Genomic DNA, 117,361 nt, shown 5'->3' with positions numbered 1-117,361 from the left:
CAAATCGTAAATCTATTCACGAAAGGGGCAAAGTTTTATTGCATGGCATTTGACTCCGACATACTTTTAAAGTTTTCCAAATTTAGGCATTTTCTATTTTTACGTGGTTTGTACATGGCAAAGAAGATTACACTTATAGATAGCAGGATGTCACATGATGTGATGTAAAAATTAATGCTTTAAGGCAAACATATCTGTGGTGTACCTGTGATATATTTGATGTTTATTTTGCTGTGATATCCAATGTACAAAGAATTTCCAGTGTGGACAATAAAGTAATTGATCAATCAAATGCCGACATGGGGGAAAAGATCAACGGGGAATGAAAGTTGAGAAGGGGGGGGGGGGGTCTCCCCCCCCCCTACTCTCTAAAAAAAACCGAGTGAAAATTTTCACTCCAAAAAGAGTGAATACAAAAAAGAGTGAATTTCGAGTGAAATTGGAGTGAATTTTGAGTGAAAATGCTCATTTTCACTCATTTTGGAGTGACGTCAGGGATCACTCCAAAATCTTCGAGTGATCCCTGACGTCACTCCAAAATGAGTGAAAATGAGCATTTTCACTCAAAATTCACTCCAATTTCACTCAAAATTCACTCTTTTTTGTATTCACTCTTTTTAGAGTGAAAATTTTCACTCGATTTTTTTTTAGAGAGTACCGCCTGTCCCTTTCCCCTTGCACCTCACTATGCTGTTCACAAATACTGCCACAATCAATAGTAATCACCGTGTGCCTTCAGGTACTGAGTATTACACGATGTTCAATCATTTCTACCGTATATGGATTTCTTACAAGACCCAGACACCAAACGTAATCATACGTATCTTTATCACGATGTATGCATCTTCTTCACATGGTTTTTGTAGTTTGCCGAAACTTTCCTGCAGCGAGAGTACAGTATGTATTGTACATGGCTGAAAAAAAAAAACAATCTATTTTGCCATGTCTCAACTAAATAAATTACGAGTGAGAGGGCGCTATACTCTCTGCTACTTTGTCTTCGGATTTTGTAGTGATTTGGGGGTCACTTCCAAGGCTGAAGTAAATAACGAGTGACAAGCCGATCATACCATTCATGTGTTGTCTTTATGTTCGCGATCGATCAATCGGTCCCAGACTTTGTTCTCGCAAAATAATGTCGAGTATACGCAGTAGACATAGAGTCGGTAAGGTTTTTTTTTTATTGTCATTTTTGCTTTAAAGCCACCTGCGTGCTTGTATGCAATCGATTGAATATCAATTAAATATTGATCCTTTGTCTTCCTCTATTTGTTCCATGGTGCGATTTTTCCCACCTGTTAAAGCATAAAGATTGTAGTTTTTCACACTGTATATCCGTACTGCATATTGAATCAATAGAGTTTGTAAAATTATATTGTAGGTAGGTCTATTTTCTTGCTAAAATGTATATGTGCAATGAGAAAGGCAGAGAGTGTAAGTTATTGATTCCTACTAGACAAACTCATTTTTCTTGCTTTAATAGAATGTTGAATGTGATGAGAAAATTACAAATTTGGATTAAATGTAATGATCATGTTTTGGGGCTCTTTAGGTTTCAATTCATCCTCCGTAGGTCCTAGATACTTTTCTCTTTGTTGTTGTTGTCGTTGTTGTTGTCATCGTGTCGTGTCATCGTGTTGTTTTCGATGTTCTAGCGGAAGAGAGAAGTACATGTAGAGACACTGTACTTGTAATTAAAGGGGTGCTAATAACATTTAATATCTCCCTCACGTGTGTGTGAGACAATCCAAACATCGACTGCATTCGCATTATTGCATGTGCCTTGCAGAGACAGAAGTTAAAACATATTTGAATACATTTTTGTTTGCATATTAATGTTGAAGATAAATTCAATAATAGATTGCCAAAAATGCAACTGCCCCCTCTATAGCTGGCCAAGGCCCAGGGGTCAACGATTATGGCATAACACACTTATACTGCATCTTAATCATCCGATTATATTGTAGATACATTAAAAAACACACATCTCTTCTTCTCTATCTACCTGCCTATCTATCTAGGTGCCTATTATACCTATCTACCTACCTATCTATCTATCAATCAATCTATCTATCTATCTATCTATCTATCTATCTATCTATCTATCTATCTATCTATCTGTCTGTCTGTCTCACTTCATCACGTGCTGCTATGAAACAGGAAGAGAAAGTGAGGGAAATAAAAAAAAGAAAATTCCCGAATCTTATAGTCTGACATACGTCACTTCTGGGGGCATTTCGTGAAGTGTTTTCTTCGACAAATTTGTCGGACGGATTTGCTCTCAGCCAATCAGATGCTAGGATTTTAGTAGCTTATAACAGTTTGTCAGAAACCAAACCCTTCATGAAGTGATGGAGAGATCGGAATAATACGTCCGTTTCTTTTGTATGATTGTGTGTGTATGTACTTGGTGACGTGATAAATAAAGAGATGAATAATCCTCTCGCAGTGATAGTCACATATAAATTTTATAAACTAGCTTCTCATTGTGTTCTCGCACCCCCTTCCCATAACTACATGTAAGACAATTCATGCAAGTGGAGGGATATTTTTTTTTTCATTTTTTATGCTCGCAGAATGTTGGCTACTAATAAATGGTTGCAGAATTTAGAATATGACACCAAAGATACATATTTTACACAGTGTGTTGGTAAAAGCGGTTTACGTTCGAGATGAGAAGGGTATCTGTTTTTGTTTTTGTTTTTTTGAACTGTTATATTGTGCATGTCTTGATGAGAAACTATCCCAAAGGGCCTGACATGCTTCAGTGCAATTTTCTCCCACGCGATTGATGCATCTATAGTTTGATCCCTTCGAAAATGGGAGGACGAAAATGGCCTTGATATTATCCGAGTACTGCAGGTTTTGAAGGGTGAAATAAAGAGAATAAGAATACGATTTAAGGATCAGTCTTCATAGTCATGATAGTTTCGACATCACACAACACGTGTTTATGGGTTTTTCAATGCGTTTGGTCGAGGTGAGACTAGTCTCGTGTAAAGGCCCAAGTATGTAATTTTAGTGAATGACCATAATGAATGATGACTCGGGTTCCACAATCAAGTGTACCGGCGATGTAGGAATGTCTTTCTAGTGTCTTCTAGCAAGGTTATGGGCAGTGAAGCCATTTTGATACGGAGTAACAAAAGCCTGATTGCCATAACCTCCACGTGTTCATGTATAGGTGTTAGAAAAACGTGTTCTCCATGCGCGGACGGAAATAAAAGCTGAATGGTAAATGTAGGCCTATATATATCGTATAATGGATAAATAGGGTCTCACTTCGCATGTACATGATATGCACTATGCGTGTCTTCTTCGAGGAATATGTGAACTGTGTGATAACGGTTAGTCATGATAATGACAATGATAATAACGATGACGATGATAAAAATTGTGTTGTTGTTGTCATTAATGATTATAAAACAAATTTAATATCGAAGATAACTTTTCGTATATGTAGTACTAGAAGCAGCAGTGGTAGTGGTGTTATCACTATCATAGGCCTTATTGCTACTTTCGTTAGTATTATTGTTCTCGATAATTTCATGAAACTAACGATTAAAAGATTATCATCAACATGATCATGATGTTGATGATAATTTTCTTTATCGTTATTATCGCTATTACCATTTTCTGATGAGTAACCGTAGTAGTAGTTGTTGTACATTATCGTCATCATTATTATCATTATCACTTTTTTATACTATATAGGAAGACACTTACGACAGTAAGAGCTGAAATAGAAATACATCTTCTAAGCAAAGGAGAATATAGCCTTCATTTTCTTAGGAAGGCTTCACAGATTCTATACAAAAGCCTGTCGCAATGCGAATAAAACAGAATCAAGTGTCTTCCACGAGTATTAACACTGTCTGTATCGAATAAAATCACGTTAAGGGGATGGTATAGTATTGGTTGACGTGAGAATTCAGCTTTTCACTTTTTGTGAGATACTCAGAAACCTCTTTTTGAAATGTTAAAATGCACACAATTCTAGGAGAAATTCCAAGAGGAATTCAAAATTTATTGATAAAAATCGGCTTTGAAATGGCCGAGATATCCAAAAACAAAGTAAAACAAAGAGATCCTATAATGAAAAGTGAGTCCCATCTTTTATTAAGATCACTTTGTTTTGGATATTTCAGCCATTTCAAAACGAATTTTCATCAAATGAACTTTGAGTTCCTCTTAAAATTATATGTTGGTTTTTTTTTCATATTTCATATGAGGTTTCTCATTACATTTGTATTTCAAAAAATCGCCATAAAAAAGTTCGAAACCTCATGCATCATTCCAACTGAAACTACATCATCCCTTTAAGATCACTTTATAGTACATTTCTGCACTAGAAATACGCATGTATTATCTCTGACGGCTGAATACAAAGGTACGACATACGGACAGCGTTGTTTATATATATTGGATGATTGTGTAATTTGAAATGTTATGAAATAATGGTTAGATAAATGTTCTGAGAATAAAATCAATATTTCTACAAAATTCAGTATTAGTGTTTGTTTTTCATTCGGATTGCACTTGATAGTTTGACCCAACTTATCTTCAATGTTTTTAGTTGCACCTTAACCAGTTTTAACCCTGTGAACAGACTAGTGAAGTAGGTTTTAAACGATTTTAATTCAGTATTGGTATCTTTGGCAGCCCATTAACATCTTATAAGATATAGCTGCATTCGAACTAGTGATGAGATGAATGACATTGTTTAAATTGCTCAACACTACTTAAATAGCATCCAACAGGCATTTCTGAAAAAAAGGGTCATTTTTTTTTACGTGACTGCGACCCCATGAGAAGCTGCTTTGTTTGTCCGACGATTATGAAATTCTTGTAATCTAACCAAAGATCAATCAGCTGTTAAATGAATCATTGAATAGGGTAAAAGTTAACAAATTGGCTATTTATTCATTGATTTTGACTACGGCAAGATATTTTATTTTGTTTGGCATAATGTGTACGACATTGCTTGTCATCAATGTGAACATTTACGTGTTAAGGGAAATGAATAATGAGATTGTGTTTTGAATTTAGTTTTATCCAATAGGGCGCCAAAACATCATACACATCGTTATCAATTTTTATATTGCCGATGGGTTTCATTGTCGTTCATTATTGATATTATTTCTTAGTTTTTGTCAAAAATTTGAGCCGGACGTTTTAGACATTTCCGGGTGATTTGAAAGCTGAATTTCTTAAATAATTCTAAAAATGATCATTTCTTTTATACTTGCTCTTGTCTCTATAAATGATTTGTTTGTTTGTTTTTTTGTCAGGAAAATCCTTTCATTATCTCGCAGTTTGGCAAAGAAAAAACTATTTCTCACCCCTTGATTGTCAACAGTGTGTATACAAGCCATGTGTGCCTCGTGTTTGCGTGTTTTGGCGGTGGCGCAAAAATCAAAGGAAAACAAAGCCTAAATAGTATTCATTTGGATTGAGTAAAAGCAGCAATCAGTAGAACACCTAAGTGAATGTTTGAAGAAAATCGGACAATCGATTCAAAAGTTATGCATTTTAAAAAGTTTCGGTGCCGTCATTGTAGGATAAGGAAACTATACTTCACTTGGTAGCGTTATTATGGACAAGTGTATAAAGAAAATATTAAAAAAATCTGAACATTGTTTTACTTTTTACCATCATTAAAGAGCACTTGACTCACTTCTGTCAGAAAGCAGGGGAAAAAGAGTTCTTAACATAATTATGTCAGCAACAATTCAATAGAAAATGTACTTTTCATTAACAATGACATTTTGTGGAAATCGCCTCATATTTTCTTCTCATATAACATACAAACACACAATCACATACTCAAACAAACTCGGTTTTCCGCTCGTATTAACGCAATATTTGACGTCGATAATACCAAGATGGCCCCTTTTAAGGAGTTGGATTCCTTTTAATAAATACCTTCTTGTGCTTGCGAAATAGAAACCCAGCAGCATGATGACTAAAGGTGAGGAATGTTTTACTGTTTGCGCTTAACCCGGATCTTAAAAATCAACATCAATTCCCTTCCAAGTCCTGCCACAGGCATCAACATTGATCAATGAGACATGGGTTCCTCATGGAAGAATAAAGAGTAATTCAGATAATAGTTTATACGTCATAGATAAACTGGTGTATCAAAGGTCAGATATAAGTCGCGGTTTGAACAAGATATCAGAGATAAAAAGTCAATGTGGTTGCATTTTTAAAAATGAATATAACATTTCTTACTTGGTAACATAACGTTTTACCATGGTAAAATGTAAATGAATGTAATGCAGGAAACAATATTATTATTTACATCAAGTTATTCTTCTTTGTTCAAACAATACTCGTGATCATTGACTATTCACCATTGTTGATAAACGGAAATCGTAGAAGAGATTTGTCTCAGAAAAAAAAAAAACAAAGAAAAAAAATCTTCTAATTTTCAATTACTCTACTATTTTCATGAACCCACCAAAACCATTTTAGATTTTTTTTTTTTTTTTTTTTTTTTGGGGGGGGGGGGAAGTGTTGCCTGTATACTTCCATTTATAAACGATCTCACAGCATAATATTACGCATCTCAAATATATTGTTCATGATTTATATTTTAATGAAGGATAAATGCATGAATGAATGAATGAATAAATGAATGAATAACAAAATTCTATCATATACCGCAACTGAGATAATCCGACAATAACGGACTTCAATGTTATTTAGAAACTCTTTTACAGGGGCCTGTTTCAATCCTTCAAAATCGTTCGTAGTACGACTACGACATAATAACCCTATGTCAGCGAAAACTCAGTTGAGAACAAATTTGACAGGCGAACAAACGGACAAGTTGAAATAAAATGCGTGCATTTGATAAACTTAAAAAGTGCAATTTCCATAAATCCACCATGAATCATTTGTATAACAGAAGCTTATCGACATAAAACGCGCGCATTTGATAAACTTACGAAGCATAATTTTCAAAAGTCCACAATGAAGCACATAATCATTATTACCTATACATTTTCTCATCTAGCAGGAATAAAAGGGTGGGCGGGAAGAAAGTTGAATCACTGCAGTCCGTGAGCTCTTCCAGAAAAACACAAACAAACGAATGAAATTTTGATCATCTCGTTATTGAACTTTGCCCGGAGACGGTGTACGAACAAATGAGAGAGAGAGAGAGAGAGAGAGAGAGAGAGAGGGCAGGAAGTGACGTCACGTCTATATGGCGATGGAGTTTGGTATGTTGCAGGGATGAAGCACGTGGTATGGCACGTCCCGGTTGGCGTTCCTTCGCTCTATCTCTGCACATGCGTTCTTGAGCTCTTGTTTGAGCCTGGGAGGGGAAGAAATTAGAATGATGTTTTCACCTCGTAAATAAAACATGATGGAAGAGCTTACATGTCCTGTCAAGTATTTATGTTGGTTTTTGTTATTACCGCGGCTAGTTTCTTCGATTGTTAATCATTCTCTTTCAATCACTTGCAGTAACTAAGATGATGTTTAAGAAATTTTACTTACGTTTGGATGGCCCGTTTGCCGATCGGGTCGTACATGTACTGGACTTCATAATCTCCAAGGCACTTGGTCTCTTTGTTGCTAAGGAGACGTGACATCACAATGGCCCGGATGGTCCAGTCCTTAGGCGGCAGTGTATCTAGCACGTCGGCCTCTGTACGAGCAGCCTGGAGCAGAGAAGAAATAATCATAGGGTGCGTTTATCAACTCTTGTTCTCAGCAGAAACAGGTTTTCCAAACAGCTTTCAAGGAATTTTTACGAGTTGATAAACGCAAAGCTGTTTTGAAAGCCCTTTCGGAAAGCCTTTTCGAAAGGGTGCGTTTATCAACTCTCCTTTTCTCGGCAGAAACAGGTTTTCCAAACAGCTTTCAAGGAATTTTTACGAGTTGATAAACGCAAAGCTGTTTTGAAAGCCCTTTCGGAAAGCCTTTTCGAAAGCCGCAAATTTGTGGCTTTCCAAACAGGTTTCCTAAACAGGTTTTCAGAAACCTGTTTGTAAAAGCCTTTTGAAGTTGATAAACGCAAAGCTGTTTTGAAACGCCTTTGTAGTATTGTACTGCAGTTACGAACAATGCACGCCTTATGTGACCTCTTCTCCTCGGGTCGAATTGCGCAATGCAGCTGTGCAGTGACAGGCCAGTTATCGTGTTCGCGAAGAGATTTGATAAACGCAACTATTTTGGAAGCCGTTTCTAAAGGGCTTTGGAAAGGGCTTTGAAAAGGGTTTTGAAAGCCGTTTAAACAGGGGACAGTTGATAAACGCAGCCTTAGAAAACAAGCGGCACATTAATAGTACAGAGCTTTGGAAAGGGCTTTCGAAAGGGCTATGGAAAGGGCTTTGGAAAGGGCTTTGCAAAGGGCTTTGGAAAGCCGTTGAAACAGGGGAAAGTTGATAATCGCAGCCATAGTCAGATATGAAAGAATTCGTATAACGCGTGCTCACTTGCTGTATCCATTGTTAATGGTACAACGCAGTAAGAATGTATTTACCAAATCATGCATTGCAAATGCTGTTTAGAACACACCACACCAATTGAAGATCAGCATTTTTTCCATTCTTAGGCTATCGAAATCAAAAAGCAAACTAGAATAATTCTGTACCGCTCGTACCCATTCTGTCTATAGACTTGTATGTACACTCGATTTTGTAAATTTTACGTGGGTTTGATATATCGCATGCAAACATAATAAATTGTACACTAACAGAAAACATCAACAATACAGTAGCAAAAGGGTAAAGACCTATTCTTTAGGAAAATTTGTAACTTTACAAGACACAATCACAATAAAATGAATGTCTTAAGTAAAAGCATGAGTCGGAATGTCCTAAAAAGCTATGTCATCACTCTATAGAAAAGATAGTTCACTACATTCATAACACTCTAGGGTTTTTCTAAATTTGAGGATGTGTTATTTTCTTTTATCTTATTTTTTTAATGATCGAATCTAAATGAGTTGACCCTGAATGTGCACCTTGTCCTTCGGAGGGCTGGAGCGGAGATAGCCGGGGTAGAAGGGGAGGAGGCCATAGTTCTCGTACTGTGTGAAGGCGACCGCCGCGTGTCCGGCCGAGCATGTGTAGATGATACTGGTCAAGAGCTCGGTCAGCTGCTGACCATTCTTGAACAGGCCGTTTCCAGGGATGCCCTGTGATAGCAATTTAAACGGGAAGTTGCTGATGGTAGTCTGAAAAGATGACTCTTTTCAGGTTTGCTTTGTTTGTTATTCATTTAGGTAGTTAGTTATCTATTCATTTATTCATTTATTTATTTACTTATTTGTTTATTCATCTATTTATCTATCTATTTATCTATTTATTCATTTATTTGTTCATTTACTTTTTCATTCATTTATTTGTTCATTTATTTATTTATTTATTTATTTACTTACTTACTCACTTACTTATTTAGTGTATTCACTTATTCATTTCTTGACACTATGTAAAACGAATTGCACTGAGTGGACCAAGACATGCGATGGCGCGATCTCGAGATATTGATGTCCGCCTGTGAGAAATAGGATGTTAATCTAAAAGTGTTTGATACTCACACTTGTGTGAAAGCTGTGGCGAATTTCATATTACACACACGAGACCCTAAACACACGTTACATACATTTTTTAACAATCAGTTCTGGGGGAACCCCCCCCCCCCCCACACACACACATACACACACAAACACACACAAACCACGAACTTTACTTTGATTCCACACGTGTAGAGTTGATCTGCGGCCGTTGGCTCCCTAGCGAGCGTTCGACCCCATTCAAGTACCTCCGGGTCATCTTTGATGATCCTTGCGTTCCCTATGGAGATACGAGTGACCACAACAAAACAAGACAAACAATAAAGAACCTTCTAAATTGGAAAATTGGCTCCATTCGCACGAAACGAACAGAGTGGTGCATCGCTAGTCCATATGTTGGGGCATTTTGTGCTTTTTCCACCTAAATCAGTCACAATTCAGGAATATTGACACTCCAAACTCATTTAAACCTTTTCAAGAGTGTTCGTCTGTAATTTTGGCATTGAATTTTGTTGCAAAAGATCTTTGTGTCTCCTTAAAAAAAAGAAACACCACCCAGGTAATTTTTGAAATCTTTGATACATAGGCCTAGCTGCTCTTGGATGTATTTAGGGTCTTCAAAACCGACATAATAGCGCCTTGTATACACTGTGAGAGAAAAATGTTCCATCTCGCATATATTTCTTACATCTTCTTAAAATTTGAAATGCATTCCGCTGTTCTCTTTTTTTAATTCACAAGCACTGATGGATTACAAACAAGAATGATTGAACAATTCAAAACTTTGAATCTTGACTTTAATTAGAGTATGGTTATAGCCCACCCCAAAGGTATGTACGGGCCCTTTCACGACATGAAACGTGATATGCTGTGATTAGTATATAGGCTAGTCTACCTTCTGATTGTGTGTGCGTTAGCATTAATCTCAACGAATAAAAAAAGGAAAAAAATCTGCGTTTTCTCGTGTGAATTGTACAAAAGAAACGAAAACTAGCCTTTGAATTTACCAGTACACTGGCCATCATTTTTTGTTGAAGTATAAGGGCATTTTCGCTGACGTACCATAGTGGCCGTTCACCACAGTTCGCACACACTTCTCGATGGCCTCGTAGATCAGCATCCCGTCGTCCCGGTAGTGGTAGTTCGGAAGTACGTCCGGGTCATCCACGTCCCTGTCCTCCATGTCGTGGAGAAGGTGACCTTGTCTGGAGATGTCCCAGGTCTTCCAGGCACGGCGGATGAGCTCTATGGTTCCCTCGGTGCCCACGGTCAGTGTTTCTTGTATCCAGCCATCCTCCGCCAGCATGGGTTCATAGGCACGACTGATAGAAAGATTCAAGATCGGTATATCCTCGTCATTTATCTCTATAGGAAGTATCTGGAAACTCATTGACCCATTCACGCTGTAAAAAAAAAAAAAAAAAAAAAAAAAAACAGACAAACAAACAAACAAAAACACCAAAAAAAAAAAAAAAAAAAAAACCCGACAAATAAATAGATTAAAAAATGAAGCCACCCTGCCGCCATGTTACTACGTACACGTTGCAGAGACTTGCACGCATTTCCCAGCAGAGGCTGTATGCGAGATCACTAATGTCCGAGCTCCGTACACAAGTGCATGGCCGATGTGCCATGTAAGATGGAGGCACAATGGCTTCAAAGCGAGTGGCCAATATGAGATATCCTGATAAGTACTTCCTATAGAGATAGGTGATCTACGCTTTTTACACATTATGATATCTATAAATAATTGAACTATTTGAATATGATGACTAAGCTATGAGAATCTATGAGTGGATTAGGAAAATCTGACAATTATATTACTGATTGATGCCCAGGAGAAATCTGAAATGCGGAGCCAGCAGACGATACAAGGGATGAGAAGGTGAGAGACAACGATGCGTTGCCACGGCAACCGTCTCCACCAGAAAGTGGCACATTCCAATGTTCAGCACGGATTGATGGTAGGATGCATCGGCCAGGTTGAACCACATCTTGGCCAACATCCAGGTGTACTTGGGATCCGTCGGGAGGAATATCTGCGGCAAACAGGTTAGAGAGAGTGAAAAGACACTTGGTATAATCATACAATCTTACTCGGACAAACTGTCGACATCACATGGGATAAGTTCACAGTAAGTGCTATATAGGCTGTTCAAGACATTATCATGCACTCTAGATAAGACTATGACCAGATGCTTTTATCTCAAGGGGAGAAGCTAATTCGGCATCTACCTCTCTCAGGACCACTGCTTTAACCCTTCCCGTGCAATCGACTTTGGACAGTGTGTACAATGAAATGGGAATTTCTGTGGCAATTGGTACACTCCAAGCACATAAAGGGTTAGTACCATTGAGATGTTATACTGTAGAATTACAAGTGGCAACGATAGAGGTATGTCAAGTGCGTCTTGGAAGCAAGGTCTAATATGAAGCGAGTCCCGAATTTGCCGAAAAGTTTCAAATCTCCTATTCGCAGTCAACTGGCAGTAGACAGCGGTTGGGTCATAGATTAATTTGAGCGATCTGCTCTACCTCCTTACTCACCCCATCCCACCTCTCTCTCTCACTCTCTCTCTCTCTCTCTCTGGGATGAACTTACCGGGTTATCTTCGCTGCGCTCTTGGAACAACTGGATAGCCACCGGAAGCAGTTCCTTGTCCTTGGTGAGGAAAAACAGTGCAATGGGAGCAGGCAACTAGAAAAGGAAACAAAATGATCGCAGCATTACAAACGCAGTATATCGTCATGGAGATGTGACAAACATTAAGATCTATTCTTTTAAAACCAAAGAAGAAGAAGAAGAAGAAGATGAAAAAGAAGAAGAAGAAGAAGGATGGATCCTGACCATTGCTGACATTTTTTATAAGGGCAAACTTTGCAAATTTGAACATAAACGCAAAGGACAGAAATTAACAGCATCTCTTTCAGTATATAGTCTTTCTGAAGAGTTCGTTAGAAAATGATCATCGCAAAAAGCAGAACTCCTCTCAGTTTTCCCACTTATGGAGTAAGTGGGCAGCCCAGTTTTATTGCAAAAAGTTATTATCATTGGTAAGTGTAAATTAGTTGTATTTGTGACACTGCACCTCAAAACAAACAAAAAGTCGCCAGACATGAATTTTTTAGTTAAGACCATATTCTGAAAGAGCAGACTTTAAAGGGATAGTACAGTTTTGGTTGAGATGAGAAATAGGCTTTCGAATTTTTGCAAGATACCAAGAAAACACTTACGATATAGCACAGAGCATACCATTTTAAGAGGAATTCAAAGTTTATTTCATGAAAATCGGGTTTGGAATAACTGAAACATCCAAAAACAAAGTAAAACAAAGCGATCGTTACAAAGTGTGGGTCCCACACTTTATTAGAATCGTTCTTTTTTGGATATCTCAGCCATTTCAAAACCAATTTTTATCAAATAAACGTTGAATTCCTCATAAAATTGCATGCTCTTTCATATTTCATATGAGATTTCTCATTATCTCACCTAAACATGTTAGAAACCTGAAATTAGGTCTCAACCAGAACTGTACGATCCCTTTAAGCTTTAAAATGATGTATAACTCAAATCAAATGGACTCTCCTAACCTATCTAAATATTGGAAATAAAACACAAACTCAGGAAAAGTGTGAACTGAGAAAAGAGGCTCTGAAGTACAGGGTCTATTCAAGCGCTTAATCTCTACCAAACTGTGCTGGCTGTGCGATGAATGGGACAAAAAACAGGAAGTAAACCACCAGAGTAACAACAATGAAGAGATTATCAGATTAAACTGAAATTAAGCATGCCTCATTAACACATTCTGTCCATAACTAATGCCAACTTTCAAAACAGTAGCACTATTCTTTCAAAATTTATTAGAGTTAAGAGTGAAGAGTGTGGACAAAGTTTTTCAGAAATGAAAAAGGGATTCTAAAGACACACCTAATCACACTATTCTACCAAAAATGCTTGAGATAAACTGCTAAAAAACACACTTTCCTGCCCGTTTAATGATACCAAATTTTGGCATAATGTGAAAGAAGACCCGCTCTTTCAGAAAATATGAAAAAGTCGAGTTCGACTAGGTTGACCCATTTCACTTTTTTTTTTTTCAGTCCTCATGCAAAATCAGTGTGTGCGACTTTATGTTCGTTTTGAGGTGCACGGTCACATTTAGTTGAGTGTACAGATGATAACCGAGATACTGATGCGTAATAATAACAATGATAATGTAAATCTACAATTAAGTTGTTATTGTCATTATTAAACAGTAATTATTTTCATTAAGATTGTCATTACTACCATTACAATTTCCATTATCATCATCGTCACCATCATCATTATCATCAGCAGTAGTAATACATGTACTAATATTTGTGTTATCTCTATGATTATGGTTATCAGCATAAGTTGAAGCAGGGAGGTGGAAGTCTCTCTTTCCACCTCCCTGGTTGAAGTAACCGCTTAGTCTCCCCTAGAACCGCCACGAACCGTACCATGGCGCCCTCCCGTGTGGGCAAGTCTTTCATGATCGCGTAGTCTATGATAAACAGGCGTTTCTTGTGGATAGCTTTAGCTTTCGTCATGCCCTCTAGAAGGGGTTGTAGCATGGCGTCAGTGACAGGGAGCCTATATTGACGAAAGGACAATTTAGAAAACAATATCAAAATGAATCACATACAACCTGCATTTACATATAAGAAACGTGTGGGTTTTATAATATATTGAATCCCTTCCTGGGAGATATCATTACTCTCGATAGATTTATCGGGTGACGAAATGAGATCTCATAGTCAGTGGTAAAAATAGTTATCACCTATATGCCAGGGTGTAAACCCGATGAACTAAACTTTACGTTCACACCTTGTGGATAGCCCTGTGTGACTAGCAGAGAGCGTATCAACACTATACGAATGAATGAACGAATCTAGGTCGTGCCGAGATCAAGCACCAGCATGAAAAAAACAAACAATTGATGGAGAATTCGCGGTGATTAAAAACAAATAAGAAGACTAAAAGAAAAAAAAATAACATTCGGTAGAACATGATAAAACGAAATAAACGTATTTACAGATAGGTAAGAAATAGTGGATAAACTGAGGGCACTTAGTGCAAATGAATGATAACGCTTACATTCGACGAGGACCTGTCAACTCGGGTAGATCAGACTCGATTTCTTGAACTATAGACAATCAATTACGAAGAAGTTTCAGACTCTGCGTGATTGTGTGATTGTCGTTCGTAAGTGTTGCTGTTTAGCGAATTTTGTTTGCAATGTAGCAATAAAACAACTCGATGAATCAAAACCTTCATTTCCAACATGCATCCTATGCAGCAAGCAAGCTATTACTTTTGTTGTTGTAGTTGATGATGAGGTGACGTTCATGATAATGATGTTAATGATGATAATGTCGATGTTGGTAGTGGGGCAAACGATAATAATGATGGCGTTCGTGATAATGATGATATCGGTGATGATGTTGGCGGTGATGATAATGTTGTCGGTTATAATGATAACGATTGTAAAGGTGATGGTGATGGTGATGGTGATGGTAATGGTAATGGTGATGGTGATGGTGATGGTGATGGTGATGGTGATGGTGATGGTGATGGTGATGGTGATGGTGATGGTGACGGTGACGGTGACGGTGACGGTGACGGTGACGGTGACGGTGACGGTGACGGTGATGGTGATGGTGATGGTGATGGTGACGGTGATGGTGATGGTGATGGCGATAGCGATGGTGATGGTGATGCCCAGTGATGACGTTGTTTGAGGTGATCCATCGTGGTGATGAAGATGATGATGTTGGTGGTGATGGTGATGGTGATAGTGATAGTGATGATGATGATGGTGATGATGATGATGATGGTGTGGTGATAACAATGATGATGTTGGTGTTGTTAGTGATGCTGATAATGACAATGATAATAATGACGATGGTGGTATTGATTGATTGTATTAATGATGATGATAATGGTGATGTTGTTGGCGATGATTATGATGATGATGATGATGATGATGATGATGCATTGATGGTGAAAATGCTGCTGTTGTTGGTGATGCTGTTGCTGATGATGTTGACGATGACGGTGTTGTTTTTGTTGTTGGTGGTGATCATATATCACTGGTGATGAAAATGATGTCACATCCGGATACACAGGCGGGTTATGAATCGTACTTATCAGGGATCTTCTTGCAGAGCCTTATCATCGTTGGGTTACAGCCAGCGAGTCTCTGCATACCAAACGACGAGTCCATCTCCCAGTACTCAAGGCACTATAAAGAGAGCAATGAAATACATAAAAATGAAACAAACCGTGGTCGCTGCCGCTGTTTCCTTCAGATGTCTATGTGGGCCTAAGTATTCGATCCACCTTGAGCTTTTTTTCTTTTTTTTTTTTGTTTGATATGATTCACATTTTTATGTAGAGGTTCTTTCACTTTTTTAAGTTACAACCAATATTCTTTTTGAACAGTTGTATGAATTAGTCATCGAAAATGGAGAAAACACGAATACTTAAGTGTTTAGGTTTATTAATTTATCACAGATTCGAGAGTCTCAGCAGAAAATGATGGTGACCGACGAACTGCATACACTCGAATTCTTACTATATGTTTCTGAAAGGTATGAGGTTCTGTGTTCTGCCACTCAAATGATATATTTTCATTCTAATGCACATTTTATGCATCGACGAGGTTAATCTTCTCCGTTTTCAAAATCACTAGAATACGTTACCATGGTTACTGAGCTCTCATCTAGGTTGCTTTCTGTATCATTCACCCAAGATTGTAAGATGTACATACTTTGAAAAAGAGTCAGAGTACTTTTGTAAACCAGGCTAATAAAGAACTTTTTTCATAGACTCGTTGAGCTAACGAATTGAATTAAAAGATACAAAACTGGACTCACGGCTGGAGGCGGGAGAGTCTTGCCATATATGTCTCCCAGATCGTCGAGTGAATTCCAGAATATCGATCTCATTCGGGTTATCAGCCCTTGAAAGCTGAGATACAAGCTCCTCTTTGTCACGTCCAGCTGAAAGAAAGCCAGACCATGGACATTAACAAAACTAACCAGTTCAGTTCGGGTGACAGACTTGGGCGAAAGAGGATCAGCATAGGACAGAGCGGAGAAGGGAAGAAAGGAGTGTCGCATCCCATTGCTGTAAAATTTCTAAAGTGATACATACATATTAACGCGATTACCACGACTGACCCCAAGATATGATTTGATCTGATATCACCACGAGTACTCCACGATTTCAATCATGGGGCCAATCGTAAAAATGGGAACACAGCATAAGGATACATGTAGTTTCTTTTGCGTAGTCATGGAAAGCTAGGTTCTATGATATTAAATATCGCATAGTGTTATGTAATACTTTCTTGTCGTTCAGAATTCAATGCGTATTGTCATTTTATACACATGAGTGTTCAAGTTACCTTAAGTCGCTGTCGGCGTTTACTACAGGTAGTTTATATTCCAGCCGTTAACTGCTTCATTTTGTTTGATATTGTACTGTATAGAGATGAAGAAAACTTAAAATGTCTAAAGTTTTGTAACTTTCCAAGTCTACTCTGTGAGGATCTTCGTATTTACCCTAGAGGTTAACCCTTTGTATACTTTTGGTCCCGAATAGCACAGGAAACCCATAGCGTTGCATAGACTGTCCAAAGTCCCTGTAGCTGGCAAAATAAGGGTTCCATGACATTTGCTCCTTCGACACTGTTATTGCTATCATGAGATATCTGCACGCTAAGTCAAACATAAATTATATTCACAAATATATCCTATACCTAATCCTCATATGAAACTAAACCTAAGACCGGTTACAGCTCGTTATTCCGAAACTTTCGTTATTCCGAAGGCTCTTCATTCCGAAGATTCGCTTCTCCGAAGGTTCATTGTTCCGAGTTTCACTTTCAGATTAACGAATCTTCGGAATAACGAACCTTCGGAACAACGCCACAAATGTTCGGATTAACGAACCCTTTTTCATTTTCGGATTAACGAACATCTAGGTATAGGGAATGTGTGTGTTTCGGATTAACGACCCTTCGGAATAACGAACCTTCGGATTAGCGAACCTTCGGAATAACGCACAGCACCCCCTAAAACCCTATCACAGCCCTAACCGTAATTCTAGATCCTTGGAGAAAAAAACAGAGGAGCAGTTGCTGCAGGAGCAAATGTCGTGTCACCAAAATAAGAGACAAGAGAGTACATAATGAAAGTCTTCACCTGATTTCCATTTGATTGAAGTTCTTCGTCCGGAACGTCTCGAATCTGAAATGACAGCAAGACACCGATTGGATAATCCAAGTCACGTGATGCTACTTGAGTGACACAATCATGTAGAATCCTCTATCATTGCAAAAGCTGGTTATACGGGATGACGATCAAAGAGAATGATATTGTGCTGGAAAAAAAAAAATCTCGCCCGCAAAATACATTGTATCGACAACAGCAACAAATAATTTCGAAGCTGTGATTTTAAAATGAGTTCGTTTGCTCGGTGTAGAGTGTGCTTGTTTCCAAGTTGGGGATGCACTTTGGGCTGATCATTCGTGTTTTATGCTACGCCTTTTTGATAGTGATTATATTATGTGGGAGGAAGGGCGATAATGAGAAAAACAGAGAAAGACAAACAGACAGACAAACAAACAAACAAACAAACTGTCGGACAGACAGAAACAGTGAATGATTTTGAAAGAACATGCATGATAAGAGCATTATTTCTACGTTTATAGTTTTGCAAAGTAGAACTCGTTGCACTGAAATGGTCCCTATAGATAATGGTATAGTTTTTACCATCGGCATGAGACCACGGTAACGCCAGTCAAACTGGTACTTGTCCTGCATGCTACGCAGCTCGGCCAGGCGTTGGTCGCGCCGATCCATGTCGTCCTGGGGAAGTCGGCAATCCCACTCGACCAGTTGCAGTCGCGGCCACTCCTTCACCCATCGATTGACCGGAAACACGTATGTCGTGTTGGTCGAGTGACGCTCGACTTCGATGAGGTCCACGAACCTGATTGCGAGCACGAGAAAAGAATGAAGCATTGAAGTAGACCTTCATACTTGGGCACAGTTTTCACACATTACAGGCCTGTAACAACTCTCTTTGATCGTGGAATCACGAGGACAAATTAAACCATAAATCTAGAATGGCGTACATTTGGGCTTGTGTGGTTTTTTTTTTGTTTCTTCTGTCATGAGGGGATAAGAAGGATTCGAGATACAGATTGATACTCTTTTTTTTTCTCAAATAAATCGAATGCAAGTTAACACTAAAACGTTAATCATCTATCATACAAACGCAAAGGAAGATTCGCAAATGATTGGCAAATTATGCAACTGATTGACAATAATTGTCTGTAATGTACAAACAAAATACTGTCAATCATTGATGTACCCTTTGTGTGTTTTGTTGTTTAATTTTGCTCGCCTACCAAAAAAACCGACACTCTTACAGACACATACAAACCGTATACCCTATGTTATGTTTTGTAGACTGGCAATTTACATGCCTTTTCACCTTGCAAAACATTTGTGATAAAGCTCTTGAGCTCCAACGATCTGTAATAATCAACTATCATTATGTTAAATTCACACGATAAAATAAAGAGGATTTAAAATATTGACTACCCCTTTTATTCGATAGTGTAAACATGGCGTATGATACAGCATATCGTAGTAATGTTGTAGTCAGACATCCAAAACGAACAAACTTTCAGGACTAATAGATCCTTTGTTGTATTTTGATTTTTAAGTTATTTTTATTTTATCCAGCAAAGTTAAGCGTACGGAAAACTCGAACGGTTTGTTCCTTTATTTCACTGCTATGTTAGGTATATCTCCGACTCCTCGTTCACCATCTCCAAGTTTGCATAAAAGTATGTTCTTGTTACACAATTAACATTACAAATCTGTCGCCATTAATTCGTACTATTTGCTCATTTTTGTGTGCGTATGCGTTTGAGTTAGTGAAATATTTTTCTGATGGAAGTAATGTATCTTCATAAAATACATGGTGTGTGTGCAGGGATGCCTCCGGTGGAGGATTAAAGCATATTATACTAACCAATTGAATAGGTATATTGTATGAAATAATCAAACATAACTGGACCGAGCGTACCAGGAGTTGAAGAGGGACGAATTGTCACGCCACACTTCCAGCTTCATGACGGGTCCGCTATCCACGAGTTCCTTGGGGTTGAACGTGTTGAACTGGCCCCGCTCAAAATTGTCCTGCCAGAACGCCCCGGAGAGCTGCACGTTCTTCGTCCGCGTCTCCTGGGCCCCATGCAGCGCGATGAAGATATTGGCGTCCGTGCCTGCTCCCCGGCAGTCGCCGGTCTTGACGCGAATCGTGAAGGGGGTCTTCTCCTCCCCTTCAATATCCTCCCGGAGCTTGCTTAGGAACTCACCCATGGTTCCCCAAAGCAGACCCACCTTCCCCTTTTTATTCAAGCTGTGCAAACAGAAGCTTTTAGTCGATTGCAGACGGCGTGTGGTCTTTCAATTCGCAATCAATCCAGATGGACTAGATGGCAGTTGGCGCCACGAACCTATCGCGGATGTATGGCGGTGAGGACTAATCAGTCAGAGCAAAGACGATCGCAAGGCTAAAATTACGATCCAGACGACACGATTGGCATGATTTGTGAAGAGTATAAAGAACAGCTACCATCATTGCGACCCGTAAAAGGATGCGAAGTTGAAATGAATGCTCACAAATCGAGCCCCGCCCTCCTCCCCCCCCCCCAAACACACACACCTAATAGTAAGCATTATCTTTATCATCTAAACGTCTTACGTCGGATCAAACTGGACCAGATAAGTGATAAAATCCTGGTTACCCACAACTCGGCTGTCAACCGAAGATAGATGGGATGGTCAAATTTGACACTTGCGCGACTCCTCGAAAACACAGCATCTTTTCTTTTTATTCTATTTTTTTTTCGGTGCGGGTTGTCCAAATGATTGATTGGCACATGGATAAAAAGATCTTGTAGAAAGGCTTTGGTCTAATAATGGCTGTGTATAGATGCTACATTTACTAGCAGCATACGTTATGATTTTCATTTCAGGGTACGATCATTGTATTGGAGGTTAGGTAAGGGAGATACTTTGATACGTCAATGAAAGATGGAAGAATGATAATAATAGTGGAGATATGCATAATAGATAGACGGATACACTGATGGATACAAATATAAAGAGTTATATAAAAAAGTACAAACAAAACCGATGGATAAATAGAATTGACTACTGGATAGGCATAAAGGTCAGACTTATGGAAAACGATTTCATAAGCAGGTGCTAAGTACAATGTAAATAGAAAGAATAAAAGTAAGGAATAACTAAATGAATGAATGAATAAATAAATAAATAAATGAATGAATGGATGAATGGATGAATGAATGAATGAAAGTATTTGCCAATTTGAAAAATGAAAATCATGTATAGACATAGGGAAAAACAAGAAAATAATAGTATAAAGTATACAAAACAATTTCAGCATAACGCACAAACATGTAAAAATGTACATACAACTAGTAAACCAGTAATGAACAATCTAACACAACTGCTAAGCAATGACAGCACCCTTCAAATTATTTTTGTAAGAAAAAACACATAAACACACAGATTGATTAACCCTCAAACACAATGCATTTGAATGACAAGATTAAAGTTTAACTACGTAATACGTAAAACTGCTTAGCTTAAAAAGCACGTTTATTACACACCTGACGCAAAATATCATTACTTCCATATACACAGAAATTGGTCAGATCCTGTCTAAATACTTTCAAAAATAAATTGTTGTCATTATAGTCTTAAGGTGTATTGTATCGCGATGAACTTTATCTAATGTCACTGGGTAGGGAATTCCAAATACTTGGACCTGTATATGACGGTGAATGTTGTTCAGTATATGATCTTTGTTCCTTTTTTTTTACGTAGTTTGATACTCATGTTTAAAGAATGTGCAGTAATCGTCATAAGTAATGGGTCTTGTATCAAATAAAAAGCAAACGTAGCAATGAGCAATTATTGGTAGCAGACCTCTTAAAATCGATGTACACTTTTCAAGTCAGAAAATGAACATACATGGAAAGATGACTGGGAAATACAAACAAACCATTTGACTAAAAGGCATCAGCCATCTCACTCCACACGAGAAAGAAAAATCATCATAAAATGACGTTTTACCCTGATGTAAACACGGGTACGTCACACACGATTGCACACACACACACACACACACACACACACACACACACTGACCTCGCCTGGTGCACTCGGCGGTTTTCAGACCCTGACATAATATGGGGCTGTATGACCGGCAGTTGAGCCCCAGTCGATATTTGATATTCCATGGAAAATATACAAGAAAATGACCTCGGATTGATGTCAATTGTGATTGATGGAGACACTCGAACATCTGATCGATTTATGAGTGTATCTTCTTATCACAAGGCTATCCAGCCATCTTCTCAGATGGAAATAAACAAACAAACAAACAAAACACATCTGCGAAGGTTTTGTGACAGATGAACACGTATAGGTGATTGTATCAGTTTATTTCTTAGTCACGTGATTACACAGATGACAAACAGAATGCGCACAACCAAATAATACATGCAAGTGAATAAAATAAATACATAATGCCTTGGATGTCGTCTGTATTGGAGAAAGCCACACCTAGCTATTCAGTTTGTTGAAGATATTCTACCTGTCACATCTGTAGAACAAAATTTATCATGAATGACTAATTACTTTTGCAGATATTCTGTACGTCCAATGTGTATCATAACTTAATAATCACGACGAAAATTGTCTATGTTTATTATTCAAAATTCGGCCTCAGAAGTGTTTCACATTTACGCTGTCCATCGGAGCAAATGACAGTATTTTGAAAGCGCCACCTATTGTCTTCACTATCAAATGAGAGTACTGTGTGGTATAGTGGAAGAGACTATTCTTGACTTTGAAACACAGGTTCCTCGTTTGAGTTCCTCTACGTTCTTACGCCCTTTGACGCATTTTTTCCCAAAATCAATGACGTCCCTTTTGCTCAAGGTGTTTATCAATTAGGTACTTAAGAATGCTGTCGGTGGTTAAATAATAGCCTACTTGCAGAGTCCTCTGGAAGAGCGGTGCTATAATAGGCCATGGGGTGAAGCTGAAAAAGAGGCTTAGAAAATGGGTTTCGTTCCAGCAACACTGGCACTACTTTCTGAATGCGGAAATGTGATGTTTGGTACATCCTAAATATACTGTAAAAAGTTCTCCTCGAAATATCCTGCAGTTTTTGCGAAAATCCATATTTTATAAACTGCGACCAGCAGCCCAATACACATATCGTAATGGGGTTGCGGATTGTAGCATCTAGGATCATGACAGGGAAGTATCGCGGACAAATGTCAACCTTGAATCGAACAAAAATTCTTCAATTTGAAGACTTACAAGTAAGGTTGAAGTATTGACAACAGGGTTCGTGCAAGGTTTGGTTCTACATATAGTCATTTTCTGTTCGATTTGATGACTTAATATGACTAGGTCGAGAGGAATCTGGGAGAGCTACGCTGAATTGACGGTCAGCGCAGGCGCACACATCACTGCGCACAAATTTCGTATCCATTGACTGGATATTAGATGTCTGTGTGTGCATGCGCTGGCCGTCAATTCAGTGTAGCTCTCCCAGTTTCCTCTCGACCGAGTCACATTTTAGTCATCAATTTGAACAGAAAGGAACTATTTGCAGAAGCAAACCTTGCACGAACTCTGTTATCAATACTTCAAATTTATTAATAAGTCTTCAAATTGAAGATTTTTTCCCGATTTTAAGTTGATATTTGTCCGCGATAAAATATCCGTCATGATCCTGTATGCTACAGTTCACAGCCCCATGACGCTATGCGTATGGGGCTGCTGGCCGCAGTTATGCGTATGGGGCTGCTAGCCGCAGTTATGCGTATGGGGCTGCTAGCCGCAGTATAGTTCCCATAGTGTTTCTAAGCTGAAATGCATATACACATTTGTAAAGCACTGCTTTTAGCCATATACCTAGAAAAAAAAGTGAAGTTTTGGTTTAATAGTTGCATTATATCTCATGTTTCAGCTTTTCCTGATGCTGGCTATGCAAAGGAGGACAAGAGCAAAGTGGTTCAACACCATATGAGAGAGAGCACTGACTGACCGTCAGCTGGTCAAGGCAAATGCCTTATATTCTGTTCAAAGACATGTTATTAATCAAATGACTAATCATTCAAGGCAAAAAAAAAAGAAAAAAAATCAGTGTGTTTGTTTGTGTGTGTGTCCGCGTGCATGTGGGAGAATCTTATTGTACACACACACACACACACACACACCCTCACATGCACACACACATACGCACACACATAGTTATGAAGATTCAATATACCCAAGTGTATTAAAATATTATTCTACATGCCTTGGCCATTTATCACATCAGCATCATAAAAAAGATTATCATAAACATGAACACACACAATGACATAATACATGTACTGATCAGTGCATTACACATACACAGGTGCATAAAAACGCTGACATATTATATACACTCACACGCACACATACAAACTCATTTACACACATGAGACATTACTATTAAACAGATCATATTGTTTATCAGTAAACATGTTTTTCTTTTCTTCTTCTTCTTCTTCTTCTTAAGAAGCTTTAATATGCTTAGATCACATAGCAATCACGTTGTTCATGAAATATTATACATTACTTTAGCACTAGAAAATTTAATCTTCATAAAATTTCCTGAAGTTTTCATTGCTATCATTAGGTTACAACATGGTGGGACACTACCTCCTTTCATGTCAGATAGCTCAAAATGATAATCAGTCAAATTTTCTAGTTTTAATAAATTTCCTGGAACATTCCATGGTCCAAATATCCTTGAAAGGGTGTAAAAGTTTTGAAAAATGCCAATATATAAAATAAAGGCAAAATTATAGTTTACCCATTCATGAGTGAAAACTGTTGGATTCTGCATTGGAGGCAATGTGTACCTGAAAATCTTGGAGAGAATAAAACAGGTTTGGCATTAAAAATTATGATAACATTGCAATTAACATCCAATATCAGAGGATCTGTGCAAACCTGACTCAACTTATGCACAATTTTCATTTGGCTGGTGTGTATTAGTTTTAGCAAACTGATTTTGTACTCACACCTACATTGTACTGACCTTTCTACATGAACATTCTGTTTCAGTATTAATAATAGTTACATATTTTTTTCCCCAGAGTGGGAGAAACAAATTTTAATCGTAGTCATTCAGTTTTATGAAAAAAAACACACTTAGGAAAACATCTTTGTTCTTAGAATAATTCAACCCTAATCAAATCATAATAGTGGGCAGAAATGTTTGCTAAAGGGCGAACAATCACATACTGAGGCAAGGAGTCAAAACATGTTGCATAAACATTGGCATTCAAAATACAGGAAGCAATCTGTATTACAAAGACATTTTATCATGCACAACTTTGGTAAGATGTCAATTCTTGAATATCAATCACATTGACCAAAGCATTGGTGCATATACAGTACATTCTGTTGTTTCTGAACTTTGCACTGAAGTTCTTTGTGTATGTGTGTGAATGTTTCAGTGGTGCATAGGCCTATATATTGCTCCATTTTATCAAGGACAACTATAACATGACAATGTTTTCATGCTTCAATATCAATCATATTAACCTATTTCCCTTGGCAAGTAATGAGCAGGTTGACTCTGTTGCAAATGATGCATTTCACAGTCAATACAGCAGAACCTGAAGAGCTTCCAGAAGAAAATCTTGATCTTGATGTGAGCGTCTTAGGGGAGGAAACAGATGCTCCTGCTGACGGACCAGGCTCCTCCTTCAGCTTTCGTTTCCTAGCGAGATTCAGGCGTTTGCTATCTATAATCCTCTTGTAGCATGTTTCATGGAATCCTATTTAATACAATGGAGAAATGAACAGCAATGATTAGCCGTTGGATTTTGTTAGGGGGAAAAAAGGCTAAATGCTAGAGGGAGGGGTTGAACATTACACTCAATATATCATTAAATGTACGGTAGACTATTGACTGCCAATATTTGAATCTTGTAATTACCAATACACAGGCCCTAGTACTATGCCAGGTAATCATTAACACCTCATGATCATTGTCATCAACTACTTCAACTTGTACTTGCAGTGCAATTACTGATTTTAAATTACATCTACAGCTTTCAGCACCTGATCACATGCAATATCAATTATCATAATTATGAATACAACTGCCTTATCATCATTAATACTAGTAATCCTTGGCCTTTCACTATCACCACCACCCACTGCTTTATAGTTTGGCACAACATAATGGTAATCATATGTTTTAGGGAGTTTAATTGTTGCAATTATGTTATTGTCATTGTTGGTCTTTTAGATCTATTTATATCAAATATTAAGTTAATTTAATGAGATGCTAAATCACAATGTGTGTTTTGAGGGAGGATTCGCCAATTTCGGGGTGAGAGAAACAGGCTGGATTTTTAATATTAATACTCCATGGCCATGATTATGAAAATATAAATTTACATGCAGTTTAGACCTTTTTCAATCCAGTCCTGTGTGTCAAGACTTTTATAAAACAATATCACCGATCAGCTACATCAACCTAACCTGGGCTGTAACTGTTACATAGAACAACATGTAAAATTACATCTAGGCGACATTATAACGGCGCTATGCCATGCCAAGGTGAAATTCAAGATAATTTATCTAAGTAACAGACACGCTAACGGCTAAGCTACTGCATTAGCGCCCATTATAACATGAAGATTTACACAAGCAACGTTCATAACATAGCTATTAAACGTTGTACAATTGTACTTGTAGTCATCATGGTCATTAACATTATGAGTGAGACTGCACTGCAGTGTCGACTGCTACGACTCGACTGTACGCACGTAAACTAACCTGTAAATTATGCAGCTGTCATTTGTATGACGCACCTCTTGACCCCCGGGAAATGTGCGTCATGGTCGCGTCAAGTACCACCAATTTGATGACGCGTGGTACCGTCACGGGAGCAAAATGTCCGTCACAATACTGACCCATTATGTGCGTCATAGTCGGTCATTTAACCAGAGTGTGTCAACAGGTTCGTTAATAGGACCGTCATGTAATTTTGCGAGGCTTCTTACATGGTACAATGTATCCCTCCGTAACAGAATAAAACAAACGCGCGATCGCGAGCTGGCCGAATTCACCGGCTCCTGAAAACGCGAAAATGACACAATTTTCATTCAGTTTTATTATAACATACTGATACTCACTTCATTCTCGTATGTCTTCTTTTTCTATCAGATGTCAGACTAAAGGTCTTTTCAGAAAGTTTGAGCACAAATTTGCTCCAAAACCACACTACCAAACACGATTTGTGATTAAAATCATCACATACAGCCCGCGGCATCGCGAAGCTCGCTATCCTTCAATCGCATTCACTGTAGTGTAGCATCGACCGTCGACCGTGGAATCTGCAGCAAAACCACGTGCGTGATGTGACCGTGTGGTACACGTATGCAGGTACAGGCGTACATACAGAAGACGAGGCATGACCGAGGCCAGGCCGCAAAACACATACAAACGATTATGGAACTACTGAGAGTCTATTAAAACCTATATTAACTTAAAATAGTAAATTCTATTTTAACACTAGCCATATAAACCATGTACCTAACTTGGAGTTTGATAAGGTTCGTGTTTAAATAGGCAGGGGCTTCAATCAAGCTGTTTTCGAATCGGGGAAGGGGAGGCGGGAGGATTAATACGGAAAAAATTACTGTGGCCAGGCCGTAGTTTCGCGAAACTAGATAGTTCGAGGACATGCCATAGTAACGTGTATATCAAAACACGCGTTTCTATGGGATGTCCCACTGATCTCCCCTCTCAGTGGGATGTCCATGAACTAGGGAACGGTTTTGAGAAATTCGAAGTCATTCAAAGTTGAAGTGTTTTTTTCCTACGCATTTTTATTTATTTATTTTTTGTTGTTGTTGTTCATATCTCAAAAATTCGATTTCTCAATTTTTTTCAACTGGTATTTGGGAGTCTTGTAATATATTAAAAATGTTGATAGAAATTTCTGAATATATTCAGAAAGTACGCCTATAGGCGCCTACTGTTTGGATAAACGGTAAACATGCAGTCTACGTTCGATACGAAGAAATCATTACGTCTTTCACGAGGAAAAACATACAAAACAAACAAAAAACACCTACGAACGAATGTTGATAGCCAAAACTTTGATAAGTAATAAGCAGTTATGATGAGCGTGAACTGAAAGTAATTGTCATGATTTTGCTGTCTAACCAGGTCACTGACTGCATCTCATTGAACCTACTCGTAGTGAATTTCTCTGGGCATACGAGACCTTTTAAGTATTTCTGTGATTGCTTTTTAATTGACTGATTAATCGATTTTTTTTATTGTTCAGGGAACATAGATATTCGATCAAGTACACTATATTCGACTGTTTGATGTTTCCTACTACGCGCCAAAAGAAAGGCTATAGAATCACGATATCTTTGCAATTGATTCCTTTAATTCAACTAATGAGCTGGTTCTTCGATCGATATTTCCAGGATATTTACAATCTGTTTATTCCAGTGCGCGCATTCTTTCGTCTGGCACGCACCTGGGTCTGGCACCTGCTTTTGTGGAAATTTCCACAAGGGGAGAGGGGTGGGGTGTCAAGTTTCTTCGAGCCGAAGAGACTGCATGTAAAACAATCTCTTCGCTCTAATTTATTGTCATTCGTGCTTTCTCCTTATTCTTTGCTGATATTGAACATTTAGATTTAACTTAACGAAGGTTGGTAGCACGTGGTTCTATTTTGTTGTGAGGTGTATGTAATTTCTTTTTTTATCATTCTTGGGAAGGAAAAGAAGAGTAAGGGGGAAAGAAGAATAAGAGGGAAAGTGAAATGAAACGAACGGCACGTACGCTCAGCATTCAGAGTAAGCCGTCTTTTTACACCAGCATAGTTATCATCATCACCATCAGACATCACTCACACCATTTTAGCTTTTTCCTATCAACATTAAGAAACACGCATAGTCCCTCGAGGTAAACACCTAGGAAAATGATAACAAATACAAAGTATCAACACCTCCCAACAACACAAATATTTAGAAAAGACAACACACAGCACACCAAAGCGGCTGGTATCAAACTTCGTCGCTTCGATTCGAAAAAGTATTGCAAAGCGGAGAAATCGCCGTTACGAAAATAGCAGTGCGAGACACTTGAAAAAATTACGTCAAATACTTCAAAGTATAAAGGGAACGGATAAAGTGATATAAAATGGAAGAAATCGTACCAAACGAGGTGTGAGGAACGACAGTGGAGAACGGTAAGTTTAGTAGTAGGCTAAATAAGCCCTAACTACACGCAGCCGCTGTCGCTTGTGCTTTGCACAGCGGTCTGGTCAGGCTAGCTTAGGCCCTAGAAAAGTTTACAGCACCGAAAGCTACGCAAAAATAAATACACATTGGAAACTCGGTATTGCGACGAGATCCTTAGGAGCAAGTCAATAAACGATACAAAACAAAGGAAATCAATTCATTTTGACCGGAAAATAGTTTGTTATAAGTATTCTGTTATATGAGATCTCCTTTGATAGGCCTAGAAATACATCGAGTTTCCACGATACTCGGGGAAAGAAAGTTCGAACGCTTTTCACCTGCACATACTGCAGTGCACATCAATACACGAACAGACACTCACCTCTTCCTTGCAGAAAAATGATGCAATAACGTTACAAAAAGCACACACAACACTCTAAAAATCATTTCGTACTTGGGAGGCAAGGGACAAGCGGATGAAGAAGAATAGAAAAAGAGACAAAGAAGCAGACATTGCACAACGGAACGCTTCTACCCCGACTCAAATCGAAACAGGGTACTGTAGTGTAGTGGCAGCTGGCTACAGTGTGCAGCTAAGCTACTACTAGTATACTGACGCTCCCCTACCCAGCCGCCCACTTACACATGGGGATACAGTACCACGGCGATCGATGTAAACATTCAGGCTCCGTAGGCGACAGGGATTCACGCGCGCGAAGTCCCGTTCGGTGTACACAGTTCGCAGGCAGCGAATTGCGTGAGCGCACACTTTTCTATGATCTTTCAGAGCTCTGCAGCATTCCAGTCTGGTACGTACCGCGAATAACATGTGCGTCAAGGGTCAGTCATTTTCACGAAGAGGTGCGTCACCATTTTGACTGGTTAATGCGTCAATGTCTCATAGAGGTGTGTCACTTTTTGTGACGGAGGGTACGTCATGGTACCTAAAAGGTATGACGCACATTGGTACTTTGACGCACCTATCCCGGGGGTCAAGAGGTGCGTCATACAAATGACAGCTGCATTATCCTACTACGTAGGTTGCAGTCAGTCCCCCTGAGCAGCTGAATCACTTCGTTCTGGTCTGCGATTTCACGGTCTCCCCCACTCAATTTGATCCACTCTTTGGCACACAAAATAGGTTTCGTCTATCTTCGGTTTGTCATAGCCGTGAAATTTTCAAACTTCATCGATGTTACATGCATAATAACGCATAATAAGTTTCGGCTGTGCAGACGACGTAGACGCGTCGACAGGCTTACAGGGGGCGGCCATTTTGACTCGTAAACAATAATTCTCGATTCGGATTGGATAACATACATCACATGATCGTTCGCGAATGAATATCGTACACGGCAAAGTGTACATATTCAGCTCCTCAGTGACAAAAAAGTTCACTGTTTCCCCCTAAATTACCAAAATACTGCAGGAGGGTTTGTGTCGAACTTTTTCCTGTAGCCTTTTTGGTTATTTGTTTACACGTAGCTGTGGAGAAATTTTAGTGCCGCAGTTGTCGGAACGAAACAAGCGAAAAAACCAGCTCACCCCATGGCCTATAAGACAAAAGAGGCAACTTTGGCAAAATAATATCATAATTATCTAATAATTTTCAATGTTGTTATCATCGTCACGATAATTATGATTTTTGTAATGGTCATCATTGTTAGTCGTAGCCTTAGTTGTGGAAATATTCATATTATCATCATTATAATGATCATAAACGTACTGAATTATTACGCGATCAGCGGTAGTACTGAAAAATCAAGAAATACCAAGAAACGGACAGACAATAATTCTTGATTTGACAGTCCTATACACAATTATTTCCTTATCACGACTGTTTGACTATCCTTTGCGTCTTTGAAAAGACGCTGTTTAAGGTAATGCAGCTGGTAATAAATCCATAAGGAGAGCGAGATTATTTTTTCTTTGACCCTATGTATAATAATCATTCTGTTTGTACGATCTATACAGTAATCCTTTTAACAAAGGTGGCTCAAGGGCAACGCGAAATAGGGTTTTTGTAGACAGTTTGCCTTTATGGACAGGTTTGATGTGGCAGTCCTTGTAGCAAAGACATTCCAAATTTCCCAGTACAATGTACGTATAAGCGGCCTACCATCTATATAGACATGAACACGCACATAAAATTATCCATACACCACCGGCATCTGATCTATCGAGCACTTTGCTCTATGCACAAGGTGAGCAGTAGAAGGGATTTCTTTTGGAGTGTTTTTATTGTATTGAAGTCGATCAAAAATCCTCTCATAGCAATTTACCTCATAAATGCAGAGCTGTCACACGGATTTTCAAGGGAAATATTAAGCTTGTATATTACTTAACTCAGCTCAATGGCGATGAAATGCTTGATTAAATTAAGTAAATTCAGACGGAGTGATTAACCACTGCCTTCCATCTGTTAAACCCGTTCCATACTGAATTCTGCAATCTCCTTAGACTTGATACACAAGCCACCAGGTTCCCGTATGAAAGGGTTATAGTCGTTAAGCGAAGGATTCCATGGTAATTGTATACCCTACCATTGAAAATGAACTGAGATATATAGCCTTAGTAATTTGAATGTAATTGGAGGCGAATTTCGTTTGTTTTACAGAGTCCTTTTGTTCTTTTTTTATGCCAGGATTGAATACGTTCTTTCATATTATCAAACTATTCACTCAAACATTTTGAAAGCACCCATCACCAAAGGCGTGATAACTTTATCAAAATTAGCTATTTGCCAAGTCTATTATAACTGTTACAAGTGCATTTCAAAGGTATAATAGTCTTTGTATAGAATGTGTATCATATACGACTCTAGGATATACACCTTGCTAAGCGCATTGGGCACCTTCTGATATGATTTGCGCTATATAAAAATATATTGTCATACACACTTATATTAACATGAATTTACAACGTGGGATATTGTGAATATGTTATGACTTTTGTTTTATTTACTAAACTGTCATCTTCTCTTTATTATTCTTGTTTATAATAATTGTTTTATTATTGAAATCTCAAATATCATAAAATTCCTTTTTGGAAGGGTTTCTTACACTCAGGAAGGAGTTGTCAGAAAGGAATAAATCACGGTTCAAAGTTCGAGTTCAAGCGTGCAATAGCATCAACTTATTTCCTTGCCATAATATTATTATCGACCCATTGTACGTTGTAGTTACCGTATATGAGCTAGACACCAAATCGGAGGAGGCCTTTAAACGTAGCAGAACGTTACTACCATTTGATCGCCAGGTAAGTGTTTTGCATTATCATTATTGCTGCTGAAATATGTCTATATACGGTATTCTTTCATTATGTATATGTTTCTTGTTGATAATAATTACCATAAATGCACTTTAGATAACTACAGCGGTGGCCTAAATAACTCGGTAAACGAGTATAATGTAGCCCAAGGCCGAGCATCTGGAGACTCGGGTTTTGCCGAAGAAAAAATAGATTGTGCGTAACGGGCGAAATATGAAGCTGTTGATGATGCACACGTGCAAATACATGCCATACACACGGAACAGGAGCTAGATACCGCGATTTACTCATTCACATTTCTACGTGAATATTTGAATAGTTCGGTTTCAAAAGGAGCTACAACCATAATTTCAAGTTCTGAGAAAAACTTATATTTGTTTTACCTTTTGAAACTGAAATTGATTTTCACATACCAGAGATGGATTCATTTTGATATCATGAGTTATTTCATTGATTTACTTTTTCTAGGCATGGGGTTGATGGGGATGGGATACGAGGTCAAAGTGGCCTACAAGTAGGTAACTGACAATGCCCTGCCTCATTTAAAGGCATAATTTACCGTTTGCAGATGAAACAAAAACCCAGCATTAGTGCTTCAAAATAGTTCTAAAGTTAAGGAGGAAACAACCAATGCAAACATTTGAACCAGTATAATTGATATACAGTATTGTCAAATAATAAAAATGTGAACAATAGCTACAATAAAAATGTTTCCGGACTATAAAACCGTCTACAGTTATGATTTAATGAGAAAAATAGTGATATCTCCTTATATTTTAGGCTTTATTGCAAAAATGTTATACGGTAGGATGTTTTGTGATGCCACTGACCTACACATATGCATCAAAAGTGATATCTTGAATATCTTTTAAATCACTGCTCCCAAAGGTAAACATGACGTTTAACAGCTATACAAACCAAAGTTCACACCTACATTATTTTGTAACCCACATTCCCCACTGCTGACCAATATTTTGAATGAATGATTGTCATTGGTCAAAAGCATTCAAAACACATTTCGCCCGCTTCAATGTCCTGGATCCATCGAACATTTGGGGGGGGGGGGGAAGGGTCCATCATTCATTAGATGTAGTCGTAGGGGAGGGGTCACAAAAGGACAGCGCCCCAACACAGGATTATCGAACAAGGGCGCAGGGACAGTTGAACATAGTTGAACAACGCAGCTGCATTGGGAAACAGTAAGTACCGTATTACGGTACTTACTGTTTCCCAATGCAGCTGCGTCTGCCCCCCCCCCCCCCCCCACAGGCTTTATTTCTCGTCTTCCTTCGCCACCACCCACTTTTTGTTCTTGTTTTTTTTCCATTTCTTGATTTCCTGTCATTCTCACCATATCAGTTTTCTGTACCCATTTCTATTTCTTTCTTTTTTTCTCTCTCACGGGTTTTTCTTATGATTTATTTTGTATTTCTTCTTTGTATTCACTTTTGGTTATGTTGCTTTCTCTACTACTCTGCTATTCATTATCTGTTTCCCTTACTTTCTTCATTTTCTTCACTGGACCTTTAAGAGCAAAAGAGGGAACGGAAAGCAGCATCTGAATGTGCTGTATTTTCTTAACATGTTATCAAATTTTTTACATGAATTTCATTCTGGAATTTATCTATAAGGCTAATAAAATCAAAATGGTTGATAAATATCACATGAGTGTTAGGACCAACTATACTTAAAACATGTTTGGCAATAGGAACCTATGTTTGTGACCTTGTAAAGTAAAATGTGAAATTAAACGAATTAATATGAATCCAGCTTATCTAGCGTTCGAATCAAGCTTCATGTCAATACTTTCCTGCCCTCGCACTGTACATTATGCGCCTATAGAAAAGCACCGAAGAAAACACTGTAAGGTGTCAATACACAAACAGTGCAGTCATACACACAGAAGCATAAGTACGAAGAGGAGCCATAAACTTCATGCCATAATTTAGATAAAGTAACTTTGCTTCCAGATTACTTGTCACACATTTAATTGCTGTGATGCCATAAAAGACATAGTCCATGCCTACAAAGTGCTTGAACTTGGGGACAATATGGCTCAAACACGACCAATGTATCAAAGTCAACACCCTATGCCGCACAGTAACTAACGCAGTGCATGGGTCTACACAAAAGTCACTTATTTCTCCAGTTTCTACGCCGTTTCTCATTTGCTCTTGCCCAATCCTTTTCACCCCTTATCTTGGGATGACTTGTTATGTAAATACATTTTCCTTCATTTTCCTCACTTGCTTGCTAAAAATGTGATGAGTTTTTCCAAGATATTTGTCAGATTTGCGTGATGATTTTAACAGGAAGCCAAAAGCCAAAATCCAACTTCTATTGTTCACAGATTAGGTCAGCAGACAATGGTAGAGCGGTCATGTTAATACTACTATTGGAATGGATGTAGTACCTTTTAAAACCTAACTGATTTTTAAATTCATCTATTCGACACTTTCTGGTTAAAAATTCAGCTTTTTGTTATAGGATAAGCGCAAAGAGGTCCTAAAAAAGAGTACATTCAGACCAAACAGTGAATTTTTATGAAAAATAGATGTAGTACCTTTTGCAACTGAGCTCTTCATTTATGTTTTCTTATTTATTGGTTTAAAAAAAATCTAAAACATTTCACCACAGGCGTGTATCATAGAGAATCGCTGGATTTCAAGTCTGAAAATGCAAAACTCCCTCGGTGGGATGAGGGATACCCCGCTCTTCCAAATCTAAATTTTGTCCTCCACCTCCCCAGTATACAGGTAACAGTGTTTGTTATATATTTAAGGCTCTCACGATAAAGAATACAAAAAAGAACCATAAAGAGGATCGAAACTATAGGCTTTCATATTTCAAGTGGATTTGTATTTAACCCCCTCCCCCCCCCTTTAAGAGGACATAGATAAATGAGAAACAAGATGAGAAAAGTGTACCTAATTGCTATTTTCATGCCTACAGTTTCAAAAAAAAAAATCATAGCTAAATATGGCTGCCCATCTTCCTGAAACGTATAAAAGTCGGTTTTTGTTTCAGCTTGATTGTAATAAACTCAGTGAGTGGCAAGATTTTCTTTATGTATCTCTTTACCTGGGGCCATCTTCCTCGTCAAGCTTAGCTTATGATGATGGTCCCCTGCATTTCATTTTTATCATTTCCTATTGCTTCCTTTCATATAATTATGATATTCGTTCTTGAAAAAAAGAAAATGATCCAAACGTTACGAATATTAGCTGTGTAAATGACTATGTAAGTATTTTGTTGATTTGTTGATTTGTATTGATTTTGAAATGCAGAAATAAAACTGAACTGAACTGAATTGAACTGAAATAATAACAATAATAATAATAATAATACTAATACTAATAATAATAATAATAATAATAAGGTCTTATTTACCCAGGGTAGCCTCTTCGGTGTTACCACTGCTCTACCAGAGGGCCCTGCCATTATCATTACCCTAGCATTGCCAGGTACCCTACACCTGAGTCGAGAGGGACTTGGTGGGTAAAACATCTTGTCCAAGGACGTAAGCGCTGGGCGGGACTCGAACTGGGGTCCTCCGAGTCGGGAGACTCGAGTCGTATCCACTATGCCACAGCGCCCCCACTAATGGTAACTACTGTAATTCCAATGTGCTGATGCAGAATATTGGTGTGTTGAATTTTTTTATGTTTAAAACAGGTCTTAATCCGAAGCAGCACAAAATCAACGATGAGTTTTATGCGCAATCTCATACATAATGTGTAAAGCTTGTTCCGTCTCTTATCTACAATTTATCAATGGATAATATAGTGGATAGACATTCAGTAGGGAACCTACAGTTTGTTTGTAATGTATGTTTATTACAGTACGCAGTGATCTATTTTGAAGAATTTGAAGTCTGTGAACATGATATTTCTTAGTGTTCTTCCATAAGACATCGAAATGATTCTCGCTTACTGTATGATTATGACCAATTTCTAGAACAAAGGGGCAATATCTTCAGAAATAAAAGCCCTAGCTGTTTTCCACAAATTCATTGTACAATACTTTTAAGGTACTTTTGCATAAAGGATTAATGAAAGGGATTGATCGACATAAACGCCAGTATATTTGCAACAAGAGACAATGTTTGATGAAATATTGATAAAATTGAAATTTTGATATTTTTTTTGTAAGTCGTTTATATGACTGATATGATCCAATTATCATAGTTTTGTAATTTTCACATTTGAACCTAAATGACTACACATTTAGATATTTATCATTTTCATAATCTGTTTTAAGCTTTGCTTCAATTTGACTAATTCTTTTTTCAGAAAGATGAATACACGTGTCATCCGTATAGTATTTCATTGCTGATTTACCTGAATATGAATTGTATATTGATGGTACGCCTTTCGAAAAGAATCTCGGTGTGGTTATAAATGAAAACCTAAAATGGGATGATCATGTAAAACACGTTATGTTGCCTGTATCCCGAAACTTTGGTCTGTTAACTAAGCTTCAGTATTTTTTACCAACTCGTGTATTGTTTACACTGTATAATGCTTTGATCGTGCCATATATATCGTATTGCAACATTATTTGGGCAACCCACAAATGTAACACAGACCGTATACTTCTGCAGAAAAAAAAAGCAATTCGAGTGTGCAGTCGAGATCGAGATCACACCGACACATTGTTTTTCCAGCTTAAATCCCTTAAGATAAATGATATAAACTTTCTCCAAAAAGCTGTATTTATGTTTTGCCTCAAGTCAAACCTCTTGCCTCCAATATTTAACAGAATATTTCGGTAAAAATTCAGAGATTCACTCTTGTCCTACCAGACAATCCACAAATTTGCATCAATTTAATCCCAAAACCACTTTGCATTCATTAAAGAAGGCTGTAAAACTTCACCTCCTTAAGCAGTATTCCCCAGGATAATATTTTGATTTCTTTATTGTTATACATTATAATCAAATATGTATATTAACATGTACGTGGTACATGATGCATTTATGTGTACATACATAATATTGATCTATCTATCTACCCATTAATATATTATAAATATGGGTATGTATGTGTATGTACAGGATAGGTACATAGCGTATATCATTTATATGAGCATGTATGTATGTATATCATGTGTCTTACCAATACTGTGCACATATAACCGCGACATATATTTTGTTATTTCATGTCAGATAAACACATGTAAGAATGCTTTGTATCCATTTATTACTATTTTCATAGTGCATATTCGGTTATTACTACGGCAAGGGCAACTGAACGTGTTAAATTTAATAGCAGACGCATTTATTATCATTACTGTAAAGTAGTTGTAACGTACTTGGAGTGGTACATATACACGCTGTAATTTTCCCTTTTCCCCCTATACCCTTCCCCCTTTTTCTATCCCTTATTCTATTCAGAGTAGCTAAGTATAGGGTCTCCATACCGTCAAGCCCCGGCTTATTTTGGAGACCCTTCTGTTTAAGTTCCCTTCCTAAGCTGTTCGTATTTGTTTTATTTTGTACCAAAAATATGTGTTGATATACTGTTTGTCATAAATGACTTGTATAAAATCATATCTGATGTAACGGAATTAAGCAAAAATAAATCAAATCAAATCAAATCATAAATGAACAATTAACAAAAGTGAACAGAGATTAGACTCCAGTGCTGATTCCCCTACACCTCACATTTATTTATTTATTTATTTTTTTTTTTTGGTTTCAAACAATATTTCATTTCGATTAAGTCATCCAAACTTTATTACAATTGAACATTCAGTTATTGCTTGGGAGCCGCGTGACATTTCCAACACATCAAAAAGATATCACACAGTGATTCTTAGGACTGTCATTGTGTCAGATTTCTAATTATTGTACACTACAAAAATAATACACAGTAATTGCTTGTATAAACTCATCTAGAAAAATAATCACTAAATAATGCTATCAGTTAATGATAATGAGTCAACAAAACCGTATTACATATACAATATACATTACAAAAATATTTTACCCATCAACTGCATGCACTATTCTCGTCACAGCAGTAATTATTAAACGAGGGAATCAATTATTGATAAGATGTCAACAGAAGGCCTATCCATAAATGTAACACTTCTTCGTACAATTTGCAAAATGTACATTATCAATGTCTGTGCATATTAAGCCATATATACCAGTCTACAAAACATTAAAGGGATCGTATAGTTTTGGTTGAGACCTAATTTCAGGTTTTTAACATTTTTGGGTGAGATAATGAGAAACCTCTTTTGAAATATGAAAGAACATGTAATTCTATGTGTCTATGAGGAATTTAACATTTATTTGATAAAAATTGGTTTTCAAATGGCTGAGATATCTAAAAAAGAGGGATTCTAATAAAGTGTTGGACCCACACTTTATTACGATTGCTCTGTTTTACTTTGTTTTTGGATGTTTCAGTCATTCCAAACCCGATTTACATCAAATAAACTTTGAATTCCTCTTAAAATGATATGCTCTGTACTATATCAATTTCTTGGTATCTCGCAAAAAGTTTAAAGCCCGATTCTCATCTCCACCAATAACTGTACCATCCCTTTAACCCTCCATCGCTCACCTCATCAACAGTTCCCACTGGACTAGGCACACCCCATACAGGTATTCAAAACCTCACTCAAGCACTGACACAACTTAACAAACACATACACAAACACACACACACACACACACACACACACACACACACACACACACACACACACACACACAACACACACACACACACACACACACACACACAAAGAAACAAAACACAGAGCCTGTTCACCAAACGCAATCAACCACACAAGAGTCGTGCAGAAATGGTATAGCTATGACTGTGTTATCACCGTGCTACTCCCTGTACGAGCTGAAATTTTCGCGAATTTCACGAATCGCCTTTGAACCGCGAAAATAACAAAACGAGAAAATAACAACGCCCGAATAACTAAGTTCAGTTAGACCCTCACAACCGCGAAATTAAAAACACGCGAAAATGTCATCCAAGTACATTGTAGCAATTCGCGAAAATATCTGAAAATTTCAGCTCGTACATGTACAAAATCATATTTGGCTCCATTTCTAGCTGTGCAAGGCAAGGGTATCCCGTTTCATTGCTGATTTCCTGTCTTTTTCTTAACTTTCCAACATACTTTCACTAATTTCCCTTATAAATGGGCACTTTTTCTTTTCCTTCAAAAAATATAGGTACGAAAATCCGTTTTATCTATGATATCAAATGGTTTATCAATTGCCCTCTTTAGATATTCTGCGTTTCAGTATCGACAAGAACAGATTGCCAAACTTAAACTTGACTTCACAATTTCCAAATCTGGTTAATTTTTCACAATCGGAAAACTTGTGTCTCAACGTCAGAACAACAAAATTTACCATGATTATCTCCTGCAAAAGAAAATTACCAATCATTGGTATACATTTAACCGTACAAAATTTTATTTTGAAGGGTTGGGATTTAAGTGCATTAACTTCAGTGCACTGAAAGCAACCACTCAAATAATCCCTAAACCTTTCATAAGCAATAGAGGAGGACACATACCAATGGAGTGATCAACTGTATCAAATACTTTTTTGCACATCAATAGTAACCATGCCAACTATATTCCCTTGATCCATAGAACTTAACCAGTCTCGCGTGACTTGACTAGTGTGATTTTTACACGGGCATATTTTTGGCTCTGTAGAATGAATTTGCTTTAGATTATGAATTCGGATGTTTACGCGTCACTGTGTATTGCATATACAGCGCCTATACTCTCGATAGGACGGCACTTCGCGACGAGCCTAAAGATACGTTGTTTTGCTCACGAAGCCCGCACATATCAATTCAACACCAAAGTACAAAATCCGCAAATAAGAGTTCTTATTTCTGAACGCGGTTCCAGCTGCCATAACTGTGGACGTTAACACGGCATGAGAGATATTTTCTGCTCATCTCGGCGGGTACGAGTTGCACCCTCTGCGTCTTAATGGTCAACCAATCCCCGGGGACTGATCTTTTTGAACCCAGTCAGTTGGTCGCACGTGCTTGTTGTTTGTTTACGTTTCGATGAAAGGTTAGTAGCAATGTGATCTTTTGAACGGTTTGACGAAGCCTGTGTTTGTCAATCAAAATAAAGGTGATCTATGACTGATATTACTTTTTTAGTGTGATCGGGTCAGAGTGAAAAAGTTTGTCAAACTGACAAACGGAATTTGATTTTGCGTCGGACGGTAATAAACATAGAAAAATGAGGCCAGTGACACTTCGTATGTCGAGTGGTCGCTATTCTTTTCTTATGAGGATTACCTCAAACACCCATACCACTACCCAGCAATGGAACCACGGAGTCACGCACACAAGCTATAGAAGGTCGTATCACAGCCTGAAAAAAAAAAAGAGTTTGTTGCGACGCAAAGTGAGGCATTAGGGAATGGTGTACAAAGTATAGAGACATCGGTCGCGCATATTGATCATCTGCAGGCCTCTGACGGTAGGCCGAAAAGGTTCTTTAGGCTATGGTAACTTTTTAATACTGAGGCAGGTGGGGTCACCTGAAATGAATAATAGTAGTGGGCCCTGAAGAAGTAAAGGTTGGGAGCCATACTCTACAGTATTTGAACATTGTGTGTTTTAATTGCTCCTGTAGACGCAGGAGATGATTGGTTCAATGGAGTCGATCTACTTTCAAGGCAGGGAAAGATTCAATCAACATGGCTCTCCAAGTGGTTAAGTCTGAACCTGCAAGGCTATCGCCAAGACTGGTGAAAAGAGGGCAGGGTTAAATAAATGCACCCGTAAACCTGTCAGTTCTGGTGCCAGGTACGTGGTATGTAAGCCCAAATACTGCAAGAAAGCAGAGTAATAGGTCCCTTTTCTCTGTCTGTTGCATCATGGAACCCTTTCTTCAAGATTCATAGAACAACCAAACAGGCCAATGATCAACAATGTTGAGGCATTTGCCTCAAGGGCGTTTTTGCCTCACAGGAAAAGCAGGTCTGGACAAGGAGAAACTCCCTCAAGGGGACTGGAAACTCGTTATCTGACTCGAACTAGGCCTGAGACCTGGACAAACCCCAATTCAGATTTATCATGAAGAATTCCTTTATCGAAAGTTAGAGAGCATTCGATAATATTTCCACATAATATTTTGGTAAATTTGGTCCCACGCCTTCATCGGCTACTAGGCGCAAGTGGCAACGTGGATAGGCTCTCAGACAAAGACTGTTCAAGTCTTATTTCTTACATCTGACATCCATGGAAAGTTCTTCCCTCTATATAGATAGGGAATCGACACTTTTGTGTCTAATGTTAGACCTATGCCAATGCTAGGAGTAGACCCCAAACTGCCCGTGGCCCTGCCTGACTTTGACTCACACTTGTACACAGACGGGCTTGCGCATAGACCTGTCAGTGCCATTTCATACTTGTTTAATCAGCATTATGCAGAATATGAAAAAAAGGCAAACTCAAACGAAATCGCTTGACTCAGCAACCCCTTCCTGTATAAGCGGGGGAAAAATAAGAATGGAATCAAAGATATATTTTTTTAAAAATTTCAATTCAATCATAGTTTATTTCCAATCAACGAAAATCAAAACATAGTACAAAGTATACATGTCATGAAATGATATTGTTCAAACACTTGCAGAAGATCCATGTACTATACAAGATAAGTTATATAACAACAACAATAATTAGGAGAAACAATCCATATATACTTCGTGGGCATGCGGAAAATAAATTCGATTATGGAAAATAGTGATGCACTAAAAAGCAAAGCTTGTGGGACGTGGATCGCTAGATGATTAATAAGTAAACAATGTATTATTCAAAATTCTTTATAACTATTGTATCTAATATATATTATTTAAGTCATCTGTAAAAATATACATATAGTTATTTTAAGATACGCAGGTCGGGAAAAAAAATATTTATATAATAAAGTATCAATGCTAATGCCCGGACACTGGTCACTGAACCGCGTGTACCGGGAAAATACGACAAGGACAACACACTCGTACACAGATTTAATTACCCTCAAACATTGACGCGAGACAATACCGAGAAGAGAGAAGACGATAACAATACAAGTCTACGAAGAACAAAGGACACGAAAGGAAGAGGAGAGAAGAAAGAAAGAAGAGAGGTCTGCATACAGAACACGCCATGTTTCTCATTAGGCAAAAAAAAAAAAAAAAAAAAAAAAATCGTTGTATTGGCGGGACCCGCCCGACCCTAACAAAAACCCCTACCCTGAACTTTTCAACAAAAAAAAAAGGAAATACATCGTTTTTACCAAGAGAGGGGGCGATACGGGTTTGCGAATTATCAACAACAACAACAACAACAACAACAACAACAACAACAACAACAACAACAACAACAACAACAACAACAACAGCTGGTGTCGGAAAATGGCCGCACAGTATAGTACAGCGTGTCGGCGACCGGCAAGTCCGGTTCGAAGATTTCAATTAATATTATTCGGAGAATCGATTTGTCTGTGGCGCTGGGTGATTTAGCCCAGGAATTTGTTCGTTCGTATTCTGACCGGTATGTCGTGACGGCTTTTAAACCGGTGATATAACAAACCTTGGATGCAACAGACCCTCTCTATCGAATGGGGTTTTGTTAAATACGAGTTTTACACGTAAAATACATGTAGCAAAAAACAAAAAAAACAAAAAAAAATTCCGCCCGCCCGACCCTATTTGAAAATCTCATATTACGCCAATACAACATTTTTTTTTTTGGCCTTATTTCATTCAAACGTTAATCTTAAATCTTTACTACACACAGTTATACACATATTTGAGGAAATACGCATGGATTGCAAGAAGCTGTCTTGCACTGAAACTACTGTGTTTTTAAAACAAGTTGATGTGCAAGTCATACAAAACATAACACGTATCAAAGACTGGATCAGGAAAAAAAAAAACCAGAAATCATACTATGTTCTAAATTTTGCACTTTTGCGTTTATTCTCACAGTTCAAGTCAACTCAAATAATCCAAGATGTGCGGCATTTGGGCAATTTTCGGCAGCGAAGTTGAGGTGTACAAGCATATTGGCTGCGCTATGCAGATAGCCCACCGCGGGCCCGACGCCTTCCGTGTGGAGAATGTGCCGGAGTTCAACAACTGCTGCCTGGGGTTCCATCGGCTGGTTATCGTGGGGAACGTGTTTGGCATGCAACCATTGAAAATTCAGCAGTTCCCGAACCTCTGTCTCCTTTACAACGGCGAGATCTACAACTACGAGAAGGTGTGGAGACTAAAATAATTAAAAACAAACAAAACAAGCAAGCAAATAAGAAAAAAAAGGTAAAACAGTGTCAGGCGTTATTTGTTTGTTTGTGTGTTTTTTTTTTCTTTTTTGGTCGAGCTCGTGGGCTGTACGACTCATGGGTGTCGGTCTCGTGGGATGACCCCCAAGAGTCCTCCATTGAATGTCCTGAATGACCCCCATGAGTCCTCCATTGAATGTCCTGTGTCGCACCTCGCAGATGTTCTGTTGGCAATGAACAAAGACAAAATACCTCAGTACAGTACGACAGTGCACTCCCGTTAGTTCTGTTAAAACGGAATTCAGTGGAATGGTTCATGGTTATAACGAAGTAAACATTCAGGCCGCAACATTATCCGTGCTTTGTTTATGATTTTGTTTGTTTGTGACTGTGGTCATAACCAAATCACACAGGTCGGTGATGCCTTCAACTTCCGTTATGAGACCAACTTGGATGGTGAGGCGATCCTCCACCTCTACGCGCGAGCTGGCGTGGAGTATGCCGCCAGCATGTGCGACGGCGTCTTTGCCTTTTGCATCGTCGACACGGCCACTAGGAAGGTAAGTACAATATTGAATCGTGCAAAGCATGTCCAAAGGGTTAAGATCGTCCCATAGCGGGAGCACTTCATCTATCTATAGCAAATATAAAGCTATGATATCTTGATATGATACATGTATATGTCAAATATAAAATCCTGTTATAATCCGTTAATTCAGTGGATCAAACTGAATGATTAAAATGCTATAATTGCACAAAATAAACCATAAAATACAGATATTAGGCATCACTGATGGTCCCATTCACTATAAATGAGTACCGAAGTTGATAAGATCTTTTATTTTGTCCCAATTGCATATCAGAAGCAAGACATAAGCTTCGTATTGGTGTAATCTCAATAACTTCCTACAGCTTTGAGTTATTACCATCATTCTATCAAATTACTTCACACATGATAATAACATGCAAATTAAAATGTCGGTCATGTTCGCATATTGGTTTAGTACAACAAAGCCAAAGGTCAAAAGGTCGATGAACTTACACTGAAGCAATCTTATTTCGTGCATCTTTTCTGTGATGGTGCCAGGTACATATTGCTCGTGATACCTACGGAGTCAAGCCCATGTTCACTTTGCTGAAGAACGATGGGTTCCTTGCCATCTGCTCCGAGGCTAAAGGTACGACATTCGTAAATGTCTGTGCAAAAAGCTAAAAATCAGATGCGATCTATAGAGTACCCTGAGCTTCTTTGCACAAAAAAAAAAAAAAATACCGTAAGGTCAAGGATTTGGGCTTTCTGCTTCCATCGGGATAGACGCTGCGTAATTCTAAACAACACCCTGCGTAGGGTACAAACATGTCTTCTTGTGCTTTCAAATTGGAATGCAGTATCATGTTGAAGTTACCTTTAAAGGGGCATTCCGGACGATTTTCATAATTTCACATCATGTAGTGCATAAATCAACAGCTCCATGTATAGATTTGTGGAATTTATTGTGGTCCTTGAGCAGAGAAACCAATGAAATGAAAATCTTAAACAAATTACACTGAACAGTGGTGATGACATCAGAGCCTCATATATTTCAGAAATGTAGCAGTGTAATTCCATTTCAATACCACTTGCTCAACAAGTTCACCTGTGAAAGATCTATGCATGCCTTCTTCTTTTGTTCTGCTTCCTTGAGCCCCAACTCAAGCATTCTTATGGTGAGGCTGCTATGTCATCATCCTTGTTCATTGCAATCTGTTATAGATTTTAAAAACATTCTCATTCCTCATACCAATTACTAAAAATTCTGAAACTCTATACTCAGTTTAACTAATATAGTTGTTTAAATGTAAAAGTCTGAAAATCATCCGGAGGTCCCCTTTAATGATGTATGTACAGTGAGGACAGTGAGATTGCAGTGGTAGAAGTTTCATCGAATGAGACACACCTTGAAAATTATCGCATTCCAAGATTTCAGATTTTTTTTGTAAAGATAATAAATCAGCTACAATCACACATACAAAATAGAATATGTGATGGGGTTATATCCTAGAAACTCTTCTACCAGTTTGCGTACAAAAGTAGTAAAATAATCCATGCTTTAAAATCAGTTCAGTTCAACAAATGCATGCATGAACTCTTTGACCATGTTCAACCGTGGAAGAAGTACTCCAGAGGTTCGACGAACATACAGATTTAGGGTTGCAAGGTTACTACAAGACTACTATAATGTGATGCAAATGATAAAACTTGCTCTCTTTCTCATTTGCCCTAGTCTAAAACATTTTCTTGAATGTCCAAAAATGAATCATACAACAGGACGGACACTTATGGTATTCAGTTGTTTATTGAATCTACTGTACTGTATTTTTCCCGTTTGTTTGATTTTCTATAATAAATATTTCTACAGTAATGTTGCGGTAAATTTGTACATGTATTACGTTTTCTTTTCGTTTAGGAGTGACTACATTTTCACCTACATTACGGGACAAGGACAAGGACTTTATTTTTAACAGAATTTTATGTATCCCTATGCGTATGTAGCCTGTATTTTTAATCTACTATGTAGATATTGATACCTCTGAATGTATGATAACTATACCTTTTATTGTATCTTTATGCTTTTGGTTCTGGTCCGTTGTTGACATTTACAGTGTACGCCATCCATGTGAAATAAAAGATGGCATGTTGCGTTCAAGTATACAACTAGGGAATAAGTGTTTGTGTATATGCAATCTGTCTCCGCAGGGTTATTAGGCTTGATGCATGGATGCGACGATTCCGAGGTTTTCATCAGCCAGTTTCCTCCGGGTCACGCACAGTCTTTTAACCTCCTCCCCAGTGGGAAGGTGTCTCCACTGGAGCGCATCCAGTACACCACGGTTGGGCAGACTCCGAAATGGGCATCCGTGGAAGGCAGTGTCCAACCTGTAGGTAAGTAATGTATCCAATAACTTGTGTTGTAGTAAGAAATAGATATTATTAGATAGATAGATAGATAGATAGATGGATTTGAGATGGATAGATAGATAGATAGATAGATAGAAAATTGTATACATACATGTAGATAGATAGTTAGATAGATGGATAGATACATAGAAAAGTATATACATAGATAGATAGATAGATAGATAGAAATTATATACGTAGATAGATAGATAGATAGATAAATAGATAGATTTGATATAGATATATAGACAGATGAATAAAAAAGGAGAGGGAGGGAGAGAGGGAGTTGTAAAAAGATAGACAGAGAGAAAAAAGACGGACAGAAGAGGAAAGAGAAGAAAAATAAGGAAGAGAAAAAGAGAATTGGGAATAATATCATGAACCCTGTTCTATGACATGACTATTTGCTTGTCAAGGAGGACTTACTGCAGAAGTAGTAAGCAATACATGGAGAGCGTTGTCTTTGCTTGCATTGTGCACTCAGGGAGGTCCCAGGTGCAATCAATCGTGAGGGAACCTATAAAAGACCTGGTCTTTTCATTAATACAGTAGTAGATGAGAGAACTAGGTATAGCCGATCTCGAAGTCAATATACTGAGCTAGATAGCTACTTACATAGAGCTTCAATTAGTCCATGTATTTATTACTCACACTCAAAGGATCCCTGTATAACTGACCGTACTTTCAGCACGTGTTCAGATGAATTCATAAGATCTACCTACCACCTTGTTGATATAAAAAAAGAATATGACATGAAAGAGATATGAATCGATTAATGTGTCAGTTCAACTTTACTTCAAAGTTAGAAATTATATGACATATCAGGATAAAGTTCAGCAGATGGGGAAAATCACCTCTGGAATGTTAGCATTTTTTAAAGGAAAAAAGACATTTTGAGATGGATTTTTGTTATTTTGTCTTTCTACAAGTGCATCTTTTCTGAAGTCTTGAATTTCTCGTTTTGTACAGATGAAGACATACACGCCAACATTCGGACCCTGTTCGAGGAGGCTGTGCGCAAGCGTCTGATGAGCGCCCGTCGTATTGGCTGCATGCTGTCTGGTGAGTTTAGCAAGTCGTCAACATAATTATGACACCTCTTTCGTGTTTTCTCTCGACTTTCCTCTATTAAAATCCGATGTCAAACTGTCACCGGGATTAGCGAGCTTTAAATCTGCGACGGGAACGCTAAGACGACGATATTTAGGCAGAAAAAAAAAATGGTGTTCTGCCCACCCGCAAAACATTTTTTTTTTCATAGTCCTAGCCAGGAGGAGGTATGGATTGCAGGCACAAACGCTTGTTGGTTGTAAAGGAGTCTGCACCAAGACTACTACATGCACCACTTTAAACTGTCCCATGTGCCCTGAGTTGTAGCTTGAGAGGCCGGTGTTTGACTGTGCAAAGATGACTGTGAGATAGACATAGCATATTATGAGAAGGATGACTATGAAATGCAATGATAACACGTTGTTCACAGTTACATTATCATAGACACAAAACATCTTAAACAGACACAATTCACCTGTATTCACCTGTCTTGTCGGGCCTCTATCACTCACTTTGCTTCCTAAAATGGCCCCTGCAGCTGTCTACAGGTGTATGAGCGTACTATGCAAAATCGAGAGACGAGGCCCTCTTGGCGCGCTACCTGCGCATCTATGCTGTTTGTTGTCCACCGTTTCTGCAAACAATCAGCTTGGCGATCTCGAGAAAGTCCGTAGCAATCGCTGAATATGCACGACTGCTCACGATAGCCGAAAGAGTCTACTACACAGAGGCTGCGTTTATCATCTTTCCTCTGTTTGAAACGGCTTTCAAAGGCCGTTTCCGAAGCCCTTTCGAAAGCCGTTTCCAAAGCCCTTTAGAAACGGCTCCCAAAATAGTTGCGTTTATCAACTCATCGCTAAAACGAAAACTGCGCCTTGTCACTGCGCACCTGCATTGCGCAGTTTGGTTCGTAACCGCAGTATGTTTTTCTCACTTCAAAGAGCTTCTAGAAACAGGTTTCTGGAAACCTGTTTCGAAAACCTGTTTCGGAAAGCACAAATTTGCTGTTTGGAGTGTCCGTACACATAATACAAACGTGCAGGCCATAAGCTCTGCGATTCCAGTACACATAATGCGTTAGTGTTGAGCTTCCGAGGCGCTCTATCGTCTTTGGTGTCCCACTGTCTCTGCAAACGAATAGCTGAGCTAGAAAGCAAGATTTCGGCGTAATCGCTGAATATGCCCGAAGACTGCGCTCGATATGCATAATCTAATCATTTTGTTTTCCTTGCCACCCTCGACGTCGACACGGAAACGGACGAAACCCGGCCCATTCAATGTAAGATACTCTCTCGCTCCCGACGACACCGGTGGCGGCGGCCCGGGGCCGACGGCTTCGGAGGAGTAATATTCGAATAAATAAAGGAAATACACACGTTCATGCATAGGGATGACCTCTCGCGTCACCATTAGGCGTTTTCACATCAGCCCGATGTTTTGAAATAGCGCGCTATTTTCTGACTTGGGAAATAAACCCGACTACGAAATAGCGCGCTATTTGATAGTAGGCGTTTTCACATCAGCCCGATGTTTCGAAATAGCCCGCTATTTTCTGGAAATTGGAAAATAGCTCGAGCTTGGATTTTTATCGGGCTGATGTGAAAACGCCTAATGTGAACACAAATTAGCGCGCTAATTGTATCGCTCTGATCGAGAAATGTCTCGAGTCCAACTCTGGAAATTTCTGAAATGGCGGGATAGTAGCGCGCTATTTGATAATGTGAAAACGACTCGAGAAATTAGTGCGATGCGTCCCATCATGCTGAGCGTGTGTAACCCGATCGATCGAGGCAAACTGCACACAAATCATGAGGAATTTTTGAGAGGGCACACACATTACTGATGCTGTTTGCACATACTCAGCTGTCGAATTAGCTCGAAAAATGTTCGGGCTGATTCTCTTCGGGCTGATGTGAATAAGAAATGAAATAGCGCTCTAATTCGCAATCTCGAAAAATATCTCGAGCTTGGATTTTTATCGGGCTGATGTGAAAACGCCTTTAGCGAGTTTATTGTTTAGATATATCTATGTAATTATGTAGATGCCCCTAATCATATATTTTATGCGTATGTCCACATGTACATATTGTAAAAAGAGAGATGCCCCTGTTATGAAACCTTTCTCACAATCAAAACAGCTACAGCAATGCAAAGAGTATAATATCTTGCTCTGTCCTTTTAAGAGCTTTCTCTCCTTCTCTCTTTTTTTTTCTTGGGGGGGGGGGGTGTTTTCTAGTATGTCAGGAGAAATAGAATTAGTGAATGAATTAAAGAAAAAATCCTTTAAAGGGATCGCATAGTTTTGGTTGGGACCTAATTTCAGGTTTCTAACATTTTTGGTGAGATAATGAGAAACCTCTTATGAAATATAAAAGAGCATGTAATTCCATGAGGAATTCAACGTTTATTTGATGAAAATCGGTTATGAGATGGCTGAGATATCCAAAAAAGAGCGATTCTAATGAAGTGTGGGACCCACCTTTCATTGCAATCGCTTTGTTTTAATTTGTTTTTGGATGTTTCAGTCATTCCAAACCCGACTTTCTTCAAATAAACTTTAAATTCCTCTTAAAATGGTATGCTCTGTACTATTTCATAAATGTTTTATTGGCATCTTGCAAAAGGTTAAAAACCCAATTCTCATCTCCACCAATACAGTTCTATCCCTTTAACTGTGATACAGGCGTATGTTCTCTTACTGTCACTGACATAAACTTGCAAAGATGGAACATTTCATTGACTGTTTAAATCTCGACGTTGTTCTCCCACTTTGAAGACGTTTATCTGAACAAAATCAAACAGTTTATGTCAGTGGGTGTTTTTGTAATAAACGTCATGTTGTTGTTTTTTAACAAAATGTTTAAAATGCTCAACTATAATATGAATACTCTAGTCACAATTTTTTTTTTTTTTGAGTGGATCAACTTAGAGGGATGGTACAGTATTGGTGGAGATGAAAATTGGGCTTTTAAGTTTTTGCGAGACACCAAGAAAACACTTATGAAATAGTACAGAGCATGCCATTTTAAGAGGAATTCAAAGTTTATTTGATGAAAATCGGGTTTGGAATGACTGAAACATCCAAAAACAAAGTAAAACAAAGCGATCGTAATAAAATGTGGGTCCCACACTTTATTAGAATCGCTCTGTTTTGGATATCGCAGCCATTTCAAAACCAATTTTCATCAAATAAACGATGAATTCCTCATGGAATTACATGCTCTTTCATATTTCGGAAGAGGTTTCTCATTATCTCACCAAAAAATGTTAGAAACCTGAAATTAGGTCTCAACCAAAACTATACGATCCCTTTAAGCTCTAAAATGTTTAGTTTTATACGACTTTATCAGTTCTTTTATTGTTTTTCTCTCTTTTATCTTCTTTCAACTGTGCATAAAAACGCAACATTTTTATTTATGGAAAAAGTAAAAAAAAAAATGAAAACACACAAGTAAGTCTCCGCAATGAAATGCTGCTCTTTATATACGATCACTTCTTTGTGTCATCTGCAAAGTTCTCCAAAGCCACCAGCCTGTGCCTCCGTGAGCCTTGATTGATTTGAAAAGAACTGGGGGAAAATATTTAGAACGCGGTCACGAAGGCAAATCTTTTGACTTCGTCCTACGCACCATTATTGCTATCACTCCTCCTCCCTGCAAACCGGTTTGTTGCTCCTCTTATTATCAATCAAAAAGCTATGATTCTGAAGATTCAATGTCACTGAGCTCTATTGTTGGGGTAAATATTTCAACGCAGTTTCCTGGCATCGCACTCAAATCTTTACGAAGCACTTTAAGCTCTTGCCACACCATGTATTTTCATCAAGTACTTGTCAGAAGCTCATTGGACCTTTCACCTGCCATGGATAATATATCGGGTGATTTTTTTTTTTCGTTTTTGTAGTTAATCATGGATGAACTTCATACAGACTTGTAAAATACAGTGTATGGAATTGATCTTGCCTTTAACAGGGACTAGATGGGTCGAACTGCTAACACCATGATCTATTAGCTGTTCAGTTTTAAGTTAGATAAAGCACAGTCTCGCCCTGTCTCACTTTTCATAACAATCTTCAGTGCTTTTTGCAAACTTCACCCTTTTTTCCAGATATTTCTGACTTTGTGTTTGTGTCGATTTGTAGCTGTTGCTGTTTCTTCCGTTGATAATCCATGCACTTCGAAGTTTTTTCTCGACATTCTTTGCCTCGCTTGAGGTGCACAATGCGTTAGAGATGTGTTTCTTTCTTTTCGAATATCACCGCGGCATTACAATGTACGTGATGAGTTTTTGGAATGTTAACTTTTAAGTCATTCGTGCCTATCCACTTGTCAAGTCTCTTCCAAATCATATTTTCGCAGTGTATTGTGTAATTTCAATAAGTGATTTCTCAGACATAGTCTTACAACGATACAAGCTAGTTATGATTTGTTTTTGAAAAACTTCATCTCATATTCAAAATCATCAAGTTCTTTTTTGTTTTAAGATAAAACCCTGTATGTCATCAACTTATTATGATCTATAGTTATGTGTACATTCCTAATCTAAATAGTATAATGTGTTGTTCATGCAATGTGTATTCTAAATGTTCTTACTATTAAGTACTGCTGGTATGCAGTTTCGATGCATGGTTGTTAATTACAGTGTATTTGCTTGAGCATGTGTTTGCTTGGCTTTGTTTTGATGCATGCAAAATCATTGTAATAGCAGACCCTGTAGAGGACAAATTTTGGTAATTCTGAATAAACAACAATAATAAGAGAATCTACGTGTGCAATATCTAATGCTAATGTCTGACAAAAAAATAATCAGAATGTTTATGCGAAGAAACAAGCATAATATGCGAGGATACAAGCATAGTCTTTTGAGTGACTGAGTGCCTCCACCTTTTTTTTTTTCACAGAGTGTATACAGTATGTCCCCAAAAAAATTACAACGGGGCCCTCCGCAATGATATCTTTAAAAATAGTGAATCAATCTAAATACAAATTCAGGGTATGAAACTTTATACAACGTCCAAGTAGATCCTTGTAATTTGATTGGAGGATTGTTGGTGACGTGATATTCAATAAGTACTCCATTCAACGCGCCGTGCAATTTTGGTTCTATTTTTGCGTGCAACTTGGTTCGATTTTTTCGTTCTATTCCACGGTTCGAGAAATTGTACGGTACTGCATGTACTGTGTGTTGCATAAGGATCGCATGCAGCTAGCGCAGTGTACGTGTGCGGTACATGCATGCGCGTACGTAGGCCTACGTAGTGCTAGTGTAAGTGACCTGTATCTACACTGATTGCACAAGCCAGAAAGAGAATCGCAGTGGATCCACATGTAAGTATGGCTATATTTTTCATACATATATAGACTTCTAGACCTACTTAGACCAAAAAGATCTACTTGCACGTTGTATAAATCAAATAGTGTGTGGTCTTTACTCGTGCAATGGAACAAGATTTCGCACTCGGTGAAAGATGAGGCGCACTATTCAACTCGGCTTCGCCTCGTTGAATAGAGCGCCTCTATCTTTCACCTCGTGCGAAATCTCGTACCATTGCACTCGTAACCATTCACTATTTGTATAATAACTCATTGCCCACATCTTACAGAAAACCCCATTCGATTTGCTTCAGTGGTCAAAGAGAAATGAGGAATTTTGTAGAGGATGTCGGGAATCTCTTCTGTCCAAATTCTGTCTATTATTCACACACAAGAGCATTGAATTGCTAAAATCGGAAGAATCAGACTCATGACATGCTTTACAACAATCCACATTTCTCTGTGACCGCTTAACCAAATTGAATGGGGTTTTCTGCAAAATAGAGCTAAGATGTTCTATTTCAAGACCCTGAAGTAGCACTACGACAGGTCGATCATTGGGTGTTATCAATTCGAAAATCTAATTGTAATTTTTGGGGCGACTTACTGCAGTATGTCCCCCCAAAATAACAATCAGATTTTCGCATTGATAACACCCAATATAATTAATTCTTTTAAATGCTACTTCAGGGTCTTAAGCTATAACATTTTAGCTCTATTTTGCAGAAAACCCCATTCAATTTGGTTAAGCGGTCACAGAGAAATGTGGATTGTTGTAAAGCATGTCATGGGTCTGATTCTTCCAATTTTAGCAATTCAATGCTCTTGTGTGTGAATAATAGACAGAATTTGGACGGAAGCGATTCCCGACATCCTCTACAAAATTCCACATTTCTCTCTGACCACTGAAGCAAATCGAATGGGGTTTTTTTGAGAAATGTGGGTAATGAGTTACAGTTTCATACCCAGAATTTGTATTCAGACTGATGCAATTTTTTAAAGATATCATTGCGGAGGGCCCCGTTGTAATTTTTTTTGGGGGACATACTGATTAGAGTGTATGTTTCTTTTTTTTTGTACTGATCGTGTAGACATGAACATGTTGTTATCTCTGTCTGGTTATGTATAGTTATTTTCAACGACTATAAGCATACGAATTTATCATTATTGTTTCTTGTACATTGTGTTAAAAAAAGTGAAAATAAAGTCTGAATTTGAATTTGAATGTTAAAACAAACAGTTGTAAGGGGGAAAAGTCGGCCAATGAGATGTATATATTTCTAAAGAAACACAAACACAATACACACACGCATACACGCGAACAGCCACATTACACCCACACGCACATACAGACACACACACATTGCGCTTTAGCTCTAAAATTAAATTAAAAAAAAAATCTACCATGTTTGACAATTCATCGACTCCGATGACATGTAGCTTACATCATCCGCCCAAAGAAAAAGTCCTGATTCGTTCTGTGTCGTCAGTTTGTTTGAATGTTTGATGGATTGTATATTCGTGTTTGTTTGTTTGTTTGTTTTTACCCACAAATACTTTTTTCCCTTTTTACTCAGGGAATATGGTTGTTGTATACAAGCTCTGCCTTTTATGCAAGTTCTCTCTATTCTCCTTACTCGCTAATGCTATTTCAGCTCAAAGTGATTTCATTACGGATCAAATTATTTGTATCTTTATCACGTATATTCATAATGATGTGCTTGTAAAGGTGCATGGTATTCAATACCTGTATACTGTGAACCACTCATCATATTGTTTTATTTATTATTTCATATGACCACCACTTGTATTATGTCGTACTATGTTTTCATTTGTTGTTTTTTTTTCTATTTGTATATATGTTACCCGATATTATTTGTAATTCGTGTTTGAATTTGTAACCTTTGTATGTGATGCAGGGCTCCCTTGCAAAGCAGGCCATTGGGGCTCTGAATGGGACAACCCTGCTTTTAAAGAAAACATAAATAAATACTAAAAAGGTGTTGCCGAATCGTATGTCGTCCACTGCCACTGCAACGGCTCTTGAAGACATAATGTATTACAAAATTTTGCATGACGGGCAACTCTCACGTGATGACACAAATATGGTACAGAATAAAAAGTTTTATGCTGTGGTAGTACCAAAGAATGAAGAGAATAACCTAGACTGAAAGTAAATCAAACGCAGAATTGCTGCAGATTGTATCGACAGAGATGCCCTTGGCCGTCAGGAAACGACGGATGCAGTTTTGGGGGACACGACAGAAAAGAAACAAACGGAGAATCTAGCCTTGACTGCATTTGTATCTGGCTAAAGGGTGCTACAACGTTTCAATTTCCTGTAAGCTATGGTTTAAGATATCTGGAAAAAGAGCAACCACAATGCTCTACTCATGCCTGGAGAAGGATTTTAATGCATCAGCGACTGCCAACTGGCAGTGGTGTCCATAACAAAGCAGAGAAACAAAGACACACGCGCACAAACTCCAATGGAGCTACTTCTTCCGTCCTAACAACAACAACAACAACAACAAAACAAGACAAGATATGAAACACAACAACAACAAAACAAGACAAGATAAGAAACAAAACAACTCATAGACTGCAAATGATCCGTGAATTTTGTTTCTTTCGTATCTGGGATGAAAATTGATACGTTTTCACCCGGAGGAAGTAATTGATAAAAATTAATAAAAAATCGAATAAACGAATAAACGATATATTAAAAAAGAAATCGAATCGAGTAAGTAGCGGTATCCTCTCTCTTTGTCAATGTAGCAACTAAGATAAGATAGTTAAAGCTACACTGTATTCGAAATAGAGCACAATTAACTGTCAGATTTTATTTTTCTGGTGATATGTCTGTCTTGTGAGGGATCATATTTTACAGAATGATTAATCGTAAGGGTGAAAATGCAATCGAAGATTTTGCGAGTTTAATTCGTCCTTCGACGTGTTACCTCCTCGGAGCAGTATTTCAAACTCTACGATGCAGACATATCTGTATGTTACTAACTACAGGAGTCATAATCTGAGATGAGTATATAGGTATGAGTGATTTTATTAACAACTATATCAAGAACTTAGAACAAAATGGGATATTCAGTTCAATTTAATTCAATCTAACTAAACAAATTTTATTTCATTCTTTTATCAAACAAAATATAACATACAATGAATCAGGAATTCTTTCATAGGCATACATTCGACTGCGTGAAAGTCGATTGTCTTCAGATCTGCTCTTTCAATAACAATGAAAATAAGATAAGAATAAGGGTAAACAGAACCATCATTATTACAAGGAACAATGCAGTGATGTAAAGAGTAATCAATGTAATTGAACGTCAGTGCATTTACAAATGATAAGGTAGATGTTATATTGTACTTAATGAACCAGTATGTAGGCCTATATAGCGCAAGTAAGTCTATTTCTTGCTATCTGTGATAAGATTTAAAAAATGTAACTGTGACGTAACTCTCAGATATGAAACCGAAGTGTATGCATGAACCTTTTGATTTTCTTAATCATTTACTTTTTTATACGAATCCATGTCACTTTGATTCTATATCATTTATCTTAGTTGTTCTTCATCTTCTTATGATTTTTGAATCATTATTATGCTGTGACACTGAACATTTTGCCTGTTGCGATACACCGTATCAGACCTGTGAACAAACAAGTTCGTTCACAAAAATGATTTAAAGCGTAAATGTACATGCTTCTTTGCCTAAATAAGTTCATCTATTTATGACATATCGCAACACAAAATTAATGACCATCGCTGAAAACAAGATGGCTTGCACTCTATCTCATAAGCTGTTTTTTTTTTAATCTACACGTCTTTGATTGGTTAATGACTCGTTAATAATGTATTCTGTCAAACAGAGTTCGACCAAAAGTGAAGAGCAAATATCCGGGTATGTGTATTGCACTGAATTTCTTAACAACATGGGAGATCGAAAGCGGACTGGACACTGTGTTCGAGATACGATCTGTTGTCCATCATAAAACAGAGTTCATCACCTACATGTATACGTGATGTCTTAGCTTGGCCGATTATTGCTACAACCCTGTAAGAGCTATCAGAAAATACAGTCAACACTGCACTTCCCTACACGCATCCTATAACTCACTCACCCGTGCACTAATATATTTTCTATAATTATACTCACTCCCTCCACGCAATAAAACTTACTTAGTATGAAATAATTTGCAATTACACGTTGACCATTTTATGCCTATACTGTCTTGTAGAAGGCCGTCTTCGAAATCAAACATCTGCTTAAGATAGCGGTATCCTTCATTACATTTTTCGCAATAACTTGACTAAATAATGAAAGATTTCCCAATTTTTCCAGGATACTACACTATAACGCTCAATATCATTGTTCAGTATATCATTTTTTTCTTAAATTTGTTTGTAACCATTAATTCACTTTGCGAAAAGTGCAGAAATAAATTCTGTCAAAACATTCAATCAATTAATCAATCAAGCAATCGATCGATCAATCAATCTATCTATCTATCAAATAAACAATCAATCAATTCATGAATGAAACACCTCATACACGTTGCTAGGTTTTTTTTTTTAAGTTTGAGTGCGTAATTTTGCTATTGTAATCCGTATACTATAGTATGGTAATTATATTCTACACGTGCACTACTCTTGCTGTAATGAACGAACGGTGAAAATTTTATCATGGATACAATACCTACATGTTAAATGAGAATCTTCAATCAAAGTATGATAAGTTCGGCTCTTCATTATTTCAGACGACGTATTTCCATATAGTGAACTTAGTAAAAAGTTCAAATCGTTCAAAGTGTAAAAGATATTTTACATGTTTCGTTCTGGTCTCTCATTTTATTAGTCAGTCAAAATGTGAAATGTAGCAAAGTTTGTCTTCAAGCCTCTGATTGCAACCTGTAGTAGTACATTATTTTAATAAATAGAATGATAAATAATAAAAAAGTATAATTATACAAGAACAACGTCAAGCAAAAGAAAGAATAGACCGTTCAGTTAAGATTAAAGAACATGAGGTAATTGAACTTAGGTAATCATTAGTAATGTATCATACGGTTGCTTGAGTTTGATTCTATGAATTCAAATGGCAAGAACAAAAAGCCAGATATTCGTAACCGTGATGTCTTTTCGCAAGCCACACATTGCGTTAGTTTATCTCATTCATCTCATAGTATAATAGATATCGTCGCCTGTCAGGCATAATGAGCAAGGGATTCGACCCTCGCAAAAAAAATAAATAAATAAAAATAAAAGGTTTCAAAATTCTGTAAAAAACCAAAATTCGGTTTAGGTCGAAATTTCGGGATTATTCCCACTAGACCGACACCCACGAATTATACCGCCCATGAGTTCGACATTGAAAATACGTCCACGAGTCATGCATGCTCACGGAGGACAGCACATTAGTTCAACACTAGGCAAAATAAAGCCCATGAATTCGACACTGGGTAAAAGCACGAGATCAACAGATACAACACGGAGCTTACTTTGTCCGTCAAGTTATGCATTTTGACCACATGAACTGTGTTCTAAATTGGAAAGTCACAAGTTTTGAACATTGTTTTGGTGCTATTAGGGACAATTTTATGTTTTGATTTGATGCATTATTTTCAGCCTCGCACATCAGCTTTTTCTCCTCCCGATGTCCGCTTTGCTGAGACCTCGATCTCCCCGTCGCACTTGCTGTCCTGCGTGATCATTGACACCGGATCTTCCCTGTTCCTATGTCGGCGAACACAGGAGCAGGTACTGACCAGGACCTTCCAAAAATCAGAGAGTCTTGTCCAGTAGATGATGGGGTTGATGATCGCGTTGACGTTAACTAGCCACCATCCAACGAGGTAGAGGTTGTAGAACCACGGGGCGGTACGGTAGATGCCATAGTGTGGGTCGTATGCTTTGTAGAAGGCGGGCTTTATCCACAGGCACAACATGCAGAAACACATGATGACCCAGCAGGCAAAGTTAGAGCAGACGATGAGCGCGAAAGTGCCGAGTATCTGCTTGTTCTGTCTGACGCGATGAGCGTAGGCACCCTTGTTGAGTTTGACATCGCGCGTAGACGCCGCTATTGTGACGTAAACGACGCTGTAGACGAGCGCGCTGATTCCAATCGCCGTCAACAGCATTATGGGAGAGATGAAGTAGAAGAAAAAACTGGCTTGAAGGTAGTATGTACCCATGTACACGGAGAAAACGGCGAGCCAGATGACCACGCATACGACCACGCAACGAGGCGCCGTGACCAGTTTTCGGCTGTTAAATGGGTCGATGCGGATAATGATCAGCCGATGAATGGCCACGGTGAGTGTGCTGAGGATCCCTGTCATCATAGCAGCTCCAAGTACCCTTGTCAAGTAAGGTGTCTGTAAGGCAGAAAAACATTACCATCATCAACATAATCATTGTTAAAGCGCGCGCACACATATTCTACTCTCTAAACCAAAGTCACATGCATTCATCAATTTCAGTGGAAGACGACTCGCTCATACTTGTACCTAAAACACACACCACAAACAAACACACAATAAATAAAGAAACAATTAAACAAGAACCAAAACGATAATGTTCAGATGAAACCCGGTTTTGCTAGTGCTCCAAACATTTAGGAATCTGCCAAATGAAATATGACAAATTTGATATCATCATTCCTACTCCAGCAAACACATAACGTTTTCAGAACGTTTCCTAAACTTTTTTTGAGGTTCCGTACGGCTTTGTATAATATGGACGTTTTTAAAACGTACATGCAACGTCAGAGTGGGGACTTGGCATTTACTGCAAAGCACAGGTTTTTTTTTAATATTTTTTTTTATTATGCCTGCAACGTCTTCGTCCTTTATAAACGTCCATGTTTTTATCAAATCTGCTACGTCGACTTCGTCTTTAATGAACGTTTAAAAAAAGTTTTTATTTGGTTCTCTACGTGTTCGTCATTGATGTTTTTATCATGAATATTCATGCCTATTTTTGGATATTCAAATAAAGGTGTGTGTGATCTGATTTTGTCTTCATGCATTACAACATTTTGGTGGTATATCAAAAAATGTGATACAGATTCACCAATTGGGAAAAGGTGCAGTATTATAAGTATAGGTGGTAGGACATTAGGAACAGGTTAGGATAGGATTATATGAAATTAGGATTAGGGTACATTAATCTCGAATTGTGCCTGTATAATCTCATAACTATATATATACGTTTTTAAATACCTTATAAAGATTAACATTACACATTCTTAAAAAGGTTTTCTGGACGTTTCTAGACGGATATGATAGGTTCTTTAAACGTTCTTAAACGGGTCATAAGACTTTTTAGACGTTCTTAAAACGGTTTTTTGAACGTTCAGACGGTTTTCAAAGGTTTCCTGGACGTCCGGAGAACGTCCACAGAACATTTTGAATATTCTTAAAAGCTTTTACTGACGTCTATAACGTCCAAAAGGTTTTGTGCAGGTCCTTAAAAATTCCGAAAGGTTTTTTATTGTTTTTTAAACGGATGAAAAACGTTTTTATGACGTCCATTTTGAAACGCTTTGAATACATCGAAAACCTTCCACAAAAAAGACGTTTTGGAAACGTCTTGACAAAACGTCCAAATAACGAACTTGGAAAGTTTCAAGAACGTTCAGAAAACGTGCAAATGTCAACTAGCTGGGCATACGTTTCCAATCAATAACAATAATGTTTTCTTAAATGACCAGGCTTCTGAGTTGTACTCAGTTGATTTCTAAAGTGAAGCCTGTTATAAGCCCAGTTGTATTTATTCAATAGATAAACGATTTCAGTAAATCTTGTGACATAATATCTTGTACATATTTTTTGCATATCTGCAAAATTATTACCGTATTTCTTTCATATCATTATCTATACAAGCATGAAATTGTTTTAAAATGTCATGATTAAAAATTATTAATTTTATTATACATTAAATTCCTGGGGATTACCATCGATAATAAGCTCTCCTGAAAATAAAATGTTGATAACATCTGTGAAATAATATCTCGAAACATTGGTGTTATAAACAGAGATTAGATTCCACCTCCCAATAATTCCACTATTGTATATTTTTGCTTGGTTCTTCACTGATTTAACCCTATCTACATTTAATTCGGTTTGTTGGCTTGCAGCAATACTCGTCAAATACTTCAACAGATTGCTCTTCCTCAAGCAATAATAACGAAACTATAGAAAACTTCTTGAGCATAAATTCATCAAAAAGAAAATGCTTATTATTGTTTTCAACTGGGACAAATTATGTGTGATTTCAAAAACGCCACTTTACCTGAATATTTCATTAACATATTTCGTTCAAATCTGTTCGTTCATGAATATCCTACCACCTACCAAGCGATCTGCAGAGAATCATTTACCTTCGTTGAGGACACTGCTAGCACAAAACACCTTGTATAATAACGGGCCAAGATGTCTTGGAAGGCACCGAGTGATGATAATATATCAAAACTACCCTGTCATTCATCATAGTTGAAAGTAAACTGTGGTGAATATTTTGTAACATTATCATATGCATAATTATTCCAAGGATGGGTGTGATAAGTATAATAGTATGTCCATGATTGCAGCATCAAGCCATTGCATGCATTTAAATGATTCTATATTATACCATCCTTCTCTTCTTCCTTCACTATTCTCAACACCAGTCCCGATCTTAATAGTGTTGCGTTTGTAATGGTCTTCTTTGGACTTAGGTGTGTCGTATATAGCTCGTGTACCTGTCATGACATGTTGTATCCTGGTCTCGTCTCTAGAATTTATTAACCTTTTCAAATTCTATCAACCCCAAAATAATATGATATTCATGAATCAATTTTTGATCAAATAATGTGAATTTGGTGTTCACGCATTTTTTTTCTTGTATGTAGGCCTATCATAATAGTAAGCAACATCTGGGCCCCGTTTCATAAAAGTTGATATGATAGCAACTCTTGCTGTAATGGCAATTGCCATGGTAACGACAAGAATCCAGCTTCTTGATTGGTTGAATTGCTATAAAAAGTTGCCATTCCAGCACTAGTTGTTATCCTAACTATCTTATGAAATGGGCCAACACCTTACAAATAGGTGGGTTCCTCGTCTCCATCTCCTAAATCATTTATCTTTAAAAATGTTTTACTTCTTTAATTCTCATCAAAACTGTAATGTCTCCTTTTTTATTACTTATGTCGACATCTTTTTTCTTTTATCTACATTGCGCGTTTGTGCTACTGATTATGTTGGAGATGCAAATAATATAAAGTTGAACTTGAATCTGGACTTAATGGTATACTGTCATTTAATGCTGTATCTATTCGACATTTAATGAAGATAAGTATGAAAAATAAAAGTATATGATAAAAGTATGATAAGTATAAAAATATCGAAACAGATTGAATAGTTTGATTCGGTTGTCACGTAAGATGTATTATTATCAGAAATTTGAAAATATTAAACTCAAATAATGTGAACGATTTATGGGAGATCATAAATGAAATTGCAGGGAAAAATAATAAAGAAAAAAATGTATTAGTATTATTTTTCTTAATTAGGATAATGATAGCGAGTTCAGAGAACCTACTGATATGTTCCATGCATTTAACACTTACTGTACTAACATAGGTTCAAAATTAGCTCCAAATATTGTTAATAATTCTATTATCAGTTTTATAAAGTTTCTTCCTCCTCATTTCCAAAACGCACTTTCTCTTACTCTAATAGGAGAGCAAGAGATGTTTCAGATTATCAGAACCATTGATTCTAAAAGGTCAGCCGGCCAGACGACGGACTAAGCGTGTGTCTAATGAGGAAAATTATTTCCAGTACAGTTAAACCTTTTCGAATATGCATTATTTATTTATTTATTGTACCGGAAAATGCCCCAATTCTTTTTAAATAGCCAAAGTAATTCCGATTTTTTTTTTTAAAAAAAGACGATCCTTCACTTAACTTCGTGATTGAAACATCATTCATGTGCATAACCATACTGACTGTTCATTCTTTTTTCAACTTCGCTGTTTTTTTTTCCAATTTCATAACTTCTACAGTCATTAGGCCTAATCAAATCTTAATTACACTATTACTGTTGTGATTGAGACATTTAATTCTTTCTTTCGGACAAGTTTAACCTGGCACGAAACCATCCTTTGATAACTATCAGCAAAAAAAAAAAAAAAAATAGTATATGCAGGGTGACTCACATAGATATCAGCCGAAATCTGCAGCCATCTTTGTATGGCTACCACCATGGACGCGGTGAAGTCGGCGAGCGCGATGTTGAAGGTGAATATATTGGAGGTCTTCCGCAACGTTTTCGAGCACAGCACTGCCGCCATCGTGACTCCGTTAAGGACGATAGCAAGAACGCTGAACAGAAACAGCAACGCTACGAAGAGATCTGGGTTCATGTAGACAAACATGATGATGACGAGGATGATGTCGGCGAAAACGTCGATCAACAACGTAATAGAGAGAGAAAAAAAATGAGAGAGTATATTGACGGTGACTAACGAAAGCTATGAAACGTCGGAAGATTTTTCGGTGCCAGTCGTATAAGTTTTCGACGATGGGAGTGAAAATGCGTGTGTCTGTTCTCGCTGGATGAAAGAATCAGAACAGATTCGTGCTTCTTCGTCGGTGGGTTTTTATAAGGGAGATACACAAAATGCACACCGTTCGAGAGGATTTTGGCTTATAGAAGTGCTTTTCATACTGTTGATAGCAATCAGCAAGTCTTACTTGCTTTGATGATTTGAGAGCTTCATTGTACGGATAGATTTTGAACAAAACATATTGAACTACATGTATGAAAATCCTGGCGCATGGTTTAACGCTGAAAGCGCAAAATATTCTCATTCATACGATCGGGTTTCTGGGTTTGCCCATACGTACTGGCATCCGGTGAACCGTGTGATGTTTTCGTTTACGATTCGTTTTTGCAGCAATAAAAGTAGGTAGGAATACCATCTTCTCCGTTTCTAGGAACACATAGCAGCGCCTTTCGTTTCTTCGTGATTGGTCCATTGCAAGCATGACGAAACAATCGCTCTATGATTGTGCTCGGTACGGGTTCCTCCACCATAAAGCATAACCAATAACAGTATTTCGAAAGGCCGCACATCTTCTACAAAAGCTTGTGGCAGCAGAGTAGTAAAAAAGATGGATGAAAACGCAAGCACTTTGGTCTTTCTTATCCCTATCTCTGTTTCTCTTCCCTCCTAAATATAGAACTATTCGGTTGAGAAAAAAAAAAGTGATCTCCGACGGTAATAACGATGGGGAGGGGTCCAAACTAAGAAGAACAGATGCTTCATGGGTCATGTAATGAGTCACGTGCATTGCTGTACGATTATTATCAGTTATACTATGCATAGATCAACTATTCTTAAGCATACTGAAGCCCCCCCCTTCTGTCTCCTTGTTAATAGTCATTAGCATTAAAAAAAAATTATATCACCTAAACCGAACAAGAGGTGTATATAACCAACAAAGAGACCAGAAACAAGACATAGATCACGGAACGCCAAAAAAGGATATGATTCATCGTTTATCTTTTTAAAATGCAACTCACAGAAATACACAAAAGGAGGTGTTTTATTCCACAAACACTAAAACGTAATCAAACATTGTAGCATCTATATTACAAGGAGTTTGTTATGCATTTATCCTTCGTATAGGTTAAGGCCTATCAGATATTCTTCTCTCTCTTGAGCAAAATGATCTAAATTTATTCTAGACATGTGATGTTAGTGATAGGGCTACAATTTTGATGATAGTGAGCTTTTGAATGGCGACGCGGACGTTAAGAGGTGGAAAAATGTTCAGCCCATGCGCCAGACGGCTGTATCTATCAAAATCGATCTCGCGTCGTCCGACTTTTCACGACGGTCCTGGGCCACTTAAGCGTTCGCTCAATCCAGTACGCAAAGAGCTGCTTGATGCAATGATGACGAACGACATGTAAGGAGGGGCGCCATTTTTTTTACTTTGTATAGGCTGCTTCTTTGCGAAATGTAAAGCTGCTTTGCAACACGACGCAGCTGGGGATCGAAAGAGGAGACCGCTCACCGCAACCGTCATCTTAACGTCCGCGCCGAAATCTATTTAAAGCTCCCAAGTAACCCGTGCGGTAGGACTTGCCACAATATTTTGAAATACAAATTGCAAGTCATGCTTAAAAGATTCTTAGAGATCTCCTGCGAAGATTTGTCTGCAATGGAGACAGAATTATAGTGGTGTCAGTGATAGACCATAAAAAAGTCCCAGAAAACGCAATGAGACATTCCTTTGAGCTCAGGTGAGTAGATCACTATAATGGCATAATCACTATAATAGCATAATTGGTTCTTCTATTCCAGGGAAGCCAGGAACTCTTCGTTAAAGAGTGTCCAAGAGCACTATTTAAGTGAAAGAGAATGAAGAGTGCAAGTGTAGGGTTCACATAGACTTTCTAAATTACCTCTTTAATTGCTATAAGCATGTAACTCTACACAATTATCCATTACTTCATTCCCTGCGACCACAATAAACCGCATCACTCGAAACTTGCTGGTATCTAATGTACTCGAGAAGGACCTGTGAGTCTATTGTGGTATTGGCAGAGTTTTCGCAGCGCAAACGTGTCTCAAGCTGAAAAAAAAAAGATAGAAAGAAGATATTTAATTAAAACAGTCAGACGTTCAAAATTCGGGTATGTTATCGGACATGATAATGCACAATAAGTTTTATATTGTTGTGCTTTGCCCTTTTGTGTGTGGTATATTTTCATTTTGTCGATTGTAACATTGTTGCATATTAATCTTTTAAATATTATACATCGTATTCTATTCTGTTGAATAGAAGCCCTGGATAAGTTAAGCCCTGTGTTTTAGCGCCGGCTACAGTGCCAGCGGTGCATGTAGTAGTCTTGGCGCAGACTTCTTTATGACCAACAAGGGTTTGTGCCTGCAAATAGGGAGGAGGCGTCGTTTTAGCGTTCGCGTCGCCGATCTAAAGCTCGCTATCGATGAATGTTAAAGACGTCGTATCCAAGGTCACTCACACAATAACAACACAATCCAAAAGCGTTATGTTACGTGTCACTCATAACACAATCCTTTAAAGGTTTACATCATTTCAAAGTATCACTCACAACAGAGCTGCTTCTTTCATTTGTTTAAACAGATTTGACTTTGTACACAGGATGGGTTCTGATCGGCAAATCGACAAATCTTGCCCTTCCGAGATTCGGTTTAAATTAAAGTTGGAGGCACCTAGTTGTTATGGAGGCCTGAGTTGAAGTATTTATTTTTTTCAATTTACATTTCAATTCCAATTTCAATTTCGTATTTCTCGATGGAAAATACATAAAATACATAAATACACAAAATATAGTAAGACAGAATGTCCAGCTTGGATATATACAAAAAATACAAACATAGTACATAGCAGTCGATGTGTCATTTTTAATCAAAGTAAAAGAATGCTACAGAGAAATACGATGGATACGATCTCCTTATTGTTTCTTTGTTTTGCAAAGATTTGGTGGAAAAGTAAATGAAAGAAAAACCTTTAAACTTTCATGATTACCATCGCTGGGAAAGGTCGCTAACACCAACAACTCATATGAATCTCACAAAGGGAGAAAGGGAAATTAGACAAAATGAGGCAAAACAAAACAAATCATTCAACAAGCAACCTTGGATGATAAATCTTGGATGGGATGAGCAGTGGTGGTGCATGGCTCCTTATTGGTTTCGTGAGTAATCATCTTCAGGGATATATAGGCCTAGCCATTGAATCTTTTCATCCGTCGAGGTATTTGCTTTGGGATGTAAAATCTCCTGATAATGAGTAGTCGATGCGAGAGAGGGAGGGTACTGTTTTATTGGTATTTCTCCAAATGCAGAATCTCACAAGCGAGGGAGATTTTGAACCCATCTTCTTTGCGAATAATCAGTATGTTCCACATTTCGTTCCACAGGTGGTCTAGACTCCAGTCTGGTCTCTGCCCTGGTCATGAAGCTAATGAGAGAGGCAGGCACAACCTACCCCCTTCAGACCTTCTCCATCGGCATGGAAGGCAGTCCGGACGTAGCAGCAGCTCGAAAGGTGTGACTCTCTGTTCCATGGTAGCCCGCATCAGTTATCCCCCCTGACACATCGGTTTTCGAACATGTTTCTGTGGCTGGGTGCTGTGGTCTTCTTATTACAATAATCAGTGCTTCTCCTTGGAATTGATTAAATGTTTTGCAGTATCCAAAGTTATCTTCCAGTCGAACCACTTATTGTTTGCATGATGTGCTTGTCTGTATTGGTGGCATAATATTTTCAAAGGCCTAAAAATACTTACATTTATAGCAGGATCTTAAATTGACAACATACATTAGATGGACTGAAGTTCCTAATACTGTCTCAAATTTATATTCTTTTTTCCCGCAGATCCAATGAATTCTATCAGTTCCATCTTATCTCTCTCAAATAAAAGCTTAGCAGTGAAATTGTTACAAGGCGTATTAATTATGTTCAGAGGCCGTTGTCCAAGTCAAGCGTTTTGCTTATTGATAACGGTCTCTTCCACCTGTACAATTAAAGATTTGTAATGATATTTATGTATTATTTCACATGATTATATATTTGTAATGCGAAATTGTGTTTATATTTCCATGACTTGTAAATAATATAATCGATATTGTCATACTTATTTTCTGTTATGTACAAGTGGAAAAATAAAGCTTACTGAAACTGAACTGAAATTCAGAGTTGCCAATTTCATGATGACAAGTAATGATTCCTACCGCAAAATCGACGCATTAACTCTTTGGGTGCTTCGACATCCGACTGACTCAGAAAGCCTGACAGTGTTATGCACACTGTCCAAAGCCTCTAGCACAGAAAGGGTTAATGACCCTGTAGTATGGGGAGACATGGTCAAGGTTCAAGGAGCTTGAAATATGTCATTATATACATCCAGTTTGATAGGGAATTATAAAGCCACGCAGCACTTAACCAGGTTTATTTAAAGGTAGAACTATTCATTCTTAGGCGAAGATACATGTATAACAACTCTAAAGCCATATAAATTTCTATGGAAATATTCTTTTTCCCTTTCTTGAAAATTGCATATCATAATCAGTGGTCGTGTAACAAGGTCTGCCTCACTACGAGACAACAAGGTAGCACTAAGAATCTCAAACAATATTTTCTAATCTCACCATAGGTGGCAGCACACATCGGGAGCGAACACCATGAGATCTCATTCACACCTGAGGAAGGCATAGAAGCACTCGATGACGTCATAAAGTCCATTGAGTGCTATGACGTCATCACGATTAGATCGTCTGTAGGTAGGACCTACGTGTCATTCACTTTTCCTCGTCATGTTGGTGATAGTCCTAATACATGTCATTGAAAGTGTCAGCTGTAGCATTGTCTTAAACTTCACAGCATAGTCTGCATATTTCTCTACAACTTTGCTGTACTGCATTTTAAACACAGTACAAAAAAAAAATACGTGGCATTAATTATAAAAACAGAATGTATTCCTAAAATGCTCTTGCGCTGCAGTCGCAGAAAAATGTGGCAACAAAGAAATAAAATGTAATTTTCATTCTTTGACTGGTGGAAGTCTTGTCAGTGTGTTATGCCGCTGTATCCCTGACTTTCTATTCTTTTGTTGTCAGCCATGTACCTGGTGGCACGCTACATCCGCAAGGTCACCGATACGATCGTGGTGTTCTCCGGCGAGGGCTCGGACGAGTTGGCCCAGGGGTACATCTACTTCCACAAGCAGCCCAGTGCCTCGGCCGGGGACAGTGAGTCCAGACGACTCCTGCAAGATTTGTACCTCTACGATGTGTTGAGGACAGACAGGACCACTGCGGCACACGGGTAAGGGACGTCAACATAAAATTTCTGTCACGCGTATTAGCCCATATGTTCCAAGGATCTTATAGCATATCTTGCCAAGCATTTCTTTTTTAATCAGCATTGAGTAGTCCCTAACAATTCAACCTACATGGCAGATCTTAAGTTTGATAACAAGCTCACTTTGGTGTTGCAACGTGCCTCAGTAACACAGAGAGGAAAACATAAAACAAAATATTAAGTACTAATTATCAAAAAGTAGAAATTAAAAAAAAAAGATAACCCACACATACAATCGTATTTCCTCAACTTTCGATATCTGCCCGCTAGCCTGGAGCTTCGAGTTCCCTTCCTTGACCATCACTTCACCTCCTACTTCCTCTCGCTGCCGAAGGAGCTGCGGCAACCGATCAAGGGCATCGAGAAGTACCTGATCCGCAAGTCGTTCGAAGACACCGACCTCCTACCCAACGACATCCTGTGGAGGCCCAAAGAGGGCTTTAGCGATGGCGTATCGTCGATGAAGAAGTCCTGGTATGAAGTCCTGCAGGAGCACATAGACACACAGGTGGGTTAACCCTTTCTCCTTTCTGTTCCATGGACGTTGGACAGTATGTAAAAATGGTATGGGGCTCTACGTGCTGTTAATGACAATCGCAGCACATATCAGTTCATTGTGGCGTCACATTATTAAACGGTATAGTTTCATAGCTTTTTATAGATTAACCTCTAAGATAAAAGTAGACACCACTAGAGAAAAGAAGAGGAGGTATCTGGGGGGAAATGGTTGTTTTTGTTTCTTTTGTTTTCTTTTGTATTCATCCATCCAACCTACAAACGAATACATTTCCTTTTCCCTCCATTCATCCACCAAACCATCAAACAACCACACCCACCTGTCTATCCTACTCATCGATCCCTTGTCCCCCTTTCAGGTGAGCGAAAGCATGCTAGAGGACTCTTCCAAACGGTTCCCTTTCAACCCTCCCTGCTCCAAGGAGGCCTACTACTACCGGCAGCTGTTTGATAAGTACTACCCCGGACGGGCCGCCTGGACCCCGTACATGTGGATGCCGCGGTGGATCCAAGCTACCGATCCGTCACCCCGAACCCTCGAGCACTACAAGGACTCTGAAGTCGAAGATTAACAGTCGCGTGTCCAATCATAAATACGTTTGGTAATACAAGCAGTTGGTTACAAGCTCTTCCAGCATTGTTGTTTAATTAACTCTCCCACTTTTTTTAAAATTCTTCTTTTGACAAGCAACTGCACAATTTAAATTGAAGACATTCTTCTATCGAGCTGTTTTTGTTGCAAATGATTGAACTGACAAATTATTTACATTTATTCACGACATTTGCAACAACTGCACAATGTGTAGGACCTGTATCAAGGTGCAGCTTTAGAGAAGACGGTTCAAATTTTATTCTTGTGTGAACTAATTTTTTTTTCTTTGCTCTATTTTTTTCTTGTCTGAATAAAGTACATTTGTCTTCAACACGATCGAAATCGAGTGTTATGTCTTAATATTACACACACAACCTAAATTGGTAGGCAGGACTAATAAGAAGCTAGTCCAGATGGTGTCACCCTGGACTAGTGTTATTCTAGTAATGCTAGCTTGACTTGCTTATTGGACTACCGTGAAGTTAGTAATGACTACTGGACTTGGTAAGCCAAGGCAAGTAATGACTTCTGGACTTGCATAATGCTAGTCATGATGTTAGTTAACACTGCTGGACTAGGGAAATCAAGCTAGTAATGAGCATAAAACTACTCATCATGTTAGTAGTGATTGCTGGACTAGTTAGGCAAAAGATAGTCAAAGAGTGCTGGACTAGCACAAAGCTAGTCATGTCTGCTGAACTAAGTTACTAGCTTTGGATTTCCATGCTAGTCATGACTGCTGGACTAGCATGAGACTTGTAATGGATGCTGGACTATGCTGAGTAAGGCTAGTCATTGCTTCTTGACTAGAAAACGACTAGCTTTAAACTAGTGTAGATGGTGTCAAGTTACACTAACATAGAGCTAGTACAAACAGCTAGACTAGCTTATTGCTGGTCTGGCCCTTTTGACTAGCTTTCACCAAACCTAGTGCAGCATGCGTGACAAGCGAAAGCTAGTCAAGGTCTCGGAGATGAATCTGAAATGAAATTACATGTATGCAGATAATGTAACTGTGAAGAAAATACATTAAAACAAAAGCAATAATATCAGGTTAAAAATCTCAAATTTTATTCATCCAACGAATGCAGCAAATTAATGTAGACATCATGAATATCACAAATGAATCTTACATAATTGAAAAGAAATTGAATTGCAGCATTGAATAAACAAATGAATATACAGGGTTACATAAAAACACTCAATGCACAATGGGAAGCATGAAATAAATCAAGAGTCAAGCTCTACAACTGCATATCTCCTTATATACAACATTTATATAAAATTGAACCCGTAAATGGCCATGTGTTGTGAACTTGCAACCCAAAAGGGTGGACCAAAAAGAAAAAAATTATGTTATGATTCATTGTTATATGAGCTCATTAAGCACATGAAATTGTGACACGGCAAGTGATAGAATAAAAAAACCATGAAGGTGCGGGGGAGGTGAGGGGGAGAGGGGAGAGAAACGGTACACATAAAGTCTATGGGAGCGATTTTTTTTTAATTATGTGAATAACTTTGCCATACTAGGAACTAGGCAGTTGATTTTGGTTTTATCTTACAGCTAGGACAGGTATAATAATCCAACTCCAAATGCATTATAAATTTCTCAATGATAATTATCTCAAATCAAGTCACAAAAGCTTTAATCATATGACCAAGTCAACTTAACACTATGAGAGCAAATTTATTATAATTCATAATTTTGGTATAATATGGGCTACAAACTTGATTTGAGTCTTTCTCATCCTTCTCATTATTTCAGCTTCATAACGCATGTTTTATTGTACAGTGTATTAGGAACTATAAATTATATGTGGCTATACAACTCGAAATCTGTGTCAAGGAGTAGCCGCAAGGCAAAGTCTGAAACTAAAGCAGAAATTCATTCCCAAGGATTGTGTACTAAATGTACAGTACATGTATTTTGGAATTTAATTAGAGAAATCTGACTCTGGTTGCTTTCTTACAAATGATTATAACATAGGCATATAGTAGTAACTCATTGAGATAATGTGTGGATTCCTATACAATTTCGTTATAACAGAGTATATTTCATAAACTTTCACACACAAACACATTACTGTCCATAAGAATAAGATGTAATGAGGCTTGCAGTGATGTAACATCCAATACAAATGTAGGTACATGTGATGTATTAATCTGATCTAAAAATACAACAAACGGAACAAATTCTCTAAAACTTTCAGATTTTGACTTTCTTTTTATATCATGCCATTTTGTACAGAAAGGATGCATTTCTGAAGGTGGTATCAAGGTATGAAATCAGACTAGTACAAGACCGATGTTAGTACACAAAACAGTCTGTCCAAAGGGGTTTTCCGAGGTATTGTCATGAACAACATTTCATGAATATTCTTTATCTTTAAGGTATCTACTTAAAACGTATCTTGACTGTAATGCTTTCGGGTCTGGAGAGCAAGATTTTTTTTCCTCTCTTGGGGGCCCTATCCTCTGCCCCCCCCCCCCCCGAGCTCTAAGGAGGTTATCATAGGTATTGAGGCATTGTCATGAACGTATATTCTTCACCTATAAAGATATCCACATACACCATATCTTGCCTATAATGCTTTTGGATCTGGAGCACAAAAGTTTCTCCCATCTTCCCTTGCCCCCCCCCCACCCCCCCCCCCCACCCCCCCCCCCCCTCGACCACATGCTCAACATGAACAACCTTGGGACCCTACCCACTAAGGATGATCCCAACCAAGTTTGACTGAAATCTGGACTCCGGTTTGAAGAAGATGGACATGTGTTTTTTCCCCTTGGCCCCCACCACCGAAACTTGGGTCTTTCCATGAACAAACTATGTTCTTTATAGGTACACAAATAGATCTACAAATAACATATTAACTGCATTGTTTTGGGTCTGGAGAAGAAGATTTTAAAAGATTACCCCCTTTTTCCCCTTGGGGCCGTCCCCCTGGGCCACATGCTCCACATGAACAACTTTTGGTCCCTACCCCCTAAGAATGATCCCCACCAAGTTTGGTTGATATCCGCCCACCAGTTCTTGAGAAGAAGATGAAAATGTAAAAGTCTATGCACGACACATGACGAACAAAAAGCGATCGATCGCAATAGCTCACTCAAGCCTTTGGCTCAGTTGAGTTTAAAATAGACACAATGAACATTACCCACTTCACTAGCAGTTGTTAAGACCACATTTTGAAAACAGTACAGGGATCGACCAGTCTCTGTCCTAAAAATAGATCAATTTTTTTTTTCACCAGAAAGCCAGTTTCTGACTAAAGGCAGTTTATTGTGTTACTGATATTTGATCATCTAATATTCAAATTAAATATCAACTAGCACTAATTGACAAAAAACTTCTTCAAATGGGAGCAATTTGAAACAGTTAACCAAAATAAACTAACAATTATACCTCTGAATGACCTTGTTTTTTGACTTTTGAGGCTTTGACCCTGTCATGTGACTTCAAAGTGTGTCATAAGGGGAAAGTTACCATAGTGCACCTATTATCCAAGTTTGGTTATGATTGAAGTTCAAAAAAGTTACTGAAACTGTAACAGATGGACGCATGGAAGGAAGCATGGATGAACATACAGAATTTGGATCGTTATGTGTCATCACAATATTTGGTGAATACTGCCAGTTGTTTGGGAAAATAAAATCTTCCCTATAATAAGGTTGTTTTCAGGGCAGCTTGAAGTTTCAAAACAAACTCTTTTCATCGACGAACCCTGTTCTACTTTTAGTGTTGAAGTGCTGCAGTACGTCCTGGTAACAGCTTCATGTTCAACTACAGATGAGCCTGATGAGGCTGACTCTTCAACAAGAATGTAAGTTCCAACTTCAGAGGAGCATTAATTTTAATGTATCTCAAAAGAGGAAAAAGCAAGGATATGTACGTAGGCCTATACACCGATGGTAGCTGTCTCTTCTCGTTGGGCTTCTAATCTAACGTTGGAATTGTGTTCAGTCAGGGGCTTGGTGGGAGCTGCAACTACTCTCTCTCTGCCTGAGTTGATGAGTGGTGTCATAGCTCCTCAAGGTCTCCAAACGATACTCAATGAATCCTGAGATCCTTGTCATACAGGTACTCCTGAAACATAAGAATGCATTGTAGGTCAAAGCTTTTTCTCGAGTCTCAACAAATTTCACTTTGGCACAGAGTTGACTATAACTGATGAAGATCTGATAGCAGTAGAAATACATGTAGTGGCATTCTTATGGAAGAAAACGAGAATAGGTTTATAATAAATGAACGGCGCAACTGGCATGTTGGAGCTTACGTTACATTACGTTACGTTGGAGTTTACGTACATCCAACCTAAGTCATGGAATCAGACCAATCTGCACACAAAATTTATTAGACATCTATGAACCAAAAGCCCCCACATTGCCTGTATATTTGCCCAATGATTTAATTAAGACATAGATGCAATTAATTTCCCTGTAAAGGCCCTTTTTTTTTGGGGGGGGGGGGGGGGGGCTCATGACCATATCCTGAACAACTTTGGGTCCTTGCCCCCTAACTAAACAAGGATGATCAACTCCTAGTATGGTTGAATTCTGTCCACTATCTCTGGAGAAAAGTTGAAAATGTTCAAGTTTTTGCAAGCTAGATGAATAAGATACAATATACCATGTATGTCACTTAAGCTTTCTGCTAAAGAGGGCTAAAAAGTTGTAGATCACATAAACTTATGAGTATAAACTTACATATCCTTGTGCACCTTGTGTGGTGTCTCACAAAGTGGGGTATTGCATCGTAACTGCCTTGGCTTCAACGCGTCTTTTGCTCACTACTTGGGTATCTGAATTTAAAAAGGAAGCAAGAAGAATGTTAATCATATTCTACGAAGCAAATTTATAACATCAAAAAATTGACCCTCACTTCAATCTTTTAAGGGGCTGAACTATTTTCATGTTTTTTTTCTTGGCATTAATTTCTATTGCTATTCAGTACCGCTGTTTCAAGTACATTTATTCATGTGCTTCTTACACCAAATATCAGTTAATACAAATGAAAATTTCATACAGATGGGTTAAGTGTGGATGTGCACAGTTAGTAGAAAAATACAAGATGTGATTATCCATCGAACTTTATGGCAAATCAATTTCCATTTTTTTTATTCATCATTATTATAATTATATCATAAGTATTAGGACTATTATCATTTACATGTGGCCCAATGGGGCTACCAAGAAAATAAGTCAGCGCGGAGTCTTGTAGGTACACTCTGTTTACATGTTTCATACAAGTATATCAGTCTTTATTTTTAAATCTATAACCATCACTTCATTTACCACGCTATACTTACCGGTCCCTTCATTTTTTTTTTTTTTTTTTTTGGGGGGGGGGGGGCACATTTTAGTCTGTTATTCTCTATATTTGAGAAGACAAAAACAAAAGTGAACAGGCAAATTAAATGGTGCTATATTGCATGGAAATGTATAGTACAAGACATGACAATGGGCAACTGGTTTTCCAGACCAGTATTCAAACAATTGAACTTACGCTGTACAGTTTTCTGCTTCCATTATCAACAAGAAATATGCTACGATGATCTGGATAAGCAGGTGTCTCCTTGGAGCAGTCAGAACTCCTTCCATCAGCTATTGAAGTATCTCCTCCCCCTTGGAGTGATGTGTGTGTTGAATTCCTGGGCAAATAAGTAAAATTTAGAGGTTTTACAAATCATACAAATTATGGCATGAGGATAATAGGTCCCTCCAATTTACATTATAAACTTGAAGTGCAAAATCATTTAATATACATATTTGCCATAAGCAACGTTCAGCTCTACTTACACAACTCAAGACTGACCATAACATGGTTTTCACTTCTGTCGATACAGCAAGTACACATTTTTCTTAAATACGAGTACTAACCTCTCAAGGCTTTCATTTTCAGAGAGAAGGACAGCTCTAAAACTGCTCCATGAAGAATAATTAATACTTGAAAATCATTTCTTCAAACAAAACAAAACCAACAAAGCTTTCAGTCTCTTAATGTAGCCTCTTTTGTAATTACTGAGACTCTAGAATGTAAAATAAATGTGAATCAATTTCAAATTAGTCTCCCTTCATTAATCATCGTGGAAAACAACAGAATAGCTTACAGCAGGGTTAGTGCAATGGAAGTCCATATCTCAGAGGCTCCTTCGCTGATGTTGGCCCGGTGTTTCCAGCATTCGTCAACCCTGCATTCAATGGCTAGTCGTTGGCCACATCTGTTACATGTACTTCTTCAATCTGGTGATCTGCACCCTCGTGGTGTGACAGAGACTGTACAGCTATCAATCTGTCTTCGTTCTCCAAATGATGACCCCTATACCGAGTTCCTTTAAATCACCATCACTCCCGAAGAACTGTCATGTTACGTCTTTTTATCTGGAGGAAAGCATGAAAACACAATGTTCAGAAATAGATTTAGAACTCATCTCCACAAGACAATATGCAGTTCCGTTTTGTCCACACAAATAATAAGTGTGCATCAATAGAAAAGCTAGTAATTACTTTTTAGCTACATCGATCAGCATATTTAGAAAGACCCAAAGATGATCTCTGCCAAATTTCAATGCCTAAGGTCACCTGTAACTTTCATAAAAAACAATGTTCAAATATAGTACCCGTTGTCGTCTGCTAAAAGGGGGATCGATCTCCATGATGTGTGAGCACGTTGATCTTCAGCTAGAAGTGTGATGTCACAGTGGACTAACACTTAACAGTGCATGCATCGTATTTCTTACTTAGATGATTGCCACACATGACGTGGGAGTGCAATAGCACTATGGTATTCTCCCAGCTGTGTGGATGCTCGAATGTGGTGGCAAATAAAAGTCCTTTTTACTACATAGGTCATCACAATTATATAAATCACCAAATTTCACCATTTTTTTTTTTATTACCGTATTAATCGAGATCACCTTCTGGCAACACAGTGTCAGTGATTCGGCTGTCGACTCAATAGCAATGTAGAGTTTCTAGACGCTTCTAGTCTATTGCATTAACCCTATTTCAACTGGGCTATTGGAGACCAAGTTTTTACGGGGGGGGGTCAATTTGACCCCCCCCCCCCCCCTTCAGATCTCGGCCGCCGATCGCGTGATCGCTGCAAAATGTTGCCTGAAAATAGAGCCGGATGTCAACTACAAGATTACATGGTCATACAATAGAAAAAATGTTGATTTTATATTTTTGAATAAATTAATTATGCAAATTTATGCATGAAATTATATTTTTACATATAACTCCAACAAAAAGACTGAAGGATTGCTAAATTTTTGTGTCAGAGTTCCTCAAGACACACCAAACAATTTTCTTTTTAAAAAATAGCGCAGTCGAAATCAGTTTTTGTTTTTTTATTGTTTTGTTAATTTTTCATGTATTTTTACTGTTTTTTCGATCTTTTGCTTTCCATTGTTTGTTTGGTTTTTTTCCAAAATTTGTTGCAGGCACTTTTTCAAGCTTATCTACATTAGAATTGATTAATTTCAATGGTTAAAAGTTGAAATAATCTAATTTATATCAATTAAACAAAAAAACAAACAAACAAACAAACCACAATTTGCATAGGATTTGCACAGAAATCATGAATTTGAGCTGTTTTCAGGTTGACATGCATATGCAAAACATTGCGTAACTTCAAAACGGTGTACCCGGACGTCGCAAATTTGGTCTCAAAATATGCGGGAGACTTCAATGAAAAAAGTCATGAAATGACGGGGCAAAATCTTTGCGCGTTGCGGAATCGTGGCGTGACCCCCCCCCCCCCCGTTAAAATAGGGTTAATTATAGCACAGCTTTATATACGTCGATCTCTAACCGTGGTCTAAACTCGACTAGACGTCTCCCTCTCCATACTTTACAGTGATCATCTCTGTGTGCATGATGCTATGCTTGTAGTCCATGTAGAGTTCATATCACTGCACTGTAGGCCTAACGTTACGGTTAGGTCTATAATACCGCAATGAGAACCGGACCTAGGCCCTAGGATATAGCTTATCCTGGAAAACCGTTCAATGTAGGCCCTAGATGTTTAACAGTGGTCTAGGTTCTGCTTCTACTACGTTCTAGGGCTAAATCGTGATAACGGTCCCCTCTCATTCTGCGTGTGTGTCTCCACTAATGTGCAAAGTCTATGGAGGTTGAAAGAAGTCCCCAGCTATAGCGGTGAAGGGTGAGTGGGGACCTAACCGGAGTTCTAGACTACCTACTAATACTAGTTGGGCCTAACCCGTTAGTAATAGTAGGCCTATTTCGCGTTAATGCTGTTCTAGTTGGAATAGAATAAATGAGTAGAGCCTACAATTAACGCCAACGGTTGTGAGACTTGTTTAGACTAACGGTTAGACTTTTACAGTTATATAGAGTAAGCCCTACCTCGGTAGAACCCCAACTTAAGTATAGCCAGGTGCCCGCACCTCGTCAGGGGCCCGAATACCGTCACCCCGCTTAAAATCGTTTTGAGCGCACTGAACAAAAATGTTTGCCCGGGACGCGATTTTTTTTTCCGTAACCCTAACGCGTCGAAAGTGCCAATTGTGTCACTTGAGCAAAGACTATCAGTGTACAAGTTGGTTTTTGTACGCATGTGCGTGGACTTCGCATGACTTGGGCAGTTAGGCGTTGAGTTTGTACTGTATATAGGGCCTACACAGTACCATTGGCATGGTCGTCTGCTAACTACAGAATCCGATTACAATGTGAGAATGGGACGCCGTCCTTCAAACAGAAACATAACAACGGGTTTATGTGTATATGGGTGTGTATATGGGTATGTGTATGCGTGTGTGTAAGCGTGTGTGTGTGTGTGTGTGTGTGTGTGTGTGTGTGTGTGGTTTACACTTCACATGTCATCGGCATCGCGTTCGCCTTTGCCTTAGCTTATAGGTGGTATTTCTGTGGTTTTGTTCGCCGTCTGCTGACACTTTTCCTGTGTCTCGCAAGACTTTCGTTTCTAGGATGCATGCAAACTCGACGTCGTCATCAATATCTTGCAAAAAGTAAATTGGAAATCTAATTGAAGCTTGGAATAAATTATAATCAGAGTATTATATATTTAGGCTAACAGCTGCAGCGATTGCTATTGTTATTAACATTGATCATGTTTATTAAGCCCCACAAAATCAGATTCGAAGTGGGCATTGGGTCTTGGGTAACATGGATGAACTACTGGGTTAACTTGGGTTTATCCTCCAACTTCACGATGATTCAGAAAGGCGTAGTATAGGCTCCTTAGTTCAGGTTCATGTATATCAAGATATATGATTACATTCTCAAGGAATAACATCCAAGATGAAGATGGGGGAGGGAAGAGAAACTGTGGGGGGGGGGGGAGAGCTATAGTAATCATCGATTTTGATCGATAATCTCTCTATAAATAGTTTAATTTAATCAGCTTTTGAGGGCATTTTGGATCGGCCAAAAATCAAAAGATGTGCTATTTCCAACAAATTCTATTCATTTTCCCAGTCCATACATGTACAAAATTGCTCTAATATCACGGTTTGAATTGCTCTATCAATATTTTTTTTTTTTAATTTTCACTTTATCATTGCCAACCCTATAGTACTTTTCATCACGTACCATCGTAATCTCTACCACCACGACCATCATTGAAGGAAACCAAAACCCAAAAAGAAATGTGGATTGAGTGAAAGCAGCAACATTGGTAGAAAACATCAGTGAAAGTTTAAGGAAAATTGGGCAATCGATGCAAAAGTTATGAATTTTTAACGTTTTGATGTTGGAACCACTGGCTGCATGACATCATGTGTGGGCAACAACATAAAGAAAATATAAAGAAAACAAACATGTTTTCACTTTTCTTGAGTAATGGAAGAGCATTTGATTAACCACTTTCAGAAAGTAGGGGGAATGATTACTACCCTTAACATAAATTATGTCAGTATCAATTAAGTTGAGGGAATGTGTAATTTTACTGATTTTTTTTTTTGGTGGAATTCTTTTCATATTTTCTTTACATTGTTGTCCACTAAAGACTTCATGGTCTTTATAGTAGTCTCTTTATTAAGTGATTACAACACCAAAATATAAAAACGAATAACTTTTGATTGTCCGATTTTTCCTCAAACTTTCACTGATGTGTACTGCTAATGTTGCTGCGTTCACTCAATTCATATTGTTCTTTGGGTTTTGGTTTCCTTTCCCAGGTAAAAAAAAAACCAGTAGAAACCAGTAGAAACCAGTAAGCATTTTTCACTGGTCGTTACTGGTTTTAACTGGTCTTAACTGGTCTTAACAGGTTTCAACTGGTTCCAGTTGAAACCAGCAAGGTAACTCCAACTTTCCAGTAACAAAATGAGCAATTCTAATTGAAACCAGTTGAAGACGTACTGGTACCAGCTGATACCAGTTTAAACATACTGGTACGAGTTTATACCAGTTGAAGTTGCACTGCTTACCAGTTGAAACCAGTAAAAGTCTACTGATGGCCAGTTGTAATGACAGTTCAAGTATCACTGTACCAGTTGGTAACAGTTTCTGTCGGTTGAAGTCTTACTGGTACTAGTTGATACCAGTTCAAGTGTCATTTTGTACCATTTCATACCAATTGAAGGCTACTGGTCTATAAGTTAATACGAGTTGAAGTTCCCAGTTGATACCAGTTCAAGTCTCAATGTGTACAACGGTGCCACTTGATATATCAACCAATCATTACTACCATCATTGCTTTTATTAGATTACCATGTACGACCATAAACATCATTACTATCATTTCACAACTGGATATCATCTTATCATCATCACCACGATTATCACTTGTATTACCATCGTATACATATCACCACAAGCAATAAATCTTCCACCACTATCAATACTTTTTTGTTCATGTCATCAATCCATCAACAACAACTTCACGAAATCTCTTTCAAAGTTTTCAGCATCATCATCATTATTCTCAGTCTGAATAAGCATTGCGATTGGCAATATATTCCTACTCGATCCCTCCCTCCAATGCCCACATGGCCTAGCACCCTTAATTGAATTGATGAAGAGAAACGATTGAATATTAAAACACTGATTTTTGTTTGTTTGTTTGTTTGTTTGTTTGTTTGTTTGTTTGTTTTTTGTTTGTAAGAACACTAGCCGCATTCACACGTACAAAATAGCTGGTTACCGAGCGCGCTCCAAAAGTCGAGTTCTTGTTATACTCGCAACTTTTTATAAACTTCATGATCGATATATTATAGAAACAAACACCTGGCTTTAACTGGTATCAGATTCCCAGATGGGTTCATGACTTTAAATGTGTATAAACCATTTGTTGTCGACCGACACCCAAAAAAGGGAAGCCATGAGTGATTTGTTGTTTCGAAGTCGTGCAGTATCGTACACATAAAAAGTGATGAGATATTAGAGCTGTGATAGAAGTTTACCAGTATGAAGTTTATCAATATCAGCATAACCATCTATGTCTACCATGTGAGAGAGAGAGAAAAATAATCCAACCCACCACCTCCGATTCTCAATTAAAACACATTTGTAGAAGAGATTTGAAACGATCGTTTTGTAATGTGTTATTTGGCACAAAATAATTGCACTTATTTTTAATAATGGTAATCGATAACCAAATGAAAATCAATTTGCCAGATATTAGCCAGATTTAAGATCTTTTCATTAAGTTGGAGCAACGAGTATCAGTTCAGAGTCACAGAGGCTACTTTCGAGTTTTTATAAAATGCATTCATAGGAAACTGATAACTACAAGTTTAATTGAACGATGATAGCACCCATTATTATGGTTACAGATCGTTATTGAGAAGGTTCGTTATTCAGAAGGTGAGTATTCCGAAGGTTCGTTGTTCCGAAGATTCGTTATTCCGAAGGTTCGTTATTCCGAAGATTCGTTATTCCGAAGGTTCGTTAATCCGAAAATAAAACAAAGCTCGTTATTCCGAAGGTTCGTTACAGACCCTTTTTCATTGTCGGATCAACGAACCTTTGGAATAACGAACCCTATTTTATTTCCGGATTAGCGAACCTCCGGAATAACGAACCCTATTTCAGTTTCGAATAAACGAGCCTTCGGAAAGCGAACCCTATATTTTTTCGGATGAACGAACCTTCAGAATAACGAACCTGCGGAATAGCGCCACAAATGTTCGGATTAACCTAGGCCTACCGTTTTTGATTTTAGAATTTTAGGAACCTTCGGAATAACGAATATCCGAAACACACAAATTCCCTATACCTATTATAGAGGTTTGTTAACCCGAAAATCAAGAGAGGTTCGTTAATCCGGACATTTGTGACGTTATTCCGAAGGTTGGTTAGTCCGAAAATAAAATAGGGTTTGCTATTCCAAAGGCTCGTTTATTCGAAAATGAAATAGGGTTCGTTATTCCGAAGGTTCGTTAATCCAAAAATCAAACCCATTATTCCGAAGGTTCGTTAATCCAAAAATCAAACAGGGTTCTGGAACGGGTCACAAGACTGTTTGAACGTTCTTAAAACGTTTTTAAACGTTCTAGAGGGCTTTCAAAAGTTGTCTAAATGTCTATAACGTCCAAACGTTTTTCTGTCGTCCTTAAAAATCATGTACAGAAAGGTTTTTAATTGTTATTTTAACGTTTATGAAACGTTTTTATAACGTCCAATTGAAACGTTTTAAATACGTCGAAAAACCTTCCAGAAAAATGACGTTCTGAAAACGTTTTGACAAAACGTCCAAATAACGAACTTGGAACGTTTCAAGAACGTTTAGAAAACGTCCAAATGTTAGCTAGGAACCAGATTTGTATCATGGTTGTATCTTAAGGTGCTCACATGCACTTTATTAGACCTTAACCGGCCAAGATCTAAACATGACGTCAAAATCACGTCCATTTTCCTTGTTTAGTTTTCGTGAAAAAGGCGTCTTTCAGACATTTTTCTTGTTTTCTTTACCAATATACATCAAAAAGGCATGAATTGACGTGAGACGACGTGCTCATGACGTTATTCTGACGTACATCTTGTCTTTAGAATTGTATTTTACACGTCATTAAGACGACTCTAATGACCACCAATGACATCTTTGGGACAACTTCCATTTGAGCAAAAATACGACATATTGACGTCAGTTTGAAAAATACGACATATTCACGTCAGTTTGACACGTTTATATGATGCAAGTATCTGCCTGTTATTTTCGTTTATAAGACATTAAATTAGTAATTTACACGTCTTTACGACATCTTTGTATAACCAACAAGGCGTCAGAAAGACGTCACAAATATGACGTCTTTTAGATGTCTTCAAACACCAATACGACTTTTTGGCGTCAGGTTGAGACGTCTAAATAGCGTCTGTTTTCTTTGCTTATTTACGTCAAACAAACGACAATCATTACGCCTTTCTGAAGTCTAGATAATGAATTCTCTCTATGTGTTCCATTTGAGCAAAAAACAATCTTATTTTTGACAGTTGACTGACGTGAAACTGTCGTCGTTCTGACAACAGTATGTCGCAAACTGATATAACTCTATAAATCTATAATTCGTAGGCCTTAATTATATGAAGTCACAAAGACGTCGCAAAACTGACGTAAATCTAACGTCACGTCATTAATATGACGTGGTAAATAGGTTGCAAAGCAATGTTTTTTTTTTCACTAATACGTCGTAAATACGAAGTGGATAATACGTCACAAAACTGACTTGAACTTTACGTCTTTACCCAGCTAACACAAAGACGTTTTCTAAACGTTCTTGAAACATTCCAAGTTCGTTATTTGGACGTTTTATCAAAACTTTTTCAGAACGTCTTCTTGTGGAAGGTTTTCGACGTATTTAAAACGTTTCAATTGGACGTTATAAATACTTCTTTTAAACGTTAAAATAACACTAAAAAACCTTTCTAAATTTTTAAGGACCGACAGAAAAACGTTTGGACGTTATGGACATCCAGAAAACTTTTATAAACCCTCTACAACGTTTAAAAACGTTTTAACAACGTTCACAAAGTCTTATGACCCGTTCCAGAACCCTGTTTGATTTTTGGATTAACGAACCCTCGGAATAACGAACCCTAGTTCATTTTCGAATAAACGAGCCTTCGGAATAGCGAACCCTATTTCATTTTCAGACTAACGAACCTTGGGAATAACGAACTTTCGGAATAACGTCACAAATGTCCGGATTAACGAACCTTTCTTGATTTTCGGGTTAACAAACCTCTAGGTATAGGGGATCTGTGTGTTTCGGATATTCGTTATTCCGAAGGTTCGTTAATCCGAAAATCAAGAAGGGTACTTTAGTCCGAATATTTGTGGCGTTATTCCGCAGGTTAGTTATTCCGAAGGTTCGTTTATCCGAAAAAACTAGGGTTCGCTTTCCGATAAGGCTCGTTTATTCGAAAATAAAATACGGTTCGTTATTCGGAAGGTTCGCTAATCCGAAAATAAAATAGGGTTCGTTATTCCGAAGGTTCGTTGATCCGACAATGAAATAGGGTCCGTAACGAACCTTCGGAATAACGAGCTTTGTTTCATTTTCGGATTAACGAACCTTTGGAAAGCGAAACTTCGGAATAACGAACCTTCGGAATAACGAATCTTCGGAATAACAAACTTTCGGAATAAAGAATCTTCTGAATAACGAACCTTCTAAATAACGAACTGTAACCATAATAATGGGTGCTATCATTGTTCAAACTTGTAGTTATCAGTTTCCTATGAATGTATTTCATAAAAACTCGAAAGTAGCCCCTGTGACTCTGAACTGATGCTCGTTGCGCCAACTTAATGAAAAGATCTTAAATTTGGCTAATATCTGCATGACAAATTGATTTTCATTTGGATATCGATTACCATTATTAAAAATAAGGGAAATTATTTTGTGCCAAATAACACATTATAAAACGATCGTTTCAAATCTCTTCTACAAATGTGTTTTACTTGAGAATCGGGGCTGGTGGATTGGATTTTTTTTTTCTCTCTCTCTCACATAGTAGACATATGGTTATATATTGATAAACTTTATACTGGTAAACTTCTATCACAGCTCTAATATCTCATCACTTTTTATATGTACGATACTGCAAGACTTCGAGACAACAAATCACGCATGGCTTCCCTTTTTGGGTGTCAGTCGACAACAAATGGTTTATACACATTTAAAGTCATGAACCCATCTGGGAATCTGATACCAGTTAAAGCCAGGTATTTGTTTCTATAATATATCGATCATGAAGTTTATAAAAAGTTGCGAGTATAACAAGAACTCGACTTTTGGAGCGCGCTCGGTAACCACTTTGTACGTGTGAATGCGGCTAGTGTTCTTACAAACAAACAAAAAACAAACAAACAAACAAACAAACAAACAAAAATCAGTGTTTTAATATTCAATCGTTTCTCTTCATCAATTCAATTAAGGGTGCTAGGCCATGTGGGCATTGGAGGGAGGGATCGAGTAGGAATATATTGCCAGTCGCAATGCTTATTTAGACTGAGGATAATGATGATGATGATGAAAACTTTGAAAGAGATTTCGTGAAGTTGTTGTTGATGGATTGATGACATGAAAAAAAAAGTATTGATAGTGGTGGAAGATTTATTGCTTGTGGTGATATGTATACGATGGTAATACGAGTGATAATCATGGTGATGATGATAAGATGATATCCAGTTGTGAAATGATAGTAATGATGTTTATGGTCGTGCATGGTAATCTAATGAAAGCAATGATGGTATAAGTGATGATGGTTGATATTAAAGGAAACCAAAACCCAAAGAACAATATGGATTGAGTGACAGCAGCAATATTAGCATTACACATCGGTGAAAGTTTGAGGAAAAATCGGACAATCAATGCAAAGGTTATTCGATTTTATATTTTTGGTGTTGTAATCACTGAAAAACAGAGATTACTAGAGACCATGACGTCTTCAGTGGACAACAATGTAAAGAAAATATAAAGAGAATTCCACAAAAAAATCAATAAAATTACACATTCCCGCAACTTAATTGATACTGACATAATTTATGCTAAGGGTAGTAATCATTCCCCCTACTTTCTGAAAATGGTTAATCAAATGCTCTTCCATTACTCAAGAAAAGTGAAAAAATGTTTGTTTTCTTTTATTTTCTTTATGTTGTTGCCCGCACATGATGTCATGCAACCAGTGGTTCCAACATCAAAACGTTAAAAATTCATAACTTTTGCGTTGATTGCCCGATTTTCCTTAAACTTTCAGTGATGTGTTCTACTAATGTTGCTGCTTTCACTCAATCCATATTTCTTTGTGGATTTTGGTTTCCTTCAATGATGGTCGTGGTGGTAGAGGCGACGATGGTACGTGGCGAGAACTTCGGACTATAGGGTTGGCAATGATAAAGTGAACATCAAAAAATTGTTGATAGAGCAATTCAAACCGTGATACTAGAGCAATTTTGTACATGTATGGACTGGGAAAATGATTTGATTTTGTTGGACATAGCACATCTTTTGATTTTTGAATGCCGATCCAAAATGCCTTTTTAAAGCTGATTGAATTAAACTATTTATAGAGAGATTTTATCGATCAAAATCGATGATTACTAGCTCTACCCCAGTTTCTCTTCCCTCCCCCATCTTCATCTTGGATGTTATTCCTTGAGAATGTAATCATATATCTTGATATACATGAACCTGAACTAAGGAGCCTATACTACGCCTTTCTGAATCATCGTGAAGTTGGAGGATAAACCCAAGTTAAAGGGTGTGTACAGTTCTGGTCGAGGTGAGGATTTAGCTTTTAACATTTTGTGAGATATTCAGAACCCACTCTATGAAATGCCAAAGAGCATGCAATTCTAAAGGGTATCAAAAGTTTATTTGATGAAAATCGGTTTTGAAATGGCTGAGATATCCAAAAACAAGGTGAAACAAAGAGATCCTAATAAAGTTGTGGCATGTCGCCTTTTATTATTTTCACTTTTTGGGATATTTCAGCCATTTCAAAACCAATTTTCATCAAATAAACGTTGAATCCTTCTTAAAATTACATGGTCTTTCATATTTCATAAGAGGTTTCTTATTATCTCACTTAGAAATGTTCAAAACATGAATCCCTTACCTCAACCAGTACTGTACAGTCCCTTTAACCCAGTAGTTCATCCATGTTACCCAAGACCCAATGCCCATTTCGAATCTGATTTTGTGGGGGTTAATAAACATGATCAATGTTGATAACAATAGCAATCGCTGCAACTGTAGACCTAAATATGTAATACTTTGATTATAATTTATTCCAAGCTTCAATTAGATTTCCAATTTACTTTTTGCAAGATATTGATGACGACGTCGAGTTTGCATGCATCCTAGTAGGGCTCACACCTGTACAAATAAAATGGAATGTCCCAGACCCCTTCACAAATTCGTACCAAAGATACCAAAATAAATGAAGAAAAAAATTAATTTAGAATCAATGATGTAGTTTGGCAAAAACTGAATAGCTGTAAATATTGAGTATGAATTCTTCTACAAACTGCATTTTGGTTGGAAGATGAAAGCTTTTCTGATTGAATTTGAGGGGACTTTATTTCATTGGCTGCATGTAAAGAAAAGAGGTGATTTTTTGAGTGAAGAGAACTCGTAGTTTGGCTTTGCGGACCCTTGGACAGAATTTGAGCCGAAGAACCCACCTGGGAAATTTGATGGATGAAAGGGTATATCTCACTTATCCAGGTTAGTGAAGATGAAACATCTCATTTCTCCCAGCTATTTACGGAATTTTTTGAAATTTGAATTTTAACACACGTTTCTAAGGGGAATTATTTACCCGTGTGAGCCCAGTAACGCAAGTCTTGCGAGACATAGGAAAAGTGTCACCAGACGGCGAACAAAACCACACCTATAAGGCAAAGGCGAACGCGATGCCGATGACATGTGAAGTGGAAACACACACACACACACACACACACATACACACACACACACACGCTTACACACACGCATACACATACCCATACACACAAACCCGTTATGTTTCTGTTTGAAGGACGGCGTCTCATTCTCACATTTATGTAATCTGATTCTGTGGTTAGCAGACGACCATGCCAATGGTACTGTGTATAACAGTACAAACTCAACGCCTAACTGCCCAAGTCATGCAGAGTCCACGCACATGCGTACAAAAACCAACTTGTACACTGATAGTCTTTGCTCAAGTGACACAATTGGCACTTTCGACGCGTTAGGGTTACGGAAAAAAAAATCGCGCCCGGGACTGTGTTCTGTACGCTTGATACTTGGCAGGACTACCACAACCAAGCAAATTGTGGTGAAAACCGAACAGTTTTTCGCGAAAATCTGAAATTTTAACAGGGCTATAGGAATACGTGTTATATGTCACCCGCACGCATCTATTACGTGTATGTCTATGGGAACATCACGGTCACCCGCACACGTCTTTCACGTGCTAAGTCTATGGGAGAGCGGGTGACGAGTTGCGGGCCCCTTCCTTAGCGCGCAACTTTTTCGCATCGTTCGCCTTTGACGACGATAGCTGCAAATTTTCAATATCGATCAGTGAACTTGTGATTCCATTGGAATTTTCAGCATTTTTCCTGTATGTGAGTTGGATTTCAAAGAATTTCAGTGGCGAAATGTGATTCAATTATGGGCAAACATTAACTATGACGAGGTGCGGGTCACCCAAGTATACATGTACTATGTAGACTAGACCGTGTCTAGTTCTATTAGTTTCTCTAAGATCTAACATTACACTGTTAGTGTTAGTGTTAGTAGTTAACGTTAGGCCTACGACTAACGTTCTGGAGAATTTAGACTCAGAGTTTAGTGTGTCCCAATATTTTCTGAAACGCATAATGTTAACGTTAGAACTTTTAGAACTCTATTGATCTATTGATGATCGATGTATCGCTCTATAGGTGCCTACAAAAGTACAAGTAGCCCCCTAACACAGTTACAATGTCAGATGTACAATGTCAATGACGGTTACATTCGTCACTCATTTTTGTTAATTTTGGCAATCATAACCTGGTCTCTAGACTCTATTTTGTTTGAAAAATGCGTTTCTAACGTTAAAAAGTTAAAGACTTTATAGTCCGCGAATAGGCCGAGCCCCATCCCAACATGCACAAAGACTCAAAGTATTACTGTAGTATTAGATCCTAACACCTAACAGTTGAGTTTCGGCCTCGGATTCTAGCTGTTAGGTGTTAGATCGTAAGGTAACTGCGACCAGCCCCATAGCTAACTGTGTACACTAACGTTACAAGGAGCGTCCCGGGCCCGGGGTTATTCGTAAGGTAACTTAGATGGTCGTTTATGGAGAGGTAGACTAGCCCATAATACTGGAAAAACTCAACAAGTGGGTTATAATTAGATCGATCTATGGTTTGCTTACCTTCAAAAATGTGAATAATATCTCCGCCCCACTCCATTTGAAGACAGACATTTTCTCACGTCCATTACATCCAGGCGCTGATTCTCACGATTGCACACGCACGTAAATCCTATGCATACATAAATACACGCACAGCACATCGTATACACATGCACACAGTACGTCCACGTACAGGCGACGCGTCGCTCAGGTAAACCTTCCCGCGCCCAAACCAGGGGAAATTGCGGCTGGTGATTGGCTTAAAGTAAACACATGACAGGGGAATTCTCAATTTCTATTGGCCTAACCAAATGCATTCAAATATGTATTCACTGGAATTCACCCTAGTTCTACCAACTTGACTTACTAGTTCACGGTAGTTCCTTCAGTTTTACTAACATGCGCTGTTTTCGTAAGATCAACGAGTTTATGATAGTTTCTCCACTTCGACTAGCTTTACACTAGTTCCTCCACTTTGACTAATTCTTGGCGTATACACTGCAAACTAGTACAGCATACAATTTTATGCTAGTCAGACTTGATTGACTAGCTTTGGGTTAGTAAACCATGGCCTGATTTAATCCAGCAGAGCATTACTAGCTGCATTGCCGCATTTTACTATCATCATGTTCGTATAGCAATTTTTACTAACCGTGCTCGACTAGTTTAACGCTAGTCAGGCCAGGAATTGACCCATTTTGGTTGTGTGTGTAACATAGTTTGCTGCACGGGGATGCAGAAACCATTCACTCTTGTGTCAGCGTCATAATAATTGGGATCTGACTGTGCGTAAATAATCCCATCCCACTGGGGCCACATCTCACGGGCAGACAGAACACGAGAACGTAGGCGGCAGTTCCAACACGAGCGGTCAAGGAAAGCCAAGGTTCAAAGTGTGGTTGAACAACCTGTAGGTTAAACAAACGGGTTGTACAACCTCACCCTGAACCCACGGGTTTGTACAACCACATCTTGAACCCACTGTTCAAAGTGTAGTTGTACAATCCGTGGGTTCAAGGTGTGGTTGTACAACCCGTGGGTTCAGAGTGTGGTTGTAAAACCCGTGGGTTCAAGGTGTGGTTATACAACCCATGGGTTCAGGGTGTGGTTCTACAACCCGTGGGTTCAGAGTGTGGTTGTAAAACCCGTGGGTTCAAGGTGTGGTCGTACAACCCGTAGGTTCAGGGTGTGTTTGAACAACCCGTGGGTTCAAAATGTGGTTGTAGGCCTACTCCCCGTGGGTTCAGGGTGTGGTTGTTACAACCTGTGGGTTTAAGATGTGGTTGTACAAGCCCGTGGGTTCAGTGTGTGGTTGTACAACCCATGGGTTCAAGGTGTGGTTGTACAACCCATGGGTTCAGGGTGTGGTTGTACAATTCGTGGGTTTAAGGTGGGGTTGTGTAACCCGTGGATTCAAGGTGTGGTTATACAACCCGTGGGTTCAGGGTGTGTTTGAACAACCCGTGGGTTCAAAATGTGGTTGTAGGCCTACTCCACGTGGGTTCAGGGTGTGGTTGTAAAACCCGTGGGTTTAAAGGGATAGTACAGTATTGGTAGAGATGAGAATTGGGCTTTTAACTTTTTGCGAGATACCAAGAAAACACTTATGATGTAGAACAGAGCATACCATTTTAAGAGGAATTCAAAGTTTATTTGATGAAAATCGGGTTTGGAATGACTAAAACATCCAAAAACAAAGTAAAACAAAGCGATCGTAATAAAGTGTGGGTCCCACACTTTATTAGAATCGCTCTTTTTTGGATATCTTAGCCATTTCAAAACCAATTTTCATCAAATAAACGTTGAATTCCTCATAGAATTACATGCTCTTTCATATTTCTTAAGAGGTTTCTCATTATCTCACACACACAAAAAAAAATGTTAGAAACCTGAAATTAGGTCTCAGCCAAAACTGTTTGATCCCTTTAAGGTGGGGTTGTGTAACCCGTGGGTTCAAGGTGAGGTTGTACAACCTAACCTGTGAGTTTGGCGGAGAATACCATCTTCAAACTCACCAATGCAACAGGGATCTTGTCAGGGTTCTTGGTATGGCCAATGATTCTTTCTATTCAAGCCGAAGATGGCCAAGATGTGTATCATCACAGACTGATGGAGTGATGGAAAGTCTGAAGACTGAATCAGTGCTTATGACGTCTTGGACCATAGAGAGGACGTTGATCCACACACAGGCGAAGAGAGCATCGCGGAGTGCATTCCTAAGTTTATCACCCAGAAATCATGATGCTGTGTGAGAAGTAACGTACATTATCTGAGCACTAGGATCAGCTATTTGGAACGTTTGAGAACACTTGCCGCAAAGGTAGTTCCCATGACTGCGAGAGGATCACGTGGACTGAGGATCGACTGTTCATTGGGTAATAAAATCGCACACTCATGGCAGCGTTATATTGGAGTTCATATCCAGCCCGGGGAAAAAAAATGTCGGTTGACGATCACATTGAGCTGATGGCATTTCGGGTGCTGAAATTGTAGTTGAAACAATGTAAGGAGACAATTCGGGACACCATAAAGTAGCACGATACATTCATCTGGGGGCCAGAGCTTGCCGAGTATCTTGGTAAAGGTGATCATACATGGATGTACCCTAAATCCTGTCACTTTTATTAGATGCTTAGCCACAAAGGTCTAGAAGGGAAGCTAAATATCTTCTTCTGACATTTAAGAACATCTTTTGGGGTAATACGGTTGACGAAAATGGCAGCAGGCAGCGATGAAGGCAAGGACTCCAAGCTGGCACGGTAGCCATAGTAGCCATGTGAACTGTCTCTCACAGAGTTTATGCAACTCTGTAAAACCCGCAATTCTCTGTTTACCCTGCCAATAGTGGCATTATACAAGGTAGCAGCAATGGATGCTTTTTGGCAGCATCAACAGCGATGATCCACACAGAGCTGATCAGAAAGGCTGAAGGCTGTCCACGAGACCAGGAGATCTACAATCACAATGTAATTGACTGGTGACCAGAAACTACGGCTTAGAGTGGAGTTGGGAAAGATGCGCATAGTGGGAAGATGCGAGCATTTTGTATATGCGATGAAAAAACGCAAGTCTTTAAAGGGACTGTACAGTAGTGGTTGAGGTGAGGATTCAGGTTTATAACAGTCCTAAGTGAGATGATGAGAAACATTTAATGAAATTAGTATGAAAGAGCGTGCAATTTTAAGGATTCAACGTTTATTTGATGAAATTTGGTTTTCAAATGTCTGAGATATCAGAAACAGTGATAATAATAAAAGGCGACAGGCCATGCCTTTTATTAGGAGCTTTTTGTTTCACCTTGTTTTTGGATATCTCAGCCATTTCTAAACCGATTTCCCTCAAACTTAATAAACTTTTGATACCCCTTAGAAATGTATGCTCTTTGACATCCCAAAGAGTGGTCTCTGAATATCTCACAAAACGTTAAAAGCTAGATCCTCACCTCAACCAGAACTGTACAGTCCCTTTAACGGAAACTATTGCCAGAATAGAGAATAAAGGCGAGGACAGCAACGCAATGAGGACTAGCGCGCTGTGCTCTATCCTTATGACAATGCAGAACGACTAATCCAAGATTCCCGCCCAAGATTGTCGTAAACTGAGGGCAAACAAGTTTCGTTACAGCAGAAATGGATCAGGCTCAGGATATCTCCTTGGGTTTTTACCACAGAAGAGGTCATTGGCAAATGTCAACAACAAAAAAATACCCTCAAGGAGTAAAGCTCCAAGGACACGGCTTATTAGCTCCTCATGGGCAGTGTCGGAACCCGCCCAGCATCCCTTTGCACGAGTGTGTAAGTACACACCACGGTCTAGGATACGTACGTGTCGCAACACTTTATTGATGCTTGCGACAGGTGGATCTGGAGTCATCTCATGCAGCATTTTGTCCGACAACTTTGTCGGACAAATTTGCTCTCAGCCAATCAGATGCAAGGATTTCAGTAGCTTTTAACAGTTTGTCAAACAAAATATCTGACAAAATGCTTCATGAAATGCCCCCCTTCTATAAAAGGCAGTGGACGACGAGATCCGTGGCGATGATGTGCTTCCACTGGCCAATTGTTGAATCGTTGAAGTCGGAGAAAGTAGAGCCCTAATTGTTTTGTTTTTTGTTTTTTTTTCACTATACAGTCAGTGCACTCCCGGTATAACGAACACGGTTACATCGAAATACAAATTCAGGCTACAACATCATCGGTTTTATGTATTTTTTATTGTTTAATTTTGTTCGGTTACAGTGAAATTTCGATAGTACGAAAGAAAACTGCCGGTCCAGAGGACTTCGTTATAACGGAAGGTCACTGTCATCGGATGGGTTTTAGTACTCCTTAGGGAACCTTCTGAGACTACAAATCCACAGACATTGCATAAGAAAAACTACCGTGTCAGCTGCTCTCTATAGAGGAGCAATCTTTCGATGCTGACATGGCGTTGCGGTGTTATGTCTAACAGAGATTTAGACTAAACATGCATAGGGTGTACCTGTCCGAAGTGTTGATTAAGAACTACACAACAAATGACTTCCGGATCTTGGGTGAAATTTGGAATGTGTATTTTGCCTGCTACGCTTGTGACTAAACAAGTAATGTTGTGCTCGATCATGATGGTTCATGTTCTTTTAAGCTACAAACTCATTAATGCATAGATCATACACCTTCACACCATCAAGATAGATATACATTATAATATATACATATCAATGGTATTGTGATTCTATAATTCAATGTAACGTGAAGTAGGCTCGGCCTTGTATGTGATGGTGCTGCATTAAGTTAAATCTGCTAGCAGCCCTTCTTCCTCCGTCACACTTACATAATATTCAATGTTTACGTATCATTATATCGACGCATTTGCCAACTATTACTCAATCACGCAAATCATAGCACATGACGTAGGCGAGAAAGAGTAAAGAGACGTGGAATTTATTTTACTGAGACAGTTACCTTTATAACATGGCTCATTCACATCAATGTGTACACATAGTCATATTATTCATTTAGCAATGATTTAAAAGAAAATGATGTGCACATGCATAATGAAAATAATAGTAGGGACAATTACTTCAATTTCAAAATATCTAATCCATAGGTTTTCCCGGTCAATTTCATACTTTTGTCAGTCAAGTTCCTATTCCGAGCATTCGATTTCACGCATTCCACGCTCGCAGCACTGAATCAGCAATCAAATTCAAAATCCGGTCATTCGAATTCACTATCCGAGCATTCAAATTCACTCTCGGAGCATTCAAATTCACTATCGGAACATTCAAATTCGCTATCGGAGCATTCAAATTTAAGAAAGGAGCACGCATTTCATCAAAGAGCATTCAAATTCATGTCAAGCTGGCGACGGAATCTCGTCGGTCATTCAAATTCGTGAATAGGCAACCATGTTCCAAATAACTGCATTCAATTTAAAAGAAGTCCTGAATTTAGTTAGTTTGGGGCCGTGTAAGCATGTGTTTCTCACTTGGCTTTGAATATATTGGGATTTATGAGGATTGTTTATTTTGCAGTAGAGGTCCACCTGTTCATTGACAATTTTGAACTCGCGCTTAGCAAATAGGAATATACAGGCACATTTCCCCGGGATTGGACATAAAATGGAGGTCCCACGCGTAAAAGAGTCACAACTCATGCACGTAAAAGATCCCACTTCATTTTAATATTCATCGCAAAGAGCAAAACATCTAACTGGACCCCATATGGAAGACCAGCTTTTGCAGCTGAATATGGGTTATCCAGCCATCTTCTTTAATAGAAAATTAAACAAACAAACAAACAAACAAAAATTAGGCACTGTATAGGCCTACAGACGAGCATAATACGGAGGGTTAGTTGACACTTTCGAGGAAAAAAAAAACCAATTTCCAGTACAGTGTATATTGAAACTGATACATGAGCATTTTATACGTGTTGTCTGTTGTGTATTGCTGTCTTATTGATTTAATTTTGCGGGACTATGTGAGATCATTGTGTGTCAGTTTGTCTTAAATTGATGAATTGTCATTATATGGTTGGTGTTGCGGCGTTGTCATGTGCAGCATGGAGTATCATCAAGAAATATGATTACTAGTCGTTGTGTTGTTTGGATGCACTGCTGATTGGACATTGCAATTTGAAATTTAGAGATGAAGAATTTAGAGATTTTTTAGATGAAAAACAAAGAATACATGAACAGAGAACAATGTAGAACATGACATTGTAAACAATCCTAATTACACTATATGCAAGCATTCATTGGTTGTGTTGGCCCTTTTTCCTTTCTTAAAATTCTCCTCCATTTTCCTCGTTAAATTGATTGTACGAAGTAGGAACTTGATCGCCTAAAAATGAATTTGAACGCTCCAAACAAGCTCAGTGGGACTATCTCGTGACTATCGTATGAATTTGAATGCACGAGTAGGAAAGTCGGTGCTCGCATTTTGAAATTGAATGCCCAATCGTGAATTTGATTTCACGAAAACAAAATAGAACGCTCATAAATGAAATTGATCGCTCGGATTCTGAATTTGAATGCCCCAATATTTTCGCGTGCGTGCGCTGCGTGAATTTGAATGCACATTAATGAATTTGAGAGACAAACGTATGAAATTGACCGGGAAAACCTATATTAATGCTTATAAAAAAAAAACACTACTACCACGACTGTTTCATCTGACTTGTGCTTTAAGCATTGTTTTGCTAATATCAGTTATAATAATAATATAAATAGTAATTGTAGTAATTGATGATGATAATAATAATGATAATAATAATAATGATTTCCATTCATAGAGCATAATGCCATTCTCAATGAACTTTATAAAACATCTTTATCATCAAAAAAGGGACAATTAAGAAAATAAAAAGTGTTACTTTTTTAGTGACTGATAGTCATGTTGCAAGAATGCTGCAACTGGCGCACTTATAAGTACATACAAGGCATTTCAAGAAGGTAATAGATAACTGAGATGACAAAATGGGGGGGGGGGATACAAAGCGACGATGACACTCCCTGAAGGTCAATAAACTTTCTTACTGCTACTACAGTCTGTATCCCCTCGAGGTCAACAGACTTTCTCACAACTATGTGTGTACTACATTATGCATTATCACATGGCATGTACGATGTGATTAGAGCTACATCCAATATGACGTCACGACCCCATCTGATGGAACAGCCATCAATATCGACTTGCGGGACAAGCTGAAATCAATCAAAATTCAAGTTACTGAAATGTGTGTGTGTGTGTGTGTGTGTGTGTGTGTGTGCACGCGCGTGTGTGTTTCTGTCTGCATCTGTGTGCGTGTGTGTAGTCCAACTTAATAAATACGAACTATTTGTATATAAACCACTTGTACTTGTACTGTGAAGAGGGAGTAGGAAGTAAACGGGATAATGTTTCTGATTTAGTCAATGGCAAAAAGACATCCAGTGTATAAGAAAATACACTTGTAATGAAAGGGAGGTTATGAACAGTGTATGAAAATGAATTTTTTTGTCTCGTACCATGGATATTCACTCCAATTGAAAGCAGTTTTCAGAATATTGAATAATAATGACATAAATAACTCAAATGTAATTAGTGAACTCTTCCTCTTTTTGAAAACATAACAGGTTTTTTTTTCCTTATACAAGTGTACATGTATTGAACTTCTCATAATTCCCTTTCATACCATGTTGCTCAAGTTTGAGTGTTTTAAGTCTTCATCAACAAATGAAAAGGAATAACACACTATTCAAGGTTCTGCAAGATATTTGGCAGGCTATACTGTATGTGGATTCACAACTTGGCACAATCCAAGCTAAAAAAAGTCGACCAAGACAGATACAGTGGGATGAAATGGTTTGCACGAATCCTCTTGTGTAACAAAATCATTATCAATGGCACATTTCACATGGCTCTGGGCAACATACAGAGCATAGTACCATTATGTCAAGAGCTTTACGATAGTCAACCTTAACAGCTTACGTATCCAAGTGTTAAAATAAATACAGCTGTAATAATTCTTCCGCTAAGATCGTTCCTTGTACACAATATGCAACAAAGGGATATAACCCACACAGATATGCACAGATAGGACTATAAGCTTTCACGTTCGATTACATGAGGCATATGTATCTGATCTTGTTTATCCCTTTCTGACAATAACTAACCCTAATCCCACCGGGTTTTTGGTCCCCCCTTCAGATCTTGGTCGTGGATCGTGCGATCCTCGCGAAAATTTGCACTAAGACAGAGGCCAGTGTAATCTACAAGTTTGTATAGGTAAATTTTTCAAATTTTAATTTATGTATTTTATATTAATTAATTTATGCTAATTTATGCAAAAGTCACTTTTTGCCTATAAATAAAAAAACAAAGCTCCAAGACTTCTAATTTTTGAAGAACAAATTCTTTCCAATATCCTCAACAATAATATTGAAGCAAAAATTCGGCTTCATAATCATTTCTATGTATTTTATTGTTTATTGCATTTCTTATGTATTTCTCTGTTTATTCACTTTTTGTTTTTGTTGTTTTTTACGACAAAATTTGTTGCAGAAGCTTTTTAAAGCATAATCAGGCTAAAAAAGATCATTATCAGCCATTGAAAGTAATATATTTATTTTTATATGAATTAATTGCAAAAACACAATATACATTGGATTTGTACGCAAAATCGACTTTTTGAGCAATTTTTGGGTCTACGAACTTTTTTCAAAGGGGCGTGGCTTCAAAATTGTATGCCCGCGAGCACCAAATTTGGTCTCAACAGTTGTGCAATACTTGAAAGAAAAAAGTCACAAAATGACACATGATTATACAGTACGCAATAAGTTAAAGCTTGGCTCTGTTTGCCCTGACATAAATATGAATATCCCAAGTGATAACCGGGCAACACAGAACACAGATATAGCTGGATTTTAAACATACTTTGCCTTCAGCTGATCAACAATAAATTACATTCAAGTGTTAACTTTTACAGAGGCCAAAATGTGTCCTAAGCAACAAAAAAAAAAAACAAAACAAAACAAAAAACAGGCATTACAATTATAAAAAAATTAGACACAGTCATATTTCCTTTGAAATATTAATTTCATCTAGTTTCACATGCATTTTACATGCCTTCACAACTATGATCATGCACATTTTCAGTAATATTTTTTCATCTGTCCTGTACACAGGACTATGTATTCTGCAGTTAACATTCAATTTCAAGACTATCACAACATTACATAATTTCATGTACATGTAATAAGTTCCTGACTGCCTGTCCTCTTAACAAAACAAACAACAAAATAGAACCAAAAAAAAAACATACCTTTCTAGTCAGTTGAAAAGTAGTGAAAGTAAAATTGTAAGCAAAACTAGACACACTTGATTTAATAGTAAAGTAGATGGGTCGTTTTCACTGTCGGCCATTTAACTTATCTGATACATAACTTACCACTGTACAACAGTAAAAAGTGAGGCAGGAAATAAAAGAGTTAACATATACCCCACATAATCATGACAAAACTGCGTGAGACTGCACCCTACAAATATGTGAGTGTCCTTCCTAAAAGAAAAAAAACAGAAATTTTGTTTGATATTGTGCACAACTTTTACAATTTACATATCTACTTTGAAATCTCTAAAATTATTTCATTCAGCCAGCTTGAAAAGTTTTTCTTCAGCTAGTTGTCATATCAAGTTGTTACTTCACTCACACATTTCTTATCTATGACTTTTATATCTCAAAAATGCTCTACCACCACCACCACTACCACCACAGTATTTCAATCTTGTATAAAGGAAGGGGCAAGATGCCTAGCAGTTTAACTCTTACTATTACCCCCCCCCCCCCGAAAAAAGAGAAAAATCATGAAAAGCGTAGCTATAAATACATACAAAGAACAAAATGTATTCATTACGAACATGGAAACTGTAAAGGAATTTTAAAATCCATCACCTAAATAAAGATAGAAACACAAACTAAGCAACTTAATTTGTTTTTAAAAATGGGCTACAGTACAGCACACAGTAATAATGATGCTTAAAGGGGATGGCTAGTAACTGATCAGTGGGAATCAGTGGGAATGCTGGGGGATGATTGTTCCAATCCTTGTGGGATTCATTTAAGAGTACATTATGTATCTTTATGTAGCTTTTTTATAGGTAGAACGGATGGATTGTCGTAAAGGAATAATTTCATCATAAAACCTAGAAAATTTAGCCAAAAAAATTTACATATGAAATGCAGTTTCTACATCGTTATCAATACCAAAAACGTCTTCCCAATTGGCAGTCGACAATCTCTCCATGAATCTGTCGATGTTGCTATCAGAAAAATCACGAAAAGTACATCTTTGAGTCTTAAGACAACAGCTTTTCGCAAGAGGAACCTTGGCGTATATCGGGAAATGATCAGATACATGACACCAGATGACACCAGATGATACAAACGAAATATCGTCAGAAAAAATATTGTCTATCAACGTGGATGATGTATCAGTCACACGGGTAGGTTTTCTAATTAACAGTATAAGGTATTTGGATAACATCAGGTCTGAAAATTCTTGGCAGTGGACATTTTCATTGTAATGAAGCAAATTCAAATTAAAGTCCCTCATAGTAGAAATATTCCACTGGTGTAGGGAAGGCGTTAGCAGCAAATCAGAAAACGTTTCAAAAAAGTCCCGGAATTTGAAAGAAGGTGGCTTATAAACTTCACCAACTACAATATTCTTTTGTTTTGATATTTCAATTTCAATAGAAATACATTCCAAACTGTCACACATTATATTTAAATCCTTCAATATTCTAACTTCCAAATTGTAACACACAAAAAAAAAACCTACACCACCCCCTCTCCTATCAAGCCTATTATTCGGATGAAAAGTATACCCTGGAATAGAAAAAAAATGAAGACGGCAAATTGTTTATCCAAGTCTCTGATACACCAATGACAGAACAATCAGATTTCATTTGATATAAAAATGTTTCCAGCTGATCAATTTGTTCATTGAGACTTCTGATATCATAATGCAAAAGAAGAAGTTCACGCACATGAGTCTTTTGCATTTGTTCAATCATTTCATTCACGGAATGATAACTAGTGGTGATGTTGTAAGCTAACCGATCATTGGGATCAAAATCAAATCGCAGCTCAGGTGTGGCCGTGTAAAGGGACGGCAAAAATACAGGGTTGTCAGTACAATCTGAAGTCTCGGTCACAAACAGGGAGTTTATATTAACCTCATTAGCCATTGTGAATTAGAATACAACTAGTGGGGGAGAAAAAGTTGACAATAAAGAAACTACCACTTTCTAGCGGGACGGAGACACAAACTAGACATGGTTCTCAAACGTGTGGCATACGAAAATAACACCTGTTGGGAGGTTTCGATGTACATCGCGTAACATATTGACTTTGCAAATACGAGAAAAGCATGACATTACTGTTAAACAAAAAGACAATTTGACATACTCTGCCAGAAACGGAAACACCGTGCAAATAACAATTGGGAGATTTCGTTACCAAGTAGCATATATAAACATTTCTTTTCATTTCATATTTGTAATATTCACAGAATCAATGTTATAATATTTATGAACATATATATAGGTTTTATAGGGGATCATTTATACATTATTAATGATAAGAGATACCAGTACTTTCGTAATGATTTCCGAAAAGCGTTAAGGGTGTTTATCTTTCTTACATCCTGTGGAAATCCTCTCCAAATTATACTGCCCGTATTTGACATGGAGTGTTTACCAGTTTCAGATCTGATTTTCGTTGGTTTATAATAATTCATGTTATATTCAAGTCATGTATCATAATCATAATCATAATCATATAAGCATGCTCCATTTTAAGACAATCGGAGACATTGCGCGGCAAAGTAGGATGGATTAGGTCCCACATGCCAGTTCCAATTACAAATTAGTATAGTTTATAAACATTATGAAATAAAGGGCCAGTATGCTCCCTACAATTGTAGGTCCTTTGAAAAAGATCGTACGCACTAATTTCTTTTGTAATAAAAATATATATTGAAGATATGAGTAGTATGCACATCCCCAAACTTCTAGTCCATAAGACGTACATACGCGGAAGTATTAGGGTGTTATATAATAATTGTTATATATAATAGTTGTCTAATTCTCAATATGATTCCAATTGTTTTCCTCATTGAGGAAGAAACACACTAAATGTGTTTTTGTCGTTGTAAGTTTTCGTTTATTTTAACTCGTAGAAACAAAGTCGAATGTCAGTACCTGCTCTATCATGTCTGTGCGTATCATAATAACAATATTTCCATTTATCTCCACATGTCTACGTTTACTTTACAAAAACTATACTTTGTTTTGGACGTGTTGATTGTTAACTTTGTTGGCATTACGCCATTTCAAAACGTCTAGTGAATTATGTTCAACTTCCGTTAAGTCAATATTCTTAGTTCCTAATGGAAAAGAATGAAATAAACTCGAATCATCTGCAAATAATCGAAAATTGAAATAATCAGTGGATTGTGGCAAATCGTTGATATGAATTAAGAACAGAGTGGGTCCCAATACTGATCCATGTGGTACACCACATATAATCGGTAGTCACTGGTAGTTGTGCAGATTTTTCATCTGTATAACATACAGACTGAAATCGATTTGATGAATAGCTGCGCATCCACTCTAATGGTAACCCACCTATACCATCGTGTTGTAATCTGTAGAGTAAAATGTCAGGATTGTTATCGTATCAAAAGCTTTTGCAAAGTCTGAAAATTAGCCAACAGTAACCTTGCCCTCATCCATTTGTTTGATTAATTCATCACTTAGATTAATCAACGATAGTTTTGTATCGTGCCCTTGTTTGAAACCATACCGGTGCTTATACAATACTATATTTTCCTCAACATATTTAATCAGACTGTTTACCATAGCAGCTCTTCGAATATCTTACTAATCATCGGAAGGACAGAGATAAGCTGATACATGTACCTCCCCTATCATAAATAGGTAGTACCTTAGCACTCTTAAGAGCATCAGGAAATACGCCAGAAGATAATGATAAATCAATGATATAATCGATGGTAAAGGATGAGCATCATCATTCGACAACTCTTGCTGGGATGTCATCCTATCCACATCTCTTATTCGCGCTCAAAGAGAGAATAATATGATGCACTTCAATTACCGTCACAGGTACATAAAAAATGATTTATCATCTTCTCCTTTCATGAAAGTGTAAGCATCGTTTTCACTAATAGATTTCTATTTTCTTAGCTAAATTGTCTCCGCTTTAAACAAAGAAAAAGACGATTGAACCTTTTACGTATTTCTCGAGGTGTTTTACATCCCTTTCTCACACCATTCTTAAAATGAAAATATTAAACAAAAACAAAAACTAAACATCTCTTATGAAATTACTGTCCTTCAAACTGAGCAAAACATGGTTCTTATGATATTATTCATTATCTGTTAAGTCTTTAACTCTTTGCTAGTAGTTGCGTGTGCAAACCAATAGGACAGTTGTAAAGTGGTGATGTTAACACTTTATATGAATTTGATACATGATTATTAGTACCAGTGTCACTGTTCAGTGAAAACATCCGAAATTTTGAATACCCCATCACTTCCTTATCTTACGTCAGATTTGGATGAGCCCTTAGCCATTCTATTCGATTGATACTCTATTTATCAAAATCAAATGTACAAGGAGTGGCATTGCATGTAAAACCCAAAGTAAACGAAAAAATATCTGCTTGTGAAGATGATCCCCTGTATTTCTAATAATTTTCTTTCAAAACTACGTTCGCAGCGTTTCCTCTGTTATAGTTTACCATCAATTTGACTTTTATACACAAGAACAGTGTACTTTCAATTCTATTGTAATACATAATGCGCATTGATGCATAACAGTAATTTATACAGCTATATATCGACACTTCGTTAAAACTTGTCATACTGTATTGTAAATGGAATGCATGAATAAATCTGAACCGAAGAACTCTGTTTATCGAATAACCATCTACCAAAATTAAAACGGCAAATATTACGATAATGCAATTTGTCAAAATACTTCGTTAACGAGACGCGAGAAGAGTAATAAAAAAAAGAAGTAGATGAAAAAAAAGATTATTTGGTTTTTCTACTTTCTCGATAATCGACCGAATTCTTTCATGGAAAATATATGATAATTAAAAAGGAAAACAATTGAATTTCAAAATATCGATGGAGGGGAAAGTTTAACGAAAAAAAAAATAAAGGTACCCATTTAACCTCATAAATTTGGAAAATGAGGGTTAAAATGTCAGGGTCTGCCAATACATCTGCACCTGCAGGATTAGAAACCGCGGACCTCCTCAATAAACAAGAACCTTATTCTGCGCAACAAAGTACTTCTATACTTTAAATGTATAATCATAATGGATGCACATAGGTATCAATGAAAACCTCAATCTGACACATATTAATGCCAACTGATTCTCTTCTTGCTTTTTCAACCACGTTCCTTCAGTTGACTGAATTATCAGTAATAAACGTTTGCTGTGATATCTTGATTATATTTCGAAATGACAAATACACTTGTACAATCGATCAAACAAACTTAATATAACACACGCAAATGCATTCCCTATACACTTGTATTGCATCTAGCACAGTGCATGAATATAATAACCTACTATGCATTTTATCAATGTATGATAGAAGACAAAGTCAAAAGAGATAGGGGAGACAAAATGCGACAACACTGTGCAGTGCGCTTTCTAATGTTACCAATGTCTGTAGTAATAAAATAATCGCGTAATGTAATGTGGGCGTACTCCTTACACTGGGCCAATATCTAAAATTTCATGTACATACATGCATACACACACACGCACACTTTTTTCATTTGGCTTATTTCACTTGGATTTTATTCTTTGCTCTACATTCCACTTGAGAGTTAAGGTATACAATAATAGAATTCTCATGAAAACTTGACTATCTCCTATCAAGGAGAACATTTGAATCGTTCTCCAATTATTACACTTAAATAATTTACTGTACTTGAACGTCCTGTACAATTTTTAATCCAGGATTTGATCTGGAGACGGTTAGTATGCGAAAGAGCGAACCGACCGAGCTCGAGCGAGCGGAGCGAGCGAGGGGGGGGGGAGGGGTGGGGGTGTCCCCCTGAGAACTTTTTGCATTTTGATGTTGTAAATGGTGCAATTTGATGCATGTTTTTGCACATTTTATCGACTTGAAACATTCCCACTTGTTTAAGGTAGCAGTATAATTTGATGTAGATTACTATTGAACAATTAGTTGCCTATGGTATCATGTACATTTGTAAAATTGTATAAATTCTTACAATGAATATCGTGAATGCGCTGTCTGTTAACCCATCAAACAGAAAAGCATGCACACGAAGGTGTAGATAAGGGGTATTTCTCCTTCCACACGAAGGTGATTTTGCATTTTTCAGACCTGATATTCAGCGATCTTGTGCAATACTTGTATTTTTTACTAGCGCTGCCCCTCCACCCCCCCCCCCCCCAAAGCAATCTCAGTTCAACACATAAGTTGATAACCGTCACTCTTTCCCTGAATTCGATAAAAGTAATGTCAATCAGCTCTCAGCATAAAGAACTGGAAATGTCAGCGTTCTATATCAGATTGACATGTATGGTGATTATGAACTAAAAGGAGCTAGAGAGTGATAGGAGTAATATGTAATGAGAGTGAGTTGTGAAATTAAGATTTGAATGACAGAGATTTTGATTTTCACTGATACTCGATTGTGTGCTCCATCGGTGTTATGATGAAAACTATGTAAATAAGAAGGAACTAGCTTCATTTGACACTAGGTACTGCTAAAGATGCAGATCGAGCACACGATCCCATTTACGGACAATGTCAGTAAAAACGACACCTCCGTATAATGTTTATACACTCCCAATTCCCTTTATTCAAGACCTCTATTATTGATTCTGATTATGCATTCATTTTCGACGGTGACTGGGAAAGAGCGCGAGTTAAAGAAAGACGTGTAGAAAATATCCATTAGTGTATTATGACTTTAATATTCCATGCCTCCTTTTCAATATTTCAAAAAATTTGACACTGGTATACAACCTCAAGGTATTTGTACGTTCCCTGACACGGATCCACCGTGAACATCTCATGCGGTGACAAAGAACAGACTGATTTACCTTCACACTGCTCTTTGACCTTAGCGATGGATGATGCAAACCTGCAATTCATGTCATTGTGATGAGGGTGTCCATACGGGCAGATGAGGCTGTCGTCTGCGAGGCGTCCGTAATTTGCCCAGAGAACGTGGATCTTCCCGTTGGGACAACTGATGTCCTGCGAATCATGGTAGCAGACAACGAATGTCGGATTGGTAACTGATAAAGAAAATAATGTTAATAAGAGAAAAGTGACTCATTTAAGCAAGATAAACTCACACACACACACACAAACGATATCAATGAAGCATCAAAAAGAGGAAGAGAGAAAAATAAAATGCCACTGCAGAACGCAAGCTTCTGTCTCTTCAGTCACATCCCCTCCCCATCTCTCTCTCTCTTTCGCTCTCCTTCTTTCAAGTGATAAGCCGCAAATCAGATAATGAATCTCTTAAGAGACAGACGAGTTGAAGGAAAGGAATCTTTCAAATCTATAAAGATAAGTTTTAACGATACGTGTTTTTTTTTTCGTTTCGTATCGAAGTTACCCAACTTTCTTTCTTTTTTTATAGTTCAGTAAAAAAAAAAAAAAAACCTTCAGTGGAGAGGGTTACACTCCGTCATTTGGAAGACCTTTACTGAAGACTTCAGTTTTAACACTCACAAATTACACGTGATATTTTACTATTACCTTTATCTTTGTGATCATAATCTACATAGCATTAATGTTATTAGGATGATCACTCATATTATGTTTATTCCTTTTCATTCATAAAGGTCAAGGCGATGTCAGCGGGAACCGCGCTAAACTTTACTATCCTGTGTTTAATCTAACAATGTAATATGTAAAAAAGAAATGATAATAATAATTAATTTTAATAATGAAGTCCTGTTTTAAAATTCTACTTTAATGCGCTACCCCTGCTTGAAAGAACACAGTGTTCCACAGTGTGAAAGAAAATGTGAAAGAAAATGTGAAACACAGTATGTACACATTGTGAGCACAATGTAAGATCTCTTCACACTGTTGAATTCAAGCGTTTTATTATTGTGAACTGAATCATCAATCATCCACGGTGTGAAACAAAACATTACTATGTGACCTCCCCGTGAAAAACCACACCTCAGTGTGAAATCATCTTCACACTATTAAATTCGAGCGTTTTCACATAGTCGTCTATGTGAACACATTGTGAATACGCTGTGGGACACTGTGTTCTTTCCAGTAGGGACAATTTCCGTTAATGATGCATAATTAAATCACGTATATCAAAAAAAAGGATGACCCAAAACAAACCTTCTGACGTCATAGTCGTTTCCGATGTGGATGTGACTTCGGTGGAGGTCATGGCAGCTGTCGTCAACGTTGTCAATGGGGGACTCGAGGGAAACAAAGTCGTTTCCACGTGCATCGCCGTGGTGGTGTCGGGGTCCCCAGAAGGGCTCGAAGGGTTTGCCGTACTGATACGTTCAGTTTCCACTGTGTGAGAACCTACATAGCCAGAAAACGAGCAATTTTCGTTCCTTTTTCATTTTTTAAATCATTTTTATATGCACTTTTACAGATGAAGCATGATGATCTTATACAACGTTGCATCAAATTGCATACAATGTATTTCATTTTGATACACACTATTGTGATGAGTTTCAGTGCTTAAGATATGAGAAGTCCAGAGATATGAGAGGTTCAGAGAAGAGCTGCGCGATTCACTTTAAATCGCTATCATAACACCTCGAGTGTCACCAAAATGCTACAAGAACTTAATTGGACCACTCTGGAACAGCGCAGAGAAAATGACAGGCTAATTATGATGTACAAAATACACAATAATCTTACACCTCTTTCAGCACAGGACTATTATCAAACAGGCTACTCAGTTGACGAGAGCCTCGCAACCACACTCCTATCAGGTACCATATTCGAGAACTGAATCGCATCGCTCTTCGTTCTTCCCAAGAACTGTAAGGAACTAGAATTCCCTGTCGTCAGAATTTGTTTCAGCGCCATCTGTGGGATCATTTCGAAACCGTCTAACGGTTGATCTCAGTTGCTAGTTATTTTCGTCATATTTTCTATGTGCTTGTAAATATCTGTAAATAAATTGTATTATAATGTAAATAGCACCAGTCTGCAAGAATCTTCAGTCTATTGAAGGAGGCAGACTTAATCAGAAGAAGAAGAAGAAGAAGGGATTATCACATTAAAGTTAAATTGAGCATGCCTCATTAACACATTCTGTCCATAATTAATGCCAATTTTCAAAGCAGTAGCACTATCCTTTCAAAAGTTATTAGAGTTGAAAGTGAAGAGTGTGGACAAGGTTTTTCAGAAATGAAAAAGGGATTCTAAAGACACACCTAATCACACTATTCTACCAAAAATGTTCGAGATAAACTGCTAAAAAACACACTTTCCTGCCCGTTTTATGATACCATATTTTAGCATAATGTAAAAGAAGACCCGATCTTTCAGAAAATATGAAAAAGTCAAAGTCGGCTAGGTTGACCCATTTCATTTATTTTCAGACCTCACGCAAAATCAGTGTGTGCGACTTTATGTTCGTTTTGAGGTGCACGGTCACATATTATACATCAAGCTTGTAATCATACTTTCAGGCCGGGCGTCGATGTGAGGGGGGGGGGGTGCAGTTGGGCAACTACCTCCCTCCCCATAGAATATGGGGGCAAACAAATATACCCCACCCCACCCCCCCCCCAAAAAAAAAAAAAAAAATCGGAGATGAGAAGATTTTCTTGCTTTGAAAACTGTCCAAATATTTCACCCAGAGTGTGCACCAGACTGCTGAATTTCAATTCTGAAAATGCAAAATCTGTCTCGCGTGGAGGGGATACCCCCTCCCACACCCTTGTATGCAGGGGCATCAGTCCCGGAGGACAAGGTGGGGGGGGGGGGGAATATATCATTTTTTTTCTCCTCCCCCCTCCCCCATAATTCCCGAAGTGAGGAAAATTGTCTTGCTTTCTTGATGGAAAACTGCTCAAATGTTTCATTCAATGTGCAACAGATTGTTGAACTGTTGTTCTGAAAAAAAGTAAAATCTCTCTTGCGTGAAAGGGGGACACCCCCTCCCACACCCCTTTTCCGCTAAGTCCCCTTCAATACTCCTAGTTCACTTTTGGGACTGACAAAATTCATTAGTGTGCATCATATCTGTCACTTCAATTCAAATATATTCAAAAGTTTCCTCATCCTCTGTTAATTTACTTTTCCCCGCTCGGTTCCTTTAGATTCTGTACACTAACTTTGAGGATTGACATTGTGGGAGGGGACAATTCCCTCCAACCCCCCCCCCCTCACCCCCATTCAAATTCCATTACTATTGCTATAGGCCTGCATAGTGATGTCCCACACGCGGAACAAGAGCTGAGATACTGCGAGTTAGTTATTCAGTTTCTATTTATCTTTATTTTGGTTACTCTTGTATTGGAAAAAATCCCAATATATCACAAAAAGGGTGCACTGGATCGCCGAATTTCAGGTCCGAAAAAGCAAAATCTCCCTGGTGTTGGAGTGGAGAATACGCCCCTCCAAAACTTTCTCCCCGCTCGGTCCCTCCGCTCCCTCGCACAGAGATATTCAGATACAGATAGTGGGATGAGAGAGCATCTATGGAGCATGTAAATCATTATTTGTAACTCATATAAATTGTTTTAAAAGGCAATGAAAGGTTTGTAATGTTGACAGGTAGAGAAGACATCCATCTTATGTTTTTGATTGATATATCATAATTCGGCATTGATTACATTTCTGAGGAATTCGGTCTTTATTACTCAACTGATACAGACAACAATTGTCATGATTTTGTCATGTTAAAGTTCTTTGGGGGCTTCTGATATGATATTTCGAGCATTCGAGAAGTGTGGAGCAAGATAGATATAAATACTCACTAGTTTCACAGTTAATGCCACTATAATTCGATGGGCAGTGGCATTTGTAGCTGCTCATAGTCTCTTCGCACCAGCCGTTTTTACAGGGTCCCGACAGGCAATCTGAAATCAAAGGTTTACGAAGTGGTCAGTCATTAATGTTAACGAATTACAAGGAGTCACTTCATAGGAACATCACCGATTACTAGTAATTTCGCTTATAACATCTCAGCAATGACCACAGCTATCCCTCAAGGTACAGTACATGCATCTATACTGAACACAATATTCCTTGCGCGTCACGTTTCAATATCATGTTCCTTATATACATGCCCCAGTCACATAGTTGCTCAAACAATATTCTGCGTCTGGCGTTGCATCGTAAAAAGTGTAATTTTTAAATGGACTTTTTGGACGCAACTCTGGACGCAGAGGATCATTTGAGCGACTGTGTGACTGAGGCTTAAGCGTTCACAAATCATGCAAATCGCAATGAAATCACATAAAGAGAATCGTACAGTTTTAATCAAAATTTAACCTAACATAGGAAAGTCATGGAATTTTAAAATTACACATGTTTTTTACCAAACAATACTATTAGGAACATACATAAGCCCTTGTATATTTTACGTGAGGTGATATTGTATGCCGGCCCCACACAATTATTTCTTTCATCGACCTGCTACACTCACATTGAAACGATGCATCATTTCTATCAAGTGTCTGCCAAATAAATCTGCTAATCTGGGATTTCAGATTACTGCGAACCATGATAAACTGAACTATATTCATTCCATTTATAATCTGCACCTATAGCTATCAGATAGCCGCAGATTGCTGTTGCGGCATTGATCTTTCTGTGCAATGATGAGAGACAATTTGAAACTTGGCGTAATTAGAATAATTAGCAAAAATTAATGTTATTAATTTCCCCTGTGTACCATCAATTATGAGGGAAATTATAATGAGTTGACTAATGCACATGCTCCACTTTGAAAGATTAATATGTGAACAGATATTCGAAAGGAAGCAAAGTGTTTCACAACTTTTGCACAAACGGGGTTACCATGGCAACGCTTTTCCCACCAAACTGGGAGTATGCCATTCACCCGTGTACCTCAAGGTCATAATTATGTGTAACATACTAATAGGGCGAGGTAAAACCAAGTAAAACTGACGGAATATAACAGGTCAGGGGTGTACGTTACAGGTAAATGATTATGTTCAAGGAAAATTGCACTATGTAAAATGTCATTGATAAAAAATGTCAGAGGAATACCATGGGATGTAGATGCCATGTCAACGACTGTCTGAAAAGATACTAGAAAAACGCAAACATCAAAATTATGTGCTAGTGCATGCTGTTTCAATTTCGTTCTTAAAGAGAAAATCCAGTCCAAATATAAGTTAATCTGATAAAAAAGAAAATTCTACGAGTTCAACAGGAAGAATTTGACTGAAATCGGATGAAAAACAAGAAAGTTATGAAATTTTGAAGTTTTGTCACTTTCTTCAAAACAATTCTTGTACGGTGGGTATGAATATGCAAATGAGTGAGCTAACCACGTCATACCCTCACAATTTTCCACTGCAAAAAACAAAAAAGAAATAATGACGAAAATATAGTGTTTCTCATTGAAGTCTAAAACGTGACGTTATTCCAGGTTGAATAATCAGAATAGTGATCTGCTAGATAATAATGAGGATTTGAGCCTCGGACATAACTGTGTTTGAATGAAAAACTGGAGATTTCAAATTGTATGTACAAACTATATTGTAAGTTGTGAAGGAATGACATGTTCACTCTGTCATTTGCATATTCATATTATTTGCTGTTCAAGAACTGCTTCCCTCCAAAACTTCAAAATGTCATAACGTCCTTAGTTTTCATCTGTTTTCGATCAATTTTATACCGTTGAACTCGTAATATTTTACTTTTCTTATCAAACTAACTTATATTGGACTGGATTCCCCCTCTGAGATATACATTGAGCTCAAGACAGAAAAAGTACTTAAAGAGTACCAGTATACTTCTGTGAAAGAAGTCGCTTTTGCTGAAGTGATTGAATAGATACTGTATGTCAAATCAAGATTCAATAACATTCTTATCTTACGTCCGATTTTGATAAAAGTTTCAATGTTTTATCCTTTGAGTTTTTACGGTACTGGAGTTATCCTAAACATGGATTACAGTGTCACCTTAAAACCCTATAGAGTTTGAAATAATTCACTTCTATCTTCGTATATTACAAACTATAGAGTGTCACATACATACATACATCACTTGTGTGCAGTCTATATATTTATTTACACACATTTTCTAGTTTTATTCCAACTGATTGACAAGTAGCCATAAAAATAATTAGAATTAAAAAAATCATGAGCGTTTATAGGGCCTTCTAGGCCTGGATTTGAACCAACGACCTCCTGATCACTGGACAGGCGTCTTATCAACTGGACAACCAAGTTCCGCCCGATAGCAGGTGGTGCTTCTAATCTTGAGCATGTAGCGTGTACTGCTTGTATGGTTATTCAAGTAAGTGAAATTCTTGCTAGGAGTAAACTGTTTTCATTGCAACTGGTTGACAAATTGCTCTATATTGACGTAAATAAGCACCAAAGTAATTAGTGTTTCAGTTGTAACTATGATGAAAAAAAAAACAATCATGCAATGTGCATACCTGCTAGGGCTGGATGACTTCTTCATTGGACATTATTTTGAATTTTCTGAACCCAACGAACGAAAACAACAACAACAACAAAAACACGAAATTTCTCTCTTTTAAAATGAATTGTCGGTGTTATGGTAAGCATTTTGTATTCCATTAACATTCTTATCAACATAAGATATTCTAATAGCCTGACCTGGTATGCGACAAATTGGGTATCCCTTCCCATGACAGGTCGGTTCCACGGATGAAGCTTTGAGGAGTTTCGGGATGGTCGTTACCACAAAGCCATTCCTCAGTGTCTTGTTGCCACACGCGGGAAGTCCCCGGGTGGAGTAGTTAAGGGCGGAGTGTGGCGGACGGCCACAGCTCGACGAAGCTACCATCACAGGTAGCGTGACTGTAATGAATTCAGAGTTGGGTATTTTGTTTTGAATTACGCTTTCCTTCACAATAGAAAAGACTTCACACTCATGTCAGATGTACCTGGCTTGATAAATTCTCCACAATCGCAGGTGTAAAACACATTGGTTATGACGGAATAATCTATTTCGATAGGCTTACTTGAAAAGTTTGCGCGAAGTGAAGCAGCCCCGAGGTGAGAAGTCGAAACATTCAACGCCTCCCCGGAATATCGTTCATACCCTGAGATAAAACATTCTCTTGCTTTACATGGGTTGGCACACCTTCAACTTGATTTTTTGGTGGTAGCTATTCTCACAGCACAAATCAACAAATGAATAGATGCATCCAACCAGAACACGAAGGTTCAAGAAGGTTCTGCCCGTGGGATCACATTGTTCCAACACCATCGTATTATGTTTATCTAATCACTGAGTAGTATATGACTGACGCATGTAAGAAATACTTTTAGATATGTAGACCAACTGCGCATCACAAAACCAGCAAAAAGTCGCACGACCTGTTTTTCTAAAATGAGGACTGAAAACAGGTGAAAGGGGAAAACATTTTTTGTTAGAGAAATTTTCCTTCGACATATTTCTTCAGTTCGAGTCGTAAAACGAATGGGAAATTGTCTTTATTGCAGTTTCTTCTGGAACACTTGGTTTCGGTCTGACGAAGGCTTTTTCAGGTCGATTTACTGAATCCGAGTACTGGTTATCTTTCATTGTTTGTTTGTTTTTTTCATTTTCAACTCTAAGAACTTTTGAAATGGTGATACTATGGCTTCGGAAGTTAGTAAACAGTGATGAACAGAATGTACTTGATAATGTGTAAACTTTTGATTAGTTAAGTAATCCCTTCATAGTGATTGCCATGGACTTTTATCTCCTGCTCTTTGTTGGATTTATTGCAGAGAGCACAGCTGGTTGAAATTACGTACGTGACTAGACCCATACTTTCAGTTGTTTTTTTTTCTCAGTACACACTTTTCCAGAGTGTGCACTTTTCCCCAATAATATTTAAATGGCTAGGGACAGTCCATTTGTACTGAATTATTAAACTTAGAGTCTGCTCTATATTCGTATCCACCTATATCTAGAAATTCATCATGAATTGCGCCGTTTTGGTGGTTTTGTGATGCTGCAGAGTCACGTATATACATGATATTTGCATGATATATTAAGGACATGACATGAAACGATATACAGTCATGTTGCATGCCAATCTTAATAAATGTTTATAATGAAATTTCTCAGTTATTTTTCCATTCAGCAATCGCACTCATTACCGTAATTCTTCGACCACGGGTAGATAAAATCCAGGATACTGACATTCTCAGGCATTTCCATTCAATTGCATTCTATATAGCTACAGCATCATAATTATGAGCTCCATTATAGGAAACCAAACAAGCTCGTAACGACATCTATACTCACCAAAAGAACTGATTAAAAATATGGCGCCAGACATTATGACTAGTGCCTTGTCACGTCCAAAAGGAATCTGCAATAACATAGAATAATTAATGATCAACATCCATGCAGTCAATCGCCAGAAAAGTACACAAACACATACTAGCGCGCGTACACGCACATGAACAAATATATTGGATTATTGTGTATATGTGTGTGTGTGTGTTTGTGTCTGTGTGCGTATATTATGTTCAAGGTACATTCTTGCCTATTAAGGTAAATACAAAAATTTGCTTTCCACTGGCATTAAAAAAAATTGCATAAATTAGTTCTCATACAAATAGCAAGGTATCTTCATAATTCATAATATGAATTATGAAGATACTTTGCTATTTGTATGCGAACTAATGTATGCAATTTTTTTCACATAATTATTATTCTCTCTCATCTACTTCTCTTTTTATCCTTGTAGGAGAGAAGGGGGGGCTAGCTCTTTAAAGAACATTTGAGTGAGTGTGCGTACGTGTGCAGATGTTAAACATCTACAAACATACGCTCACACTCACTCAAATGTTCTTTAAAGAGCTAGCCCCCCCCCCCCTCTCTCCTACAAGGATAAGAAGAGAAGTAGATGTAGGGAGAATAATGATTATGTGAAAGTGAGAAAGGAGTGATGCAAAGAAGGAAAGCACCGATTGGTAGGGGCAGGGGGAACAATGATAGCGCCTTACCATTAAATTCATTAATTTTTTGTCTAACAATTAACAATAAATTGACTTTTAACCATCATAATCTAAATAGTCACCACCAAACCCGTGATATATGAACCATAATATCCACACAAGGAAATAGATGTTCCTGTTAAACACGACACACAGATCGGCGACCATACAGGCACCAGCCCGAGGCGCCCGACCTGCTCCGCGTGGCAACAGACAGAAAGCGCAGTTCCCGCCACCACCAATACATCCCCACCCACTCCATCCACCAGTTTGTCCATCAGTTCGAATCGCCTCCGACATTGGGGCAGCGAGACAAACAGAGATACGTCAGCTAAAGCGTGCCCATGCAGGCAAACGGAGCGGTGAACAAGGCACTAAGCACCCAAAGAGCCATCCCGAACACCTATAGGCACTTAACTGTGCCCGATCAGGCTGTGTCAAGAATTGTCAAGAATGTGAATTGCATAACAACTCTCGTTGATTAAGCCCCCCCCCCCTTCATAAAGCTTAAAAAAAGCTTCATAAATAATCCCGCATAATACACTAATAATGTCCACACAGACTATCATATCCCATGGCAGAAATTTATATAAAACTAATATAATATGCGGTTGTGCTCATCATATCTTCACAATCATCACTAAAAGACCAATACATATCTGAAACAAGAACAATCACACAAAAACCAAACAGATATGTATTTATCTGAAGTGAACATACATCGGATGTGTCAAACCTAGCATTATTCTATAATAAACAAAATAATGACTACAACACTGAGTACTTAAAAAAAAAAATCAATTCAAACTCTACAGGACCTGTCAGACCTTTCCGGGCAAGCTACGCGGGCTTACTTGCGTGTATGGATTTTCCAGCATGCAGGATAATTTATTTTATCATTATTATTATTTTTAGCGGGCGGACAAGGATTTGGAACAGTTCCACGTGCGTCTTACATCCTGGACGTGCGCTTCTTACTTTCTACTCACGTTCTAGTTACGGGCTAGTTGCGTGGGAGTTGCCTGTGAGGTGCTACAGATACTGCCCTTCTACTGGTGTGGAAGGACCGGAACAAGTTTGGGCTTGCTCAAGGACCCGTCACACTTTTCAAGGCAAGCCCTGCATGTGACTTGCTGCGAACAATTTCTGCTACCCGGAGGTCACGGCAGATGGCCTCCACAATGACAGTACATCTAGCACGTAGCCGCCAGTAATTGCGCACAGAAGGCCGATTTACCCGCAGCCAAGTCTTGAGCATGCTCAAAACTTTTTCCGGGTGGCTCGCCAGGATTACAAGCAGAGGTCCACGCAGAACACCAGTAGGAGGCCCGTAGCTGTCGCAAATCACAGGCAGATAACCCACGTGCATGTTGAGGGTCAGTTACTGCCTTTCTGCTGGTTAGTTGAGAAGTTGGCTGCGGCCAAGATTATGATATTCTCTGGGACCTCTGCTAAATAAGTAGTCCTTCAGAGGAATTCCTTCACTGATTGTCAGCCCCCACGCGCCTGGCACGCAGGTCACACAGAATACCCGCAAGTAGAAGTTAAGTAGCACGCGTCCAGCAAGTAAAACACACGCAAAACTCGCCCAAATTCTTGTCCGCCCTCAGAAATTGTCCGGCATGTGCTGGAAAATCTCCACACGCAACAAGTCCACGTAGCTTGCCCGGAATGGTCTGACATGGCCTAAACATGGCTGCAGGTAAAATGGATTTTCGTGCGCACCTCCGGGCGACTACGGACGAGATACGTGCTAGGCACTGTCATGTGCGGGTGATCTGCGGGGATCTTCTCGTAGCCCCCCCAAAAAAGAATACTCTCCGTAAATCACACGCAAGGCTTGCCCGGAAGATGTGACAGGGCCTTTATAAAGCTCATCAATCAAGCACCCTCAATGAACCCCAATGTGTAAAAAGCGTTGTGCCGCACGGATTAGAATATGTAAGAAGCACAGTCTATGTTTGCATCGTATTCTGACATTTCACAAATTCTTTGCATACGTGAATGTCATCGAAAATGACTATCTCATCTCTAAAATTTCATAAACAATCATCTGGATACGAGACAAAATTTCATAAAACATCAACAGCAACAACAAACGTATCATAAATATGCCTGTTTCAATTTTGCATAATACTATCATGGCAGAAGGTGAGAACGGAGCACTGGGTGTCTTATGAAGTCCATCATGTTAAGACTGTCTGAGCAATGCTGCAGAGCGTGCTTTAAATGATTCATAGGCATACTTTGTAATATGTGGTGCACCACAACTTTGGTTGTGCAAACTCTTCATATACAATATATTATGCCAATAGAAAAGCAACAACTTGTACTAGTGCAAAAATCTATCCTTATAACATTGCAAAAACAGACACACTGCGTACAAATAAAAACATGCATCTTACAGAGACCATACACATGCTGTGCACATGACATCGTTATGATTATCCTAAGCCAACGTTCACAAAGTTATTGAATACGTCAATGGCATTTGGGGGGCCGGGGGGGGGGGGTGATTGTCTAAGGATTTAAGAGCATTCATGCGAATATCAGATTAATTGTATTTTAACAACATTTATGTCATACATCGGATGTGTCAGATCTTGCATAATTCTGTGAATCTTTATTTTAAACATACTTTTCACAAGGAGCAGTAAACGTGTCGGGTAATTCTGATTGAATAATTTGTTGAGCAAATTTCTCTTATTTGTACAAACTTCTTCATTTGCTAAATTCCCCCAAAACAGACCAAATGGAAGGTGATGACCCGCTTTGATTTGATTGATTATATATATATATATTTATTTCATCATTCCTTTTTCGCACAAGAATATAACAGAAAGCCAGTTGAACAGAGTTCCTGACTAATATAAGTTTTCCCGCTCAATTTCATACTTTTGTCATTAAAGTTTCTACTCCGAGCATTCAATTTCACGCATTCCACCCTCGCAGCACTGAATCAGCAATCAAAATTCAAA

General features: G+C 38.0%; 2 protein-coding genes and 1 long non-coding RNA gene across 3 annotated transcripts; 1 reads left to right on the top strand and 2 right to left on the bottom strand.

The window, feature by feature from the left end:
- Positions 1-7,209: 7,209 nt before the first annotated feature.
- Positions 7,210-19,957, bottom strand: LOC139709639 (polyunsaturated fatty acid 5-lipoxygenase-like). Its single transcript, XM_071621600.1, has 13 exons — positions 19,662-19,957; positions 18,335-18,554; positions 17,765-17,809; positions 16,433-16,558; positions 15,701-15,798; positions 14,015-14,147; positions 12,135-12,230; positions 11,357-11,571; positions 10,595-10,854; positions 9,709-9,812; positions 8,981-9,154; positions 7,510-7,673; positions 7,210-7,324 (listed from the first exon to the last, which is right to left on the bottom strand). Exons 1-13 carry the CDS (start codon positions 19,955-19,957, stop codon positions 7,210-7,212), a joined length of 2,046 nt encoding a protein of 681 aa, XP_071477701.1.
- Positions 19,958-43,223: 23,266 nt separating this feature from the next.
- Positions 43,224-69,807, top strand: LOC139709643 (asparagine synthetase [glutamine-hydrolyzing]-like). The gene is made up of 10 exons (XM_071621605.1): positions 43,224-43,472; positions 43,908-44,054; positions 44,582-44,672; positions 46,232-46,417; positions 47,402-47,494; positions 66,777-66,904; positions 68,013-68,139; positions 68,476-68,683; positions 68,990-69,227; positions 69,595-69,807. Exons 1-10 carry the CDS (start codon positions 43,224-43,226, stop codon positions 69,805-69,807), a joined length of 1,680 nt encoding a protein of 559 aa, XP_071477706.1.
- Positions 69,808-74,590: 4,783 nt separating this feature from the next.
- LOC139709642 (uncharacterized) lies at positions 74,591-76,266 on the bottom strand. The gene is made up of 3 exons (XR_011709413.1): positions 75,941-76,266; positions 75,337-75,481; positions 74,591-74,632 (listed from the first exon to the last, which is right to left on the bottom strand). It is a non-coding gene; the product is annotated as an uncharacterized lncRNA (long non-coding RNA).
- Positions 76,267-117,361: the final 41,095 nt, after the last annotated feature.

This window comes from Diadema antillarum, unplaced genomic scaffold (assembly GCF_040938485.1).
Source record: "Diadema antillarum isolate AM-2024a unplaced genomic scaffold, OU_Dant_1.0 seq00001455_RagTag, whole genome shotgun sequence".
Lineage (NCBI taxonomy): Eukaryota > Metazoa > Echinodermata > Echinoidea > Diadematoida > Diadematidae > Diadema > Diadema antillarum.
This window is presented reverse-complemented; position numbering and strand designations above follow the sequence as displayed.

What these genes read in the sequence shown, in the direction of transcription:
- LOC139709639 (XM_071621600.1), bottom strand. Translation starts at nt 19,957, where the DNA reads ATGGGTGAGTTCCTAAGCAAGCTCCGGGAGGATATTGAAGGGGAGGAG. An exon ending in CCACACGGGAGGGCGCCATG is followed by an intron (nt 12,231 to 14,014) that starts GTACGGTTCGTG and finishes TTCCTTTTCTAG; the next exon opens with TTGCCTGCTCCCATTGCACT. An exon ending in TGTGGTGAACGGCCACTATG is followed by an intron (nt 9,813 to 10,594) that starts GTACGTCAGCGA and finishes GTATCTCCATAG; the next exon opens with GGAACGCAAGGATCATCAAA.
- LOC139709643 (XM_071621605.1), top strand. Translation starts at nt 43,224, where the DNA reads ATGTGCGGCATTTGGGCAATTTTCGGCAGCGAAGTTGAGGTGTACAAG. An exon ending in AGATCTACAACTACGAGAAG is followed by an intron (nt 43,473 to 43,907) that starts GTGTGGAGACTA and finishes CAAATCACACAG; the next exon opens with GTCGGTGATGCCTTCAACTT. An exon ending in AGGACCACTGCGGCACACGG is followed by an intron (nt 68,684 to 68,989) that starts GTAAGGGACGTC and finishes TCTGCCCGCTAG; the next exon opens with CCTGGAGCTTCGAGTTCCCT.